Source organism: Podarcis filfolensis (genome assembly GCF_964270895.1).
Source record: "Podarcis filfolensis genome assembly, chromosome: 5".
In the NCBI taxonomy this organism is placed as follows: Eukaryota; Metazoa; Chordata; class Lepidosauria; order Squamata; family Lacertidae; genus Podarcis; species Podarcis filfolensis.
Genome location: NC_139608.1, coordinates 15,423,556 through 15,564,890, shown reverse-complemented (window position 1 = coordinate 15,564,890; position 141,335 = coordinate 15,423,556). Strand labels below are relative to the sequence as shown.

General features: G+C 44.0%; 7 protein-coding genes and 4 long non-coding RNA genes across 45 annotated transcripts in view; 6 read left to right on the top strand and 5 right to left on the bottom strand.

Annotated features, from left to right (window-relative positions):
- LOC310762497 overlaps positions 1-8,200 on the top strand; it is a 53,064-nt gene extending 44,864 nt beyond the window's left edge. Inside the window, exon 3 of the long non-coding RNA XR_014548028.1 lies at positions 7,894-8,200. This is a non-coding gene — a long non-coding RNA (uncharacterized lncRNA). The remainder of the gene's footprint in view (positions 1-7,893) is intronic.
- The window catches only part of MECOM (MDS1 and EVI1 complex locus), a 473,075-nt gene extending 454,724 nt beyond the window's left edge, over positions 1-18,351 (bottom strand). For 12 of the 14 annotated variants that reach the window (XM_083613088.1, XM_083613110.1, XM_083613135.1 and 9 more), the window contains exon 1: positions 18,055-18,342. In XM_083613088.1, coding sequence (XP_083469214.1) covers positions 18,055-18,091 — 37 coding nt within the window. In that variant the 5' untranslated portion in view covers positions 18,092-18,342. Of the gene's footprint in view, positions 1-18,054 lie in introns of all 14 variants that reach the window. The other 2 variants (XM_083613089.1, XM_083613092.1) reach the window with 1 other exon arrangement.
- On the top strand, positions 14,114-15,399 carry LOC310763105. The gene is made up of 3 exons (XR_014548486.1): positions 14,114-14,313; positions 14,866-14,968; positions 15,076-15,399. It is a non-coding gene; the product is annotated as an uncharacterized lncRNA (long non-coding RNA).
- A 19,517-nt stretch (positions 18,352-37,868) lies between the features above and the next one.
- On the bottom strand, positions 37,869-46,263 carry LOC310762467. Its single transcript, XR_014547988.1, has 5 exons — positions 46,249-46,263; positions 44,384-46,163; positions 42,209-42,533; positions 39,765-40,299; positions 37,869-39,522 (listed from the first exon to the last, which is right to left on the bottom strand). It is a non-coding gene; the product is annotated as an uncharacterized lncRNA (long non-coding RNA).
- On the top strand, positions 46,052-49,649 carry LOC310762503. The gene is made up of 2 exons (XR_014548036.1): positions 46,052-46,170; positions 47,471-49,649. It is a non-coding gene; the product is annotated as an uncharacterized lncRNA (long non-coding RNA).
- A 129-nt stretch (positions 49,650-49,778) lies between these two features.
- ACTRT3 (actin related protein T3) lies at positions 49,779-54,244 on the bottom strand. Of its 2 annotated transcripts, none has more exons than XM_083613517.1 (2): positions 53,900-54,244; positions 49,779-50,825 (listed from the first exon to the last, which is right to left on the bottom strand). In XM_083613517.1, exons 1-2 carry the CDS (start codon positions 54,100-54,102, stop codon positions 49,907-49,909), a joined length of 1,122 nt encoding a protein of 373 aa, XP_083469643.1. In that variant the 5' UTR covers positions 54,103-54,244; the 3' UTR covers positions 49,779-49,906. The 2 variants fall into 2 exon arrangements, with proteins under 2 accessions (XP_083469643.1, XP_083469644.1); XM_083613518.1 differs by having other exon boundaries at positions 54,099-54,239.
- Positions 54,245-57,448: 3,204 nt separating this feature from the next.
- MYNN (myoneurin) lies at positions 57,449-73,196 on the top strand. 8 transcript variants are annotated; one of them, XM_083613298.1, is made up of 10 exons: positions 57,457-57,605; positions 59,283-59,341; positions 59,702-60,160; positions 61,887-62,689; positions 64,733-64,892; positions 65,407-65,585; positions 66,216-66,299; positions 66,989-67,075; positions 67,906-71,146; positions 71,287-73,196. In XM_083613298.1, the coding sequence occupies exons 3-9, from the start codon at positions 59,841-59,843 to the stop codon at positions 68,166-68,168; spliced, it is 1,896 nt and encodes a 631-aa protein (XP_083469424.1). In that variant the 5' UTR covers positions 57,457-57,605; positions 59,283-59,341; positions 59,702-59,840; the 3' UTR covers positions 68,169-71,146; positions 71,287-73,196. The 8 variants fall into 8 exon arrangements, with proteins under 8 accessions (XP_083469423.1, XP_083469424.1, XP_083469429.1 ...); XM_083613299.1 differs by having other exon boundaries at positions 57,522-57,605; positions 59,695-60,160; XM_083613297.1 differs by lacking the exon at positions 59,283-59,341 and having other exon boundaries at positions 57,449-57,547; positions 59,861-60,160.
- A 1,502-nt stretch (positions 73,197-74,698) lies between these two features.
- LRRC34 (leucine rich repeat containing 34) lies at positions 74,699-91,223 on the bottom strand. Of its 3 annotated transcripts, none has more exons than XM_083613439.1 (11): positions 91,085-91,223; positions 85,447-85,571; positions 84,260-84,381; positions 80,653-80,717; positions 80,079-80,162; positions 79,535-79,663; positions 79,258-79,353; positions 77,813-77,967; positions 76,472-76,627; positions 75,563-75,689; positions 74,699-75,336 (listed from the first exon to the last, which is right to left on the bottom strand). In XM_083613439.1, exons 1-11 carry the CDS (start codon positions 91,121-91,123, stop codon positions 75,133-75,135), a joined length of 1,302 nt encoding a protein of 433 aa, XP_083469565.1. In that variant the 5' UTR covers positions 91,124-91,223; the 3' UTR covers positions 74,699-75,132. The 3 variants fall into 3 exon arrangements, with proteins under 3 accessions (XP_083469565.1, XP_083469566.1, XP_083469567.1); XM_083613440.1 differs by lacking the exon at positions 91,085-91,223 and adding an exon at positions 87,467-87,568; XM_083613441.1 differs by lacking the exon at positions 80,079-80,162.
- LRRIQ4 (leucine rich repeats and IQ motif containing 4) lies at positions 91,173-101,836 on the top strand. Its single transcript, XM_083613295.1, has 6 exons — positions 91,173-91,273; positions 93,154-94,331; positions 95,669-95,842; positions 97,741-97,879; positions 100,084-100,280; positions 101,588-101,836. Exons 2-6 carry the CDS (start codon positions 93,171-93,173, stop codon positions 101,777-101,779), a joined length of 1,863 nt encoding a protein of 620 aa, XP_083469421.1. The 5' UTR covers positions 91,173-91,273; positions 93,154-93,170; the 3' UTR covers positions 101,780-101,836.
- LRRC31 (leucine rich repeat containing 31) lies at positions 99,910-140,174 on the bottom strand. Of its 12 annotated transcripts, none has more exons than XM_083613288.1 (14): positions 140,067-140,174; positions 130,754-130,927; positions 126,925-127,013; positions 118,343-118,437; positions 116,343-116,506; positions 113,520-113,759; positions 112,867-112,986; positions 111,908-112,075; positions 111,087-111,254; positions 108,953-109,120; positions 108,005-108,172; positions 106,378-106,545; positions 104,013-104,180; positions 99,910-102,460 (listed from the first exon to the last, which is right to left on the bottom strand). In XM_083613288.1, exons 4-14 carry the CDS (start codon positions 118,366-118,368, stop codon positions 102,129-102,131), a joined length of 1,890 nt encoding a protein of 629 aa, XP_083469414.1. In that variant the 5' UTR covers positions 118,369-118,437; positions 126,925-127,013; positions 130,754-130,927; positions 140,067-140,174; the 3' UTR covers positions 99,910-102,128. The 12 variants fall into 12 exon arrangements, with proteins under 12 accessions (XP_083469414.1, XP_083469415.1, XP_083469416.1 ...); XM_083613289.1 differs by having other exon boundaries at positions 130,818-130,927; XM_083613290.1 differs by lacking the exon at positions 130,754-130,927 and having other exon boundaries at positions 140,067-140,162.
- Positions 128,227-141,118, top strand: SAMD7 (sterile alpha motif domain containing 7; the record flags this gene model as incomplete). The annotated part of the gene is made up of 8 exons (XM_083613620.1): positions 128,227-128,329; positions 129,438-129,564; positions 130,585-130,721; positions 132,686-132,764; positions 133,796-134,478; positions 135,870-135,991; positions 138,154-138,264; positions 140,090-141,118. 8 exons carry the CDS (start codon positions 128,227-128,229, stop codon positions 140,360-140,362), a joined length of 1,635 nt encoding a protein of 544 aa, XP_083469746.1. The 3' UTR covers positions 140,363-141,118.
- Positions 141,119-141,335: the final 217 nt, after the last annotated feature.

The following is a 141,335-nucleotide window of genomic DNA, read 5'->3' as shown; positions in this document are numbered from 1 at the left end:
TATTTAGAAAAGCAAAGGGAGCCCTCCCCCCCCCACACACACAAAGGAAATAAAAGCTTACCATCCCTGCTTTAGCTCATAATTTCACCACCACAGTGTTTGATAGGGTTGGCCGTTGCTGCTCAAAAGTGGCCAGGCCCGGAATTAGCAGGGGTTTGGCCGCTGCAGTTTGTGGTTGGCAAATCTCGGCAGGGAAACTTGCATAATGTCAGTTCCCATTATGCCTGGTTGGTTTTGATCAATGCTCCCTGTCCCTCATTCTTGGAAGCAGAGCAATGTTCAAAATAAAAGCAAGCCAGTTATGGCTGAAGGTATCAGGTACAGCCAAGGAATGTGCCCTATCCTGCAGGAAAATGGTAATAGGGCATCCTAACACTTCACTGCATGCAATTAGGTTAGCAAGTTGGGGAGGAGAAGAGACTTAAAAGGCAGGGAACAGAATGTGAGTGGAAGGGTATTAATTCAATAAAGATGAAGATTAATCTACAGGGAGGGTGGGGGGCGGAACCTCTGCAACACATCTAATAAAAATTGGCCTGGGCACCTGCAGTGCTTTTAAGGTGCTTTTCTTAATGTAATCATTTTAAGTTTTAATTGTATTTTTTACCCAAGTGATTAACTTTATTCTTTCCACTCGAAACCTTCTTGCAGTTCCACCTTGATGTGGTCACTTTCTATCATTTCCCTTTAATTGCACCTTTTTGATGAATTAAGCCATCATTTTGGTGGTTCCAATCTCTTTGTAGCCAAAGGGGCAAAAGAGGGGAGGAAAAATTGGCTTGAAAGGTGGCTGGAAACTGCATTTCTCTTTGTGAAACACTTATTGGGATTTTGGGGATCGAAGGAGCTGCCGTGGAAGTCCCACTAAGCACGTGCAATGCAGAAAACATAGTGGATGCTTTGCAGATTTACTTTAGTAGTTGGCAAAAAGCCACAAGCTGCAGTGGTTAGAGTAGTGGACTAGGGCCTGGAAGGCCAGGGTTAACATCACCCCACTTAGCCATAAAGCTCAGTCAGAATCTCTTAGCCTAACCTACCTCACAGGGTTGTTGTGAGGATGAAATGGGGAGGAGAACCATGTGAACCACCTTGAGCTCCTTGGAAGAAAAAGGTAGTATACAAATGTAATAAATAAATGGTAAAACTATAAACACAATTGCAATAAAATACCATAGTTGAAAACAATAGCGTACAAGTCTAGCCAAGCCACCACAAAAATCTATCAAACCTTTAATGGCTCACTACTTTAAATACAGCAGAAAATTCCCAACAGTAGAAAATAATCCAAGGTCAGCCTACACACTAAAGAGAAAGCATCTCAGCTAATCACAGTCTGAAATACAGTGGTACCTCGGGTTAAGTACTTAATTCGTTCCGGAGGTCCGTTCTTAACCTGTAACTGTTCTTAACCTGAAGCACCACTTTAGCTAACGGGGCCTCCTGCTGACGCCGTGCCGCCGGAGCCCGATTTCTGTTCTTATCCTGAAGCAAAGTTCTTAACCTGAAGCACTATTTCTGGGTTAGCGGAGTGTGTAACCTGACGCGTATGTAACCTGACGCGTATGTAACCCGAGGTACCACTGTAAATGTGTTTTCAGAGCCTGTTTGTAAGCCATAACTCAGAGGTCAGTAAGGGAGTTCTGCAAAATGAGGGGTCATAACTGAAAAGGCCCAAGCTCTAGTGCCTACAAGTCACAGCAAGCTGCACCTGAACAGGACTCTTACTGTTTTTGCTGCAACAGACTAGAAATTGCTACCTATCAGACTTCTAGAGCCCTCCAGATGATGTCAGACTCCAATTCCCATCAGCCCCAGCCAGCATCAGGAATGATGGGAATTGCATTCCAAGGGCTTCAGTTGGGGAAAGTCTGGGCTTGAAGGACCAGTGGTCTGACTCAGTGTGAGGATGCTCCATATACAGTATATTTATCTGTGCCCCTCCACTACTCCATTTCCTTCTGTTATCCTGTCCCATGGCCAAGTGCCCAACAAAACTCTGTAAAAAAATCAAAACAGAATAAACTATTCAAATTAAATAAATGTATGTGATGATTATGCTTAATTTGAATAATTCATTCTGGTCACAGGATCTGTGTTTCTTTGATAAAGAATTTGGACTGTTGGCAGGCAGAGATTGCCCACAGCCCTGAAGTATGCTATATATTTATTTGCTTTACATTTTCCATCATCTTGTACCAAATATTTTTGTACTAAAACTGGAACATATGCCTATAAATTATTGCACTCTATGGATTAGGTTTATGGTTTATAAACAAAAAAGAATGTTCAGTGACTTTTTATTCTACTGTTTTATGTTTAATGCTCAGCACATTAGCAAAGTAATAATCAATAGTAGACAAAACGACCAGATATTCTAATGTTCCACACTCCTGTCAACTTCTCTGCAATTAAAGTGGGAAAACTAAATATTTTGAAACGCTATGCATAATTGGAGACTCATTCACCCAAAGCAACCACTTTGCAAAGGTCTCTCCCTTTTGGTTTACAACCGATTACAATCAAAAATTGGCACTCGGCATCGTACTGATATGCTGTTTTGTGGGATGCAAGATTATGTTATGAAGCTATAAAATGAAAGGTTGGTTTTATTCCCGTCATAAATATGATTTGTCATGGTTTTCCAGTCATTGAGAAGGTTTAGAATTTACGCTAAAGCTCTGGAAACCAGTTCAATGGAAATAATATCGCCTTCCCAAAAAATTAGAATTAAATAGAGCCGTAATAGCTTTGGTTTATGTATGATATGAACTGGAGGAATTGCCTTTTGGTTTTGGGTAGGGCAGAATTTGCAACTAGTTGATTATGGCAATCTAAGCTGCATCAGAGAAAGGAGTCCTTAAACCCTCTGTTGTCCTCACCAACAATGCAAAGTGATGGAGGGCAGGCTCCTTTGCTGCTCTAAGCAAATTCAACTTGTGCTTTAATCAATTTGCCTATGTACACATTACTTGCTGGCTTAAAACACAGCCAGGTCATTATTTTTCTAAATTTGGAACTCACTGGCATCCATGCATTTGGTGCAACTTTTGAGAGGAGGAACCTATGCAGTTGTAGCTTGTATGCTTTTCTTTTAAGATGCTGCACTGAACATGCAGACAACGGTGGTAGAGAGGCCAGAAAGTGTGGTCCCCCTTAATACATTCAGTAAACATGGGTGTGTGGGTGAACAGAGAAGAAGTAATAAATAAGAAGCAAAAGAGGGTGTAGAAGACAGAATAAATTAGGATGACAGCAGACTCATATTGCAGAGTCAGATCATCGCCAAATCCCATGATGAGTGTGTATGTGACTTAAACCCTATATTGGGTAGTGGGGGGCATTACTGAATATTTCCCCTTATAAGAATAAGAATAATTCATTTTTTATATCCCGCCCATCTGGCTGGGTTTCCTCAGTCACTCTGGGCGGCTCCCAACAGAATATTAAAAACACAAAAAAACATCAAACATTGAAAACTTCCCTAAACAGGGCTGACTTCAGATGTCTTCTAAAAGTCAGATAGCTTTTTATTTCCTTGACATCTGATGGCAGGTGCCACTACCAAGAAGGCCCTCTACCTGGTTCCCTGTAACCTCACTTCTTGCAGTGAGGGAGCTGCCAGAAGGCCCTCGGAGCTGGACCTCAGTGTTCAGGTTGATCAATGGGGGTGGAGACTCTCCTTCAGGTATACTGGGCCGAGGCCATTTAGGGCTTTAAAGGTGCTCAGAAACTTACTGGGAGCCAATGTAGGTCTTTCAGGACCGGTGTTATATGGTCTCAGCAGCCACGCCCAGTCACCAGTCTAGCTGCCTCATTCTGGATCAGTTGTAGTTTCTGGGTCATCTTCAAAGATAGCCCTACGTAGAGTGCATTGCAGTAGTCCAAGCGGGAGATAACTACAGCATGCACCACTCTGGTGAGACAGTCTGCGGGCAGGTAGGGTCTCAGCCTGCATACCAGATGGAGCTGGTAGACAACCTCCCTGGACACAGAATTGATTGGTACTTTCCTTCGACACCAACACTCACTGCCTCTCTCCCCTTGTTTTTCTTTCAGTTGGACTCTGAGAACAGAAGTACCCTCTACCGTGAGACATCAATGTGGCATAGTGGTTAGAGTGTTTGATTAGGACCTAGGAGACCATAGTGCAAATCCCCATTCAGCAATGAAGCTCATGAGATTATCCTTGTCTCTCAGCCTAACCAATCTCACAGGCTTGCTGTGAAAATACAGTGAGGAGGGAAAGAAGCATGTGCATTACTTGAACTCTTCTGATGAAACGTGGGATAGAAATATAATACATAAATAAAATGAAATTAAATGTGAGGAAGCAGCTCAAAAAGGGATCCTTAACCACCATTACTGAGCATTTAATTGCCCAATCACTTGTTTTATAGCAGGCTTCCTCAACCTTGGCCCTCCAGATGTTTTGAGACTACAATTCCCATCATCCCTCAACACTGGTCCTGCTAGCTAGGGATCAAGGGAGTTGTAGGCCAAAAACATCTGGAGGGCAGAGGTTGAGGAAGCCTACTTTATAAGGATTCATCAATATCACTGTTACATCTAGTTTGGGTTTGAACCCTTATCTTGTGACCACTGAATATATTATTCAGCAGCCCATCTAATTACTGAGATTTCACTGCCCATTGTGCAAGGCTGTACACAGCCTTGCATTTTACGCACTTTGAAAAATGCACCACATTTCTCAGGAAACAGGATTCTGCAACCAACATCACAGCCTGCACTTGCATAGAACTGCAGCGTATCAAAAGCAACCTCTTTCACATCACAATGTACTGACCAGAAACACAATTAAGAGAAAGAACAGTTTGTTACTACAGCTGAGTCTGTCTTCCAACATGACCTCTCCCTGTCCCACCTCATAGTTGTTGTTCAGAAAGGAAATATATACAAAGCCTTTCCATGGTGTGCTTAGAAGTAGCAGTTAATAAACTTGTTGAATATAAAATACAATGAGTTGGACAGTTATTTTGTGGAGTTATTGTCATCACTATTATAATTACTGCAGTGACTCTTGTGTTTAAAGTCCTGGCCATTTTGCAAATTAGCACAAATAGGATTGCACCATAGACAACTGATGTTTCAGTGGATGGAGTTTGCACAGGAGAACTTCCCAGTGATCTATTGGGATTTCACGTAGCGTAAGAAATCTTAACAAATTGTGTTTTAATTCATTATGAATATGAATGCATATAAATTAAAGTACTCATCCTGAAGAGGAGGGGATCTCCTTTCTTTTGAATAGAACTGAAACTTTTAACTGATTAATCTATTTGACCAATCTGTTTTTGTTCTGTGTTGTTGTTTTTTAACTTTTTAATTGACTTAACAAAGGTTTTTCTGGTGGAGTTTACTTCAAAACTATTACTTTGGTAATCTGCAAATAAATGAAGATTACATTTATTATTTGACTGACTGAAGAAAACTGATTTGATTAGCTAGTTTTGTTTGTTTATAAAGGGCATCAGCCATAGTTTTTAGAACATTGTAATAGGAACACAGTGCTGCAATATTTTATGGTCATTCTGAAACCAAGATGTCAAGCCAATTTGCTCACAAAGTGGTGTGTTGTTTTTTAAGGAAGAAGGAAGAGCAGCATGTCTGTCTGTGCTTGCAGTTGCCGCTGGAATCATTCCTGTTGTGATCCATAAAACACTCCCTCTCTTGAGTACTCGGGAGCAGGCCAAGCCAGGGCCTTGAGTATCTTGGATGATGTGGGAGCAGAACCTCTACCCCACTGCTGCTGATACCTTTCCTGCCACCACAAACATAATACACTCACACACTGCTACTCAGGTGAAGTTTTAGAAGAAGGAGTGCCTCCTTTAACAGTTACCATTTGTTTAGAAGGATGGCTGGTGTGTTTCATCCATGCATGGCATCACAGCAGGCACAGTCTTTTCTCTCTGTTTTTTTTTAAGTGTTTTCCCCTTCTCTCACACATGACAGAATGCCTCTTCTAATATTGTCATGCAGTGCCCGCCTGGCCCTAACCGTATGTTAGGGGGTGCAATACTTGCCTTGCCCTGGGTGCCGGCAACCCATGTTACGACACTGCACACACCACACAAACATCTCTCCATCTTCCATCCAGGCAAGCAAGCTTTCAAGGACCCATCCCAGCCGGGGGGGGCACTTGCAGAGAATCCAGAGCAGGGCCCAGGAAGAGTCCCATGGGCCATTTGGAGAGGTAGGTCTGAAGGGGCACTTTTGGCCACCGGAACCTGTGATTCCCCCACCCCATTGCAGCCTAACTGTTCCGATCAAATAGTTTTGAGAGGATGGTTTTAATAAAAGAATTACGCTGACTCTGGTAACAGCCTCAGCATTCCCAATTCGTATCAGCAACTCCTGAGCTTGAAACAACAAGAGTGAAACGGACACAAATCACCATTTATGGCAATAGGAATGAACACTGCCCACAGGGCCTGCCTCTTGTTCAGTTATCTGCAGGGTCATGCCAAAGAGATGGCAGGCACACAGGTCTCCTTTTCTAAAGGATTAATATTTAACTGACTTTCTGAACCTGTCTCTGGTGTTAGCTCTGACTAGATATGCATCTGACAGCCACACACTGCCCATCCCTCTCTTCAGTTCCCACCCTATGCAGTTACAGGTTTGGGTTTAAGTGTATCTCTGCTGCAATTCTCTTTGTTTAGAAAGAGCCTGGAAGAAAAAGCCAGGCAGCAAAGCCAGTGTAATAGGACTCCGTCACTTTTCTGATTTTTTTATTTTTACAAAAGAGGTGAAATAATTTTAAAACACAGACAGACAATGAGTTTATTTATTTAGAAACTTGTTAAATAGAGTCTGGGAATTCAAATAGTCAGTGTGGACATTGTACAGAACTGGCGGGGAGCCAAATATTCAATTCCCAAGGGAGAACCTATGAGCAAGAGCCTTCTCCTCTCCCACAAGTGGGGGAATATATTGCAATTAGTTATACGCACAAGCAATATCTAAATTGGAGCCCAACCCTGTCGCTTCAGCCAGAGAACTTCAAATGCCTGTAAGAGTGTTTAGCTTTTTAGTGCTGGAACTAGAGCAATATGTCACACTTTTCAAAGGCCTGTGTAAACAGTTCTTTCCCTTTTGTAGAAACATTTCTTAAGTTTTCCGTACCCCTGTGTAAACAGCATCCATTTACAAGCCTGCCATGTTTCATCTGAAGATAGTGTGATGGGGAGAAGCCATTCCTCCCCGCCCCCCCATTCACCATATAGGTCATTCCAACTTAAAACGAATGTAAAAGAACAAATTCACATTAAGGAGGATGATTGACAGTAGGCAGCCAAGGCTGGAAGGGGAATCTTGGGGAAAGAACATAGGAAGCTGGCTTGTACCAAATGTGAACATTGGTCCATCCATTCAGCTCACTACTGTCTATGTTTACTGGCAGTGGCTCTCCAGAGATTCAGATGGGAGTCTTTGCCAACCATACCTGAAGATGCCAGAGATTGAGACTGGGACCTTTTGCAAGCAAATCACTGAGCTATAGCCCTTCCACAAAAGGAAAGATGTTGGCAAGGTAATTCAAGGTTTAACGTCTGGGAAAATTTACACACACACACACACAGAGAGAGAGAGATTAGTGTAGAATATATAGGGATATTAGTGTAGAATTAAAGGAGCTATGTCAGCCTCAGTTTGTTCTAGGTGCCTCTGGAAACATACACCAAACCTTTCCACATAGCAGTAGAAAGGTTTATTGCCAAGAGCCTTGCAAAAAAATGCATTATTATTATTATTATTATTAGCATTGGTCTTTATTGTTTTTTATTAATTAATTAATTAAACAAAATGTGTATACTGCTTAATTTTGACTAAAAATTCTAAAATGCTTACAAATGCTCTCCCTTTTTCATTCAGATACAAAGTTTGCCATGAGAAAAAGAGAGGCAGCCAAGGTCAGGGATGGGGGTACCTGTTGCTTTCTGGACGCTGGTGGCTGACATCTCCCAACACCCCTGCCCAGTGGCCATTCTGGCTAAGAACTAATGGGAACTGGAGTCCAATACCTGATGAGCCAAAGATTCCCCACTCCTGGCTAGAGATGAAGGGGCAGTAAGAGAGAGAGAGAGAGAGACCATTCTGTTACATCTATCATTCTAGGTGTGCAGTACATTGTGTATCTATGAAATATTCAACTTCCTCTTCCAATAACTCTACACTGTATATGTCTGTTACAATATGTCCATTAAAAAGTACAATAGATCATACAAACAGGAAAAGTTACTTGTAATATAATTACAAATGCATTCATGGATCAAGAAGATAATTTTATTCAAGTTTCTATGTTTTACACACATACTTCAGAAACACAGTGTGGTACTACTTGTACTCTTCAATATTATCTGACTTTCATGAGTCATTTATTCCAAATACCCATGTATGTGTGCAGACCCGTATTATTGTTTCTCAATAAAGTATATGTAACGCAGATGTGTATTTTACGACAGAATAGCTTGCCATGTATTGTATAGTACATTTGCTATATATAGCGTATATAGTTCTAATATATGTTATAGGATATAACATCTACCAGGAGGAAGGAAGTCCCAGGGGTGTTTAAAGGGTCAGTTTCCTTGGGAGAATAGAGCACTGGAGATTTGCGGTATTTTTGGCTGTGCCTATTTATTTACAAAGATGCAGGTAGAGCAGATGGGGAGCAAGGCAGCAAATGCAAGGCAGGGCTAATGTTAAAACAACAATAACTTATCAAAAGTTATAGCATACCCCTAAGGCTCCTCAAGGCTGCTTCTTGCCAGGCAGCTCCAAAACTTTTTAAAATTTAATTCAACGTAGTTACTGTTTTCCTAGGATAAAAGTCTAGCCCTGTTTCAACTTGCACCCAGGCAAGTGGGTCTGATCCATGCCTGGCTTTGATGCCTGGCATTCATTATTAGCGGGCAATGCTCGGTCTAAAAGCAGAAGGACAGCATGGTCCATAACAGCTTATATTAATGCACAGCTGTGTTTCGGAGCACATGTGATTATTGTTCAGAAACGAATGTCCCTTGGCCAGCTCACTAGTTCTACACTCTCATAAACAATGAAACAGGTCTGTGTTCTACCTATGCATGTCAAAGGCATACACCTCTTTGCTTACAGTAAGCTTATTGCTTGGAGAAGAGCCATAGCTCAGTGCAGAGCACACACTTTGTATGCAAATGGCATCAGGTTCAGTCCCTGGTAGGACTGCGAAGAACTCTTGTCCAAAATCCTAGAGAGCCACCGTAAGTCAGTGTAGAACACATACAGTACTGAGATGGATTGGTCAGAATGCTGAGCTGGATTTATCAGTAGCCTGTTTCAGTATAAGGCAGCTTCTTGTGTTCCTTATCATTACATACTTAAGAATGAGTCACAGCAAATACTCTTCCAACACACTACTTTCTTTTGCAGTTTAATATTGAACGTATCCAATAGCAAGCCTTTGAATCTTACTGCAAATATTGATCCTCCCCTCCTGCAATCTCACTTTAACCTCAAATGCCACCCCTGAATTCACACAAGCTAATCTTGCCTGGGCCAGTTACAACTTTAACAAACGTTGAACCATCTAAAAGACCATGTTGAAATGCATGCATATCATGTTCATCAGAATGAATTTTAAAATGTTATACAAGTCAGTCCTTGTAGCAGACATGTGCTAACTTTTCTTTGGGACAAAAGAGGCTTCCCTGTTGCTCAGACTGACTCCTGTCTCACAAACATTACTATTTGAGTGGTTCTTCACATACCAGAAGCAAATGCCAAATCCTGTTAGATCACAAATCTCTAGTCATCTCTGATTCCCGGTACCACCCAATCTAATCTAATCTCACAGCAAAGCAGAATAAATCAAGGGGACAGGCTGAGGTTCAGTGGTAGAGCATCTGTTTTGCATGAGGAAAGTCCCAGGTTCAGTCCTGGGCATCTCTGGGTAGGGCTGAAAGAGAACCCTGCCTGGAACCCTGGAAAGCTGCTGGCAGTCAGTGTAGACAATACTGAGCTGGATAGACCAGTGACCTGGATTCAGTACAGTGGACACTCAGGTTGCGAACGTGATCTGTGCGGGATGCACATTCGCAACCCACAGCGTCCGCAACCTGCAGCGGTGCATCTGTGCACGCGGAGGTTGCAATTTGGCACTTCTGCGCATGCACAAAGTGCACTTTAGTGTATGTGCAGCCGCTGAAACCTGGAAGTAACCCATTCCAGTACTTCTGGGTTTCAGCGGTCCACAACCCGAAAAAATGCAACCTGAAGCGTCTGTAACCCGAGGTATGACTATATATGTCAACTTCCTAATGTGTCTATGTGAATACTGTCCCTGGGCCCAGTGACATTGAGCAATGGATGCAACCTATGTCCCATTGAACCCTCTTTAATGTTTATGATTTTGAATTGCAACAGATGCCATCTACTGTAATCCTATGAATAAATTGCCATTTTACCCTAAGCATGCGCATTCATACTCTGCTCCTTAGATTGTTCTCATGGCCCCTTCACTGACTATATTTCTCTATCCACTTTTCCTTGCAGCCTCCTAAACTATATAGTGCACCTGCCCATGTGAATATTCCAGTGCATTCCAGGTTTAGGAAAAGGCTAGTCCATGCTCACTTCTGGTCTGTAGGGAGAGCACCAAGTACATCAACCTGGATAGCTCAGTTGGTTACAGTGTTTGGCCAAGGTTGCAGGTTCGATCCCCATATGGGACAGCTGCATATTCCTGCATTGCAGAGGACTGGACTAGATGATCCTCAGGGTCCCTTCCAACTCGACAATTCTCTGATTCAGTGATTCTAACCATAGCTTTATATAATATGCCCTTGCTAAGCCATATTTACAGTGGGTTATAGTGTGGGATCGAAAGCCAAATCCACTATTTGCCAATGTATGCTCATTCACATGCTCAGTGTAGCAGCTATACATATTAAAAAAATACTTCTTAACTACCTATCACCAAAACATGCCAGAGCAGCATGCAAAAGTGTGCATAAAACTTATTTGCAACATAAAAAATTTAAATCAGCACATAATGAAATACAGCATAGCAGGGGGTAAATACAAACCTGAAAAACTACAAAAACAGAAGAGAGCAAAATTCCAACAATTATTTTTAAATGCCTGGGCAGATAGGAAGGTGCTTAAAAACTTGTAACGTCAGCACCAGACTTGCCTCCTTGGGAAGGACATTCCAAAGTCAGGCCACCACTTCTGAAAAGGCCCTCTCCCTTTTGGAAGGACTGTAGCTGAGTGGAAGGACAGATGTATTGCATGTAGAAAGTCCCAGGTTCAATGCCCTGGGGTTTCCAGGTAGGGCTGGGGAAAGTTCCTACCTGAAATCCTGGACAGCCACTGCTGGTCAGAGTAGATGGATGAGTGATCTGACTCAGTATAAGGCAGCTTTTTTATATTCCTAATAATATTGTCCCTTGACTAGAGGAGGGAAAGCAGAGCAGGGCTTCTGAAGAAGGTCTCCAGTGTGCTTGGGAACTCAGGCCAAGCAAAGTTTCTCCCCATGGCTGTCTTGAACCAAATGGGTCATAAAAATAGTCCCAGCAATATCAGAAGCTGTTTTCAGGTGCTGTCCCTACACAGATCCCGCAAACTCCCAGGCCTCACCTCTCAGCATAGCCCTTACAGTATCTCTATTAGTTAGAGTCTTGGTGTTCCTTATTGTTAGTTCCTTCCATTGAAGGTATTCTGCCTTCTCTTGTTTGTAGGGCTTCTCTGCCACCCCTTATTTTAAGGCCCTGGGCTGGAGAAGTTATTAAAATTGTTCCTTAGTTCTCCAAAGACTTTACGTAAGGGATCCATGCATGCAGCAGTTGTATGTGTGGGATTAAAAGCAGAATTATCTTGCATATGCAAGTCCGCTGGCTCAGTTCATAGTCACTCATAGCCAGCCCCACAACCACCAGCATAATTTATCTGCAATTAATTCAAGATCACTTAACGAAGATGAATTATTTCCTAACAGGCTCAATATTCTGCCATATTCAAATAGGAGAAGCTGGAAAAGGTGGATTCTGCACACACTCACACAGTGCATTCTTATGTGGTTACTATGGCTACTGGGCAAATGCACTTGGGGAAGTAGTTATTCTGGGTTACAGTAATTAAAGTAGAATACAATAATAGGATTTCACAATATTTTTGCCATTTTTAAAATTGGGAATAAAAGGTAGGTGTTCCTGAAGGCAACTGGTTGTCATGAAGAGATATTAAATATGTTCCGCTGTTGCACCTGGGATTTGTGTAGTTTCACCTCCAGCTGCCTCTCTTCTGCTCTTCCTTTGAGTTACACATTGCACTAGTAGCTATACACAGAGAAACAAGCAAACAATAAACCAACACAGATACAGGTCTGTGCCTCAAGGGTCATACAGTCTGAACGACCAGAAAGCAGCAATAGGGAACCTTTCTCAACCCTGAAGGCCAGGGACAGAAGTAAAAGCTGGCAGAACAAGGAATGCAAACGTTGCCTTTGTGTAGTAGGCTGATTTCTACCCATATTCATGCATTCCTCTTTCAGGCAAGCAGGAGGCATTACAAGTATCAGAGTTCATGGACACCTCCCAGCCAGGCAGACCCAGGTATGAAGGGGGCAGAGCAGAGCCAATGAGGGGCGTGGCTGGGGGAGAGAGTCCCAAGGGCCACAGAGGAAGCCCTGAAGGACCACATTTGCCCCTGCCGCCCTGTGCCTAGGGGTTGCCCACCACACCGCCATAGAGGAAGAGGGAAGAAAAGAAAATGGAAGGCAAGGAATCCCAAGGGGAAGAATTCCCAGGAAAGGAGGGGTTTGAGGATAGCTTTGAAGGAAGAGACAGCCCAGCATGCGATCTGGGCATAAGGAGAAGAGAGGGAGAATAAGCAGGTCCAAGAGACTCTGCGGCGCAAGAAGCAGATTCAACAAGCCTTCAACAGCAAGCGTATGCTGGGGGTTGGTTGGGTGAGTGTGGGCATTAAAAGACAAGGCTTCCAAGCAGTCTCAACTGGCCTAAGGGGGCGGGGGAGGGCGGAGGCGGATGGTTAAGCTAAGTTCTCGCCCAGTGTGCAAACTAGCGATGATGCGCGCTGCGGGCGCGAGGTCTTCACGCTAGACGCCTATTGACTGAACGCCTTGGCATCTTGCTAAGCGAAGTGATGTTGACACGGAGGGATGCGCCTCTGACTAGGGACCAAGTTCTCCATCAGCGTGGGAGCCGGCGGTGGCGAAAACACGGGACGCACCCCTCCCTGTCTCGGTCTCTCTCCGCCCCACCAACACCGCCCGCGGTCCATCTTTTGGCCAAGCTCCGCTTCCAAACAGAAAGAGACTAGGAAACCTCCCTCCCCACTTTCGAGCGGCGAAAACCAACAGCAACGCCGGATTGTGGTGTAGTTGCTGCTGCTCGATTTTGTTTGCTTATTTGTACGAAAGGAGGCTATTTGCGCCCAAGGTGGCCAATGCAAAAATAAAAAAAATAAGCTTGAGAGGATAGCAATGGCAAATAAAGAAGCCTTTCCATAAAAAAGCACCTCGCGTGTTTGGGACTCATCAGATAGCCCAATATGAGGAGTCCTAACAAAGCGAGGAAATAAAGTCTGATTCGTCTGCTTTGCTTTTTACTCAAGCGAGGTGTTTTTTCCCCCCCTTCTCTTCACCCTTTCCTCTAAAAAAAAACAGGCAGAGGGCAAACTCACAAGCGTCGGAGCGCGGGGGGGGGGGACTTGTTGAAACTTGGTAAAGTGTTAGCTTACTCTCAAAGGGTTGGAGAGACCTGGATCCATCGCGGCTTGCTCCAATTGCCTGTTTCTTTTGGTGGTGTGTTGTGTGTGTTTTTTTTTTTTTAGACTGGTGATAAAGTGTAAAAGTACAAGTAACTCCTTTTATAAGGCACGGGTGTTCGCCTAATCTGATCACCTTCTGCTTCTTTACGGGGCTATAGGGTGTCTCTAACCACTACCAGCGGGGCTTGTGCTGGCCGCCTAGTTCGCTTGCGCGGAGTGGGATTTTCTTCTGCAGAAAGTCGCGCTCTCCTCCGTAGGGGATTTTAGGCCCGGGCGGGTGGGGAGAAGAGGTGGGGGTGAGCCCTAACCCTCCCTGAGCATCCCCTAGAGCCCGAGCAAGAGCGTCGATTCCAGCTGGTTCTCACGTGCAAGCAGAGGCGCCAGAATAGCCCGCGGGGAGAGCCCGATCCAGCCCAAGTGAGACGCGTTCAAAGTCCCACTGATATTTTTTTTATGGGGGAAGAGATCTGAACACGTGCTGAACTCTGCCGTCGAAGTCAAGACGTCCTACTCTTTGCTTCGCTAGTAAGTGCGTTGTGTGGATTGGCACCTTGCAATCGGAGTAAATTACGCGGACACATAAAAAGTGCGCCCCACTCTTGTTTGCTTGCTCCCGGGTAAAGTGTAGGCTTGCGACCCCCAAAAGCGCTTCTCTTTGCTCGGATCGTGACCACGTAACGGTAAATGTCACACAGAGGCTGCACATTCTCTGCAACTGTTACAGTCTCAGAGTGGCTAGCATGTTGCGAGTTCATTTTTCAGCGACTTAAAATTATGGTTTTCCAAATAATGCGGCCGTTTCCGACTTGCCCCATCATCCACAAGCTTTGTCGCTTTTCTGTTGCTTTTAATTTTTTTTTATTAAAAACAGCGAATATCTTTAATATGATCAAGGTTAAAATCAGGCCACATAACCTGAAACTTGCGTTGCTTTCTAAGAACAAACCTTTTATCACCTAAAGTGTCTCGCTTTGCTTAAGGAACAGGCCGGACTTGACTGAATTTGGGCATAGACAACTCGGTTTACTTAGCAATAAGTAAACGGGTTTCACGGGTTTCAATTGAACTTGCTTCCAGGTAAAGCGTGCGTATCTTCCAACCTGAGAATCACATTTACAGAACAGCTTGATCGTGGTTTCTCCCGCCCCCAGGCAACCTCATATAACTTCGTAAATGAATAGTAAGTTTCTTTGATGGGGGGGGGGGTGTAGGGAGGTGCGCAAGCGGAAAAAGGGAGAAAGCTGAAGACATTTTTAATAAATAAAAATCAACGATTTAATTCTACAGGCGCCAGCGAAATTGACGTGGTGATCGGAGGCGAAAAGAAACAGGGTTTGTAAACGTGGGAAAGCGGTTTCTGCTGCACTTATTCTATCCGTTTGCCACCTATGGGTTGCAGAAGGCGGACCACGCAGCTTCCTAAGTGTGCATCTGCAAGGCACATCCCTATGAGTACATCTCAAGGCACGTCAGAAAGTTTTGGCGAATGCTCTGCGTCGTATCTAAAGGCAGCAACAGTCTATCTCACAGCTGCGGTGAACATCAGCCACGGACCGCGCCAGAAATAAGATCCCTGCTGGGTTTGCTACTGAACTTAACTCGGTGCCTTTAGATAAGCGAATCTTTACGTATCTGCTGCGATCGGCGCATCTGCAACTTTCCTTTTTTTATTAAATGAATAACGGATCTGTTTTCAAATTGTGTCGACTGGATACATCTGCTTTTGGGGGAACAAAAACCAGCTAATCAAACGCAGGCGAGGTGGAGGAAGAGCGCGGGGGGGGGTTGGTCTGTTTCACAGAAAATTAGACAGTAATCCAATGAGATCTTGTGCTTTCCTCTTTCCTCCCTCCTCCCTCCCCCTCCCCGCGCGCGATTTTCTCCCCAAACAAGCAAATAATCGGCCTTTTAAAAATGTCACACAACTTCTGCAACGTTTTGCCTGCCGTTCTCGCCGCCACCTTTCTCTCTCTCTCCCCTCCCCCCCAGTTGGAAATCAAAGTAACAATGTAGTGAAACAAACACAAATATAGCATGAAATAAATAAAGAGGACTTGTCCAGGAGCTAGGTAAATGGGGTGAGGGGACGGGACGCACAAGAAATCAGCTCCCTTGCAAAAAACGAGGCAAGGCTGCATCTGTTGCACTGCGAGTTGCAGTCAAGAAAACGATTCTTCCCCAGCAGCGTAAAAGAGGTAAACTTGAAATAACTGCGCGGTTTGCATTCGCACAAAGCCCGATGGTGCTTCGAACGTTTGCTAGGAAGTGAATCCCAATTCCCAACATGTTCAAGTGAGTCTCAAGCCCAAGCTAAAGTACAGGAGTGCAGCCCTGAGCACATTTTGTATGTAAGTTTACATACAAAATAGCGGTGGAGTCAATGGAAATTTCAGTAAGTTGTATGTATGGCCGGCTGTGCGAGGGGAGGAGGAGAGATGGAGAATCGCACACATAATGTTTGATCGGCTCGTAAGGATAGACGGAGACTCCGGCTCCAAGATTGCCAGCCGCCACTGCAGTCTGTAGCAAACTGTTAGAGGAGGACGCGTGAAATTGACAAGATCATCGTGGGTCTCCGAGGATGCCAAAGCAAAAAAAGAAAAGTGCGGCCCAATCGCTTCCACCTCACCGAGCTCGCACTTCAAAACATGCCTTGTAACTGCATCAAGTTAAAATTGAAACTGACCAGCTCTAGCTGCTTCTTGAGGGGGTATTATTATTATTATTAGTTTTTTTAATATGTGAAATAAACAGACAGGAAAATAAGGAGATCCAGCTGGGAGCTGCCGCTGAGAATCTCAGGCAGGCCAGTTTGGCCACCTCAACCGAGGACTATCAAGCGGAAAGAGCCGGAACTCCCAAGCGAAGGAAAACTTTGTAAGTCTCCCTTCCGCGACGGAACATATTCCTTTTATTATTGCTGCTGTTATTATTATTTTACGCTTTCAACAAGGAAAAGGAGACCGTTACTGGTAGGGAAGCCGAGATCGCTAGTTCCTGCTTTGTTATGTAACTCACACACTTGCCCCCCACACTTAAAAAAATATAAATAATAGCACCAGAACTAGAAAAGGAAGACTCGTCGTTGTTTAGGCAACCTTTCCTGGAACAGTATTCCCGCCTGTACACGTGTATGCTGCGGGCTGTTCCTTTTGCACGTGCCACAGGAACGGGAGACGCGTGTGCACGGGTCGGGGGGAGGCAGTTGCACACGTGCGCGCGCCAAAGAAGCAGCGCTCACACGCGCAGAGCGCGAGTTTGTTTGGCTAAGTTGCGTGTGTGGGGGGGAGGTATTTCCTCGCTGACCAGAGCCACTCGAGCCAAGGAGGTTCTTCCAAAAGCCCGGAGCGGCTGGATCTTGCCCTGGTGTTGTTGGGGGGGGGAGGGCTCAGCTTGAAATGGACAACCCCCAACTCGAAGAGGAAAAACAAAAAATCCCCATCAGCTGGCGAGGAGTCCCCTGCTGCTGCGTTAAGTGCATGCATGCTTTCTCCCCTGCACCCAACCTGTCCCAGCAAAGCCATCGCTCCAACTCCTGGGCTGCAGGTTGCCACCACCGTCCACTCCTCCTGCTGCTGCTTTTGCGGCCTCCCCTCCTTCCCTTCCCCACGCGCTTGTTTTTAATGTTGATTTCACAGAGCCAGCAGCGCCCACTAGGGGCGCTCGGCGTCCTTGCAGCCTCTGCCTCCCTCCCTCCCTCCCTCGCCGGAGCGAGCGAGCAACTTGCGGCGCTCTTCTTCGGCGCGGCTGAACTTTTCCTCAACTCTTTCGCCGCCTCGGCTGAAGTTCACCAGCGATCCTTCCCCGCCCCCCCTCCTCCCTCTCCCTCTCGCCGCCACCCCGGCAGACAAACACACAAACAGCGCCGGGCACAGCCAAGCCAAGCCAGGCAGCCCAGCCGGTACCTCTCCACCCCCCCCCCCGTCCGGCTCCCCGCGTCCGAGGCGAGGAAGTGGAGAGAAAAGAGAGAGGAGAGAAACCCAACGCGCCGCCGCCGCCGCTGCGCACCATCTCTCCCTCTGTCTCTCCAGCAAACCAGCCGCGAGGTGGATGGATGTTGGGCAGCGGAGACTCTCGGGGGCCAGTTCTGCGCCGGGGGCGGGCCGGATCTGTGGGGCCAGTGGCTGACCCCCACCCTCCCCGCCCTCTCCATCCCACCCCACGGACCCACATCTTTCCCGGACGTCTAGCGGGGCACAGAAGGGAGCGCGGACGGCGCAGGGGGGGCGCGGGGGGGCGCGCAACAGAAAGAGCGATTGCACCTACTTGCGGCCAGTTTCCTCGCTCTGCCTTTGGATCGCATTGCTGCCAAATCCCGCGGACGTTGCTTGGATGGTTGCTTTGGGGGGGATATCTGGGGTCGGGGTGGGGGGTGGGGATGGAAATCAGTGGAGGGGCTTTCCCCCCCGCTATCTCTCTCTCTCCCCCTTTCTCTGTTGTTTTTTTTTTTCTTTTCCTTCCTGCTTCCCCCACTCTTTTCTTTCTCTCTTTCTCACTCACTCTGTTTCTCTCTCTCTCCCAACCCCAAAGCTTGCTATCTTCTCCAGCATTGTCAGTTTGGACACCTTCGCACATGCGCAAGGGCGGCTTCTCCCTCTCGCTCTCCTCTCGCTCGCCCTCCCCCCGCGCAATTCCCCCCCCCCACTTTCAACATCTCCCGGGCGCCGCCAAAAAAAAAAAAAAAAGTTTGGAGCGATCTTTCACTTTTGGATTTAAGGGATCTTGGGCAGAAGATCGCAGGAAAGGGACTAAGGCGCGGGGCGGGGGATGTGTGGAGATCTCTCTTTTGCTCGCTTGGGGGAATCTAAGCCAGGGAGAGAACACCAATTGACATGAGCGCCCATGCAGACTTTTTAAAGAGAGGGATGATGCCGGATGATGGAGCTGATACGACCTGCGATTTATTAATTGTGCACGGCGATTCTTCTTCGTGCGCTCTTGGCCCGTGCGCTCCCCCCACCCCCAGACGCACACACTTTTCTCACCAGCACAACAATTATTTCGCTTATGTGCAGTGGACCAACCCGGCGTCCCCTGGATACACCCACCCACCCACAGAGACAGAGAGGTTGGGGGTTGCGGGGGGGCCCTCTCCGATGTTGAGGCTCGCAGCCTCGTCTTTTCAGACGGACACGGGACCTGCCCGAGTTTCCCCGAGGGAGTCTGAGTCTCTCCTCCCCGCACCGCGCGCGCCCCGCCGCCATCCGGGAGAGGCAGAGAGAGCGGGGAGCCCAGTTTTGTATAACCGCAAAGCCGCTTCCTTCTGACACCTATATATCTAAGCGGAGAGGGAGGAGAATAAATATTTATGATACTCGGTCATCCCTATAGGCCTGGCGGTGCAAACTCCCGGGCTCTGAGATACTGCACTGACACTTTCCCGTTGGTGTTTGCAGAAGGCACCGTGACTCCAGAGGAGACCCATTGACTCCAATGGGTTCCCCCCTCTGTCCTTTAGCCGAGTACAAACGAAGAGGGTTGTGTGGGGAAGAGTTGATCGGCAGGACTATCCCTTCCAGGCACATTTCTGGCTCTGATCCTCCGCTCCCCTTTACTCTAGAGTAGCCCCTCTCTTATCTCATCCCGGTGGGACTTGCGGTGGTTTCCACGACCTTGCTTCTCTCGGGTTGCAATGCCGTCCGTCGCATCCCAGCGCTCGGAACCCTTAGGTCCCGATCCTAATCTCGTTTACTTGAAAGTAAGCCCCCTTTTGCTTCAGTCGGACTCGCAGTGGAACGCCGCCTCACTTTGGAAGTCAATTCGGATCGAACTCAGCCAGGAGTAGCCTGATCCTAAGCATATTTACTCAGAAATGCCGTGAGGTTTACTCCCAAGTAAGCGTGCATAGGGACTGTAGGAGAAGTCAGCCTTGTTTAGGGCCGAAAGGTTCGTTCAGTCCCCCGATGAATATACAATTCATAGATGCATTAATATTAAAGCTTACTAGGAGGAAAGTCCCATTGAATTCAGTGGTCTTACTTCCGAGTAAACGTGCTTAGGCTTGGGCTGCGCGGCTGCAGTCCCGAGCACCCTTATACCTCCAATAAAACGTGCAGGATCGTGCAGCAATGCAATTCTGCAATATAAACAACGCATCCAGAATGTTAACAAAAATAAAAATAAGGGGTGCATTTAAATCACCTGAAGATACTTCAGAAGTAATAGATGTAGGATCGGGGCAATGGATGCAGATTGGAGCGGGGTGTATTTGCACACTACTCTTAACCCTTGTTTTGTCACAGGGCTCCTATCATATCTTTCATCTTCCCCTGGATACATATTTAACTAGATGGCGATCATGAAATCAGATTCCTTTCATTCGCTTTAATGACAAGGGATGGTTGAAGCGGGGAGCGGCGGCGGCGGCGGCGGCGGCGGCGGCGGCGGGGTGCACATCTATCGAAAACATCTATCGAAAACATGCTTGGGAGAAACTGGCTCCTGTTTGGGGAATGAATCAACTCAAGCTACATAATGAGTTTTGCAAAAAAAATAAAAATAAAATAAAAAATTGCTCCAGAACAACCTCCTTGCACTAAACAGTTTTGTTCAATACCTTCTCGGCGCTATTTATGTTCCCATTAATATCTGTAGCAAAATCCTGCCAGACGCCATAAAAGAAAATTACGGTCTCTCAGCCCCGGTGCTGAGCCAGTTCTGCGCGAGCAAATTGTTCCGGATTTTGGGGGTGCACCTTCTCCTCTGGATTCCCTGTCTCTCCACCTGCCTGGGGGTGGCCCCTGCCTGAACCCTAGGACAGGAGAGGCATCCGATCCTAAACACAATGATCGGAAGCCAATCGCTGGAATTTGCTTCTGAATTGATGGTCACAGCCCAGCGTCGGAGTCAGTCGCTTTCAAGCCCTGCTCCATTTCCATAGGATTTAAAGCCACATCGATTTAACGCAGATTGGATCTTTTGTGGCCAGCTTTAGCATCCTCTGCATTCTTGACTTGCAGACAAGTGGGACTTGCCTCGGAATAAGCATACTTAGAGTCAGGTGCATTGGCAGGAAATCTAAGCACTTGTATGGGCCTAGGTTTCATTGAAATCAGTGGGATTGATTTCTGAGCAATTTTCATCGGATCTTAGCTGTAAAAGTGGGAGAGACCTGGGGTCGGGGGTTTTCACTTGCAGCAGCGACCAGCTCGGCAAAAGCGCAAGATCAAAAGCCGAGGGGCGCTTGCTAGGAAAGCACAAGTTTTCTCCATTCTTTCCTGAGCGACCTTTGTCGTTTGCTAGCATGGAGACGGCCAAGCGCGCTTCCTAACCCTCAAAGAGGCCGTGGAATATGGGAATGGTGCTAAATGTACATTACTAAAATCCCTGCGAGGGGTTGCTTTTAAAAAAATTGAGAACAGGTGGTCTTGCGGGGGGAAAACGAGGGTTCATTAAAAAAAAAAGTAATAATCCCCTTCTCATAAAAAGGAAAAAAATGCATTGGAATTGAAGCCTATTTGTGTACATAAAAAAAAATCTAAAGGGGAAAAATTAAATGAATTGGCAACTCCCTCTAAAGCGTATTCATTTGAAGTGAAACAAATAAGTCGAGAATAACTCGACCAACGGGGGTTGGGGAGAGGTTGAACTAAGTAAAACCTACATATACAGGGGCAGTCTACCTCCGAATAGCAACAATGGGAGGGCTACTGCCTTCAGGCAGGTGAGAGGTGAGTTTCTCAGCGGCATATGGCCTGGCTGCTTTTGAAAAGAGGGTGCTGGACGTGATCCGTCGAAATATGTTAAAGACCACCGCGGGAAAGACACAAAAAGCATTGGAAAGGGATCCCCTACAAAGGGAATTATTGGGGGGGGACTGTTCTAGGTAGACCGAAGATCCCTTTGGTGGGACGTCCGCCCAAGTTCTAGCCTGAGCTTACCTGCGAGGAAAATATTTCCGTTTGGAAAGGCTGGACTTCGTGTCATAATTAACTTTACAATGTAAGTTTTTGTGCTGATGTCAAATACTACCCGCCCTAACTTCCAGAATAGAGTTTATTTATTTTTTGGTTGTTGTTTTTAAACAGCTAGATGAGACAGAAATCTACACACCGATTCAGTCTAGGGTAAAAAGAGAGGGAGGAAAAGGAGAGGGCATGGTCTCCATTTCGGAAGAAATGGGTGGAGACTAAGGTGAGGAGCAAGGAAACAGTTAACTTTGCCCCTCCCTGGCACATCAAAATGCACCTTCTGCTTATGTCTCCCCCACCCCCCAGCTCAATCTTTTCATTTTTCATTTTTCATTTTTTTATATATATACAAGGGATGCCATTGCCACCTTTCAGATTCTCCGAGCGGGGCTCGCGTGCCTTTTAACATCCCAGGGCAGGATGGAGAGAGATTCAAACAGGTGAGGTGTTTCTCTCCATTTCTGCCCTACCAGGATTCCTGGAGCTGCTTCACCTGTTGAATGTGCAGCTCTTAAAGGCACAGGAGGCCAGCCGAAGAGGAGGAGGGGCGGCGTCGGAGGCGGAGAGGATGGCCGTCTTTCTTCTGCCTGAGCCGCCACCTGTTGGCTTCCCCCGTCGCCTGTGTAAACGGAGGCAGACTTCCAGGATTATCACCTTGAAAGCCTCCTCTCGCAGCGCCTCTTCCGTTCGCCTCCCTTTCTCTCTCGCTCTCTCCAGGCCCGGGCAGACTTTTTGCTGGAGTCTGCTGCGTGGCCGAGAGAGTGGGGCAGGATCCGTCCACTGAAAGCCCCTCTCTCCTTGCTCTCTTGCGTGCTTCAGCTGCCCAAGCCCATGTTGTCCACCCGGAGGTCCTCCTTTGTGGAGAGCGCTTGCCCGGAACGAACCTTATAGACTTCCAACCTGCGGCGTTCCCGATGTTGCCAAGCGCTGCGCGATAACGCAGTCTGGTTTACGCACACAGCAAAAGGGGTGGCGGCTAGCGGGCGCGCGTCAGCGGATCGTGGGAGGCAGTCGGGCATAGTGGGCAGCGTCTTGGGTCTTGACCTAGGACAGTCGCTGCTTACACGGGAGGCGGGGTGTGGGAGAGATCCGGGTTCAAAGCCCCGTTCAGGCACGAAGCTCACTTGGGCCAGTCGCTGCCGCGGTGCTCAAACAGACCTACCTCGCTGGGTTGTTGCGAGGATCAAAATGGGGAGGGGGAAAGGCGGGGTGGGTGGGCTCTCTGCCTTGAGCTTCTTGGAATCCAAGGCTCGGATGAAAGGAGGGACATAGATTCAAAAATATATAATTTATGCAGAGAGTCTGACACCTTCTTGGGTGCCCTTGGCAAACGGGCATTGCCTTTATTTTGACCACGATAGCAAAAGGCTGCAATCTAAGTGCACTGACAGTCGGGTCCTATTCATCCTCACTCAGAGGTAAGGCCCGTTCAGTTCAGTGGGCTTACTCGCAAGTAAATGTGCAGGATGGTGGGCAAACCCTGTCGTGGGCACCCTTCCTTACTTAGAAATTAGACCGACTGAACTGGAGGGGGCATATTTCTGAGTAATCGTGCACAGGATCTGACTTTTAGAACCCAGTCCTAATCATGTTCTACTCAAGCTCCGTTGAGCTCAATGGGATTTGCTACCAGGAGAATTTTCTTACAAATTTAGCTTTCCTTTGTAGTATGTCACTGAGACCAGTGGGACTTACATTCTAGTAAACGTGGTTTGCCCTGGTGTGGGGTTGGACTCTGCAGAAATGATTGCGGATATTCTTCCCCCTTAGGCATACTCCAGATACTATACTTGGGAGTTTTGTTTAAAATAAATATGTACATGTCCTTTTGGTTGTGTCCTTAACTATACAGCAACTACGTTTGCAACAGTTGTTGCGTGAGCTGCCTAAGCCGACGCCGGCCGAGCCTCCTATTGTTCTGTCATATGGCACTTATGCACTTATCCACAGCGCTCTTCCTCGAATTTAAGCCCCACTGAATTCAGCTGAGGTTTATACCCGAGTAAGTGTTCACAGGAGTGCAGCACTGGGGCGTGTTTTTCAATATATTTAATCCGGAGAGTAAATCCCATTCAATTCAATGGGACTTGTGGCGCCTGCAAGACTGGGTTCCTTAACCCAAAGGGCAGGATCCACCCAAAATCAAGTACAGTATATACATTATACTTTTGCCTCACTGATTCGAGTTCGTGTTTGAAGTTCCCATTGAAATCAATGGGGCGTGCACTACTAACGCAGAGCATGTTTTACTCAGCAAAAAAAGAAGAGAAACAAACTCTCAATAAGACTTCCTTGCACGTGGAGCATAAGAAGGTAGCATAAGAAAGTGGCCAAAGGTGTCCTCCTTATACTCTCGGGTTTTCTGAACTACCCTTGTGAGCGTTACACTCTTCCCATTTCACAGATGAGGAAACTGAGGCTGGGAGAAAAGTCGCTCGCGGGGGGAGTTTCCGACTTGACAGAGGGGGCCACCTTGCAAAACGTCAAAGGAGGAGGTGGGAGGGGAGCGGGCCCTGGAAGCCCTTTCTCTTCCCCATCCAAGATCAAAGGCGAGGGGAGGTTGGTGTGGCAGCGCACGCGACGCATTTGTAAAGCGTTTCTTCCGACGGCCGAAACACCCAACCAGGAGGCGGTGGAATGCAAGGGTTATATATATATATAAACTGTCTCAGCTAAATGCGCAAACCCTTGACCTTTCCCCTCTCCCACCCGCTTCCCGGTCCCCCGGGCAGTACAGACCCTCCCGCGGCGCAGAGAGAAGAGAAAACTCGGGTCCAGCTCCAGGTCCCCTGCGCCTGGTCACTTTCACCTGCTCCGAATCTCAGGCGACTTGCAAGCCAGGGAGCCCCAACCAGACGTCGGGGAACCCCTCCCTCTCCCCTGCACGACTCTCCCTTTCGATTACAGAGCCATCAGGCGGACAGCTCCGGTCTGCGTTTATTTCTCGCGCGCCAGAGCCCTATCCTGACGCCTCGAGAGATCCCCAAGCCATGAGGAAAGGCAAGGAGGGCGCCGTCCAGTGCTTTCTATCCATCCTTCCCATCTCACCGACCACGAATCCGTTTCTATGCCGCTTTTAGGGCAAGAGAGGCGGCGTGGGTTTTTCTGTTTGTTGTTTGCTTTTAAGAATATAATATATATATGTGGCTTATGACGCTCCTTCTCAAACGTCCGAATTTGAGAGGGGTGGTTGGGCGGGTGCAAGGAAAGGATCGATGGTGGCGGTCATAAAGGCTGGGCGCGTTTACTGCCCGACCGAAGGAGACACCCCCGCTCCCGCCTCCTCGCTTGTAAAATAAAATAAAAAAAATACTCCGCCACGTGGCTTAAAGAACGGTGCACCGTCTCCGGCGTTATAATCCCAGGTTGTTGGAATTGCGGGTACTGGCGTGCTTTTAAGTGCCTGTTACAGGGAAATGGCCCGACGTCCAGAGTTTTCAATGCCTTCTGCTATGGAACAGGAAATTTTTCTTTTCCTCACATTGAACTTAATTGAACATGCCCCGCAGTCTGTTTGGAAAGCGCGGCGGAGAGAAAGCGAGAGAGAGAGCCGGTTCTTTTCTCCTCTTTCTTTCTTCCTTTCCTCCCCTTGATCGTGGCGTTTGTAGCCCCCATTGTTTTTGTGCAATGAACTCTACCTGCTGCTATTCAATCTCGTATAGATATATATTCTCCTAGCTACCAACGCAGGGAGATTAATTTAATCGTTGTAAGGCAATTATTGGTACTGTTTACCCAATGCTTGATTTCAGGTTTTTGCTGTTAAGAAATTAAATCTCTCGCGGGCTGATCGCAGCTGATACTGGGAAGCTCCCCCCAGCCCGGGCAGAAAAGAAACTTTTTATTTTTTAAAAAATGTTATTATTAATATTAATATTAAAAGTCTCGGGACTCCCAGCATTCAGCCATGGGGCTCAATTAGGCAAAATGGAAACAATTTCCAGCCGTTGTAGTAACTCAGTCTCCTACAGATCGCTTTCAAAATACACACTTTTATTATGATATGCTGACCTCAGTGGCGTGAAGTGGCATTGGCTCGGGAGGGGTGGGTGGGAAGGAACTCTCCCGCCCCCAAGCCCCCTTGGGCTATAATTATTAGAAATTAATTGGGTTCAGGACCCTGGGTAGCATTGGGTAAATTAATAGCGTGTCTGGTTGCTTACAGTTGAATGTGCAGACCACAGGAGAGAGGGAGAGAGAGTCACAAATGGGCCATTCAGACAACACTTTCACCTCCCCCAGGCTCTGGGGTGGTTAAAAGATTTTTTTTAAGGGGGTATCTTTTTCATTTACAAGACCCTCCTCTGTTTTAACCTCACTGATCTGCTTCAATGGGCGTAGAGGGCTAGTGGTGGAAGCGGGGTATGAAATGGACCTTAGCAGGCTTTATTTACCTCTGATTTTTCTGCCTCTGCATTGTGGGCTTTTCTCTCTCTCTCCTCCCCCCTCCCTCCCGCCCCCCTACTCTTTTCTCCTCCTTCTTCAGGGGGCTACTTAGGGGTTAAAATCAAAGCGAAGGCCCCTGTATAGTTGGAACTGTCGCGCTCAGAGTCAAAGTGGGAAAAGGGAGCCCTGGGCGAAAGGAAATTACTGCGAGCTTGCATGACCTTTCCGAGAGGTAATCAATCAAGTGATCAACAGGGATATTTATCATTTCTCGATGGGGCTACTTTACAAATGCACAAGGAAGGGGTGGGGGGAACGAGAAAGGAGTGAGGCGGACGGGGGGGGCGAGAGAGAAAGAGAGAGGGGAAAGTTTGAATAAACCCCAGATGCCTAAAGACAAATATGGAGATTTTAATCAATGGGAGGAGGACTCCCCCTCCCTCCGTCCGCCGCCATCACCCACATCACTCTGGAAACTTTTGGAGTGCCAAAAACCTCCCAGAATATATGTTGAATCTCCTGCTCCTCCCACCCCGGGTAGCAAACCGGCCTGGTAAAGCCTATAAAAGGATGGAGGCGAGAATCCGATCGGCTGATTCCGCTTTCGCCTCAGACGTTACAAGGAAGGTCCGGGGCAATGCGAAAAGATGCTGCCCTTTAAATACATGCATTTTCCAAAACAAACATGTATGCGTATGCGGTATATTAAAGATCCAGGGGCACGATCCCCTCGATTTGAATGGGCAGCCCGGCCCTGGGTTCAAGAGAGCGCTTCGCACCCCGGGAGAAAGCGCGCGTGTGCAGGAAGGGGGTGGCCAGAAGCGCACGCTCCCATCCCCCAAACGCAGAGGCCATTGAACAGCCCGATCCTCCTGCCTGCTCAGAAAGTAGTACTCAGTGGGGCTTACTCCCAGGTAGGCCAGAGACCGCACGCTTCCCTCGGAGCCAAGCCCTTTAAATTGAGCGGGACCTACTCCCGCGTAAACAGCGTGCTGCGCCATCCTGTGCGCGGTGCAGCTCCTCTCCAAATGTGGCGGGTTTTTGTTTTACTCCCGAGTAAAGCCCATGCCTGGGCTCGCGTGCACGTGCTTGACTTGGGCTGGATTGCGGCCTTCAACCTCTCCTCTCCCGCGGAGAGAGAGAGCGCTTTCATTTGTTCTTGGAGAGCACTGCCTAATCCGGGTTTTAGGCTTTCCTGCTTCCTTTCTGCGCCGCGTGTTTCACCGGCACCGAAACAACGCCTCCGGATTCGCACCCGTGGCCCTCCAGTCCCCGGGAAGCTGGCCATCCCCTGCCGTGCCAGCAGCGCCCCTTCGGCGGAAAGCGGCGCCTCGCCCCGCGCGCTCCCAGGGAAGCCAAACCCGCCAACTGCTTCTTCCTCCGGCTGCGGCGGCTGCGCAAGAAGGGGCCTTCCTGGAGCTGCCCGCCCTTCGCCTGGCTTCCTCTTCGCCCAGGGCCTTCCAATCCCGCCTCACCTTCGGGCCTTCGGGCGAGTCCCACGCCGCTTCTGGTGGCGCAGAATTCGGGGCCCCCTTTCCGGGGGCTGTTTTTAAAGGTGGAATGAAATAGATGGCGGCTCTGGCGAGGGCAGGTTTCCCCTTGGGCTTCGCGCCAGGCAAATCAGGGGCAGGCGCGCAACGGGGCCCGAGGTCGGCATAGGAGCCAACTCCCCCAATAAAATCTTTGAGGGTGCGCCCCCCCCAAAGTTGATGGGCACTGCCATTCAAACGGTGCATCATGCGCCTGCATCATGTGATCAGTTTGCAAGACGGGGCTTACCTGGGCCACCCCAATATTTTATTCAAGTTGGCACACACACCCCACAGTCAAGTTGCACGTGGTCCCTGCACGACGCCTGCTCCCGAGTAAGTGTGCACAGGGTTGACACATTCGATTCGTACACGTGGCTCGCCGCGTAACAGAAGACGACCGACAGTCGAAATGTTTATGCTGGACCTTTGGCGAAAATTAGGGCCCAAAGAGAGGGCGATAGTTAAAAGGGAAAAGGGTAAAAGGCGGATCCAGCTGATTGTAAACGGATCCTCATGAATTCATATGATTTTTTCATTCAAATTAAATAAAGCCACCATGATACTGTAGACCATGTCTTACTCTGTAGGCAGCATCAAAAAAATAATGCACCCACTGTTTCGTGGGCCCGCAGTGGCGCAGAAACATGGTTAAAAAACACGGATCCATTAAAAGCGCCCCCATAGGCTCTCTCCTACAAGACACATTTTCCAGGAGATCGTTTAAAACAAAAAACCAGGGGCACTTACTCCCAAGTAACAGTACTTATATTCTGGCCTTGTCTGCTCTAATTGTTTGAGGTGGGGTGGGGGGAAATGCCTCCGATCGCGATGGTGATTTAGGAATCTCGGCCTCCGCCCCCCCTTTAAGGCGAATGAATAAATCTCGGGCTAAATTATTATGAGAAACGCCCTGTGTACGATTTGCGGCCAAAATTCGATCAACTGGATATCAGTGCGGGAGAGATTTCAGCTCGTGCTTTAACTCTTCCACTGGAAGTATAAGAAGCTGAAAAGACCTTAGTTTTATTGCTCTGGGTGATATTTTGAGTTTCATCCAGAGACCTGGGTTCTTCCCGTGTTTGTGTGCAGACGGAGCGAGTGAGAGATTTCGGGAGCCCCTGTTATAATTCGAAGGAATTCGCGGCGCTCGGGATCTGCGCATCCTAGATAGCGAGAAGAGAACCTCGTCCTGTCTGCCCGCCGTGGGAATGATGCCTCGTTGCCAAGTCTGCAATGGATCCCGCCAGATGCGGTTGCGTGGCCCGACTTATTTTCCTTTCCTTTTGCAAGAAACAGAACCGTCTCGGCTTCACACGCTACTGGTTGAGCGCAAACGGGTTGGTCTGCGCTGCCCCCTCCCGGCCACAACGCGGAACTGCAGGTGGAGGGATGGCACAAGCGTGAGACTTGGTGAGGGACCGTCTCTCGCCAGGAAGGGAGTGACTTCTACCCTGTTCCGGTGGCTCTTTCCAGAATTTAATTTCTAAAATGAGTGGTGCTGAAGGCTTCCTAGGGTGGGGGCCAGATGTGCGTGCATTCACAGACGTTATCTTATTTACATTTGCTTCTCAGGTGCTAAAAGGAGGTTTGGAGACAAGGTGGGTGTCTGGACTAATCCTGATTTGTGGCTCTGATAAACCCAACAGTGTCTTTGCATTGTCCCTGCCATGTTTTTCATCTTCTTAGGCACTTTCTTTTATGTATATCGGAGGAAGGGGGGCACATTTCACACATTTGCACATCAGTGCTTTAATTCGCACTTAATTTGTGCCAGGGGCATTGAAAAATAAAACAAAAAATGGAGAGTGGGGCAACCCAACTAGTTACTATGTCAGAGCATTTTCTCTAAAGGATAATATTGCTGGGGCTTTTGTTTTCATCAGAATTTTTTTTACAAAGGCAGAGGGGTGGAGTTTAAAAAGCGATGTGTGTTGCAGTGCATTGGCATTTATGCACCGCTTTCCCTACGCTTCATGTCAAAAGACATTGGAGGGCAATAAATCGTACCCCTTTCCTGATGAAATTCAGTGTTAAGCACGTGATGGAAGCTAGACCTGTCCTCTACCCCGTGTTATGAATGTGGTGTGGTACACAGGCATTTGTGTCAAGTATTCTGCAAAGGTTATTTCTCCCCAGCCCAAATGATGGTGAAGTTCACTCTTGGAGCACATTTAAGAATCTATATGAAGCTGAAGAATTGATGCTTTGGAATTATGGTGCTGGAGGAGACTCTTGAGAGTCCCATGGACTGCAAGAAGATCAAACTCATCCATTCTTAAGGAAATCAGCCCTGAGTGCTCACTGGAAGGACAGATCCTGAAGTTGAGGCTCCAATACTTTGGCCACCTCATGAGAAGAGAAGACTCCCTGGAAAAGACCCTGATGATGGGAAAGATGAAAGGCACAAGGAGAAGGGGACGACAGAGGACGAGATGGTTGGACAGTGTTTTCGAAGCTAGGAACATGAGTTTGACCAAACTGCAGGAGGCAGTGGAAGACAGGAGTGCATGGCGTGCTCTGGTCCATGGGGTCACAAAGAGTCGGACACGACTAAACGACTAAACAACAACAAATTAAGCCTATCAGTCCACCATGCTCAGCTGTTAACCTCTTGAGTTTGTCTGCAAAGCAACGTAAATCCCAAAGTTCCCTGGGAAGTGGGATCGGCTGCTAAACCACTCTGGAAGTTGTAGCTCTGTGAGGGAAATAGGGGTCTCCTAACAATTCTCAGCACCCTTGGAAGACTACCCTTCCCAGGATTCATTGAGAGAAGGCATGGTTCTTTAAAGTGGTATTATACTTCTTGAAGTGCACAGTGTATATGGGGCCTTTGGTCTAATCCCTTAAAAAAACAAAACACCCCATGTAAGTCTCCAGCTGTCACCACATCTTGAGGCAGTGAGTTCCATAGTTTACTTTTATGTCTCTGAATAAGAATGTTCCAGGTTTAGTTTCTGACATCTCCTGTTAAGATGATTGAGTAGCAAGTAACCGGAGTATTGTTGGGACGCGGGTGGTGCTGTGGGTTAAACCACAGAGCCTAGGGCTTGCCAATCAGAAGGTTGGCGGTTCGAATCCCCGCGACGTGGTGAGCTCCCGTTGCTCGGTCCCTGCTCCTGCCAACCTAGCAGTTCAAAAGCACGTCAAAGTGCAAGTAGATAAATAGGTACCGCTCCGGCGGGAAGGTAAACTGCGTTTCCGTGTGCTGCTCTGGTTCGCCAGAAGCGGCTTAGTCATGCTGGCCACATGACCCGGAAGCTGTACGCCGGCTCCCTCGGCCAGTAAAGTGAGATGAGCGCCGCAACCCTAGAGTCGGTCACGACTGGACCTAATGATCAGGGGTCCCTTTACCTTTACCTAAGACATGGTTTAGGGGGGCTTCACATCAAACTGCAGGCCGCAAACCATGCAGGCTGGTTAGGGTTAGGTGACTAACTTTCTCTTTCATTTTTCCAGTATTAAATTCATTTCCCCACATTTCCACTTCAGTTTGCATTAAAAAACAAAAATCCCCATGAAAATTCAGCAGCATTTTACTGCAAAATTCTCCTGACATACACAATTTTGTTTGCAATTCTGCCAAATACAGGGAATTTTGCAACACAGTTTTTCCTAATGTAACAAATTTCTCCACATTATTTTCACTAATATATGCACGCACACTTCCTCCTAGTATCGGCGCCAGATTTAGGGTGGTTCCCCCATACAGGGTGCCAAGTCAAGGGGGAGCAAAATTGAGGCGATCCATAATTGAGAAAATGCATTAGGGAGTGCCGAATTTTGGCCTCATACAGAGCACCATATTATGAAAGATGGTCAAAGTCTGCCTCTGCTAGTATATGCATTTTGTACACATTAGTTGACTAGAAAAGACTACTGAAAATTAAGAGGACATGCAAATTACAAAAGCTGTCCGTGTTTCAGTCCCTGTTTCAGAAAGTGTGAATTGGCGTAGGTTTGCCTTTAAATGTGAACCGAGTTGAGTTTCTCCCCCATTGCAACTTATGCACTTAAACTCAGCTGCAAGCCAAATAATGTCTCTGACCAGAATGCCCGTTTGAGAATATCACTATTGCAGGCCAAATAATAGCTTGGTGTATTGCAGTCCACCAGGCGTTACACCTACCTGGCAAATGAGGAAGGAGGAGAGTTAAAATACTCTATTGACCTCTGCAGGGAAGGGAACAGATTGTGCTCTATCGTTGCAAGTTCCTTGGAGCAAGGGCCCATTTTGCTTTCCTTCTGTGCCATTCCACGAGGAACCTGAGGCTTTCCAGATGTTGCCGAACTACAACTCCCATCATCCCCGGCCATTGGCCATGCTTGCTTGAGCTGGTAGCAGTTGTAGTTAAGCAACATCTGTAGGGCCAAAGGTCCAGGGGCAAACGAAGGTGTTGTGACACCCAGGATGGGCATCGCTACATAGGGCGCATGTGCGATGGCGCTACGTGCGATGCATGCACTGTACGAGGTGACGCTGCACATGCGCTGTACTTAGCGATTTGCCGATGGCAGCACTCCAGTGCCATACGGATGGTGCCAGGATCCTCTGCTCGCGGCTGTAGTGGCGACGAAGGGATCCCAGTGTCTGTACGGTGCTGGAGCGGCGCCGGCAGCAAATCGCTAAGTACAGTGCATGTGCGGCATCACTACATACAGTGCATGCATGTGACGCTGCACATGCGCTGTACACAGCAGTTTGCCACCGGCGCCAGGATCCTCTGCTTGCAGCTGCAGCCACGAACAGAGGATCCTCCACATGCGGCTGTAGTGGCACAATGGCTGCTTGTGCCGCTGCAAGCCCCCACAGGGTGCCTTCTTGTCACCCCCCCCCCAGACATGGCACCCGGGGCGCACTGCCCTCCCGCCCCCGTTGTGACACCACTGCAAAGGTCCTCTAGACCTGTAATATATGAAGAAGACATTGTACTAATAAGCACAATCTCAGGGGAAGGCATGCGGACCATACACAGCTTAACAACAAATGCACTCTTACTGCAAAACAGTGGAGAAAAGCATGGAGTGTCTCCATCTATCCTCCAGTTTCTTTCAGCAGAAGATGAGGGCACTCAGCACCTCTTAAGAAACCATCAGCACCTAATAGATGGGGAGGGTGCAGTTACCCAGTACTGTCTCTGCAGAGTGAGCCTGCTCTTTTTTCCTTCTCTTTTCTTAAATACAGCTAGCCCCAAACTCATTTCACCAGAGGTCAAATTCACATATGTGACCCAGGTGCCCTTTGCTGCTCTCTGGTGATAACATCTAACATAACATAAGTTGAACTCCTGATCCCTCGGCTGTCCGTGAGTCATCTAACAGTTGCAGGAAAGCTCCATAAATAATACAAATGCATAAAGCTTCATGAGATGGATGACAATGGTAATTAAAATGGTCTTGCCACTGGTGGACACCATTAGCCCAGCAACAGCTGTAGGTAAATTGTTAACTGTAGTCAACGTATTAGAGTTTGTCAAATATATTCCTTGTGGCACTAATACATTCTGGAGATTAAGTAGTACCAAATGAGGGTTAATAATCGGGAACATGCTCCAGTCGGTGTTAGTTACGACTTTTCTTCTTCATATTTTGTTCCTGAGGTCTCTCCTACTTTCTTTAAAAATTCACTCTTCTGTATTAAAAGACAAAAACACTTGGAATCCAGCTTCTTCAGCTTACAAATGTAAATTGTAATTTTCAGGTGTGACGTACCCCTATTCATCTCTTGAGGCAAAATGTAAAGTGCTGTCCTGCCCTGCTCTCCTGCTGCCGCCAATGCTGCTCTCCACTTGTCCTGCTGCCTCTTGCTGCTGGTGGAGGAGTGGTGGCCAAAATCAATTTTGGCCAACATCAGTGCCACCTTGAGGGCTTCTGCCACCTGAGGCAGGCGCCTCAGTCTGCCTAATGGCTGAAGCGGCTCGGGTACTTCCTTAGAATAAGCTGAGAAGCATTCATTAGAGTGGGTAAGAAGTGCTGGATTTCAGAAGCGGAGACCAGGGACCAAATCATCAATAGGGTTTATTAAGTTTTGGGCGAAAGGAGAGTAAGGGGGAACATGATAGAGGAGAAAGTGGTTAGAGAGAACTCCCCCACACCGCCAGTAACAGAACCTGCAGCCATCTAAGAAAGTGGAGTATTGGAAGGTTCAGAACAGTTATTTTGTCACATAGCATTGAGTCAAATTAGGGACTCTGCTACCAGAAGATGGACAACAGCTTGTGGCTCTAAAAGGAGGTTAGAGTAATGATGATGATGATGTCTTTATCTTGGCTGAACCACAAAGTTCCTTGAGTGGCCTTGCGCAAATCCTTGTCTTACAGCCTCACCAGCCACAGAGGATTGTGGCAATTCTCTAACTCATTGTCTTCAGCCATCAATATGCATATCAGAGGCAGGATATAGATAAAGCGTCTTAAACTATACCCAGCGCTTAATCTCGGTACAATCCTAACAAAACAAAAGATGGACCCAACTTTTTACAAACCCGTTCTTGCTCCACTGGAGCTAATAATAATAATAATAATAATAATAATAATAATTTATTATTTATACCCCGCCCATCTGGCTGGGCCTCCCCAGCCACTCTGGGCGGCTTCCATAGAAACCAAAAATACACTAAAATATCACATGTTAAAAACTTCCCTGAACAGGGCTGCCTTAAGATGTCTTCTGAATGTCAGGTAGTTGTTTATCGCTTTGACATCTGCTGGAAGGGCGTTCCACAGGGCGGGTGCCACTACCGAGAAGGCCCTCTGCCTGGTTCCCTGTAGCTTTGCTTTTCGCAATGAGGGAACCGCCAGAAGGCCCTCGGCATTAACTGCTTGCTTCAACAACCAGCTGTTATTTTGAAAACAATAGTGCTTTGTTTTTTATTATTTTCAACAGCATTCTTTTCAGATGCATTTTTTTTTTCATATTTATTTTCTGCTTCAAAGGCTAAATTCCAGCCTTGCATATTGTTCATCACTGGAAAAACACACTCAATAGTTGTGATGTGGTTGAAATTGTGTCCATGGTTCATTTAGCATGATCGCTATTTTTTCAGATGAAATAAGTGGTCATAATTAATTACATATCCTTTAGTGCCATGGCATTATTTACTCTCCTAAATCCATTGAGGCTACTTTGAAGCCACACATTTCACTGTCACATTGGGAAGTATAAGCAGGATGAGATGGGAGGGGTCTGCTGGCTTTCTTTGAAGAATAATTCATGTCTAAGGTCCTTTACATGCTTTTGACATAATTTGATGTTATTTTGGCACTCAGATACCAGTCACATTTAGAAACATAGGAAGCTGCCTTATGCTGAGTCAGGTCATTGGTCCATCTAGCTTGGTATTGTCCACACTGACTGGCAGCAGCTCTCCAGGATTTCAGATTGGAAGTATTTTCCTGCCCCACCTGGGGTTGTTCCTGGGACCTTCCATATGTAAAGCAGATGCTCTACCACTGAGCTATGGTCCTTCATGTTATAGAATCATAGAGTTGGAAGGGACTCCAAGGGTCATCTAGTCCAACCCCCTGCAATGCAGGAATCTCAGCTAAAGCATCCATGACAGATGGGCATCAAACCCCTGCTTAAAAACCTCCAAGGAAGGAGTGTCCACCACCTCTTGTAGGAGTCTGTTCCACTGCTGAACAGCTCTTACTGTCAGAAAGTTCTTCCTGATTTTATCCAGAATCTCCTTTCTTGTAACTTAAAGCCATTGGTTTGTGTCCTACCCTCCAGAGCAGGAGGAAACAATCTTGCCTGTTTTCCATGAGATAGCCTTTGAGATAGTTGAAGATGGTTATCATATCTCCTCTCAGTTTCCTCTTTTCCATGCTAAACAAGTGCAGCTCCCTCAACCATTCCTCATAAGGCTTGGTTACCAGACCCTTGATCATCTTGGTTGCCCTTCTGTGCACGCTTTCCAGCTTGTCAACATCCTTATTAAATTGTGGCACCCAAAACTGGGTACAGCACTCTATGGTCTTACCAAGGCAGAGTGGTACTATTACTTCCCTTGATCTGGACTTCTGTTGATGCAGCCTAGAATAGCAGACTTATGGAACAGACTGATGATTAAGTCAGTGCTACAAGATTTCAGTGGAAGTGACTCCCACAAAGGCTTGACCTCCCCATGACCAATAGCTGAAAATTCATTTCAGGTCATTGGTAAGCAGTGGTTCATTACTAATACAGATTCTCACATTTCCCTCCCTGCCCTCACAACACACTCCTTTTAGTCAGTATGGTGTTAGTGCTAGAATTTGAACAAAGAGGCCCTGTTGAACATGAAGCTTGCTGGATGACAGAGCTGGCCCAGGGTATTTTTTCCTGCCTGAGGCAAAGGACAGGATGGCAACCACCTCCTCCACATTCCATGAACAGCAGCCAAAGTCAACAGGGTTGACTTTGACAGGACAGCATCCTCCACTGTACCTGATGGCAGCAGGATAGCTGTCTTCCAACAGTGGAAGACAGTGTTGACCCACAACACCTGCTACCTGAGGTGCTTGCCTCATAATGTCTAATGGCAGGGCCAGCCCTATGGGTGACATTAGAATCTTCAGCTTACCTCAACTCATGGGTTGGTGCTAAGCATGAAGAATGAGGAAGCCTGACATGCAGTCTTCTTGGGGGAATAGTGGGGTTTCAATTTGATAAACATGAATTGGTTTTAAAAGGGGGGGGGGCTTTAATATAGGCAAACTGGCTATTCACTGGATCAAACCAAAGCCCACTGGGCTACCTTCTGATGGGCTGCAGTGGGACAGAAAATTGATTCCGTACTGCAAAGGAAATGTCACATCAATTGTGCATGGTATTTTTTTTTTGGTCTCTTAAAAGGGTAATCAAAATGTTTTTATATTTGAAAGCAACTGGGATCTTATAAAACTATCGTACCCTATGTAGTCATTGATACCAATGGAACAGCTTATTTGCAAATAACTTTAACCCCTTTATTTTCAAATAGTCTTACTACAGCAAGATTTGGGTTCAAAGCTATCATTGTAATTTGCGGGGGTGGGGTGGGGATATATACATATTGCATATATTCTATGCAACAGAAGCCTGCCAAGCTGGAATGTTAGTCAAGGAGAAATAGGGGATAATGTTTTCATAAATATAAATAAATAAATCTTTCCCTGGTTGCTATATAAAATTCAGTTTTATTAGTCTGAATCTTCTGGGAAGGATCTATTTTAATAAGGCATAAAAGAACTGTCTAGTAGTTGACTCTTGGCATTTGCTTGATACTTAATGTAATCTGTAATTACTCTAGTTGTTTCAGTGTTGGCTAGCATGCTGAGGTCATTGGCAAGCTATACTATGTAGTACTTGACGTACAAGAACATCCTTACATTGATTAATGTTTAGGCTTTACTGAAGTGTTTTGATTTTGTCCTTGAAGTATGTCTTAAGAAATGCTCTCAGTGTGCATCCTTTTCTATCAAATACTGCACAGTACTTGGAAATCTGGAAACAGATTATGAACTATGAGTGCTCCCGCAAGAAAATCAGGATGAATTGCTCTGTGTTGTAAAATTAGAAGAAATGCTCAGTTAAGACCTCATATAATCTAACTGCACCTAAGCTTTGTACAAGGAAATCAGGATGGATATACAATAGATAGGTCATCTGGAAGGGACCTCAGGTCTTGCTAGCAGTGTTAGTACATGCTACAGTGTACACTAGAATTTACAAGACTTTAAAAAAAATCAGCAAAGTATACAGCAATCTTTTCCCCTTTAATGTTTGAGAACATGAGGCCCATATCTTTCCATTTCATAAAATTAGAATATTAGGTTATTATTTAGGTTATTATTATTAGGTTATTATTTAACCTAACTAAATCAGTGGTTCTCACTGTTCATTAATCAGGAGCAAAATGTATTGGGCAGATCCTCAGAACTTCCATAGTACCTCAAACACAATGGTGTTCATTCTAGTCAGTTTTCACATGTCCAGGCATTAGTTGTCAAATGAACAAGTAATCAGAGAAACCACCAAATAAATCCACAAGGTATTTCAAGGATAATTGACTAACCATTTTCTTTCCTTGTTTCCGGATACCAATGATAAAATCTTTCCTATTCTGAATTTCAGAACAATTCTTGTTCTCTTACATCTTGGAAATAAATACCTCAGTCTGGTGAAGGGTTAAACACTTTTTTTTACACACACAGCTGAATATGTTTTACACACACCCTAATATACTATGACACAGGATGGATGTTTAAGGAGGGCATCTGTGTTTAAACTGTACTTATAAGCAAAGAGTTTATTAGAACAGCAATCAATTAATCTTAGGCCTTATCTTAAGCCTGGACTTGATTCAAGGCCAACACAGATGGAAACGAAATATATTCTTGGTCACCTGTAATGAAAGAGCAGCCCGTGTTTACACAATGCTCTATTTAACTTCTAACTAACAATTCTGTGCATGGAAAGCCAACAAGCTTCTGCCCTTGAAGGAACCGTTTGACGGTCTTTGCTGAAAAATGTGTTTTGTTCTGCCTGTCAGCTGTGTTGCATCATTCTCTTCAGGAACTGTGACAGCACCAAGAACAGGCACATCAAAATAATGACATACAATCTCTAGTTAACAGGATCAAGATCAGACATGTCCAAGACTGAAAGATTGCCCATTTTAACACAAAGAAAAATATACTAAAATCAAGGTAATTACAGGAGGGGCGACTTTTACTCAACCCAGCACCGAAGATCTCCCTACTTATCTGTTAAGATTCCTGCTGTAATCCCAGATAATTTTTTGGAACAGGATCAGAGAGGTACACCACTCACTACCAAACGGCCAGGGAAAATATATATTGAAAAAAATGAAAAAATAAATTTTCTTATGTTTGGTTTAGAAGTGCTCAGTTAGCACATGAAAAGATCTAGCACAATTTGTCTTACTATTTGAACACTCTCTTGTAAACATGCAGATAAAGACATTTACCTAAGGGAATTGGTTATGGGGCGGGGGAAACAAAATTAGGAGATTTCAGTTTGTTCCTTTAATTTCACTTTTGCAATGCCCTGCTTGTTAAAAGTTGATAACAAAAAGCATAGTATGAAGCATTTACTAGATTGTAATATAATATAATGTTGGATAATATTTACACATACTTGCCTTTAACCACAGCTACACCTTCCTAGGCAGCACAACAGAGACATTGTGAAAAAAGGCAAGAGTATTTACTTCACAATTTCTAAATTACTCTGGCTGCTTCCTGCAGAGAACATGCATCTTGTAAATAAACTACGGGTAAATATGAATAATATTTGAGTGGTTACCTCTTTGGTCTTGAATACAAGCATACATTGGGTTGGACTCAGACATAGCCATGCTTAAATTCATGACTCACTGAGATCAATGAGTTCTATCTACACTTAAGCATGATGAAGTCTAGATCCAACCTATTACCTTTTTTTTTTTTTTAGTTAGGGGGTTAGCATGCTCTGTTTTTCAATTATATATCCCAGTGCAACATATCTACACCTTTTCTGAGACAACAGCAGCAGATCATCGCATCGTTCTTTCAGGATGAGACACCTGTTATTTGACAGCTCAAAAAAACCAAAGGCAATGTTTATATGTCAATACATGCCTACCAGAGCTGCTTTATTAAGGCAGACATATTGCAGCTGTCCAGTTTTTCACTGAAGATGAACTCCACCCAGCAGTGTTTTTCAATGATGAAATAATGCATTCCACAGTACAATCAATATCTTTATAGCTCTGGCAAAAAAAATTATGCCAAAATCTGCTCACTGACATTGAACAATGTACCTACTTTTCTGAAGTAAATAAACTAAATAACTGGGATGGGGTGGGGGAATCAGCAACAGATTCATTTACTCTGCTGTTTATATGTCAGGCCATTCATATAAGCACAACAGAAGTACAGTGGTACCTTGGGTTACATATGCTTCAGGTTACATACACTTCAGGTTACAGACTCCACTAACCCAGAAATAGTGCTTCAGGTTAAGAACTTTGCTTCAGGAAGAGAACAGAAATCGTGCTCCGGTGGCGCGGTGGCAGCAGGAAGCCCCATTAGCTAAAGTGGTGCTTCAGGTTAAGAACAGTTTCAGGTTAAGAACGGACCTCCGGAACGAATTAAGTACTTAACCCGAGGTACCACTGTATTTAGACAAGCACTTACTATAAAAGCCAGCCTTCACCAACCTGGTGCCCTCCAGATGTTCTGGAGTACAGCTCCCTTCAGCTTTGAGAGTTGTAGCTCCAAACATCTGGAGAGCATCAGATTGGCCAATGCATCTGCCTGCCATACCCTGCACTTTGGAAAGTCTGTCTTGCACACAGACTTGTAAATTCCAAATAACTGGTTGATAATGGACAAGTACAGGCACACAAAATGGAATCCATAGCTCAGAAAACTGGATCAGCAGTGGATCACACTAATTTGACTTTGCCAAGGTCAGTGCTAGAGATTAAGGTCTGGATATGCTGTTCTAATCCAAGGAATATGTTATATGCAATTCTCTTAAAAGTAAAACACAACTTCTGATTAACTATCATGCTTGCTTCCTCAAGGAAGCAATCCTGTACTACTACACATATAGTAAGGTGGACTTACTATTGCATGATACAATCCAAGGTGGGCAGCTGGAAATAACTGTGCATACATGGAGCAGTCGTGTGACCATAGTTCTTAATCCCACTGCATCTATGGATTTTAAGAACACTTTAGCAGGTGTTTCCTTAAGCTTGTTATCTTGATATTCACTTAGAATGCATTTATTATTTCTTTTCTGACATTTTTATCCTGCCCTTCTTCCTTTATGGAACAAAAATGTGCTTCCCAAGAGGTTAACCATCATTGGCCAGACTCAGAATGGCTTAGCTTTAGCAAAGGTGTGTGTCTTGTGTGCATTCAGACAATACCTTGTGAATGTATGCATTCATATATATATATATATACATTCAAATAGACACCTAATTTCAATGGGCAGAAATGGGATTTCATAACAGTGTATTTTCATCTCACTTGTTTTGGAACAGGAGACATAACAAATTTTATTATTTGTAGTCTGCAAAAAATCCCCCCAAAATCTGAGCTCTCCATAGTTTGCATTAGCAACTGCATAAAGGTTTAGAGGGAAATATGCTATCATGATCATCAAACTGTATTTTAAATGTTTAACTGTTTTAAGTACTGTACTGTATCTTCAATCTTGCGAGTGAGATCTACACTTTATTTCTACTTCTAGTGAAAGTATGTTGCCATCTGCTGTTGGGGAAAAAAAGCTCATTCAAAACAGACTGAGTTGAACTTAGTTACCATTGAAATAAACAGGAACAAAATAAATTCATAACTTGTCCCATTAGTTCAAGGGGAACTAAGAGCAACTAGTCTTCTGGCTCCAACCCAATGGCATATGAGTGGGATTCTGTTTGCAGGATGGTGCTTCCCTTTCCTCTCCTCCACTCTGTGCACTACCAAAAACTGCTTCCATCCTTCTGAAGCTGATTTTTACGGGCACATACAGGATGGTCCAAAAGTAAGTATACTGCTTTAGAATCCACTTTGTTCTTGACTCAAGTTCGCTGTCATCATTTAGGATATCATTAAAGAAAAATAATCATTTTATCTGACTCCACTATTCTTTCCAACTGTCAGCCTGAAATTTAACTGCCACTTTGTTGTGTGTCAGTTATGTGTACCCTTTTCATCTGTCGCTGATGAATTTCATTGATTCAACTGTATACCTACTTTTGGGCCACCCTGTATAGGAGATTGCAGGAGGTGGTGAGAAATCAGTTATGTCAATAGTATTTCATTTCACTGGCATATTGGCACTATTGGATTTCACCCATTTTTTAAAAAATGCAGTGTTCCATCATTTCATTAATAGCTATTCTTCTGTTGTTTCATGAATACATAGTACAGTGGTACCTCGGGTTACAAACGCTTCAGGTTACATACGCTTCAGCTTACAGACTCCACCAACCCAGAAATAGTACCTCGGGTTAAGAACTTTGCTTCAGGATGAGAACAGAAATTGTGCTCCGGCAGTGCAGCGGCAGCAGGAGGTCCCATTAGCTAAAGTGGTGCTTCATGTTAAGAACAGTTTCAGGTTAAGAACGGACCTCTGGAACGAATTAAGTACTTAACCCAAGGTACCACTGTACCATCTTACACTGTCTCAAACCAGTAATCCATGTAGCCCAACATCATTTACAGAATGGAAGCAAGTCCTGGGTCTCAGGCAAAGATCTTCTCCAACCCAATTCCACCCCCTCCAACTGGAGATACCAGACTGAACCTGGACCCTTCTGCTCAGCTGTTGTCCGACACCATGTCAAATGATATACGATCCTGAAATAATGCTAGAGCAGAATGCATCCTCTTAAGTTGTTAAACTATTATACTTGCACATGGTATGCCAATCATGGGGTATTCTACTATAAAAGTGCTGTGGTTTTTAGATGAAAGCTAGGCAGACTATGCATAGTGGATACTTACTGTACTAAGAAACACAAGGGCCTTGCCCTAAGTTCTTTGATGATTAATTTGCACAGTAAATCAGCAGCTTTGCCAAACAAACTTATACACCAGCAGCACAATTCTGTACCTGCTTCCATGGGAGTAAGCTCCACAGGGGTTGATTGAGTTAACACATGCAGGACTGGGTTGGACAGCACTCAGATGTTTTAGACCAGGCTTCCTCAACCTGGTGCCGTCTCAATGCTTTGGACTATAACCCAAATCTTCCCCAGCCAGCAGTCAAACACAATGATGGAAGTTGCGGATCAAAAATATAGAGGGCACTGTATGGTTTTCCAATTGAGATAAATGTTTATCATTGCCAAAACAGACTATATCTTCCCTGGTATGGCATAACTCTTCTCATGCAAGTCAACAAGATTGCTGCTCAGACTCTGTGCCTCACATCTCACCTGTAAAAACAGACAATGGATAATTGAATTGCAGGTGTCCCTCCCCCCCACTTACTGTGATTGACTACACCACACTGGGAAATAAATCTAACCAGGAAATGGAGAAAGAGAGCTGGAGGGTCCTTGTGGCTCACAAGAAGACCCTCTCCAGAGCCTAGAGAGGAGAGGACTTCAGTGAGGGCGGGAAATGGCTGAAAGAGACTGGAGGTACAGTGAGACTTTGTTTAGGCTGCTCAGCTGTCCCGCCTAGCAGCAGCCACTTTTCCGTGTGTCCTCCAGCTGGCTCCTTCAGGGCTTGAATAATCAGGATGTTCATTTTGAAATGTACAGCTACAACATCAGAGTTGGAATTGAACTCAAACATCATTTGGACTAATCACCTGCAAAAGCAGAAAATCTACAACAGGATCTCTGTTAGGATGCTTTCCAGCCTAGAATTAAAACCAACTAATGAGGTTGCCTGTTCCACTGTCTCCAGTCACTTACGGATTCAATGTTAAGACTGTGTTCATGGAAGACAATCTTACTTGGCTTCGAGTGATCGCCAAAGAAGTAGTAGTCAGTCAACAAGTGCATTCTTTCATTAGCTGAAATTCCCTTCTTGTAATTTGAATCCACTGGTTTGAGTGCTACCCTCTAGAACAGAAAACTAATATAATCCAGCATGTGACAGAAACGTAGAAGAAAATATACACATATTTGGTCTCATTTTCTTTAAGTAAAGTGGTTTCCACCTCTTTACTTGTGTTAATATTACAATATACCACTAGATGACAGCATACTCAAGAGCATACTCCTTGCAATTAGCTGTATTTAATTTTTTATTTTTTTAAAAAACAACAACAAGTTAAAGGTGTTGAGACATTAAGTTTGGTATCTTCTTAATAAAGTAACACTTTCCTAACTTAAACCAGACCATTCCTAATCGTTCTTAATTCTAAAATTAGCAATTTTTATAAAGACTGTCTTTCTCCAAATTTTCATATTGATAAATTGGCTGCCAGTATGTCAATGTAACTTTATAATGCATTACACCAGCAGCTTATCATAGCTGACAAGCAGCAAAGTCATTAGGAAAAATCACATGAGCCCAGAGGGAATTAAGTTTTAGTACTGGTCTGCAGGATCTTGATATACTGTGAAAGAAGTATTCCAACAAGTATCAGGCACGGCACAATTTTATATGCATGCACAACTGTCTAAGCACACAATTCACAAGAGCTAATGCCATTTTAACAAACAAAGAGGAACAAACATCAGAAGTGCAGAGAAACAAGTTACAAGTTGGGGCAACAGGGGGACTGAGAATCGACGAAACAGCTCTGGTTTTTTTTTTTAACGATTTTATAAAATTCAAAATATATAAATACATTTGCATAGAATTATATGAACATATAAGAAATAAAATTTCAAAATGGCATCATTTTTAACTTGTAGACTGAGTAAAAAGCTTTGTTCTACAGAGATCAGGGGAAGAGAAGGGGCAGGAGAGAGATAAAAATGTACCGTATTTTTTGATCTATAGGACGCACCCAACCATAGGACGCACCTTGTTTTAGAGGGGGAGAACAAGAAAAAAAAATCTGCTCCTCTCTGCTCAGCACCCCTTCAGCAAAAGGAACCTGAAGCCTCCGGAGCGCAGCGCGAGTTCCCGCTGCGCTCTGGAGGCTTCAAGTGCCTATCCCTGAAGCCTGGAGAGCGAGAGGGGTTGGTGCGCACCGACCCCTCTCGCTCTCCAGGCTTCAGCGAAAGCAAAGCGAAGCCTCCGGATTTTCTTCTTTTTAAAAGGCGTTTATTTTGGAAGACTAGTAACTCTCAAGCGCCTATACAAGAAAACGTAGGATGCTCACGTCAATGCTCCCCAACCCATCGACGCGCTTCCTATTTAAACGACGGCAAGTTTTCTGAAGATGCCTCTGATTGGCGCCCATGCCGGCTGGCCCCGCCCCTTTAGCCGCACGCGGGGCGTGCTCGCTCTCCGTGTCACGGGCCTCACGTCGTCCATAGGCAACGGTGATACGTCAACAATGCAGCCCCGCCCTGTTTGAGGGCTTGTCACAATGGCCGCCCTAGCAACGGTAGCACTAGGGGCGGTAACCAGGAGCAACCAGGTAAATACTCCCCATCACCCTCAAACTATATCGAGCTTCGTCTCTGCGGGCTTCTGAGTGAGGTTCTGCTTGTGGCCGTGGGAGGAAAGGCAGAGACTGAGGGTTACACGGGACTTCGCTGGTTTCATACACGTGTCTGAAAACTACCACCGTTGCTCGCTATGCCGTCTGGGCCTCAATTAACGCGTCTATTATTCCCGCAAATAAAGGGATCCGGTACTGTCAGGACCGGCTCAGCCATGGCGCAGCGGGGATCGGGACCCTTGGAAGGTGGCGGATCTGCACCCGTCCAGCTTATGGGCCTTGTTCGCAGGAACTATTATGTGCGTGAAAGTTCTGGTGTGCTCTGAGTTTGTCAAATTGCAAGTAGATAAATAGGTACCGCTCTGGCGGGAAGGTAAACAGCGTTTCTGTGCACTGCTCTGGTTCACCAGAAGCATCTTAGTCACGCTGGCCACATGACCCGGAAGCTGTACGCCGGCTCCCTCGGCCAATAAAGCGAGATGAGCGCCGCAACCCCAGAGTCGGCCACGACTGGACCTAATGGTCGGGGGTCCCTTTACCTTTAGCATGTCTTGCTTACCAGCAAAGGAAAAGAAAGCCATAGCAGCAGAGCTAGAGATGAAGAAAAGAGGGTGAACTGTCTCATCGCTTTTGACACAAAGTTGTTAAAATGGCAAACGCTAATTAGCAACATTATCTCACCTCCTTCTTTTGTGCTTCTAAAATCAGAAATTCTTGATACCATTTCTCATGCTGCAGAATATCCTCCCTTGTTCTGTCAGGAAGATGATCAAGGATTTCATCAATGTACGATGGTTTTCCTTTATGCTTTGTCCACAGTTTCAAAAATTCTTGGTCATCATATACATCCCAACCTCCTTGCTTCCCCCCGCCTGTTGAAGGAATTTATCAAGCTCAACTACTCCAGGAGGCAGGTGATTTTGTGTCTTTTTATCCACTACAAGCATGCCTTGATAAAACATATTTCCTGTTGCTGAAGTACTTAATGGCCAGAGCTCAATTTTTTTCTGCAATGAATTAATCTCATTAGTAGCTGTCTTCTCCTCTCTCAGAAGCTCCTCAGATCTTAAATAAAAGCATAATTAATAGACCATTAACAATTAGCAAAATAATTATCCAACAATCCTAAAGACAGTAAGATCTGGATAACTATGTGACTAGTACCAACCATGCTTGCCTGGAAAAATATGTTTGAAACTGAGTAGATTTGTAAAAGTAGTTTTGGAAGGAATGCTGATCAAAGTCAAAAATCCCACTGAGGATACCTACATTACTGGATGTGTTCAACAATTGGAGCCTGACAGTGGCAGCAAAACGTTGGAATAGTAAGTTTTCAGCCAGTATTTATGCCAAAAGGTCATATAAACACTCTCTTGTCTATGTAGATGTAGGGCGGCATGCATTCCTGAAAACTGGGAAATACCGTTTAAAAATCACCAACAATACAATCCTATCCATAACTACTCACAAGTCCTACTGAATTCAAACGGACTTACTCCCAGGTAAGTGTGTATAGGACTGCAGCCTTAAAATCTTAGGTAAGGAACCAAATAACAAACAAACAGTTCTTTTAAAAAAACTATTTATATACATTTCAATCTTTACAAGATGGTACCAGGCACCGTATTTTTCGCTCTATAAGACGCACCTGACCATAAGACGCCCCTAGTTTTTAGAGACCAATAAAAAAAATTATTCTGAATCAAATGTTGTTGAAGAGGCTTTGCGCGACTATCCCTGAAGCCAGAACAGCAAGAGGAATTGCTGCGCAGCAACCCCTCTTGCTGTTCTGGCCTCAGCGAAAGCAATGCAAAGCCTCTTCAAGGAAGCGGGAGAACGTTCCCGCTGTGCTGAAGAGGCTTCACGCAGCTATATCTGATCATGGGCTGCGCAGCCTGCATTCACTCCATAAGACGCACACACATTTCCCCTTACTTTTTAGGAGGGGAAAAATGTGTCTTACAGAGCGAAAAATACGGTAAGTATTATTCTTAATTAAATTTATATACTGCTTTTCATCTTAAGATCAAGTATGGTTTACAGTATAAAAAGGGTAGTTTACAGTATATGTTAAGAATACAGAAATTGAAGAAGGAAAACCAGTCCTTCCACTGCCTTCAGGCTATATTCATTCTTGAGAAAGGCTTTGGGAACAAACCCCAATAACAATCAATACCTTCTGCTATGTGGGACATCTTTGGGAAAAGAAAAGGCTCAGGAGCGAACCCTACACAAATCCGGAGTGAAGCCCCTAAGGGAGTTGGATGGCATATTGTATGCCTCCTTTCCAGCAACTCCTGCAGCCATGCTGCTGCCAGATGTATTTCCTTAGACCACGTCAGCAAGGCCAAGAGGGGGGTGGGTCTTGTCTTTTGGGCTGCTCAGGAGTCAGGACCTCTATACACATTGCCCAGGCTTGCACTCCGAAGAGGTGGCAATACAGGAGACAGCAGTTACAAGTAAATAACAAAACACAGAAATAATGAAATAATAATAACAATGCACAAAAGAGAAGACATACTAGAATTAAGGTAAAACACCACATAGGCCAGGCTTCCTCAACCTTGGCCCTCCATATGTTTTTGGCCTAGAACTCGCATGATCCCAGCTAGCAGGACCAGTAGTCAGGGATGATGGGAACATCTGAAGGCCGAGATTGAGGAAGCCTGACATAGGCAGAAGCTGTTAAAACTTGCCTAAACCATACAGAACACAGGCAGAAGAATGGCAAGAAAATGAGAATAACTCTCAGTGGCTTGATGACTCCCAATTGTGTTATAATGCTTTTTTCTCTCTTTGAAGATTTAAACCCACCAGCATTTAGGAATGATCAGAAGGTCAGCAGTTCGAATCCCTGCAACGGGGTGAGTTCCCATTGTTCGGTCCCAGATCCTGCCACCTAGCAGTTCGAAAGCACGTAAAGTGCAAGTAGATAAATACCTTCCGGCGGGAAGGTAAACGGAGTTTCCGTGCGCTGGTCTGGTTCGCCAGAAGCGGTTTAGTCATGCTGGCCACATGACCCGGAAGCTGTCTGCGGACAAACATCATCTCTCTCTGCCTATTGAGCGAAATGAACACGCAACCCCAGAGTCGTCTGCAACTGGACCTGTCAGGGGTACCTTTACCTTTAGGGCAGGCCCAGCTATACAGAAGTCCAACTGGGCAAAATATGAAATTTCAAGGAAGCTTGCCCTGCAGTCAGCATGCGTGGGAACCCGTCAATTGCTACCACCTACATTGAAATTTGTCACTTCGGCAACTTTTAGCGAAAAACTTGCTCTCGAGAACATGATCTGGGGTGAGCAAGGCTTCACTACAACCACAATTGCAAGGCGCCTATGAACAATTCCTAAGTACTGAGCCTATATGAACCAGCAAGGCACTCCCTTGCCCGTAGACTTGCTGACAAAGATACAAAAGGAGAGGAGGAGGAGGAGGGAAGAGAAAAGCTACCAGCAGAGAGCAGCACCTGTACCAAACTTGTCTTCTTACCATCCTGCACCAACAGAGCCTCCCTCCCTTAAACTCTATAGTCCCCCCCCCATGGTGGGAGTGGGGCTTCTTTTAAGCCAAACTTGAGGGGCCAAGGACACAACTTTCTCCCCCCCCCCCGCATTGCTTCTTAAGGCGCATTTATTGCGCGCTCGCCGCCACTATCAGCTCCTTCCCTCCTCCCCTTTTAAGTGGGTGAGGGGGGGGGAAATGTAGGCATATATACACAGCAATAGCAACAGCTTTGTGTGTCCGGGCGGCGTCGGCCGCGCGCCCCACTGCTCAGGAGCGCGCGGCACCGGCTCGCGGGGAACCGCAGCACCGCCCGGTTGGTTTGTTTTGCTCTCGCGCCGGTGCCCGCCCCCAAGCTCCTCAACCGCCCTTCAGCCGGCCGCGTCGCTCCCCAAGGCTGACAGGGCCGAACCCTTCGCGGCAGCAGCGGCCCAGGGCCAGGCTGACCGCGGCCTCTTCACCGGGGGTCGGGCTCTAGCCGCTTCAGGAGAAAGGAGTTGGGCGAGAAGGCGCGGCAGGCGGAGGAGAAGGCACCTCCCCATTACACGGGTGACGTTTTTTGAAAAAAGAATTCGAATCGCTGAAAGTCAACGGTCAAAACAGCGAATGTGAGCGAGAGCCGTTAAACGCTAATTAGGGTTAGAACAGCGGGGGGAAGGAGCCCCACCCGGAGGAGAGAACCTTTTGGCCGCCTGCGGAGTGAATATTGCCGACATGCGGTTTTATATAGTCGCTTGCCCCGCTTCAGGCGCTTGCCCCGCCTCCCCGGCGTTTGATTGGCTTCTTCCGGCGCTTGCGCGGCCTCCGCGACTCTTGATTGGTTAGCAGGCGGAGCGCGCGCTGCCTCTCATTGGCTGCAGGTCGTGGGCGGGAACATCGTCTTGCGGAAGTTCATGGTGAGGTCGCTCTGCCTTGTAGCTGCATGCCAGGACATGCCTGCTTGCTAGTTTACTGTGTGGAGTTGCTCGAATTTTGCAGCCCCCCCCCCCGTTTTCGTAGCCTTTGCCTTTGGGGCCCTTATTCGAACTGTTCAGACATGCACGGAGGCATGTTGCAGCACGCCTGTCTTTATACTACTGTGTTCCCCCATTTCCTTCACAAGCAGGGATGGATCTTGTGAACACAATTTAAAGTCTAACAAATGTATCGCAGTATAAGCTTTCCGGACACAAGGCTAGTTCATCTGATACTTTAATGTTTACCTTGATTTGTAGGTATATATACACATCGTTGAAGGCGTTTATCCCCTCCCCTCATTTAAAAGCCATGTGGATGGTTCTTTTCGTTCAACAACAAACATAAAAAGCTACTGTTGTTGCCGAAAGTATTTTGCTTTGCAGTGCTTCATGGTAAGTCCATTCTGGCTTAATGGTAAAACATGCCAAACTGGGATCTTATGTTGAATGAGGTTGTAAGAAAGGACCTGGTGAACTATATGAAAGAAACATGTAATTAAACCTATACTTGAAACAAAGAACTAGTGCCTTAGTTTGCTTTTTACAACCTTCCTCCAAGTATTTTTTTTCTTTATAGATTGCAAGCATGTCATTTTTCATCAATAAACAAGTAGTCTATTCCACAGACAATTTTGTACTCTAAACAGGTATGCATGGAAGTGTTACCTTTATTCATCTTTCAGAAAGTTGTGAGGCTAAAAGCCTCACCAAGGATGCCGTGAATTTGTGTTTCTTCCCCACAGCTTTTTAAATAAAAATGTTTCAATACAACAGGAACCTAGAAGCACTTCCTGTGTACTATATTGGCCCCAACTTCAGCATATTCTTCCTTGGATATCCACATCTCTTGGAAGGCAGAGAGAGAAGCAAGGATAGATCCTCCCATCCAGACAGAGATCTTCCTGTCAGAAGGTGCTTGAACCATCACCTCCGTGTCCTTGGGAGCCATACGAATCAACTCCTTTGTGAGGCGATCAGAAATGCCAGGAAAGAGACTTGAACCACCAGAAAGGAGTATGTTGGCATACAAAGTGGTCCTCAAATCGATATCACATTTCATTATAGTGTTGAACAGCAGTTTATCAATACCTGGGGCTTCCATGCCAATGTTAGATGGGCGAAAGAGGGTCTCAGGGCAGCGGAACAATTGGTTGTGGATTTTAATGATTTGCCCATCAGGCAATTTCCAGGTTTTCTCAATTGAAGTAGGTTTTTTAGCCATCTCTTCCTCAGGGTTCAAGCACACGTAACACAGAGCCTCCTTGATGATTCGCACAATTTCCCTCTCAGCTGTGCTCACCAACGCAATGCCGCTCTCCCTCAGGATCCTCATGAGATATTCTGTAAGATCCCGGCCTGCCAGGTCAAGCCGAAGAACAGCATGAGGCAAGCAGTAGCCCTCAAATATCGGGACAGTGTGGGTGACGCCGTCGCCAGAATCCATCACACAACCTGTTGTGAGGCCTGCTGCATAGAGTGCCAAGACAGCCTGGATGGCCACGTAGAGAGCTGGTGCCTCAAATTTTTCAAAGAGAAGCTTTGTCATTTGTTCACGGTTGGCCAGTGGGTTGAGTGGTGCCTCTGTTATCAGAGCTGGTCTTGTGCAGGAGTTTAACCTCAATTCATTATCATAAACGTGCTTCCATATTTTCTCCATGTCAGGCCAGGAAGTGACAATTCCATGTTCCACTGGATATCTGTAGAATAAAAGAAGATGGTAGTATTATATTATCATAATCTGTCATGCCCAAAACCTTTAGCATTCCCAGCTTTAAAATGCAGTATGCCTATGTACCCTTGTGAAAGCACATAGCAAACTTATTGTACTACTAAATTTGCCAGCATCTTACGTACTCTCTATGTATTGCATGTGCAAGTGTATGTAAAAACACATTGAATCAGAAAATAACCAAAGTGCTAAGTGTGTCTAGTGTTGCACTTGAATCTGGAACATCAGGTTTCAAATGCTTTATCATCTGTGTGGTTCATAGGGTGACCTTGGGCCAGTCACTAACTCTACACCTAAACTACCTCTTAGGGTTGTTGTGTGGATGAAATGGAAGGGAAGGAGGAACCATATATGCTGCCTTGAGGATAACTGTAGTAAATGAAAATAAATCCCTCATGAAGAGTGTGGCTCCATGCTGAATCAGAAGCAGTTTCAAACTTTTTTTTTTTTTACTGTCATGGATTTAAGGATTCTTTTCTAGATTGATTGATTTTACTTATACGCCACTTTCCCACAACAAACTATGCCCAAAGCAGCTTACAACAAACATTCAAAACATTAAAATAATACACAACATATGGAACATGTCAGTTAATTCAAAATACAAAAATCAACAATTTAGCAAACACAGAATAAATTCAGCATCCCCCCCAATACACCAATTTAGGCTCAAAGCAAAAACAAAAGTTAACCAACAATAAAATTTCTGGTAGTGGTCTTGCTACTTTCCAAAGGAGCCTGACTTAAATAAGGTTCAGAGTGGGGATAAAGATGACATACAAGCAAGGCTCCCACATCTCCTGCAGAGGAGGCTGACAGCACCAAAAGGCTATTGTCAGGCAGAGCAATGGTGGCAAGCCTCTTCTCCAGCCTCCTGGAAGTGCCAACTGCAGTTGCAGGTCTTATTGCACTTCAATGTACACCTCAGCAGCCTGCCTTAAATGCTGTTCAGTGGGGAAGAGTCCTCTCACCAGGTTAGATGACATACAGCTGAATCCCATATCCTTACTCCAGAGGAGACTGACAGCAGCAATGATGGTAAATGCACTAAAATGCTGATGCATTTACATGAGAACTTCATTTAACAAAAAATGCCAACTGATGTAGAAATGTGGAGAACTGAATTTCAGATTGGAAAAACTAAAAACTGAGCAAAACCAACATTGATAGATTCACCCATCCCTCATGGGCCCTAGCTAATAAACCTTGGGAACTGTACCTGTGCCAGGGTGCTTCTCGGTGGGGTGAGGTAGTCATGACTGTTAAACCAATTTCATTTGTAATATAGATGTGTACCAAAGACTTTTAAGTGCCAGCCCGTTTACCACCATTTTAAACACAGTATGAGAAAACAAAGCCAAACTGATCTTAGCTCTTATATGTGTGGTGGAGTTGGGGTGAAAAGTTCAGTGTGAAACTGGATACACTGCAAACAATAGAGGAATGCTCCAGATAACTATCAATCCATTATAAGCTTTGAAACTCACTCTACCCTGTTACTAGGCATTGCATTGATGAGACCATGACATTTCCAGAACAAATTGCATCTGGACTGTAGATTGCAAAATTGGCTCTTTCCCCCGCGAGTCTTGCCATTTTGAATTTGACTATGAATCTTCTGCAAATAAGTCAATTTGAATGTCAGATGCTTTTACCTGTGAACTAGTCCTATTCATTTATGTTGACCTATTTTGCTAATTAGTGCAGTTAGATGACAGCCTAAATTTTGAATCCTAAACATGTTAGCAGAAGCCATGTTGATGTAGGGCTTCTTCAGCCTACAAAATTTGGTTAAGCCTATAGCAGTGGGGCTTTTCATAATTTACCAGACTCATGCATTTGAATAAAATTTCGGGACAACTCTTTGGATCAGGACCATTGTGTTTCTTATTGTGAAGCCCTCCCAAAACCTGTTTATCCGAATAAGACTATTTTGGCTTTGTTAATTTGGGAAAAGATTTCACACTGCTCCTGTATAGGATATAGAAGATATAGAAACATGATTAGTTGCACCAACAGGGTAAATAACAGCTTCTGTCCTTGGGCTGTTAGGCTGCTGAATGAAAAGATAACAACAGGGCAACTGACTTTCGGGTTTGGTGGGTGTGCGTCAGTAAACGAGGGGAATTAAGACTAAAAGAGCTGAGTGGGGGGTGCTTGTGTAATCTCACTGTATACAAGTTGTACAAGTGACAATAAAGTATTTCTATTTCTATTTCTATTTCTATTATATGTAAAAAATAAAAACAAGAAAGTACCAATCAGTGAATAGCCTTAAGATTTTACAAAAAGTAGTCTTTGTCAAAAAGGGAAATGTAAATTTCAGTTGTATTGGGAGGGTAAGTATTTACAAGTGAGCAGATATCCTGAAGTAATAATCACTGATCCATTTTGACCTCTAATTTGTTCGTTTTCAAGAGTGACTCACAGTGCAGATAAAGGGATGCAGCTGTTTCAAGCTGGTGGGCGCAGCCCCTCTCTCATTGCTCTTAAACCCCTCCTCCTGGCCATTTCCCCTGATGCCGCTGCCCTCCTCCCTGGGCTGCTCCTATCCTTTTTTTTGGTAACCTTCCATGGGCCACATGCTATTTGTGACTGGAACAAAAGGCAAAAGTGGGTGGAGCAACAAATGCAAACATTTGCCTTTAGCTAGTTTCTGCGCACATTCACACACCTTCTCTCAGGAAAGCAAGAGGTATTATCAGAGTTAAAGGGCACATTCCAGCCAGGCAAAAACACTCAATGCCAGTGTGAAGCAGGGCCAGTGAGGGGGGTGTTCTGGGCAAAGTCCCAGGGGCCAGATAATAGAGGCTTGGAGGGCTGCATTTGGCCCCCAAGCCTGAAATCACCACCACCGTTCTACCCTATTGTGACACTATAGCCTTCATGAGCCTGAACCACTTTTTGCATGAACTCGCCACTCCCCTTCTGTGTACCATCCCAGGCCACTTGTTTCCCTAGACACCCCCACTCCTAAGAAACTAGCTTAGCCAATATGTATTGCTTCCCTACGGTTCAAAATCCCCCACGTCTTCCAAGCACCTGAGGGAGAGGATCCCTCTCTTGGCTTGCGCTTCATCTCCAATGTAGAAGTCCTTCTGGCCAGCGCCCAACATCACAGACTTGGCCTTGGGGCGGCCTATGAGGTTGGTGAAGATGACACGCGGTTCCTTGTCCCCAGCCACGCCAGCCTTGAGCAGACCTGAGCCATTGTCTATCACCACAGCTGGTGGCAGCTCACCCATCCCTGAGAGTTGGTTCTGCTTCTGCCTAGTTCCTGAGCGGTGGTTCCCTGAGTGATGGTTCTGCTGCTGCCTGTTTCTGCTCAGGGCACTTGACTCTCAGTGGGCTTGTCTTATTTTGGGGGAAGAGTAAGGCTAACAATCTTCCCAGGCATGTGTGGCTGGCTCTATTGTGACTTACATGTTGCTATGATACCTTCTCCTGAAGCTTTGTAAGGCTGTGAATATCTAAATGACTAGGAAATGGGGAAGGATTTTTATTTTGTTTTGCTTTCTGTGCACATACTGTGAATCATTATTCCAAGTCTCAAGAACCCAGTGGGAGCTTATACATACAGTAAGGGTGAACAGAGCACTGCCCCACCAAGTTGTCTATAATAATGATGATGATGATGATGATGATGATGATGATGATGATGATAATTTATTATTTATACCCCACCTATCTGCCTGGGTTTCCCCAGCCACTCTGGACTGCTACCTTCAGCCAGCCCCCATTATGCAATATAAGCAAAAACAAGACTACGTTCTTAACTGTTAATGATTTTTTGTTGCAAACTGCTATACGTAGTTCAGTAGTGTCAAGCATGAAGCTTCTGGGACAAAAGGGATTCCTATGCCTGGGACTACTAGAGAGTAACAAATACGTTTGAAATCGTATCAGGCCCTGTTTAGCTTTGCAAATGTGCTAGCAGTTTTATTGCTGCACCACTAGGAGGCAACATGAGCATACTTTGAACAACATGTCCTGTCTCCATAATTCAGCTACTTTTGGGGCAGAAATAAAGTTACAGTGATCCAGATTTGTGTTTTGTTTTATGCATCTGTTTACTTATTTGTAGATTTTTCTATGAATGAGAGAGCTGTAAAGGTGTTAGGGGAAGGTTCACCTGCTGACTAACATGCTCAGCATATAATGCAGATTTGCATGACCCACAAATGAGAAAAGAAATGAACAAGGTGTGACATGATGAAGGAAGGACAACCAACAGTTCCGCACAGATTAACCTTAAATTTACATAGTCAGAATTAAGTTCCAATGAGTTCAATTATAAGCTCTATAGTCTGGAAATTTGCTGAGTGTTTGTCAGGCTTCTGGGTGCAAGCCTCTACCTTGGTCCACTGCAATGTTCACCTGCTAATTTATTAAGGGCTGCCCAAAACTGCACAAATTCCTCTGTCCTGGAGGATCACCTCCTTCCTGGTCACTGTGCCTGAATTTCTTTGAATGTTTGTGATTTATGCATTAGTTCTTAAAATAATTTATTAGCTGCTTTTCAAGTCCTCAGACAAGAGAGGCACCGCAGGAGAATTTCAATAACTTTTTTCAAAACCGTAAATTTGGTATATTTTTAAAGAACAATGCAGTTTTGGAGATCAAGGTCAATTCAGGCTACTGTCTATGCACACTTAACTGGGAGCAAGCCCAACACAGAATGCACCTGAGACTCTAACTCACGAGGAAACATACCGAAGATTGAGCTGTCAAATCTTCCTGCATGGACATGGCTGATTGATCTCCAATGATTTCAAGGAAGAAGTTTTTTTTAAAAAAAAGTGTCTGTTTCCGCCCGGTTTCGAACCGGGGACCTTTCGCGTGTTAGGCGAACGTGATAACCACTACACTACGGAAACCTGAATACAAGGGCGTCTGCTTCCTCTTCCTCCAGTAAGTACGACTGCTGTTAATTTCAGATGAGCGTCCTAAACAAATACAGCAGATAATTTAAGTGGGGGATTTTGTTATGGGAGAGCTAATAAGCACCATTTCCACAATTAAGATCCCTGGCAAAGTTTTACCTTCTCATTCTACTTGTGGAGATATATACGTATAAATTAGCATACATCAGGCAACCGCTGGGTGGTGGGGTCTGCCGTAGCAATCCCCTGACAAATGCATTGGTCGTTAAAGCTAGAAAGGAGACAAGAGCAACCTTAGTTTTAACTGTAACCCAGCCTCCCCCCACTCCCGGCATGCTGGCCGGGACAGATAGGAGTTGTAGTAAGCCCTTTAGAAATATATGCAATCATAAGTAGAAGGAAAAAAACCCTCAAAAGCTGCCATTGTAATGATCTACTCTTTTCATTTAGAGCGCACGCCTGAGATTACAGCAATGGTACTTACTAGGGAAAGAGGAGGCGTGGTGAGCTGTATGCAAGTTTCCGTAGTGTAGTGGTTATCACGTTCGCCTAACACGCGAAAGGTCCCCGGTTCGAAACCGGGCGGAAACAGGAAAAGTTTTTTTAAAATATGTATACACTGTTGGACATCAGCATGTTCTCGCAAGGAAATCTGACAGTTCAGTCTTTGGCATGTTTCCTAGGGAGTTGTAATCTCATTGAGTTCTGTGTGGGGCTTGCTCCCCATATGTTTGGGAGTTCTGCGCATATCTGTCTTTGGGCTTGACCATTCAGGATTATAAATGTACTTTTGGAATAATAGTTCAGTATTAAGTACCATGTATTGTACTGATGTTTCTATTGGCGCTCTCATTAAGCCGCAGGCATATATATAGAATAATTTCAAACGCTTTCATATAGAGGTTTCCGTAGTGTAGTGGTTATCACGTTCGCCTAACACGCGAAAGGTCCCCGGTTCGAAACCGGGCGGAAACACGCAAGTTTCTTTTTCTTGAATTTATTTATTTTGACCCGTTTATATTACGGATGACACTTTATATTACGGATGACACTTTATTACGGATGACACTTTATTCGCTGCCAAAACGTGTTTTATTTAGTTCAATCTGAAATTGCCTAATACTGGATTGTGGAGGGAGGGGGCAGAACTGGCTGGTAAATCTATTTCGGATTAACCCGAGTGTGTATTTGTAACCGAACTTTCAACATATCACTTTATATCTGCAGCCATTAGGGCCACATTGGAATCACATTTCCTGCAAAACAGCATTTAAGCGGCCGTTATATATCTTGATGGCAGTCAAGTCTCGGGATTTTTATTTATTTATTTCCCTCTTCTGCCCAGCATTGCAGTGCCTTCAGCATAAAAACCGCAATAAATGTTGGGAAATTATTTTATGCAGCTTTGCGGGTGAGGGGACATTCCTTTGCGTGCTCTGCTGCTACAACCTACTTCCTAATAAAGCCTATTCCGATTCGTTCTCATTTAATCCTGTCCTTGGCACCCAAGCAGTTAACCTCGGCGAGGCACTTAGGAACTACATTTCCCCTCACGCTGAGGAAAAACTCGGCCGCTGGCAGAGTTCATTTTTGGTGCTAGGCATTATGGGAAACGTAGTTTTGTCAGGGGAGGTGGGCGGGAAGAACTTCCCGGTCGGAACCTAATTCGGCCCCGCCCTCCATTTCCACCTTATTTTTTTCCCCGCCCCTCCCGCCGCCACTCTTTAGTTGCCGGAGTTCGTTTGAGAACGGAAGTGAGATTTCGGCCGCCGGTGCGGGTCGCGTCATCATAAAATGGCGGACTGAGGTGAACAAGGTTCCGCGTCCCCCATTCCCCCACCCCACCCCTGCCCCTCTCCAGGTGTGTTTCCCCCTAGTAGTTCTGAGGGGAGGGAACAATGGGCGGTTGGACGGGACCAATCTGGCGCGGGGGGGGGGTTCGGGTAGTGGAGAGAAAAGGTGTTTTTATGTGAGGAAAGATATACAGGAGGTCTATAGGAAGGGCTGCCTCGACGAAGTGCAGGAGGAATGGGGCAGCGCAGAGGGCCGGGGGGCAGGGCCAGTAACTGTGAGGAGTGGTCCTCAGACACTCAAATCTGGGGGGCGGGGGGGAAAGGCGCTCCTTGCCCGCAGTCCGTTCGTTGGCAAGCGTCTGTCCCGAGCCTGGGGTAGATCAGTCGGTAGAGCCTGACGGTCTTAATCTCAGAGTTGTGTTTTGAACCCCATGTCGGACAAAAAGATTCCTTTTTCCGTTTGGAGGGGGTTGGACTAGGTGACCGTCGGGGTCCCTTTCAGCTCTATGATTCTGGGAAGTAGAGCTGCCATCCTAAGCACGATTATATCCATTTATTTCATCCAATTTATAACCGGTGGATTGGTCAGACAAACATACCCGCCAAACCCCTCCAAGTGATTTGCAAAGAATTAATAAGGAACAGGAGCCACTGAACACAGTGGTACAATCTTGACTGCTGCCCCCAAAGCGCTGAGTGAGCTTGCTGGGAAGCTTCATAGTTGGTGTAAGATTACAACATGCAAGTGCAGTTGTGTACGCGCTTAGGGCATAGTTGTCAACTTTTCCCTTTTCTTGCGAGGAATCTTATTTGGAATAAGGGGATTTCCCTTTAAAAAAGGGAAACATTGACAGCTATGGCTTAGGGGTCATCTAAGCAAGCTGGGAGGAATTTACCTGCTAGCTGAGCAGGCTGAAATTTATAGTTCAGTTGTGATGGTAACAGGATTGGACCACATTGCTCTCCACCCTACAGTATGGGAGGAAAATGATGTGCTAAATGGGTGGTAGAATTGATGTAAGTTTTCAGGAGTAGGCTGGCTGAGGTTATTGGGGGGTGTCGGTAACCATCCTTGACAGACTTGCGCTTGGTTGGACTGAGAAGGCTGGAAGGTTGGTGATAATGATGTATGTACTGTGTGTAGATAGTTGGGTAAAGGGAGAGCGATTAATAGGGAGCTGGCACCAAGGTCTAAATCTTTGGGCATAATATACGTGGCATAATGACTCTTGAACTCATTCCAACTTCTGTGTTGTTTTTATGTTCAAGTGTTGAAAGAGCGGCAAAACCCCAGAAAGATAAAGGATTCTTCTCTCCCCCCACCCCAATTGATATAAGTGATTGTGTATACTGAAGGAGAGTTAAAATATCCCTGGTGGTTTGAGTGTGTAGTTTCAGACAAAGGCAGTGGTCTGTGAACACTCCAGAATAGTTACATACTGGATTTCTTTTTGTCTTTGGGGATTGTTGAATTGGAGCCCAATTCATATTTTACAAAAGTTCTATTTAGGAAGTACTTAAGATTACTTATTTTGAGCATTTGTACCCCACTGTTCAGCTGAAAAGGCTCCCAGAGTAGCTTACCTACAGTCAGTTATTCTGAACTGGAAACTACATCTAACACACCTGTAAATATGTGTGTTCTATATGCAGCATATCCATGCAGATTTGAATCTGATTGGAGCTTTATCCTAGCAATTTATATTTGGATGCCATATTATTTTCTTCATGGATGTGCCTTCTTTGTAGGAACTACATGCTGTATGATAATAACTATGGATAATAGTTCTAGTTACAGGTAGGTAGCCGTGTTGGTCTGCTGTCGTCGAAACAAAATAAAAAAATTCCTTCCAGTAGCAGCTCAGAGACCAACTAAGTTTGTTATTGGTATGAGCTTTCATGTGCATGCACACAAAAAGCTCATACCAATAACAAACTTAGTTGGTCTCTTAGGTGCTACTGGAAGGAATTTTTTAATATGGAAAATAGCTATGAGATACTAATCTTCCATTCTTGTCAGAGTATACAAGGCCTACATGATGCAGTCTGGGACAAAAAAAATCCCACTGAAATGAGGGACATCAAATTTTCAGTAAGCTATCATATAAAAATGATAGTTGTGACCCAAACCAGTCTGTAAAATTTAATAATCTGGTTTTAGTGGCAAGTAACAGGAAAACTCACTGCATGTGATGCCATTCATATAATTTGTCCTTAAGTGCAGGATTGCTTAAAAGTTTAAGATTGTTGAGTGGGAACTATAGTGAATCTATATTCTATTCTGAGCCTGGCATACTGATACTAAATATGTTCCTTTGCCTTCTCAGACCAAAGCAAGGAAGCTGTGTCTCAATACCCAAAATGCAGTATTCCCATCACTGTGAGCACCTTCTGGAGAGACTGAACAAACAGCGAGAGGTGGGCTTCCTTTGTGACTGCACCATCGTTATTGGTGAATGCCAGTTTAAAGCTCACCGAAATGTTCTGGCTTCCTTTAGCGAGTACTTTGGGGCTTTTTACAGGGATACTTCGGAGAGTAACATATTTTTGGATCAGAATCAAGTGAAGGCTGATGGATTTCAGAAACTTCTGGAGTTCATATATACAGGAGATTTAAACCTTGACAGGTAATACAATAAGGCTGAGCATTTGTCTGCAGAGTATTCAAAATAAGACATTCACAGAGAACTAAAAAGACAGGTTGCTGCCTGACGGCTTGCGATTTAAGTAGACATGTCACAAATGGAGCGAGGACAAAGAGGTCAGAAAATACAACTAGGATATGCTAGGATAATACCACCCACCTGATAGGTGATGTCGCTGTGGTTTCAGGCTCCTCATTCAAGGGAGTAACTGTTTCATAGGCCAATATTATAACATAAAAGGAGGCAAACACTAATTCTAGTTTTGCCAGAGATTATTTACGGGAACAGTTTCTTACCCTAGCTCTCCCTTGCCCCCCAGAGGGATATAAATAGCAAATGGAAGGGAACTGAGGGCTAAACTATAAGTGATGCCCTTGAGTGCATTATTTTTCTTTCAGAAATAACCAGAATGATCCACCAGATCCAGATCATGACCCTGGTTTGGGGGGCTTCAGCCCTTTACTTCCCGTGCCTGCAATTTACACAGAATACAGTTCCCATTGGACTGTGATCATCTCGGGCCTGCACTGCCTCTGTTTTAGTATTATACTGCAACCTCAGTTGTTGCATTGCAAGCAGCTGATTAAAGATGTTCCCTATTTCCACACCCTCCCTCCCCAGGGACACAGGTGGCACTGTGGTCTAAACTAGTGAGCCCCTTGGGCCTGCTGATCAGAAGGTTGGCAGTTTGAATCCACACTGCGGCAGGAAGGTAAACGGTGTTTCCATGCACTCTAGCTTCTTTCACGGTGTTTTTTTGTGTCAGAAGTGGTTTAGTCATGCTGGTCACATGATTTGGAAAATGCTGGCTTCCTCGGCCTGAAGCAAGATGGGTGCTGCACCCCATAGTTGCCTTTGACTGGACTTAACTGTCCAGGGGTCACTGACCTTACCTTTTTTATTACCCTCCATCCACTATGCATATCAGCCATTTTCTTCCATGCATCCTGAGGCAAAGGCAAAAGTTATAAGAAGTAAGGGGTCACTGAGGTGACAGAAAAGGTAAGCAGAATTAGAGGCTTTTGCAAAGACTATGCTTGCCTGAGTCAAGACACAGGGATATTGTGAAAGGAGGGGTGGGGCTTTTCGTGAATTTCAGTTGATGTCCCAGTTGTGAAGGAAATGGGCTTAAGGGGTCTTTTGTGCAGCAGCAACAAACCTGTGGGTGAGACCAGTGTTACCTGTCCTTTTGTTTTGACCAGTTTCAAAATATAAACACTTGATCATTTTCAAAATATTAGCATTACTGACTGTGGTCTTGAGATGTGGTGGCTCATACCTAACACCTTTCCTAGGATTTAATATATTTATTTAAATCAAGTTCTTAACTTTAGTTCTCATGTTTTATTATGGAAATCTTATGTTTCTAATAACCTGGTTATAAACTGCATCTGAAGGGCACCTTTTAGATAGTGGGATCTGAACCTGAGTCTCTGTTGTGCAAATTAGATGTTCAACCACAGCACCACACTGGAAAAGAGCAGTGGTTGATGAAAACTCTATGAAATTCAGCTTTTAAACTAGATAATTTTTAAAGGAATATGTAATACATTTGAATTTTTTAAAAAGATGAAAAATTCCAGTCTAAATTACAAAAACCTGATTTCAAGCTTCATCAGTTTTTATCCACTTAGTATTTATACTAATTCTATAAGACAGCCTGTTTTCTTCAGCTGGTACATTCCCATTTAACCTTTTTCCCTTGCAGCTGGAATGTTAAAGAAATACATCAGGCTGCCGACTATCTCAAAGTGGAGGAGGTGGTCACTAAATGTAAAATAAAGATGGAAGACTTTGCTTTTATTGCTAATCCCTCTTCTACAGAAATCTCTAGTATCACTGGGAATATTGCATTGAACCAGCAGACTTGCCTGCTAACCCTTCGTGACTATAACAGCCAAGAGAGATTGGATGCCCCTTCAGTGGACACGGTGCAGTCCCCAGTCTTAATAGCAACCACAGGGAAAAAATCTGTTCAAACCAAAAAGCGAAAGAAGGCCTTCAGCTCTCCCAAAAACCTGCCAAACAAGCCAGCACAATATCCAAGTGATGCTGCAGAGAACTCTGCAGTGGAGATGTTTTTAGATGCAAATAAGCTCGCCACAGAGATCACGGAGCAAGCTGCCCAAGGTGGGGATAATTCTGAGCTGCAGCTTACACCTGTGGTGGAGAGTGAAACCTTTGCTGCGCAGGAGATCCTTGTCCAGACGATGACTATGAAGTCCAAACGGAGTAAAACGCAGCAGGATTGTGCTTTGAAGGAGCACTGCTTGTCCAACATCGCCAGTGACAAGAACTCTTACCAGCTGGAAAGCTCGGGAGAGGAACTGGATCCGAAATACCCCAAGGCCAAGCCAGTGTGTAACACCTGTGGCAAGGTGTTTTCCGAAGCTAGCAGTCTGAGGCGGCACATGAGGATCCACAAAGGAGTCAAACCGTACGTGTGCCAGCTCTGTGGGAAGGCCTTTACGCAGTGCAACCAGCTGAAAACACATGTAAGAACCCATACAGGTAGGCTCCTTGCTTTGTGTTGGGAGTTGCCTCTTGTGAAAGTCAGCAAAAAGACCCTCATTCTCTCCCAGAGAAGTTGCTTTCCCTTCTTCAGTATTGTGGGTTGATAGTTGCTTTTGAATGATTATGGCAATATTGTGAGTGGAATATTCTTTACTGCCAGTGTTTTATTTTTAGCTGTTATCAAATTTGTACAATTACCATTTTTTAAGATATTTTTTTTCTACACTGGCATTGCAGGGGACTACTTTCTTCCACATCAAGTTACAAATACCCATAGCTTGCTCATTTTTTCAAACCATAAAGGGCCATATCTGTGCGATAGAGCACATGCTCTGCATGCAAAAGGTCGATTCCTGACGTATCTAAGTAGGGCTGTGGAATACTCCGATCTGAAACCTAGGTAAGCCAGGGTCTATCAGTGTACAGTAACAGATGAAACAATGGTCTTGCTCAGTATAGGTCAGTTTCATATGTTCATTAACCATATTAGGCATAGACTGTGTGATTGTACACCATAAACCACATTCATTTTCTTTTGCCTATAGTACAAGCTTGCAGACTTGTGACCAAGCAGCCATGTGTGGCACGTTACTGCTGCTGGCTTGATAAACACCATTTCTTGCTGCCCAGCTGCAACTACAAAGGCAGTTAACATACCTCTGCCAGGCATCAGTACACAACTATGGTGGTGTGCTCAGCTTGGTGACACACAAGTTATGTTGGCCGGCTCTGGTTTAAGCATTAAGTTTACCATTTGCCACAAAAGAATTTAAGAAACAACCTTTTTTGTGTTTACCTTTTTGGTAGTCTTTTTAAACTGTTTGCTGTGGGAGCTGCAATATAATAATAATAATAATAATAGTAGTAATAATAATAATAATAATAATAATAATAATAATAATAAAAATATTCTTCATACCCCGCCCATCTGGCTGGGTTTCCCCAGCCACTCTGGGTGGCTCCCAACAGAATATTATTAATAATAAAAGCAACAACATCAAACATTAAAAACTTCCCTAAACAGGGCTGCCTTCAGATGTCTTCTAAAAGTCAAATAGTTGCCTATTTCCTTGACATCTGAAGGGAGGGCATTCCGCAGGGTGGGCGCCACTACCGAGAAGACTCTACCGAGAAGTATGTAGTCCCCACTTCCATACTTTTCTCATATACACTTAGAATAAAAATAATAATGTGAACTTCCTACATTTCCTTTCATCCTGTGGTAACCACTGGTGACATTTGCTTTTGAACAGGTATTTCTGGTGGAATCATCAATAAGCTAATAAGCCCATCAAAGCGGACTCTTTCTTTGTTTCTTTTTAGTCTTGGAGAACATGGTGCATTTTAGGAATTCAAATGTGGCAGTGATTATTTTTTAAATTTATATCTTGCTGATTCTCCCAAAGGAACCCAAGGCTATATTTATATGCCTTTTAATTGGGGAAACAACTGCTTATGAAATTAAAGGAACACTTAGATAGCTGCCATATATACATTGATGGTGACCCTGAGACACCATGGGATAAATGTGTTGTCTGAAAATGGTCAAAATGGGAAGGATTCTAACTTAAAAAGACAGTACCTAGAGCTCCTGAACATTTGCCATTGCTTATTTTTCGTGTGTGTGTGTGTGTGTGAGAGAGAGAAGAAGTCTCCTAGCATCTACATTATTTTTTCAGTCATCCAGAGTAATATCAGCATTTCATCTGTCACCAGTTATAGCTGTCGATTTCCAATTGTTTGCTAAACGTTGAAAAAAGGCTACTTAGTGAGTTCATGGCAGAGGTGAGTCTTGAACCAGGGACATCCTGAGATGCCAGCTGCTGTGCCACACTATCTAGCATTAATGGTTGGCTGGTTTGGAATAGTTATTTACGGCCCTACCAGCTTAAATTTAGACACGGTCAAGTAGTCTTTGACATACTTTCCCTTTATTCTGAACTTTTTGCCCCTATCCTCCGGTTTGCTATCACTTCTCATCTGAAAAACCTCATCCTTCACAAGACACTGCTAAAGCAAGCAGCTCAATTCTCTACACAGGTGAAAAGCCATACAAATGTGAACTCTGCGACAAAGGCTTTGCTCAAAAATGCCAGCTGGTTTTCCACAGCCGCATGCATCACGGGGAGGAGAAACCGTACAAGTGTGATGCCTGCAACCTGCAGTTTGCAACCTCTAGCAATCTGAAGATTCATGCCAGGTGAGTAAAGGACTTCATCTGAAAATGACCGCTTAAGTTAGGGAGATTAGTCCCCCCCCCCATGCATTCAGAGAATGCATATGGGTATACAATGTGAAGGGGTTACAGGCTGTGTGCATGCACACCATCTGTACCCGTAGTTTCCTTGTCCCCTCTCTGACCTTCCCACATTGAATGGGAAAGTCTGAAGGCGGATACTTCCTGCTTTCAGCTGAGTGTGTGGATAATCCTTCCCATGGTCACAAATCCTGATAATGCAGGGGTTCCCATTTAAGGGGAGGACTCTTAAGTACATTCACCTGAGCACACAATCCCCCTTCGGACCTTCCTGGTCAATGCAGGAAAGTTGGGGGTAGAGCCAACTGGAACATGGAACACTGGAGCTAGCCTGTGCAGCCTGACATCCCTTTTGCTATTTATGTCTGCATGTGTTATTTGACTGTTTTAATAGGGCTGTTGTCCAGGGAAACCAATTGGTGCACCAATAGAATCTAACCAGCTCCTTTCCTTTTAGGAAGCACAGTGGAGAAAAGCCATATGTCTGCGATAGATGTGGGCAGCGATTTGCACAGGCAAGCACACTGACATATCATGTGCGGCGACATACGGGAGAAAAGCCGTATGTCTGTGACACCTGTGGGAAAGCCTTTGCAGTCTCGAGTTCACTCATCACTCATTCAAGAAAGCATACAGGTGAGATCCAAAGTGGAAGACATGAGAGAGATGGCGCAACCAAGTTTGCATGGAGTGCTATAGATATGGAAAGGGAAGAATATGGCTTTGTAGGGCAGCGCAATAGGCAAGAAAATCTGCAAATTGTAAATGAGTTGATCTGTTCTTGCCTGCTTTATTGCCTGCTGAGCAGAACACCGTGATAAGCCCAGCTTTCAGTTTGCAACCATGCCGCTTTGAACACACCTGATCTTAAAAGCTTAAAAGGTGGAGATGGTTAGACTGTTTGAGAATACCAGATGCTTTAGATGTTAAATGAGGTGCTTGAGGTCAACAGCAGAGCTCAGCAAACGAACGCATGCTTTGCATGCATGATTTCCTAGAAATCTCCCGTGAACAAAGCTTGGGAAAATCTCAGAGCTGCTTTAGAACTGCTGCTAGTCTGGGTGGATGTATGTGCGATGTATATCAATCAGACCTTCCAACTGGTGAGCCCAAGGGGCTCAGTGGTTTAGACCACAGTGCTACCCGCATCCATGTCTACTAATAGGGGAGACTGAAGTGTGTCCATACACTTGAGATTTCACAATGTCTTCACATGCATTGTTGCTAGGTCGTGTACTGAGTTCATCCACTTCTTTTTCACTATAGGAGAGAAACCTTATATATGTGGAATTTGTAGCAAAAGCTTCATTTCTTCAGGAGAGCTCAGCAAGCATTTTCGGTCCCATACAGGTTAGTTCTCAGAAGTGGTCCTCCCTCTTACCTTTTCCATGCCTTGTATGCAGGTATGTGCATACTCAAAGTCATTTAATGTCAAATAGTTAAATGATAGTATACTACACATCATCTAGTTTCAATTAGCATGATCCTCCTACCTGCCTTTCTAATTGTCTGTCTGTATTAGAAGGGCCATAACTTAGAGGTAGAACATCTGCCTTGCAAGGAGGAGTTCCTAGGTTCAATTCCTGACATCTCCAGGCAAGGTTGGGAGAAACTTCTGCCTGAAATCCTGGAGCTTCTGCCAGTCAGTGTAGACAATTCTGAGCTAGATGGACCAACAGTCTTTGTATAAGGGAGCTTCCTATATGTATGTGAACTGGGGATTATGATCTTTATATGTAATTCTCTAATAAAGAATTGTGAAATGATAGCCTTTCCACATTAAATGTGCTCTTGTCCTCTGATATTGGACACCAATTTTGAAGGAACCGAAAAGCCTTATGCCTGAGGATCGAAGTCACTTTGTAACTTGTTATTTCCCAAACATGTAGAACAGCCTTAAGCAACTTTGCCATAGAAACCTGGGTGGAGTTTGAGATGCAGTGGCTATAGAAACTTGTTTTTGGTTGTGGGAAGCCCTGGTTCAGATCCTAGGATTGCACTGCACATCTGTGAAGTCTAATTGACAATTTTTGTTGAAGGTGAAAGACCATTTATCTGTGAGCTGTGTGGAAACTCCTACACAGATATAAAAAACCTAAAGAAACACAAAGCAAAGGTTCATGCGGGTAAGTGCTGGTTATTTAAGAACTAATATCTACTACTAATAGACAGTGGTGTAGCGTGGGGCAAGGCAAGTAATTTGCGCCCCCTAACCCGTGGATTTTAGCACTCGAGTCTCGAGCGCGCCCCCCCCCCAGATGTTGCGCCCGGTGCGGATGGCCCCCCCTGCACCCCCCACGCTACGCCACTGCTAATAGAATCATAGGTAAAAAGGTTAGCTGTTCAGCAGTGCTATCCAAAGATTAACTTAGCCACACTAAAATGGTGGATTCTTTGGACTGTGGCTCAGTATGCTCCGTGGTTAACCTAGGCTTCAAATTGCTGCCAATGGGAGACCCGCTACCCTTTGTCAAGAGTGTCAACTCTGTACGTTAGTAAAGTGATGAAGGAATGGCATTGCTGAGCCTGCCTAGGTACATGTTTAGGTACCCTACTAGCTGTCATGTATGAAGATGCACTTGGCTTTAGAGGGCAGATACCTGAAATGAGCTAATCTAGTACCAAATTCTGTCTTAATGAAAATATTGGTTTTGAGGTGGTGGTTCTGAGATTCTCTCTCCCTCCACCCAAATCTGTAATGAGATTAGTCCCTGAAGTCAGGGCCATCAGCCATTCAGTTATCAAATTTTGCTGATAATTCTTGTAGCCCAAATGTGAACTTTAAATCCCAGTTATCAGTTTTGTTTTCAGGTTTACAATAAACATCTATGAAGGCTTGAAGACTAGTAAATAGTAGTGAGTGTCCTTGAATCGATTGCAGGGGGAAATCATATCTTCTCTTCCTGTGCACAACTTTTAGCAATGAACGCAATTTTAGTTCTGTTTGCTTTCACAGGTTCTGAGAACCCCCTGGATCCCATCACACTTGACCATTCCTTCAATGATCAAGACTCCATTCCAAATGAGAAAAGCCCTTTGCTGGAATCTGCTGATGTGAAGCCTTCAGATATAGCATTACCTCTCCCCTTTGGAACAGAGGACCATCAAGTTCTGTTGCCTGTCACAGATAGCCAGTCACCCCAGTCAGACACACTTCTGAGGTCTACCATCACTGGCTATTCAGAACCTCAGTTTATTTTCCTTCAGCAGTTGTATTGACATCCTGCACATGATGAAAACTCACAAAAAACTTTGGCCACGAAAGCTTCTTTGGTAAAGGGAACGTAATCATGCAAGCTGTTACTGAGCTGGACTTCATATGGGTTTCAAATAGGGACATTTGAAAACGCACCTGTTTTTCTTCCGTTTATTTTGTTATTCTAGAACAATGGCTGCCATTCTTTTTGTCATGTAACAAAATCAGGATAGAATTACAGTGGTACCTTGGGTTACATACGCTTCAGGTTACATACGCTTCAGGTTACAGACTCCGCTAACCCAGAAATATTACCTCGCGTTCAGAACTTTGCTTCAGGATGAGAACAGAAATTGTGCAGTGGCGGTGCAGCGGCAGCAGGAGGCCCCATTAGCTAAAGTGGTGCTTCAGGTTAAGAACAGTTTCAGGTTAACAACGGACCTCCAGAACGAATCAAGTACTTAACCCAAGGTACCACTGTATTATATTTCTAGAAGATAGATACTTCCTTTTTTCTTTAGTAACACATGCCTTAAGAATTCTCAGTTCATGCTGGAGGTCTCCTTCATTGTTCATGCAGAAGCTAATTCTATGTAGCCAAGATGTTTGATCCGTGTTGTCCCCCCTCCACCACATTGGCTTTCTTCAAAGTGAAGATTGCAGATGTGCATGATTTCTCTATTTTGCGTAGATTTTGGTTAGTGATGAGGAAGGGCCAGAAACTATATGTGAGCATTAAAACTGTGTCCCAATGCCTGGAAATCTTTAGTAAATTCCCTAACCGGATATTTTTGTAGCTGTTGCCCCCTACACAGTTTTGAATGTATTTTAATAGCTATAAGGATTTTAAACTTTTTATTTACAAGAAAAAATGAAAGTTGAGATTCTCAGGAAGCTAGATTCTGTACCCAGCACCATATTTTGACCCTTTCTCACACTCCTCAGCAGATCTGCAGCAAACGCACAACCGTCCGAATATGCAGCTATTTTACACAGGGATTCAGATTCCTGTAGTTATGATCAATGTTGGATTAGTTTTCTGTTGAATGATTTTTAGGAAACACTTCTGGAGTGGTTCTTGACCTTCAAGTTCAGTATTGTAGGACATGGAAATGCCCATGTTGTCTCATCATTTTACAGTGCAAATACCTTCTTTTTCTATTATGTAACGGCATCTTGTCGTTCAAGGTTTCATATTTCTCGCCTTCTGAAGTTCTGGGATTAGAAAGAACAGTCAGTTTTGTTGCAGTGTCAGTGGGAAATCTTCCTTCAGATGGCCCCCCTCCCCAATGAAAGGGGGGCCTGTTTGAGATCAGGAAGCTCAAAGCAGCTTAAGGGGAGTGCAGGCAGTGGTAGAGTGTTAGCAAAATGTTTCATGGGAAGAAAACAAACACACACTTTGCTATAATAAATCAAACCCCTGCCCGTAATAAATTCTAAAGTGCCCTGCAAAAAGGTACAGAAAAACGGAAGCCTCATTTGCATTTTGAGAAGCTGGAGGACAGGTTTTTGCACAGCACTACAGAAAACATTTGTTGGGTCCATATTTTAGAGGAAGTTTGATGGGTCTAGCAAGTTACTATCCCGAATGGTCTAGGATTCTGTTCCCAGTTTTGGCTAGTAAGATGCTTTCCAAGAAGCTTGGAATACCGTGTATAGTTCTGGTCTCCTCACTGCCAAAATGATATTGCAGAGTTGGAAAAGGTTCAGAAAATGTGGAAGGGCTGAATAGAGCGACTCTTCTATGAAGAAAAGTTGCAGCATTTGGATTTTTTTTTTTTAGTTTAGTGCAAAGGCAAGTAAGAGATGGCATGATAGAAGTTTATAAGATGGTGCATGGCATGGAGAAAGAGGATGGAGAAAAGTTTTGCTTCTCTCGTAACACTATAGAGTTTGTGGACATCCAGTGGAGCTGAATGTTGGAAGATTCAGGACAGATAAAAGAAAGTTAGTGCCTCACACAGCGCATAGTTAAACTATGGAACTCATTCCCATAGGAGGCAGTGATGGCTACCAACTTAAATGGCTTTGAAAGAGGATTAGAGAAATTCACAGATAAGGCTATTGATGGCTACTTGCCACAATGGCTATGCTCTGTATTCATGAGCAGAGGCAGAAACATTTCTGAATACCAGTTCCTAGAAAACTGCAGGAGTGGGCAGTACTCTTGTTCTTGGGTCTTGCTTGTGGGTTTCCCACAGGCATTTGGTTGACCACTGAGAAAAGGATCCAGCAGGCTCTTACGTTCTTAAGCTCCGCAGCAGGGCCTGATGAAGATGGCTATCCTTGTTTGTTCCTAGCTTTTGATAATTGGAGGTATACTGCTTTTGAATATGGAGGTTGCATTATCAGCTGTTGTATCTAATAGATATTGATGGTCCTATTCTCACTCAATTTCCCTGGAGGTGCTCTGAATTAAGTACGCAAAGTGGAAGTGTCGGAATAAATGGGTGGTTATTTTTAGTGGTTCATCAGCATCCATACGAGATCACTTAAAAGTTCCAAGTTATACACTGTCTGAACACCCAAAAGAAACTTTTTGATCTCCCAGGAGGTATTTTTTTAAGTCGAAAAAGCAATTTTATCATGTAGCTCAGCCAGTTACTGTTTACTGTCCTGCTTCATAGGCTCTGCTTCCTAGTCTCTGTTGGGTGTTTAGGAAGCAACAAGCCAGGTGGCCTGATGGGATAGAAAAGCACCCTTGTAGGGTGCAGTTGTTTTAGAGCTTATCCAGTGCAACAAATGCAAGTTCAGTGTAGAATATAAATAATGAAGTTGCCTGTTACGGAGCCAGTTTGGCACTGAAGGGTCTTGAAGCAACCAGCTGGGAAAGAGATAAAATCAAAGATCTGTTTGGGACGGGTTAGTGATGTTCGCTGGAATAGGGCCGCATGTATGCTGCCCAAATTAAACGCATTTCTGTAGAAAGGTCACCAGATTCCAACATCGGAATACAAGGAGCTATTTCACCCGACATCTTCCCAGTGGTTCCTCTAGCCCAGTGTTCCCCAACCTTGGGCCTCCAGCTGTTTTTGGACTACAATTCCCATCATCCTTGACCACTGGTCTTGCTAGCGAGGGATGATGGGAGTTGTAGTCCAAAAACAGCTGGAGGCCCAAGGTTGGGGAACACTGCTCTAGCCTGGCAAGCAAGTAGCAAGAGCCCTTAATCATCGCTGCAGCTTCTGTCTCTCTAACTGCATGCCAGCTATTGAACCTGGTTTAATATGCAAAACATACTCTTTGCCATCTGATTGTCTTGCCAATGTTTTCAAGATATTTGGTAACTTTTTGGCATGAATGAATCCGAGATAATTAGGTGAATGGTTTGAAGCTGTCTGCAAGCATTTCTCTGCAGTCGGGGGGGGGGGGGACGGACGTTATATTTGGAGAGAAAGGCTGTAGCTTAGTGGTGGAGCCCATGTTTTGCATGCAAAAGGTCCCAGGTTCAGCTCCTAGCATCTCCAGAGAGGGCTGGGAAGGAACTGTCCAAAATTTTTTAGAGCCACTGCCAGTCAGTGTAGACAACACTGAGCTAGATGGACCAATGATATTAGCCAGCTTCCTATGTTCCTATTCGAGCTAGAAATCCCCCCTTTCCCCCTATGATGCTTCAGAAACCATACCCCATGCCTGATATGCATGCTTGCCTGGTAAATCCACAAGGTATGCAGAATCCTCAATAGCCTCTGACCCTTGCTTCCACAGCTTCAAAAGAGGTTGCAGCGCGTGTCAGATAAGACCATCTTGTAGCAGCCCAAGTGCTGTCCTCTTAGGCCGCAATGCAAAGACTGTTCACCTGTATCTGCTTTTGGGGATACTCTTAACCTCTGCTCTAATTAAAGTACTTAGCGACTCTTTTGACATGGTTGGGGGAAGAGAAAGTGGGTTGCATTTATGACGTTTGACACCAGTTTCCCCCAAACAGGTGATCAGCTGCTGGAGCTGATCATCTTTGTATAGTGCTGGAGTATTATGCATGTGTCTCCATGGGGGTCAGTTATGGTTGTTTCTTCTTTTGCACACCATTTTCTCCAGCCACTTGCTTTTCTGATGAGGGAAATAAAAAAAAACCCACACCAAAACCCTAAATTTGGGTGGAATTTTGTTAAGACATAATAGTACTAAGTTGCTGTTAGCACAAACGGGCTGTGTCTTTCTTCTGCAAAATATTCAGGACCTATTTCTTCACAATATGACTGCAACAGCTAACCATCTTCTTGAAGAAAGCATACTGTAGTGTTTGCATATTTGATATGAATGTTTTCGCAATTTTTTGTGTCACTTTTAAAAATGGTTTTGGACTTTTAAAAAACCTGTTCTTAGATTTATAGTAGACCTTACTTACCTATTTAATATTTATAAAGATGTTTTACTTTGTAGAACTCATTTGTCTTTTGTACATGAATATATTTTTAAAGAAACCATTGTTTGACCCCTCTTATAACACTACACAGGCTCTGGGAGAGCTAGAATCTATTGCAGCAATAATTGAATAAACAGTGCTTTTTGTTTCTAAACTGAAGTGTTTACCTGTGATATCAAGAAAACTTGGGCTGTTAAGCTAGAGTGACCTCTTGAAAATACTTATTCATTAAATCATGACCTACTGATAATAAAATACAGTAGTTAAAGAGTGTGATCAGCTTGGTTCTATAAAAGTTGCATCTTAGTAAGCAATATAGGGGTATGTTACACACATCCTTTCTGTTGTCTATTGCTCCTAAGTTTTGTTTGGGAGTTTCAAGCTTTCCTGCAGTCATGAGACACTCAACAAGGAGACATGTTTAAGAGAAGGGAATACTTAAAGCTTTTTTTGGTTCTTGGAATGTTACTACTAGTTCTGGCACCATAACAATTCCAAGACTGGACATTCTGAGGAGCTGTTGTGAATCCTCTCTGGTTTAAATTATTTCCGAAGTACTTTGTCATGGGTGTTTGTGTGTATATAGCTCACCTCCTGCTTTTATACTCCCTTCTGAGGGATTATGTACATAAATTTGCAACATTTTAATGCTTAGACCTGAATAAAACTTTGTTTTGTAACCCTTCTTTGTTCCTCTTGTTGCTCATTTAGCTATAAATAACTGAAGGGAACAAGTGGTTTGAAAAAGCTTCGTCCCAGAATGATCTATGAGTGAGTCCTAAGCAAAAGCACAACAATAATTTGACAGGAAAGTAGAATAATGTCTTACAGCGGTAAAGTATTACATTCTGTTATTGCTTTGACTGTAACAGGCTTTTTCCTCAATCCCATTTAATACCATTGTGGACAGCAGCTGAAGTAAATCAAAGAAACTCTGGCATTTTGGTCTCGTGTTTTGAAAGTGAGTTATTGGGGAACATTGGTTTATAGAGACTAATATAAACATTACCATTGTGCGGTAGGCTGGTTTCTGCACATACACAGCCAGGCAAGGAAGAAGCATTATCAAGAGTACAACCAGGTATGGGGAACCTCTGGCCACTCGCCATGCTTGCTGGGGCCGATGGAACTTGTAGCTCAACAACATCTGTAGGGACAAAGCTTCCCCATACCTGCAGCCAAGAGCACATTTCAGGCACCCAAAAACCCTTAAAGGACCTGGGGGGTGGGGGGGTGGCCAGATTAGAGAGGCCTAGAGGACTACATTTGGCCCTGATGCTAAATGAGAAGGGTGCCTGCGACACTGCCAGAGGTCTGGTTCACACATCTAAATATGCAACTGCGAGTGTTGAAAGAACCACAAATGTTCCAGCACCACAGCTGCATCGCTAACAGTGACCGAAACATAATGCTTGCCAATGAAGATGGCACATCCAGTATACCAAGGCTTGAGAAATCAAATGATGCATTTGTACCAGTCCATAGATGGCTAATAGTTTGGAGTAAAAGGGGAGGGACTGCGAAAAAGGAGAGGATGCTGAAAGCGAGTCTCATTGTACTAATCAGACCCTACCTGGTCTCTTGGAGCCTGTATAGCAGGCGTAGGAAACTCGCCGTCTTCTGGATGTTGTTGGACTCCCAGCTGCCATCAGCCCCAGCCAGCACAGGCAATGATCAAGGATGATTGGAGCTGTAGTGCAGCAACATCGAGTGAGTCACAGGTTTGCGCCCCCCATGCGCTGTAAATGATGGGCTTGTCACTTAAGATCTTGTCTCTAGCCATGAAGTCTATCTGTATACAATTCTAATAGCTTTCAAAATAGGATTAACAGGAGCATAATGCATTCACTGAAAGCCAGTGTTGATGAATGTATAAAATTCAGTGCAGTTCAGACATAACAGATCAGAAGAAACTTTATTGAACATCATTTAGATTACCCCGCCCCCAATGTAGCTCATTTTTAAACAAAATTTGTCATTCATAATACCTGGAGTACCTATATTCTTTGCAAATAATGTTGTGTCTCAATCTAAGTCATGAGCCATAAGCCTGGCACTGCTGCATTGTCACAACTTCCTTCTTGCTCATGCCCCCCCACCCCACAGTTGGCTTCAATGAATTCATTTGCTTAGAAAAATGTTAATATAAATAATAAACATCCTAAAAACACTTACATTGGCATCGTGTTGATTTATATGGTGTTTTATTTCCAAAGAACCATGCCTAGCATAGGAGCCTTACTTTCAAGCTATTGAACATTGCTTAGTAGCCTCTAAGTGTTTAAATTGTATGAAATCACTTCTACGGGCTGCTTTGTATTATCACAGTAAGTGTTGCTCATGATGGTCCCGATGCAGTTAAGAACCTATGGAACTCACTGAAAGCTCTGGAACAAGGGAGTCACAAGTAGTTTAAGTTCTGTTTTCAACGGGACTGAAATTAGCTGTCACTAGATTGGGATCCAGGACTTTCCTAGTTCAGTTTAATATAGTATTTATGGTTCAAAACCTTTTAAAATCAGTTCTCCAAGTAACTACATGTAATTGGTTGCAGGTTTGAGGCACACATTATTTTAAAAAAACCCCAAGATGCAAAGGCTTAAGAAAAAATATGTTGGCATTTACAAGTTTTCTGCAACAGGAGTTATTGCCAGAGAGGCATTCTCATCGTGGTTATCAGGCTGTCCGTAACTCGGTGTCCAGTAATAGTGCCTCTTAAGGCCATGGGAGACTTCGGCAAAGTAGGTGTTCCCATCCACTTCATACGGATCGACATCTGTGCCAGTTGCTTTCAGGCGACCGCTTTTAATTAACTCTGCAAATGCCTGAAACACACAGGGGAGATAGATATCTCTTGGTAAGAGATCCTTGTTCTTTTAAGGGGAAATGCAGCTGTGGGTGGCTGCAACACTGGGAGAAGGAGATCAAACCCTCCCTCCACCGACCACCACCCCAGCATTGTTTTTCTAATCCAAATCCTTCTTCCTCTATTTTTTTCAAGGGTTAGAAGGATGTCAGCTATTTCATTTCATAAGAAGACAACAGATGTACCACACAGCAGTCTTCATCAAATTTGTTCCCCCATATGTAGATATAGGAAAGGACTAGGTTTGTTTTCATTGACTCTGCAAGGGCCACCAGTCCTTTCCCAGATATGTTGTTGTTTGTCACTGCCAGCCTAGAGTGCAGAAGGATATAAGCAAAAAAACCAAGGTCATTGAGTAGATGCAGACAGCCAAGCAATCATAAATTACATAAATCCATATATGTGAGCCATTCTATTCTTTTCTCCCAGCAGCTACCAGCCATGAAGTCCACCCAGTCCCTCCCTTAACAGCCTCTGCTTCTTCCTGCCCACTAGCAAACCCAAGAGAGGAAGGCTGTCTTGTTCCTCTTGACTAGAAAACCCTCTGCTGCTGGCTTTCGAGATTTGAAGCAGTTGTTCTCTTCTGTTTTCAACTTTTTCTGATCTACTGTCATATCTGTTTACTGGGTTCACAGCAGGGATGAGGAAGAGGATTGATTCAGTTTGCATCTCAAGGCAAACTTAAATGCGCAAGCAGAAATCCTTGCACTGATGGGACTCAATAGTTGACAACTGCCCAAAATTCCTAAGACAGCCCCCCCCCCCACGCAGGCTCTGATTGCACAAGTGACCCAAGAACTTACTTGGGGAGAGTAATACTTTTATGGTAGTCACAAGCAGCAGGTGATCTGAAAGGTGCAGTGTAACAGAAGTTGCTGTGGTGGGCCTTTTGGATTGGAAACTGCTTCCCCAGTGATGTCACCATCACCTCAACAGTTTTCTGGAGCTAGGCCCATGGGTCACTGTTGTGTTTACTGCAGACACATTTTGGTCTGAAGTATGGGCCATGTTGCTTCCGAAATTCTGTGCTGCCTTATCCAACTGCCTGTGCTCACAGTAATGCATTATGGGAGTTAAGAGTTCTGTATACTAACGCTTGAAGAGTCCGATTATGTGTAGTAAGGGCCTCACTCAGATAGAAAGCACCATCATCCTCTATCCTGTTAAAATTAAGGTCCAGGATTTCCAGGGTGGTGTTGTGTTTTAACAGCTTTCCCAAAAATTTAATACCATCCCGAGTAATTTTGTTGCTGAAAAGAGACAAGCGTACACATTTGTTTTCGTTCAGAAACATCGTTCAGAGGACAAAGTGGACTTTGTTCTACAAAAACTTAGGTTGCTATAAGCGAGCTAGTCTTCGCTGTGCCACAAAACTCTTGTTTCTTTTAACTGTTAAGGGGCATTACTTTTTATTATATTTATCAGTCGCCTTGTAAAATAAATGCTGAAGTCATTGTACAAATAAAATGTGAATAAAAACATGACAATAAAACCATACTAAAGCCACAATAAACTTAAGAGACAACTGGCATAAAAACCCAAATGCAAAATCTGCAAAATAAAATACTATGTATGTGTAGCACTGAGCAAGAACAGTCATCAAATATTTACAATAAAACCACCAACCACATTACAGGGACTTAAAACCAGATCTTAGGAGCCAGTGTAGTGGATATTGTAATTAAGAGTGTGTGCTGGAGAGCTGCCAGTTCAATCCTGTTACTGTCATGAATACATGAGGTGGCCTTAGACCGGGTGTGGAAAACCTTTGGCCCTCCAGATGTTGCTGAACTACAAGCTCCCACCATCCCTGGCCATTGGCCTTGCTTGCTAGGGCTGATGGAATTGAAATTTAGAGACATCTGGAGAGCCAAAGGTTCCCCATCCCTGCATTAGACAATCCATTATTTTCTCAGCCTCACCCTGCTCCCTCCATTCTGCAAAATGGCCCGCTGCAAGAAGTACCAGAATAATGTATGTGAAGCACTTTGCATATTTAAACTGCATGATCTAAATCTTAAGCATTATTATTAAACATTGTACAGTCGTACCGTGGTTGACAAACGCCTTGCGAGTCGAACGTTTTGGCTCCCAAACACCACAAATCCGGAAGTGAGTGTTCTGGTTTGCGAACATTCTTTGGAACCCGAACGTCTGACGCGGCTTACGCAGCTTCCAATTGGCTGCAGGAGCATCATGCAGCCAATCGGAAGCTGTGCCTTGGTTTCCGAATGTTTTGGAAGTCGAACAGACTTCTGGAATGGATTCCAACTTCCGAGGTATGACTGTATGTACAAGCACAGTTGTTTGAAACACTCAGTTAAAAATCGATCTTAGCTTATTTTGAGAAGCAGGTATCAAGTGCATCAGTTTTCATACACTGCATATCATTCTAATAGCTAAAATGCTATCTTTATAACTCAAGCTTCTCTTACCAGCTGAGATCAAGATATCGCAGGGTGCTGTTTTCATACAATGCATCACACAGGCGTTCCATGCCAAAGTTCTTCATTTCGTGTTTACACAAATGCAGTTCAACAAGAGTGCAGTTGACTTTCAACATGAGGGCTGTGTGGACCGTGGTCTCTTCCTAAAGTTCCGTATTATTGAATTACAACTTGAACGTAAGATGTTCTAGAGCCAGTGGGGATGTGTACCCTGCTCACATTACAAAATACATCTGGTCACTTCTATGGGGATAAATGCAGGTGTGATGCACATTATCATTTGCTTTACTCCACAGGACAGGTATGTTCCATCCACCAAATTTTATTGTGCGAACATGTAGCATGTAATGCTAAGCCAAACCATTGCTTAGCTTGAATGTGTGAAGATTCCCAGAGAGGAGCTTGTGGCAGCTGTGCCCCTTCCCCAGCCCTTGTGCTCCCACACTGTTCTGAGCTAAGCCATGGTTTGGCTTAGTGCGTCATCTGAACCACAGCTCACGTATTCTGTTGCTCCAGATAGACCATGATAACAGAACAAACCTTGATGACAGCCCATGAGACAAACCATGAACCTGGGTTTAGAGGGCACACTTAGACAAACCATGGCTTAGTTCAAAGCAGAATAGCATCAGTAGGGCCAGAGAAGAAGCCAAGCAGCCGAAATCTCCTTTCCAGGAGCCCACATGGTTGCACATCTCCGCTAAGCCAGTTTGGCATAGCATTACAGTATGTGCAGACCAGCTCTGTACGTAACTAGCTATCCGCAACATGAAGGTGTTTGGAGGTGGAGTTGCCCTGTATTTAAATTCAAATACGCTTAACTCTAGGGTCCTGCTTTATGCTGAACAAAGGTTAATTTAATTGAATGTGAAAGTATCCCCTTGCGCTGCACCTGAGCATACAACACAGCTCTTGCTGAGATCAACAATAACATCTATATTAAGGAATGGGGAAAAGCAGAACTGGAGACTACTTACAGACAATAGGGTTTGAAAATTCTGCTGCCTAGTTTAATCTTTTGGAGCTGTGCTTTCTGCCATTTACCTTGCAGTAAGGGTGGGCGGATGTCAGGGTAGTGGGGTGTGTGTGTGTTTGTTTCTAGATCTCTAAGATCCACCCACTAGAGCCAAGAGTTTGCACAGTGGGGCAGATATACACTTCAAATAGAAGGATAAAGGATACCTCTGAGAATTTGTCTTTAATATCAACTGAGCTCTCAGCCATCTCACACAAAAATCTATTCCTTGTTCCCATCCCTGCCAAGTTTTCTTCATTTCAGTAGCCACAGAGAGAAAGAGAATTTTAGCTGTTATTGTTAAAACTGTTGAAAAGCTTTGTCAATGCTTATTCTTATTCCCTAGGCTTGTTTTCGATGCATCATTCCTGGCTCCTGGCTCCCCATTTCAAGGGAAACAATGCAAAATGTTGCTTACCTCTTCGCTGTAGAGTATTGGCCGATTTAGATTTATGGCTTTGATTGCACTATTGTAATTCAAAACTGTTGCTAATGCTATGAGACTCTGTGTGCGCTGGAAATAAAAGACAAAAGACACAATCCAGAGTAAGGTAGGTGCATTTAGCTCCCACTGAGTAAACCCTCCATCTACAAGCAAGATTATATTTTGTCCCCCCAAACTCACAATGATATGTTTGAAACAGGCTTATATTTCTGTGCCTGTAGACGTGTCCTAAAATGGCAATTTTACTCACCAGATCTGTGTCTCCCAAATCTAACTTCTGTAAAGTGTTGTTAACTTGCAACATTGCTGCAAAATACATTCCTCCCTTGTTGTCGATCTTGTTGCCAGTCATTCTTAAGTGAAGCAGTGTTTCATTCCTCTAGGTGTGAAAAATCAATTATTTCCAATATAACCGTAATCTAAACTCACCGAAATAGGTTATCTCCTAGAATACTGTTTATTGCTATGAAAAATAATAACCTGCTACTGCTACAATCCTGTAACATGCTTAAGAATCGTATTTGGGCAGCAGGGGCGGGGAGTACTAGTGTTAAATAATCCCACAGCTGGGAGGCAGCCTGTGGTTTACCTAATTGATCCCCATTTCCTGAAACCAAGACAGCCTACACCCAAAGCACTGCTCTCAGTGGCAATTCTAAATAAACATGCTTCTGACTGCAGCTTTAAGCATTAAACAATTTAGTTCTGCAAGCTGATTTCTGAGTTCCAAAGTATTTTGCTTCAAAGGGGAAACTCGTGTAGTGTTCTTTCTTATCCAGCTGAACAATACTTACATGCAATGATTTAGCTATGAATTCTGCTCCCATGGTACCAATGTCATTAAACATCAGGTTCAGGTACAGCAGAGTATGATTATCCTGGAACACAAGGAAATTCAGCTTGCTGTCAATGTGTGGGTTCCGCCAGACCCTTCCTTCCCATTCTACCCAAAGCCTTGTCATCTGAAAACTGCAAAGCCATGCCCTTCCCAAGTGGATGTACACTGCATTCCAAGAACACCAAACTCCAGGCAGGCACCGGGACCCCAGAAACCTCTCTGTGCTCTGAGTCTGAGATGCGCGTAGCAATGCCTTACCAACGACATTGATTAAGTTGCCCTGCATTTACACATTTCGCTAAACTCCGTTAAGTTCTTTATAATATGGTTTGTATTTCTTGTTTAAAATAAATTTTAAAAAAAGATTTACAAAAAACCCCAAAACGATGTCCTGGAAGGAACGCAGCGCATCGTAAAGGAGAAAGTTACACGTATAAAGCTCACTTTTTGAAGAAGGTCAACTTAACAAATCGCAGCTACAAAATTCACAAATATCATTTAGCCCTGCCCCCCCCCCCCGCAAGAAGTACCTGAAGGAAAGCTGCAATGTGTACTGCACCAGCGTCACTCAAAAGGTTATATCTCAGGTCAAGTCCTGAAAGAGCCGAGGAATACAGAAATGAGCAGGCTCCATGTTAACCTTAATGGATCACTTTTCGCCCAGTCCTTTTGTCTTAGCCACCAAATTCTCTGCACCTTTTCATCTACTGTAATTGCATTTCCATACATGAGACTTAGGATAACTGTCAAAGGAAAGAATCCTGGGAACCGTAGTTTACCTTTCAAAGAGCTACAATTACCAGCACCTTTAATAAACTACACTTTCCGATATTCTTTTTTTGGGGGGGGGGCGGAATATGCTTTAAATGCATGGTGAGTACAAAAGTCGTCTTTTAAAGAAGCAGGTTTGTTGCACAGTACCTCCAAACCAACTGCAATTGCATGCGCTGAATTTGGCGTGATGTGACTGAATCCCACCCGAAAATAGTGACGGTCTGTAAGTGCCCTTAAAGTGGCTCTTGCTTCCTTTAGTTTTCTAATGTGTATATAAAACCTAGCCTCTCTTTTGCTTCCACTTATGCAACCCGCATAGGTTGGACACTTTCACTGGAGGACAAAAACAGAGCTTCATTATTGTGTGACTCTGAAATTCTGGATTGCCCCCCCAAAAGCCTGATGTCAAAGTTTAGTGCTCGTTTAGTGTCATGAGCCATGTGTTTTGTGCCACCCACAAACAGAGCAATTGACACAGAAAATCGAGGTTACAAGTTAATGCCAAAAAAGTCCAACCTTCCTGCTTCAGTTGGGCTTGTCAACTGAAGGCAAAACCTTCTCCAGGGAAGAACACTCATTCGTGCGGCAGGTGGCTCTTCTCTCTTTGTCTATTCAGCATGAAATAATGCCTGCAGCTAATATAAGTAACTATGGGAAAGACTCAAAGGTGATTTAAGCCTCCCTTGGCAAAATGCCCCATGTCCTGTTTGCACAAGAGCTGGCTTTTGCTCCAGCCCTGGGTTTGTTCTGTAGAGAATTCATAGGGAGAAAACCAACTCTCAGTATCCAAGGCTCTGGATACCATGCAATGAGCTATTTCATAATGAAAGTTGCCGCTTAGGTTGTGCCTGCATCACGTTTCATTTCAGTATTAATTGCATCCAGTGCTATTTTCCTAGAAAAAGAGGCGGCAGAGCTCACCATGAACACCTCTCTTCTTCTCTTAAAATGGTAATGGCGCCCACCTGAGAGGTGCCGGAACTGAGTTCCAGCAATTTCCGGCTGAAAAAAGCCCCGATTACACAATAGGTAATACTCTTTTTTTCCTTTTTTTGGGCAGGGGGTAAGGAACCATTTCTCACCTGAGCGCCACATGTGCTTCTGGGAAATTTTCCAGGGGCTGCATGCCCAGAAGCAACAGTGGGAGGAGCAAGGAATATAAATGTTCAACGGTAACATTTATGCTCTTGCTCCACCCACATGCTCCACACGCTTGCATGGCCCTCTCTACCCTCCACCCAGGGAAGCGTGAGGCATTATCAGAATTCAAGGGCATATTCCAGCCAGGCAAAATCACCCAAGAAGGATGCAAAAAAACCGGCAGAGAGGAATTGAGAGAGAACTACGAGCCTCGGACGTGAGATCTCCAGGCTGACTGCAGATAGACTGATAGATATTGGTGGGGGATCAAAACCGGGAAAAGGGGGGTGGGGATTGGGAACCCAAAGGGTGTATAATTATATTTTGATCTTTTTTATTCTATTCTGTTAGGGGTATTAAAATGGGGAATTCGTGGAAGGGTATTGGGGTCGCCTTTAGAAAAAGATTCAAAGAATGGGTACTGAGGTACAAAGATGGATGTTTATAAGTTAAAATTGGTTATATAAAATGAACTAAATATAACAATGAATTAAATATAATAAGGTTAAAAATTGGGGATAAGAACTTGTTGAACTAATAATTGGAAATGGAATACAAGAGAGGGAGGTGTGGGGAAGTCATGGAAATATGTTATTGAAAATAAGGTTGTAAAAGGTGAATGGTTTTTTCTTTTTTTGTTTTTTTAATCTTTTTTGTCTTTTTGGAAAATCTTAATAAACATTTTTGGGGGAAAAAAGGAGGATGCAAAGCAAGGCCAGTAAGTGGTGTGGCTTGGAAGATCCCTTAGCGCTAAAAACAGAGGCTTGGAAAGTGGCCCTCAGAAGGTGATGTTGCCTTTGTGCTGAAAAAGGTTCCTTATCCCGGTGAAAGACTTCTGGGTGAAGATTTGTAATGAACTGGAAAAAAATGTTGAAATATACATTTATTAAGAAACCAGAGGCCTTTCTTCTTGGAATAAAAGGTTTGGAATTGCCCAAGAGAGATGTCAAATTGTTTTTGTATGCCACAACTGCAGCAAGAATTTTGTTAGCTAAGAATTGGAAAACACAAGAAGTTCCAACAGTGGAAGAATGGCAGATGAAAATGATGAACTTTTCGGAGCTGGCCGACCTGACTGGAAGAGTCCGCGACCAGAAGAAGGAGGAGTACCAGGAGGAATGGATGAAATTTAAAGACTATTTAGTTAAATATGTTAAGATAACTTAATTGGAAAAGCTTGCATTTATCAGATAGTCTTAGGATTTAAATATGTAATGTTAGGAATTAATATGTTTAAAGCTAAAATAGAAAGAAAGAAAGATGTTAAGTGATTAATTACCGTATTTTTCACCCTATAGGACGCACTTTTTCTCCTCCAAAAATGAAGGGGAAATCTGAGTGCGTCCTATGGGGCGAACGCAGGCTTTTGCTGAAGCTTGGAGAGCAAGAGGGGTCGGTGCGCACTGACCCCTCTCGCTCTCCAGGCTTCAGGAAGCTATCCGCAAGCCTGGGGAGCCCGTGGGAGTTCCCTCAGGGCTCCCTAGGCTGCGGATAGCAGCCTGCTGCCCGGAGCGCGGGGCGCGCCGAAGCCGTGGCTGGGGGGGGAAATATATATTTTTTCTTTATTCCCCCCCCCCCAAAAAAACCTAGGTGCGTCCTATGGGCCGGTGCGTCCTATAGGGCAAAAAATATGGTATATGAGAAAATTGGTTTTGGAAAACTATTAAAATGATATACACTGAAATTCAACTAGGGGGATTCGAGGAAGTCACTTAACAATGTCACTAAGATTGGTTCAAATACAGCTGAGATTTATGTCTGTCTGTTTGTTTGTTAAAATTCTTTTTGGAAAATCAATAAAAAAATTTGAGGGGGGAAAAGAAAAAGGTTCCCTATCCCTGGCTTAGAGAAAGGGGGGTATGTGAGTCTGAAAGGCAGTTTCTATAGTGGATCTTGTGCACAAAAACTGCTCTGTGGATCAGGTTGCAAATCCAAAATAAAGATTATTGATGGTTCTTTGTTTGCTCAGTCCTCCACCCTGGGCTAAGTGCAGGCATGGGTGTGATAAGGAATTTTTTCAGTGCTCACCCACAGCACAGAATAAGCAGCAGAGAAAAAATGGCTACATTAGTAGCTTAAGGTAGTTACTAGCTTACCCCCTGGAAGGCTGAATATTTCTCAATATGCACATATGAAAAGACAGACAAAGGAAGTGGGCAGAGAATGGAACTAAAGCTATCAATTGGTCTGCATTTCAAAGGCTTAAATAAAAACAAGACATACCTGTAAGAAACATATTATTTGTAAAAATCGTAGCCAGGATTTGAAAATCGTCATCTGTCACCTTCTGCACAGGTATCAAGCGGTTATTTCCAGCAATTTTTATAGTGATTTTCTTTTTCAACCTGTTACGAGGTAAATGGGAAAGTTGGTTGTTGTTGTGGTTTGGTTTCTCTTAGTGCTTCAAAAATTACCGTATTTTTCGCTCTATAGGATGCACTTTTTCCCCTCCAAAAATGAAGGGGAAATGTGTGTGCGTCCTATGGAGCGAATGCAGGCTTTCGCTGAAGCCTGGAGAGCAAGAGGGGTCAGTGCGCACCAATCCCTCTCGCTCTCCAGGCTTCAGGAAGCTATCCGCAAGCCTTCAGAGCGCAGCAGGAGTTCCCACCGGGCTCCGAAGGCTTGTGGATAGCAGCCTGCAGCCTGAAGCCCGGGGAGCGCAGTGCCAACTCCCACTGCGCTCCCCGGGCTTCAGGCAGCTATCTGCAAACCTTCGGAGCGCTCCCCCAGCCCGCAAGCTCTGGGAGCGGCGGCAAGGCTGCGCAACCTTGCCTCCGCTCCTGGTCCTGTTCTGGAGGCTGGGGTCGGGGGAAGCTCGGGCTTCCCCCGCCCCAGCCCTGCGGCTAAAAATGAAGCCGTGCGCAGCCTCTCCTGGCTGGGGAGGTTGTGCGTGGCTAAAGAGGAAGCCAAGACAGCCAGCGGGATGGATCCCGCTGGCTGTCTTGGCTTCTATGCTCTTTGGGGCTGGAGGGGGAAATATTTTTTTTTCCTTTATTTCCACCCCCCCCCCTAAAAACTAGGTGCGCCCTATGGTCCGGTGCGCCCTATGGAGCGAAAAATACGGTACTTCTGGACTCATAGAAGCTCCACTTCAATAAAACTTTTAGTAGACAGTGATTGATTTATATAATGACAATGTGGATTTGCATACTCTATAATGTATCTATATGGTTTTTTTGTTTTGCTTGGTTGGTTGGTAGTAAGTCGCTTTGGGTTGCCTTGGGCAAGATAAAGCAACCAATAAATTAAACAACAACAACTTACTGATTGCAGAAGCCAGCTTAATTGCTGCAGAATTTGGTTTTGTCTCAGCATATAAAGTTTGCATTTTGAAGTACAGCATATAAAAGCCCAACTTAACAGTTCAAAATCGTATTGGTTTAGTCTCCCCAACGTAACTATTCGCTTACGTTTCTTCGTCCTGCTTCACTTCTTGGAGAACGCGGACTATGAAGGGGTTCTCAGGGTGTTTTAGTTCTTCACACGCTAGAGAATATTGTTGGTCAAGGCTTATGTATTTTGGCATAGTATCTACCTGAGGGGGATAAAAACAATTGAGTACACATCATGTATGAAGAGAATAATAACAATGCATACAGCAACAGGAGAAAATGTCTGTCAGCCTCAGGGCCTCATTTCCTTCTGCACAAGTTTCCAAAGGTCACATGTGGCAGCAAAAGTAGGTGGAGCAATGAATGTACATTTTACCTTTGTACAGTGGCTGATTTTTACACATGCTCACACACCCCTCTCTGTTCTACATCCAGGGGAGCAAGAGGTATTATCACAGTTCAAGGCTACACTCCAGCCAGGCAAAAGGAGGCTGGTGACTGGTGAGTGGCAGAGAGAAATACAAATTGGGAGGCCCTTTGAGAGAGAGAGAGAGAGAGAGAGAGAGGGGGGGGGGAGGGAGAATGCAGTGGCCCTGCCCATGTCAACATGTGGCCTCCAACAGAGAATGCAATTTCCCTCCCTTCCGTAAGACATAACAACAAGGGAGTTGCTTTTCTATGCAGCCCAATTAGTGCCATCTCTCCAATACAAACTGGGCATTAAAGTCCTGGCGGCAGAGTTATTTTGTGTGCACGCCCACTGCTTCACCCAGGGACATAATAGCCCCAGAGGAAGTAAGCATAGGGTAGCCAAGATGGTGCCATTCATACGCTGTGGGTCCCAGCTAGCTTGGTCAATAACCAGGGATGATGGGAGTTGTAGTCACCAACACCTGGAGGGCACCGTGTTGGTTAACCCTGAAGCTGACCGGGCAAATGCTGCTTCCAGTTACCAATTCTTCTTCACATAGGAGCCAAGGTCCCTTCCTCCCCCCTCAATAAAATATTTTAAGGGGCTGCCCCCCCCATCAAAGTTGATGGGTATTGCCATTCAAACAGTGTGTGCCTGCTGTGTCATGGGATCAATTATGTGGGACGGGGCTTACTTGCTCCCCCCCCATATTTTTTTCAAGTTGGCATTCCTGCTTCTGCATCCATACGAACAAAATGCTAACAGACCAATTCTAAACACAATTGTTTGGAAGAACATAAGCTGGTTCCAGTGGAATTTTTTTCTAAGTAGCTTTGTTCAGGGTTACACCTAGAGCATGGAAGGAGAAGGAGCGGGAGGAACACTACTAGGGGAACACTACTGGGGGGGGGTCATATGATCCCAGTTAATCCCTTTGAGCTGAGTAGTACTTGCTTCCAAGTCGGCAAGCAAAAGGCTCCGGCTGCCTGCCTGCCCTGGGCTCAATGGGAGTATATACCCCGTGGACAAAGGGTTTTTCCAGACAAATGTTCATTGTGGTACAGGTGCTGCTCGTGCACACAAGTTTTCTCCCAGCATCCACACAATAATGTCTTCAGCATCAGGACACCAGCTTGTATCCTTCCCCATTCAATCAGGATTTGCCCTCTCTGTACACAGAAGCAGTGGGAATAGCCTTTCCCCATGCACCCTTCGTTTAAATATGTCAGGGAGGGAGGACCAGGTCACTTTCTGTCAGCTGATGCCACCCACAGGATGACAGACACCCCATCATCTCCTCTCCTTAATCCCCACCCAAAACCTGAAAATAAATTTATAGCAGCTCCCAACTAAAAATATTGCCCTCCGTTCTCATACTGTACTTCACTGGAATTCCGCGTGGCAACGATTTTCAGATTAATCCCACAGGAGCCAGTCCTTTGCACAGTTGCTTGTGAGCAATCCCCACTAAAAGCAGTACAGTACTTCTGAGTAAGCGCGCGCAGATTTTGCACACCGACACTGCTTGAAGAAAAATAATCCCTTTTTGTAAATCCAATTCTGCTTTGTCGATCGTAGGGCAAAAAGTCAGGGCACCGCTGCCCAGAGCCTGGCACCCACCGCGCCTTTGGGGAACCGTGAAACCCCAGGATTAAGACCGCAACCCCCTCCAATTGCGCCACCTACCTCCTGCTGCTGTTGCCGCGGAGACGCTTTTTATTTATTTTCTAATTTTTTGCAGAGCGCGCGCGCGCAATGACAACCAACTCCGCCCCGATCGCGGTTGCTATAGTGACTGGGCACGCGCTTCTTTTTTCGCCTGCGTCCCGGGGGATTCCTGAATGCGCCTGCGCCCCTACAGTTTCAGTCTATCCCGGGTAAGAAGGGGTCTTTCCCTACAAAGGCAACTAGCAAGAGGGCCTGGCGACCGCCTGATTTCGGGCTCCGTTGGAACTCAGTAAAGCACCACAGCGCGCCTACACCCTGGGTCTCCTTTGCAAAGCATGCAAAATATTAGCAAAATAATGAGAAAGCGGCATAGCTCAGTGGGTAGAGCATCTGCTTTGCATGCAGAGGATCCCATGTTCAATCCCGGGCATCTCCAGGTAGGGCTTGGAAATGTTCCTTGTATGGAACATGGTAGATCTGCTGCCAGTCAAGGCAAGCAATACTGGGGCAGATCTACCATTTGTTTCATTACAAGGCAGCTTCCCATGTTCATTGATCCGAGACGTCTTTCCTTCATAATGCATTTCCTTTGGCGAAGGTTGGTGGCATCTGAGCCCCGGTACATGGAAAGCAAAGCTAAATGGTGTCCCTGAACATGTACAAGGGCGCCTTTCCTTTATTAGTGAGTTAGTACAGTTAGTGCCCCTCCTGTCAACCTAGCAGTTCGAAAGCACGTCATAGTGCAAGTAGATCAATAGGTACCACTCCGGCGGGAAGGTAAACGGCGTTTTCGTGTGCTGCTCTGGTTCGCCAGAAGCAGCTTAGTCATGCTGGCCACATGACCCGGAAGCTGTATGCCAGCTCCCTCGGCCAATAAAGTGAGATGAGCGCCGCAATCCCAGAGTCGGCCACAACTGGACCTAATGGTCAGGGGTCCCTTTACCTTTACCTTACAGCTAGTGCCCACGCAGATGAGGTTAGCAAGAAGTGCTCATGTGAGGTTGAGAGAAAGGATGACCTCCAAACTACTCATGCTATAAAACGCCTAAAGGGCTGGGCCCATGCCCTTAAGACTTTCAAGGGCAGGGGTGACTAGCCTTTTTCTCGCTGTGTACCCTATTCCCTCCGGGGTTGGGGGGGCACATAGCAGGGGGTGGGGTAGGATGAGATGGAAAAGTGGGCAAAGCAGCAAATGTGCTTTTTACCCAGTAGGCTAGTTTCTTCAAGCTTGCATGCCCTTCTCTATTCCCTAAATAAATATTCCAAGCAGTCAAATATACTTGATTGTGCAAAGCAGGGCAGGTGAGCAGTGTGGCTCAGGAGGGAGGGTAGAATGGGTAGAGCCACAAGGACCAGATAGTGAGGCTGAAAGGGCTGGATTTTGAGCCCCAGCACCAGGGACCGAAACCCTGTTGCTCTCCAGATGCTGTTGAACATTCTTTGTTGGCATCCGTCTGTCTCTGGAAACCAGGGGAGGGAAGTCAAACTGCAGGAGAATCGCAGTGCCTGAAGTGACCTGTGTGGAGTGCAAGCCTGGGCAGTGTGTATGGAGGTCCTGGGTTGCCTAGCCCTAGACAACAAGACCGCCCCCCCCCACCAGCCTGGCTGATGTGGTCCAAAGGAAATCCAAGCAATACATTTGGCACCAGTATAGCTACAGCTCTCCTTATCCCTCTGACCATTGGCCATGCTGGCTGAGTCTGAGGGAAGTTGAAGTACAGCAACCTCTGTCTACCCTACATTCTTTAGAAGGTTCTGTGAACTATTCCCACAGAGCATATTGAGTTCATGCGCTGGGGCTAAGCATCACTTGCAAGGGAATATCAGTAACAACAGACGAGGTGCCCATCATGAAGTTTGTCCACAGTTACTTATTTTCAAATTGAGAAACCATAGAGATCCTGGGTTGTGCAGTGGGCTAGTATGTCTGGCTCTTAACCAGAAGGTTGGCGGTTTGAGCCCACCCTGGGATGGCTGTGGGCAGGAATTCTGCATTGCAGGAGGCTGGACCAGGTGACTCTTGGGACCCCTTCCAACACACAATTCTATGCTAAACATCCAAAGAAGTCAGTCCTCCGGAAAAGTTTGAAACCCACTGTTGCAGACTATTGCCCTGATTTAGATGGGGGTCTGCTGTGCAAAGACAATCGAGGATGGTTATAGGCTGTGCTTTCAAGTCCAAAGCTGAATACTGCACCCCCTTGTAAGTTATGCCAATTTAACACGTTTATCCATATTTCTTTATTTGGCACTATTAATGATGCTTCTGTTTGTTGGGAAGCAGCAGTGAAATGATGTGCAAGCCACTGCAGCCACTTATTCTTGGCCACTGAATATTTTTTCCTCTTTCCCTTGCCCTAGCTTGTAGCTGTTAATATAAAATTCCAGGCAAATCTAGACAAAACAGCAGGAGATGCTTGCAAGGTAGTATGAATCTGAAGACATACTATGAAGCTGGTAAACAGCAAAACTTTGGACACAGGATGTCTCTTCCTGATTGGGGACTCTTCCTCTGCAAAGCTATGAAAGCCAGTCACCAAGGCACAGATTCCTACCGTACATTTAAAGCATATCCAACACACATTTAAATCACACAACTTCCCTCAAAGATTCCCGGGGGCTCTGGTTCGTTAAGGGTGCTGGGGCTTGAAGCTGTGTGAGCAGAAAGGTACAGTTCACAGGATTCTTTGGGGGAAGCCATGTATTTAAAATGTGAATTGGATATGCTTTAAATGTATGGAGTGGATCTGCTACAGATCCGTTTGTGCCTCCAACATGGACCTGTCTTGGCATTAAACGGTATGCTACTTAATTATTTGTGTTCAGTAGTATAATTAGGTTTGGGTAAACAGAGGAACCTGCCCTTGAGACAACCTGGACAAGAGGTATAAAATAGCCAACAAAAGTCGCTCATCTCACTTTATTGGCCGAGGGAGCTGGCATGCAGCTTCCGGGTCATGTGGCCAGCATGACTAAGCCGCTTCTGGTGAACCAGAGCAGCACACGGAAATGCCGTTTACCTTCCCGCCGGAGCGGTACCTCTTTATTTACTTGCACTTTGACGTGCTTTTGAACTGCTAAGTTGGCAGGAGCAGGGACTGAGCAACAGGAGCTCACCCCGCCGTGGGGATTCGAACCGCCGACCTTCTGATCGGCAAGTCCTAGGCTCGGTGGTTTAACCCACAGCGCCACCCACATCCCGTGTAATACATTGGCAGCTGTTAAAAGATCACATTAAATCATGTAAAACTTTCTTTCATGTTTGTAATAACTGGACCTGTTTTCAAGGTGCTAGATGCAAGGCTACTTGAAGGCTTTGTACAAGCAAGGAATTCAGGCAAAAACAACAACAAGATTACGCCTTCTCATTATGGAGGGTTATTCTCCCATTCCTCCCAGGAAATGAATGTGGTACATATACCTCAAAACCAACCTGTGAAGTAGATTAGGCTAGGAGAACACATCTTTACATAATGCCACAGTGAGTTTCAGTATCTAGACAATGTCTCCGTGGGCCAAGGCCCTACCCACTGCACCATACTGCCAGTCATTATGCTGCCGCCAGGATGCAATTTGGTTGCTATATATTAATTTTTCTCCGATCCTACAGCTCCCCGCCCCTGCTTTTACTGTTACCTGGGAGGTTGAGGCCAACTCCAAGAGGAAGCTGTCCATGGTGGTGGTGGTGGTATTATTATGATATCTGAGGTAAATGTGAGCTCATCAGCCTCTCCTCCTCACAGCTCTCCTTTCCTCTCATATCGGAGCCTGCCTATTGAAGATCAGACACAGCCATCCGTCCCAAGTACTTTTATGACATCAGAGGTACGTGAACGAATCACATTCGCTCCGTTTGAATTTTGACAGTTGGGTCAGAATTCAGGAAGAAACTCTGCCGTTAGGGGAAACTGGGGCGGAATACAACCTCTGGATGCTACTGCCAGCGATTCCCAGCGTCGCATCCATATCAGACATTTAAAACACATGGCTCCCCCCCCCCCAAAAGAATCCTGGGAACTATAGTTTAACCCTCACAGAGCTACAGTTCCCAGCACCCTTAACAAACTACAGTTCCCAATCAAAAAAGGGTGGCATTCAACTTAAGTTTTACTCAGAGAAGACCTCTTAACATTAATGGATCCCAGTCAGGGTCATTAATTTCAGTGGGGTCTACTCCGAGCAAAATTTATTTGAAGATCATTCCAAGTTTGCAATCAGCCATGTTCCCTCCTCCTCCTCCTCCTTCTCGCCATTCTTTGCTGTTTTATACAGTAAAGGTAAAGGTACCCCTGACTGTTAGGTCCAGTTGCGGACGACTCTGGGGTTGCAGCACTCATCTCAATCTATAGGCCGAGGGAGCCGGCATTTGTCAACATACAGCTTCTGGGTCATGTGGCCAGCATGACTAAGCTGCTTCTGGTGAACCAGAGCAGCGCACGGAAACGCCGTTTACCTTCCTGTTGGAGCAGTACCTATTTACCGTATCTACTTGCACTTTGACGTGCTTTCGAACTGCTAGGTTGGCAGGAGCTGGGACCGAACAATGGGAGCTCACCCCATCACGGGGATTCGAACTGCCGACCTTCTGATCGGCAAGTCCTAGGCTCTGTGGTTTAGACCACAGAGCCACCTGCGTCCCTATGTTTATACAGTAGGGTGGCTCAAAAGTAGGTATGCTGCTTCAGAAGCCATTTTATTTTTTCTTGATTCAAGTTCTCATCATTCACAATATCGGTAAAGTAAAAATATTTATTTATTTGTTCATTTGTTTGGATATACTTTATAATTTATCCTGCTTCTGCTAGTCACAATGTGGAACAAACCTACTAAATATTATTGTGGGCCTTCATTTGTTAGTTAATGGTTCAGAATGGTTGGTTGACATTTCCTCAGTGAGAGTGAACGAATGGTTAGGAGATATTTGGAGATTAGCTGGAAGTTGAGGCATCGTGGGGTGTATACATCACTCTTTTGGGATCTGTGATGTTTCCCCAATGTTACTGTATTATTGCTGTCTGGAGGGGAACTCTTGCACTATTATGCAACAAAAGCAGGACAAAACACACACATTTGTGGTATGAAATGTTACAGAATTTCAGCAGGAAGCTATAGGACCTGCATTGACTGGAAATAAAGCAGAGTATATCCACCCTGAAACTCTTGTAGGGACAGACGATATTGAAAGTAGGATTGCATATAACTACCTCGGTGCTTCATGACCACAAATTATCATGAGTGCACTATAAACAGGACACCTGGAGGGGCATCCAATGTTACAAAAATGCTCCCTTCTCAAGGAAACCAAAACTCAGGGAGTTTTGAACTTTTCACTGCTTGGCAAAGTAGGGAGCATGTAATAATATAACCCAAAAATCTTGATTTGGTTAAGTTCACATGATTAGATTCTTTTACTTCAGCTCAAGAGTAGGTTAAGTGCCAAAAATTCCTCCTACATTTCTCGCACAACCATTTCCCCACAACAACACTAGTTCAAGCACAACATCCCCAAAATTTGGGAAGAGATTCAAATCCTACCTGAATCTTCCTGGATTCAGCGCCGTATCCTAAACATCATTTACTCTGCCCCGTACTCAAGAAATAGTTGGGATTTATGGATGAAAACAACATATTTTGTTTATTCTTCATAAAAATTTGGTTTAATGAATATCTCCAATTTCATTCATTCCACTTTTTTTTTTTTGCAGCCAAAACCAGGTTTACAATGATTGCTACCTCCAAGAGTTTTGTTACCGCTGAAATAGTGTCCCAACTCTCTGAAAAATGGGCCACCATTCCAGAAGAGGATGACGCGGAAGAGACACAAGAAGAGGTTAATGTTGTTGTTGGTGCTGATGTTGGTGTTGAAGAGGTAATAGAGGAAAGGTTGGCAGATGAAGAACCCAAAGAGGAGGTGGTTGTGCCAGTGCAGATCACAGACCGCATCTTTTTTCTTGATTTGGCCAACAAAAAACTGGAAACCATCCCATGGCAGGTTTTTGAATTGGAAGACTTGGAGGAATTGCATCTGGAGAGAAATATAATCAATAGTATCCCAGAAAGTATAAATCGGCTTAGAAATGTGAAAGTCCTTTATTTGAATAAGAACAACATACAAGACCTATGTGAGGAACTTGGAGAACTGAAAAGTCTTCAGAGCTTGGATTTAAGCAGTAATCCACTCCCTCTGAGTTCACTGAATATCATTAGTAAATTAAGGGCACTTTGCCAGCTTAGATTATATGATGTCAACCTGGATGAATTTCCAGTGGAAATCTGCAAACACCTCCATCATCTAGAATTGCTGGGACTCTCTAGTAACAATCTGAATTGCCTTCCCAAGGAAATTGTCAATTTGACCAAACTGAAAGAGATTTATCTAAAGAAGAACAAATTTGAAAATTTCCCACCAGAACTTTTTCAACTCTCTAATTTAGAAATAGTAGATCTAGAAGAAAATAGTCTGAGCCTCATTCCAGAAGAGATTTCCTCCCTGCAAAAATTATCCCAGTTCTTTGTTGCAGTTAACAGCCTAGCATCTTTACCCGATACAATGAGTAAATGCCCGAACCTATCTGTGCTTGATTTGTCCAGTAACCTCCTGCGCAAACTTCCACGATCTTTTAAGGAACTGACAGAGATGAAAGAATTTTCAATGTCTCGGAATAGCATGGCAACTTTCCCGCGCCAGATTCGCCGCTGGAGGTCGCTCATTGTGGTTTACTTGAAAAATTGTGCCCTGGAAGCGCTGCATCCTTCTTTCGCCAAGCTAACCAGCTTAATAATACTAGATCTAAGTGAAAATTTCCTAGAGGTGTTTCCAATAGAGATTTGTTCGTTGGAAAATCTGGAAGTGTTGTTACTTGATGACAACTTACTATGTGAGGTAATCAAAATTCAGTTAAAACCTTATTTTAAAAAGCAGGGGCACCAGGGCAAAACTACACATGTTGGCAGCAGACAAATGTCCAGATGTCACTCACTGGGATGGGTGGAGCCATTATGCTAGCATCCCTGGAGCAGTGTTGCAGAGTGATACAAGCAAAAAGAAGAAGAAAAAGCCTTAGACCAAGGAGTTTATAATTTAAAAATTGTAAACTGCTTTTAGAAATCTCTCTTTAATGTTTGCATGCCTGTTTATTTTCCGGATTACCTGAATCCAGGTAATCCACTTCCTGAACTTCTGTCAGTCTTGGCTTCTCTAAGCAGGCAATTAGACTCTGGGATACCCTATTATTACAGCACCATCTATGTGGGAGGGTCTCCTCATAGAGATTCAGGTGAGCCCTTCCCAACCTTCATCTTCACAGAGTTAAGGATTTGCAGGCTTGGGCGATTTCCGGCGCCGTGCTGTGCTGCGCCGGTTTAGTGCAGTGTGCGGGGACTCGCTGAGCGGGCGGCTCGGTTCAGTGGCGGCTCGTGGTCTTGTTAAACGACCCCTGTTGACTGATTGTGGCCCATGGGCCTTAGGTTGCCGACCCCTGGACTTGACAGTTGGTAGTGTGTGTGCATCACAGGTACCAACTCCCTGAAGGGGCTGGGCACCCACAAATTTCTGTGCAAGGGCCATGCATGCTCATGGTACCCATGCCCCCGGGCACCCACAATGGCGGGGCCAAGCTGGCACTCCTTGCGTGCATGCATGTGTATAAGTTCAGGGGGAGCCAATAATGGGGGGAAAGGGAGACAGCTGGCTAGCTGGAATTCTGTACAGGAGCAGTCCATTTTGTAACATGTCCCACTTCAGCATACTAATAGTGATCTAAGTTCCCCCATTGCTGGTCCCACTATCAGCAGCCATTCTTATTTATATATTTATCGCTTTATGATTAGCGGTGTACATAAAAATAAATCATGCAGATAATAAAGCAATAAGAATTAGGGAAATGTGGGGGAAATCAAGGTTTGGCCAATTGCAATCAAATGACTTGTGGTGGTGGAGAAGCCATCTGGGGAAACACTCATCCCTGCAAAACCAGCCCAGTGGGCATGGAATATACTGACAGTTGGGTGTGTGTGGAGTTTTGCAGGTAGAATCCCAAACAGCAGAACTCCCACTTCTTGTCCTAAAAGGAGTTTGGGGTTTTGTCACAGGAAGATTTGCACCCAGCTTTCTGTACCCTGCTATGGGAGGATAATAGCGCTCATTTCTTTGACTTGTAGTGGAGTGTTGCAGTTTGAGAAATCTATATATTTATATGTTTCAATAAATTGTGTGTGAAGCTATCTCCAGCAGTGCTCAGGCTGTGTAAGCTGAAATGCCTCAGTCTGACCGGCAACAAGTTCACCTCGTTCCCGGAAGAAATATTTGCAATTGGATCACTGGAGAAACTGTACATGGGGCAAGACCAGGGAACCAAGCTTACAGTAATACCAGAAGGCATCAGTAAGTTAGAGGTAAGAAAATGATCAAGGTTTGGATCTCAAAAGTAGCCTTCCCTCGTCGCCCAAAGAAACATATATGTATGTGAATACACAGACAACATATAATGTAAAACCTTTTCGGACCAGTGGGCGCATTTGAGATTTCAAGAATGCGCTGTGGGAGTGAGTCATAAAATGGTTGCCATGGGATGTGTGATATAACAGAAAAGGGCTGCTGTGGGGGTGTGGCGTAATGCAAAATTGGTTAATGGCACTTCCATAGTGTTATGTATTCAGTGGTCTGTGTTTGCCTGAGCTTGAGTCTGGACTAAGGATTCTGAGTTCCTATGTTCTGGTTCAACACATGATATCCAATCACAGAACATTTCAGGATTTGGGCCTCTGCCATTGGCCCTTAAACTCTGAGTTATGGTTTGCAGCTTGGAAGTTTAGACAGCCAATCATGTTGGAAGTAGGAGTTCCACCTACCCCACGTCAGGTTTCTGATCCAGATCAGCACCCAGGCCTACTGTATCTGCAATTTACTTTTTAAAAAGCAATTTGTGCAATTGTTATTGGTGGTATTATGTCTAGATTGGCCCAGAGATGTTAGAAACGGGATATAAAGCATTCCTCCAGGACAGGAGCAGCCAAAGCCTATTTGCTGCCTGAGGCGAAGAACAAAGTGGCACATTCTCCACAAAAACTGACTAGACTGGTAGTTGAGTCTTACTTAAGCACTGATGATGGAGCAGAGTCCCCCACTTCACCCCAGGGCAGCAAGCTAGCTTAGGAGCTGCAGGGTAGACCACACGACATACCTTTGCAACCACTTTCTGCCCCTCAGAATTTGCTGCCTGAGGCAGCCGCCTCACTTTGTCTCGCTGAAGCCAGAAAGATTAGAAAGACTTCCATGCCATGCAGAAACCTGAAATCTAGTACACACATATCTCACAAATAGGGCCGGCTTGGGAAGCTTCGCCATTTGATGCAGCTCACCACTGCCACACCCTGGCTGCCTCCTCCATGGCAGAGGAGCTGAGGGTGGGGCAAACCCGAGGCAGAGGCAACAGAGGAGCCCCTGAGTCGGCAGGGGCACCCATGGTAGCAGAAGAGGTAGGGTGTGCCCATGGCGGAGGCGTGGCAGCAGCGAGCCAGGCAGTCCTCACGCTGGGCCTGCCCACAACACTGCCTGTTTGCAAGGTCTTTAAAAATTGGGGCATTGGTACAGCTAGCTGTCAAAATATGGGAGGCAAATTTTTGCCACATAATAGAGGCCAGCACTGCAGAACTTACCAAGTCAAGCCAAAAGCATATTCCTACATTGCAGGCGGTTGGCCTAGATGATTCTCAGGGTCCCTTCTAACTCTATGATTCTATGAAAACATAAGTAGGGGGCTGGGCTGTTGGATTTGAGAGGATTTGTCCAATAGCCGATTTGGATCTATGCTTGAAGAACACAAACTGCATTTTCTAGTAGAGATGCTCTGAATACACTAGAATGCATATTTGAAATTCACAGTGATGCTTTAACTACAGTGCCCAGAATTCTTTGAGGGAAAGAAAGTGCTTTGAATGTTCTTTAAAGGTATAGTGTATGCACTGTTCAAGGTTGCATGTTTAAATTGTTAGAATAATTGTAAACAGATGTTTAGTATGGTAAATGGCCTTTAAAATCATCACAATAAGTAATAAACCGGTGAGGACCAAAAATTTTAAGCAGTGGGGCCAGCACCTTAAAAAGAACATTTGCTTAATTTTTGATCCTGTTGTGCTTTTGGTGAGACTCTTCAGGAATATCAGAATTTGCTTTATACTGAATCAGACCCATTGGTCCATCTACTAGTTCAGTATTTTCTACAGAGAACACAGGTGAGTCTCTACACAAATATATATTCAAAATGCAAATTATGTGTATTTTCCTCCCCCAGAACCTGAAAGAATTGTACCTTGAGAACAACGATTTGGAGTATCTTCCCTCAAGCATAGGCTCGCTGCATAAGTTGGAAGTACTTGACCTTCACAACAACTATCTCATAGAGCTACCTGATCACATATGCGAACTACAAGGTAAAAGGCTAGATAAAAGCAGGCTCTGCACGAAGGCAGAATTCACAGCCATAGCTTCCTTTGCCAAGGGTACCTCTTGTCAACCCCTTATAATGTCTTTCAAGTCCCATTTTCCTCCAAAGCTAAATTTAAAATACATTCTTGCTTTGCATAATTTGGGCTGCAATTCATACTCATGATCTGCCTTGATGTGGGTGGAGGGTGAAGTTTCAGTGGGGCAGAGACTTCCCTCCGCCAGCCCAAAACAGCTCAGTTGGGGTCACCCCTCCAGTGTACAACTCCCTTTTCCACCTGCCAAAAGTGTGGGCAAGAAGAAGTACCCTTCATAGGATTCCCACCGGTGGTAGGCCTACAGAAAGCCTCAAAAAGGGGTGTTCCAGGGGAGAACTCCACAGCTGTCACTTGACATCAAACCCAATCTGATTCTGATAGCTCCGTCAGCTCCAGGCTGGCATAAAACAAGGTTTTGCCTCCCATCAAACACCTTCTCTCCTAGCTGGCATGTGTCTGGGTGGTGAATAGGCTGCCCTGTCACACACCCCTCTTTGCCTGGGGCTAGGATTCCTCTGCTAGACTACTTATGTAGGACCTATACAGACCACTGAAGCTCCTTGACCACTGGGGTTTTGTTCACCCCTTGCTCCCCTCACCTCTGCATCCTGAAATCCCTCCAGGCATTGCACACACACTTGCTAGCCAGTCTTCTGTACCGTAAGGAGAAAGGTCCATTCCCATGTGGATGGAACACAACCCGTCCCAATGTTGTGTACATGCAGGAAGGGATCTCTGTAGGTCTTTATTGAGCATTCCTTCCGATTTGCTTGGACTGTTTTTATACGTCTTCCAGTTAATCATACATTCATCTCACACTATTCAGCGCATTTCCCTGTCACTAGCCTAATTGTAAAAAAAGGGGATTTGTTGTGCTAGGATTACGTAACACTTTTAAGTGGGTTTGTTGTGCTAGGATGGCACTGGACTTTGTAAAAAGTGGGTTTGTTGTGCCAGGATGACTGAGCACTTTAATCACCTTTAACTGTGCAAACCTCGATTTCCTGGGATGCACCTGAATCCCTCCCACAAAATACTGACAGTTCGGAGGTGCCCAGAGGGAACACAGACCAGAGTGCTTTCCCCCAAGGCAGGATGCAGTCTATATGAAGGCCAAACTCAGTGACACCCAGCATCTTTTTCTTTTACAAAAAGCAGGTTCAGTCCAGACTACGATCACAGCACAAGTGAGTTAACCATTTATTGTTGACCTTTTCTGCTGGAAATCAGTGCCCCCACCCCCCAAAAAACCTACTATTTGCCACAACTGGGAATAGGGTGGTGGGCCTTACAGACACACAATTGTGTTTGCATTTTTCCAGTCAGGGCAAATGACAGCTTTAGGTCAGGAGTTGATTATTAACAAGGAAATTGTTTGGGGGAAAGGATTAACCCCTCCCCCCCCCCACGTTAACTCTCCCAAACTTGGTTGGCGGTTCCTGAACCTGCTTTTTGTAAAATCAAAAGTAATTGGGAGATACAAGCCATAGGAAGCACAGGTCACCATCTTATACCATCAGACCACTGATCCATCTAACTCAGTATTGTCTGCACTGACTGGCAGTGGTTCTCCTGGATTTTCAGACAAGGGTTTTCCCCTTCCTTATCTGGAGATGCAGAGGATTGAACCTGGGACCTTCTGCATTCAAAGCAGATGCTCTACCACTTAGCTTTGGCCCTTTTGTAGTTTGATCCTGAGCCAACTGTTTCTCTCAGCCCTGCTGACTGTGTCTCATTTAATGCATGGTGTTCATGGGCTACCATGCTCCTCTGTTTCTGCCCCTCTTCACAGCAGGGATTACCCTCCTATGCAATCTTGGGCACTCCAGATGTTGCTGTAGAACCACCATCATCCCCAAGCATTGGCTTTGTTGGTTAGAGTTGATGGGAGTTGAAGTCCAGCAACACCTGGAGGGAACACAGCTTCCCTAGCTGTCCTCTAAGCTACTTGGTACATAAGGAATCTAGAGTCCTTAGTCAATTGAGCCTGTTTTTATTGTCAACCAAAGGAAAAAAGAAAAACATTGGTAGGTTGGCACTTGTAATATTAATATTAATAACAATAATAATACTCAAACATTTAGTTTGCAAATAAACATGAAATGGATGTTGCTTATGCATCATATTCACCTTTATCATTCTCTTGTGTTTAGAGTTGCAAAAGCTATTTCTTCATTCCAATCAGTTATTTCAAGTCCCGGAGAATCTGGATAAGCTAGAGAAACTGCAGGTTCTGACACTTGAAGGAAACCCTCTGATGTTCCCAGCGGTGGAAATCTTTAGCCAAGGGTTGCAAGTCACCATGCAGTACTTGCGAGATGAAAGATACGAAAAGGCCTTGACCGTAACGGTACAGAGAACACACACAAAAAGCCACATGGGTCTGCAGCACGTTGTAGTGACAATTCAGTGGAACTGTGGGTGGGCCACAGGATTTTAAATAGTGGAAGCAAAGTAGCAGATACCCCCACCGGAAAATATTCCAATTAGGGTGCATTATCTCCCGGTACATTGGTATGACTTGGTATTAGAGGAGTGTGGGGAACGTGCGGCATAACAGAGAAAAGAACAAGGGGGAAAGGAGCAGGTCTGGTCAGGTAGGAGAGTATTTTCCTCCTGACTTTGAGAAGAAGCTGGTGAGACAAGGCAGGCAGGCTCCAACTAAACATGGCAGCTTTTGCTAATCTGGTGTTTTGGACAACCTGATGGGAGTTCTAACCCAAAGCATGGAAGGCACGAGGCTGGCAAACACCACCTACTGGCTCCTACAAACTCTAGGACCACTTTTAAAGAGGCAGCCCCCTGGCATATAAGCCAGCATACCTCCTCCTCTTGGTTAATTCCCTCAGGGCTCTGCTGATGGCCCAACATAGTGATGTGTAGGGTCCATGATGTTGAGGAGGACTGTTCTTTGGAGAGGACGAGCACAGAGGTTACTGACTCTGGAGAGCTCCTAATTCAGGAGTCCTAATGGGGTACTGTATGAGGGAGTAGCAGAAGGGGGAGTGGTGCCAGAAGAATTCCTGCAAGAGATTTTTTGTCCACATGACTGAGCCTTGGGAGGAAAGCGGGAACACAGCATCCATTTTATGTGCCAACATTTGAAATCTGAAAAACAAATAGCTAGGAATGGACAGCGAAGCCTAGGTCTGTCCCATTTCAGTTTCATTATTTAATTGTAGGTCGTAGGTTCACCATGAACTTCTCCCTTGTTCTCTTAGAGCGGCCATGGTGCCCACCTGAGAGGTGCCTGAGCTGAGCTATGGTGAGCTCCAGCTGAAAAAAAGCCCCGGGTCTCTTCCATCCCATATTGTGCATTTTTTAAAAGAATGTATGAAAAGTTCAGTTTAAATTGTATGCCTTATTGTCTGTCTTTCCGCTAAAATATATATTTTTTCAATGCATGTCTCCATAACATGCATTTTGGCAGTAAAATACCTATTTCTGTGTGCCCTTTTTTCGCACACCAAAACTGCATTGTAAAATCCAGAGAAGCAGAGTTGTGCTCCAACCTGGTAGCAAGTTTGCAGCCATCAAACTGGTCTGTCTGCTATAAGAACAAAATGAGCTAATTCTTCTCCCATCCCTACAAACAGCTGCTTTTTCTTTTTCTTTTCATTTTAATGCTTATGTGGTTGTTTCTCCCTCCCCTCAAAGGTCCAGGCTTGGTGGCGTGGCTTGATGGTGCGCAGAGGGATCGGAGCCTTTGGCGAGATCCTGAAAATGATCAGGAGAGGCAAGAAAGAGAAGAAAGAGAAGAAGAAGGAGAAAGACAAAAAGGGAAAAGACAAAGGAAAAGGAAAAGACAAGGGCAAGGAAAAGGACAAAGGCAAGGGCAAGAAGAAATAACTGCATTCTGTGATACCTCAAAGGGCCAGGGGAATAAATACAAGCAAGAAAAGAAAAGGACTCATAGAAAGTCATTCTCTCATATCAAGATAGTATTTTCTACTGCTCAAGTCACAAATTCCTCTTAGTGGGGAGAAATGGTCCAGCATGGCAAGTCTTGCATCCTGTGTGGTGAAAAATTACTCACAAGGTGGGGCTGAGTAGGATTTTCACTGAGATCAGGGCTTCAGTTTCTCAATTCTGGCGCTCTTCTCTCTCTACCCCACTGTATTCTGTCAGGTAAGGCTATAGGAACTGCGTGCTGAGCCTCTGGGCCACCAGCTATAGATTGTTACACTGGCACAAGACATCATGCTCCATACCAAACATCAAAGCGAACATTTCGTTCATTGTCCCGATTAAAATGTTCCAGTTGCTTTTGCTGAACTTCGGAAAGAACCCAGCCTTGCAGCCCGAGCTCCGTGAACTGGGGCAGCTTCAGCAGTGCTGCCAAAAGTTTGCCCAACCATTCGCCACAGTTGCCACGCGACGACGGGCGACAGCTGACATCCAGTTCAGAAAGCTGCTCAAGGCCAACTATGTCTTGATAGAACATTGCCCATCCTTGGTCAGAGATCTGGTTGTTATAACTCAGGTCCAGTTCTTGTAGTTGAGCCAGATGCCCAGCTTGGATGACCAGACCTGAAAGAAGCAACCAGTTCATCAGTAGGTAACATTGGTTTTCAAAATATACTGTACATGCTTTCAAGTGGTGAAGGGACTTCTGTATCAGAAAGAAAGGGAGTGATACTTTGGAAGGAGAAAAATCATAGAGAAAAATGAGATTGGGGTGCATTATTTGGATGAGCGTAAAGCCTGTGTAAGGGACGCGGGTGGCGCTGTGGGTTAAGCCTAGGACTTGCCGATCAGAAGGTCGGGTGTTCGAATTCCCGTGACGGGGTGAGCTCCCGTTGCTCGGTCCCTGCTCCTGCCAACCTAGCAGTTCGAAAGCACATCAAAGTGCAAGTAGATAAATAGGTACCGCTCCGGCAGGAAGGTAAACGGCGTTTCCGTGCGCTGCTCTGGTTTGCCAGAAGTGGCTTAGTCATGCTGGCCACATGACCCGGAAGCTGTACGCCGGCTCCCTCGGCCAATAAAGCGAGATGAGCACCGCGAGCCCAGAGTCGGCCACGACTGGACCTAATGGTCAGGGGTCCCTTTACCTTTACCTTTAAAGCCTGTGTACCTGTGTTCACCAAAGGTAAGTTGTACACTCATACTTATTTACATGAAATATTCAACAGGTGTAGAGTCTGTGTACGTATGTACACAGTAACAGCAGTACAAATTAACAAGTGTATACATTATCACATAAACATTTGTACATGCATAGACAGCTTGTATATATGTTCAGTGCATTGTGTGGAAAAGCCAGAGGGTCCTGAGGGTGACAGCACGAGAACTGGCTTTTCTGCAGTGGCTCCCAGCTTGTGAAATGCTCTCCCCAGGGATGCTTGCCCAGCCTGGCGCCATTGTTACACAGTGGTACCTTGGTTCTCAAACTTCATCAGTTTCGGGAGTCCGTTTGACTCCTGAAACCATTCGAAAACTAAGGCGTGGCTTCTGATTGGCTGCAGGAGCTTCCTGCACTAAAGCAGAAGCTGCGTCGGAAGTTCGGCTTCTGAAAAACGTTTGCAAACTGGAACACTTACTTTGCGGCATTTGGGAGCTGATTTGTTCGCGAGCCAAGCTGTTCAAGTGCCAAGTTATGACTGTATATCTTTAGGTGCCAGGCAAAAACTTGCCTCTGTAACTATCTCTGGCCTTTTAGAAGTAGGTGGGATGTTTTTAATGTATTTCTTCCACCACTTGGTTTTAATGTATGTACCTATGTGGGGTTGTTTGGTTGTAAGTTGCTTTGGGTTGCCTTGGGCAAGACAGAGAGACTTAAAAATTTAATAAATAATAAATAATCCTATAGTGAGCATCACCTGGCATTATTTGCTCTGCATAAACATTGGTAAAATACATTTATTTCATATCTCCCACCTTGGTCCATGATCAATAGTCCACTGAGTTGAGTCCACTATAAAGCAAATAGGCATGGTGAAATATCCCATTTGAAAATATACTACTGGCCAGATTTCCTTCCATTTGTGGAAAAGTCTCTCATGTCCAATGAACAAATCAGCTCTGACGTGTGGTCTGAAAACAAGGAGTACTAAGGAGAAGGGAAATACAATTTTATACCAACCAAGGCCACCCAGGTCCTCATCCACCAAGCTGCAGCTGCTTAGTCTTAACACTTTGATCTCAGCTCCAAGGTTTAGCGCTTTCAAAATCAGCTTTAGGTTCCCGCCAACGCATTTATTCCAAGAAAGGTCTAATATCTCCAGTTCAGGAAGGTGAAGGGCAGCATCAGCTGAAAAGATTAGCAACAACATCTTGTGCTTACTGAAATAAATAGGCCTGGTCCAATGCCATTCAACCCTCTGCACCCAGCTGTGTATCTTCGAAATAGATCAAACCGTATACAACATTCTTTCCAACATTCTATCACACTTCAGTGTGTTACCAAGAAACAAAACCCAGAATGGGTCTGTGAAGTTCAAGTGACTTGAGTCTCAGCAGCTAGGAGTCACCCTAAAGGGCAGGTTTGACTCCTTCCCCCCTGGAATTGTTGAATGCAATTCTCCCATGCATATAAATGGTTGTCATTTATTCCAGTGGAAAAGTAGAGTGCTGCACTGGGGCACATGGTTGTGGTTAAAGCAAATATATGTGACTGAGCTTTTCCTGAAAGAAATCGTGCAGGAAGGGTGCCAAGAGGAGCTGCACAATGTACTTCCAAGCATTCTCTGTTCACAACCAGGAGGCCTACCTTCAAAAGTTCATCTGAAATTAATGGGAGCTGAGCAGCAAGACAGCTGCTTATGTACAGCTGCTTATGCAGCAAACCTCCCTGGCGATTTGGGCTCTATATTGGCAATCAGAAATATGTTTTTCCTATACTTTTCTAAGAGGGACCTCCCCTAAACCATGTTCAAACATCGAGAAAAAACACATGGGATACAATCCATCCAATGTTGAGTACATTCAACCTCCAATTACTTTCAGTGAGGGATGTGCATATATATGTGTGCGCATGGAACTGTCCCACTGTGCCCTCAATGAGAGTTATCCTCAAGGAAGAGTACACAGGGCTTTGGCCACAAGTGTGCTAAAATCTCTCTGACAGAAACAACTGCATATATTTTTTTCTTGAAATTAAGATTTCTACAAACATATGGAAGCGTCTACAATGCGGAGGTCCCAGCAGGGGTTACAAAAATTTAAAATTCAGAATTCAGAACAGTTAAATCAGATTACAGTCAAAAGAATAGAGAGGGTCTTGAAAACACACATCTCAGGTGTCAAAGGCCAGTGTAAAGACTGCATCTGTATTAGCAGTCTCCATCCAGCTGCAGGTTGTCACACAGACCAAGGGATTTTCTCTTTGTTGCATCAAACATAAAAGGGTGCAGAGAAAATATCCCAGTTTGCATGACAAGCTTCTCTGCAGATAGCTGCCAAGGGTGCAGTTTCAAGTGACCACCATATGAAATGGACATAATCCACAGGAAGTTACGTGTGCATGTGTTAACTGCATCACAGATAAGCATTACGTATGTGCATAATATTCCACTGATGATAATGGGACTTGGATGTGCCTAATTTTCACTCTGTGTTGCTCCTTTTCCACAGTACAGATATTTGTATAAGAGAACAACTTTATTATAGCTTTGTTATAGGATGATCAAACAGAACCAGCCTTGTAGGCAAAACAAAGATAGGAACAAGCCTACAGTGTTTCTGACAATGGAGCAATGTTTTTGTTAATTTGGGAATCAATAAACGATGCAATTATGTCTTAAGAAAGAGCTCATATTGCTTTACAGGACACAGTTAAATGAAGAAAAAGAAAAGAAGTTGCCAACTTCTATAATTAACTGTCAGCAGGACTTGAGATCACAAAAAATATAGCTCTTGATGTCTGGATACTAGAAGAAAGGGGTTGAAAGAGATTCTTTGGACAGTGGCAAAGCATGCTGCTGCTCTTGGTTTGTAGTGTTTTACGTTTTTCAAAGCTTTCATTGTGCTTTTGATTTAGTACTCTGAGCTGCCACTAGAAACCTATTTGAAGAGTTGGATATAATTTCTTGAGTGAATGTATGAATAATGAATAAACAAAAAAATAGCAAAGCCATCTGGGAAAGAGAGAATGAGAATGAGGGAATGAGAATACTACAATTAAGTATTATCTTATACTGCTCTATGTCTAGCAAAAGATCTTTAATGGAAGGTGGTTATTTCAGTACTGAGAAGCCCTTCAATGAAATGTATTCTCTGCATAGAAATTGAACTTCTGTTCCCCTTTCCGTACATTTCATTATATCAGACCTAATGAAAGTAGATGGCTCTGTAATGCACCTCCTGATAAATATTCCCAGGAATGTTTATTCAAATTACTGTCTGTTTCCATTTGACATTTCATGCCCAATTGATATACTAGCCCTGTGGATTAGTAAGATGGAGACATAGATAAGGAAAGCTAGAATCATTTTAAGGCATATTCTTACCTAAAGATGCAAATGAATCATGCTTTAAAGAACAATTGCTGAGAAGCAGAGATTTCAGTTTTGGTAAAAAACGGAGTCTGCTAAGAAGGTGGTCGGAAGACTTCCCAATACTTTTATTTAATGATAAATCCAGGTCCTGAAGACTCGACAAAAGGGGAATTACATGGGCTGCAAAAAGATCAAAGGATAGTACAGCTGCAACATAGTAAACATCAACTCCACAATCAACCTAAAGGAGCTGAAAATATTCAAGTATGTCCCTTCCTTCCGCTCATCTCTATCACTCCCTTTTCTTGGATATTAATATACTACGTTATTTGAAAACTGAAAAATGATCAAATTTCATCAAATCCAGTCATGCCACTAAATTAAATAAACCTTAGCCAATAAACTGTCAGTTTTAGTATATTAACCAATTGATTGATTAAATCTGCATAAATTTGAATATGAATATACTTTTGAATCAAAAAGAATTTTGCTGCTGTTTTCAGATCATGCAGCCACATGTTGCAGCAGCCACAAGCTTAGAACAGGCACTACTTCTTCACAGATGCCACTTGCTGCCTCCGTATTTTAGAAGTACTATTTACATTTCGTTGGATGATGAACTTCATCAGACTGTGCCAACAGCTTTGTAGCAAAACAGTCCCACCAAGAAGCAAGAAGTGGATATCGTAATGTTTGGGTGAACTCTGAAGTTTGCAGAAGTGTTTGTGTGTATATCTATATATACACACATGCGAGTGGCCAACCCTGCTCCCACCACCAAACATACACTTAGGCCCCATCGGCATTATACATTTAAGGCAGCATCATACCACTTTAAACAGTCACAGCTTCCCCCAAACTCTCCTTAGGGAACTTAGAGAATTGTGGCCTCCTGGTTTGTACACAAAACAGAAATCCTGACACTAATTAAGCCATGTTGATGGAAACAGCATTGTGGAACGCAGTGGGGAAGCACTGTGGAACGCACCAAAAAAGCCAATGTCAGTGTGATCCAAGGTGGCAATGTGAACACACCCAAGTGCAAATGTGACTTGAAATGCAGTGGGGAAGGGGAAGACTAAGTTGTACCTAGGCATAGCAGCAAGTTAGAAAATATGTTGGAGAACCCGGGGAGCTGGTGCCTGACAATACTGGGCTGGGCTGCTTATATTGCCTATTATAATACCTATTATTTTGCCAAGTAGTAGCCTTCCAGATATTGTGGGACTTCAGCTGCCATCACTCCCATGTAGCATTGCCAACAGTCAGGGATAATGTGAGTTGTTAACCAACATCAGCTGGATGGCACCTTGTTGGCTAAACTTGCTGTAACTTTAATCAAAGACATTGCTGGTTTGGTCATGTCCACAGAATGGATCCCCAAGGGTGTGCTCCTTATGTGGTCCTCTAGATATTGTTGGACTCCAGCTCACATCAGCGCATGCAAACATAGCTAATGAACATTCTGATATTATGGGATTTGTAGTCCAGCGACATCTGGAGGGCCAGAGATATTTCTGAGCTAGTGGAAGAGATGATTGATTGATTGATTGAAGATAAGATAATCTTCCAATTAAATATTCCACATAATGATTTTGCAAAAACGATTCTACGATTAAATGATTTTGCAATATCTTACTTAAAACAGTCATGTCCTCTTCTGTAATACAACACTGATGAAGATTCAGGACTTCTAGGTTCCTTAGCTCGGCCAAATGAGCTGCTAAGTACTTGAAACCTCCTCCAATCTCTTTATTACATGACAGATCTAATTCTCTTAGTTCCAGCAGGTGCTGCAAGGCACTAGCTGAAATAAAATAGGCACAGGAAGACAACTTGTCAATAATCAATTTGCCATCAAGGAAATCTGTTGTTAGCCTCCTTTAGTCCTTTTGCACATTCCTTCTCTTCATTGGCAGAGGCTGGCAAAAAAAAATCAAATCAAATGATGTTGAAATTTGGCAATTTGAAAATTCAAATTTGATATTTTTAATTTCAAATGTTTTCAAATTACACTTATAATACTGCCCAAAATCTGATTGATAAGTAGACCTGAAGCACATTTGGGAAAATATTTTTTAGCATTTTTGCCCTAATTTGGATTTGTGGGTGTGTATACATTTCTAATTTACATTTAATTCAAAATTTCCAGTTACAGATGTTGACAAATGCATACGCATAATATATTTAAAGCACTTTCAAAGAATTATGTGTACTGTAGTTTGTTAAGCGTTGCAGTGAATTGTAGCTCTGTGAGGGGCAAACTCTTTGAGGGCGGAAATGTTCCTCAAGTACTTTAAAGGTCTACTGTGAACACAGCTTCAGTTTCCCATCTGCAATAGAGGTATAATCATAGAACCTCTGAGTTGGAAGGGACTCAAGAGTCATCTAGTCTAACCCCCTGCAATGCAGAATAATATTCATGTACCTTACAGGGTTGCTGTAAGGATTGCAAGAAGATAATGCATCTGAACAGTCAGAAATTCTGTGCACATGCTAAGTATCATTATTAAAAGTCCCAGCTACCAAATCATCACCTGCACTTCACCCCCAAAGACACACTCTTGACAGATGCCAACCAACTTACCTAAACACTTGAATCCATCTAGTTTTAACCCACACCTGTTCAGATTAAGTACTTTCAGTCCTGAGACATGCTGTAATTCCTGGGCAATACTCTCCAGGCTATATCCTATCTTTTTGTTAATTGACAGATCCAGTACTTCAAGGCTGTGGATTTTGTAGAGCTGCTGAGCTGAAAAGAAGCCAGGGGATGAACTGGTCACAACATATTCAGAGCAGATAATGGAAGAGAAGTGTAATAAATTAAAAATAGGTTTATTATTAGGAAATCAGGGCACTTGGAATTTAAAACAAAACAAGAAGGTAGTTCTAAATCCAATCAAAAAAGGAAATATTATTTGCCTCATGATAAATAAATGGGCAATAATTTCATTTATCCAGTTTCTAAATATTCTTTTTAAGGTCATGTCCAAGATGTAGTTGTTATCTGGATGTTGTCTGGACTCCCCAGAATAACCACATAACCTTTATGTATGCATCTCTCTTAATGGGAGGTGGGCAGAGGGAGGGAGGGAGGAAGAGATACTACACATATCTCATTTTAAAATTTAACCCCTTTAGGATTTGAAAAAGGTTATCCTTCTGTAACAAACATGAACCAGTCAATACCTCACACATCTTGAGAGACTGCCCATGCTTCTCAAAAGCCAATCAGACAACATATGCCAATTATGAAGTTTCCTTCCTCATGCTAATGAATGTTAATTTGCCTTAAAGGTAAAGGTAAAGGACCCCTGACAGCTAAGTCCAGTCACGAACGACTCTGGGGTTGCAGTGCTCATCTCGCTTTACTGGCCAAGGGAGCCAGCATTTGTCCACAGACAGTTTTTCCAGGTAATGTGGCCAGCATTACTAAGCCGCTTCTGTCGAAACCAGAGCTGCGCACGGAAACGCCGTTTACCTTCCCACCAGAGCAGTACCTATTTATCTACTTGCACTTTGACATGATTTCGAACTGCTAGGCTGGCAGGAGCTGGGACCAAACAACAAATGTTGAACAAGTAAGGGAAAAAAATTCAAGTGTTGATTTGATCAAACTAACTATATCTTTTGATACACCTCCCTAGCAATTTGTCGTTCATATCGTGCTATTCATTTTCATGACATTAAAATGTTTTAAATTGCTTTTAACAGGTTCTTATTTAAAATATTAATATTTCTTGCAAAGTGCTTCGAGATTTTACACCATACTACAATCAAGCGGTATGTAGATTTTATCAAATAAATAAACAATGCTTTCATCTCAATCACTAGGTGTAAGAAACCAATGAAATAAGGTGTTGCCAGTTCCCATGTTATGCATGACTATACTACAGTCAGTGCTCTTTTTTTTCCTGGGAAAATTGGGGCCGATACCCACCATGAAGTTGTTATAGTAAGAACCACACTTTTTAACAACAACAAAAAGAGGTGCCAGTACTGCATATCCTTGAGTATCCCCTGGGAAAAAAGCACTGACTATAGTTACTTGCTGAAAGCCACAGTAAGTTAAAGGGCTGAGCTGAAATGTGAATCTGTACCTCCACTATTTGAAAACCATGATCATATGGGAAAATATGGGCAGGCACAATACAAACCATATTTGAAGCCTCCTAACTCATAAATCAGGGATGCAGGTGGCGCCGTGGGTTAAACCACAGAGCCTAGGACTTGCCGATCAGAAGGTTGGCAGTTCGAATCCCTGTGATGGGGTGAGCTCCCGTTGCTCGGTCCCTGCTCCTGACAACCTAGCAGTTCAAAAGCAGTTCAAAAGTGCAAGTAGATAAATAGGTACCGCTCCGGCGGGAAGGTAAACGGCGTTTCCGTGCGCTGCTCTGGTTCGCCAGAAGCGGCTTAGTCATGCTGGCCACAAGACCCGGGAGCTGTACGCCGGCTCCCTTGGCCAATAAAGTGAGATGAGCGCCGCAACCCCAGAGTCGGCCACGACTGGACCTAATGGTTAGGGGTCCCTTTACCTTTACCTTTAACTCATAAATCACAGGGCGCAACCTGCCAGTTTTCACACAAATTCTTTAACGCATTCAAGTGCAGCAGGTTTAAAATCTTGATTCCATACGAAGTGGTATTTGGTTTGATATCTAAATAAAATGCTAAAACAGTATTCAAAGCTGCTGCATCACTATGTCATGGGCTCTTACCTAGTGATTCACCATCTTCAGAAGTTAGACTGCAATCCATCACTTTTAGTGTTTTGAGTTTATGGTCTTTGGGGATTTTTTGGATTAGAAGAAAAAGCTTCCCACCAATGTTGGTATTCCATGATAAATCTAGTGTTTCAAGGTGAGGAATTACTTCAAGCGCTTCCCCTGTAAATAAGCATTTGATACTATTTTATACATTGATCTGAAGAAGCAGAAGACAATAATGATCGCATCATACTTTTTCAGTATTTAAACTTTGGTTTAAGAACATGCAAGAATGTAATAATTTCAGGAACATACATACACAGGTTTGTGTCCCCAATTACAGCCCTACTTCAGCAAGCTCATATTTGCATAGTCTGGATGCAGCCTTAGGGCTAATCCACATTTACCTTTCCTCTGCTCTTTCCAGGCACAGTCTGCACATTAAAGCTCTTTAAAGCTCTGCACTTTAAAGTCTTTGAGTGCTCCCCCTTTTTGCTCCAGAGCTTTCCCCACAAACCCACTCTTTTAACACTCAGTAGGAATAAACATCAATCCACAGTTAACCAGAACTGACACTTACTCCAACTGAGGGCTGAAGAGGGGTTTTGCTGGGAAAACTGGCAAAAAAATCAACACACCTGGACACGGTGCTTTAAGCGTGGACCTGTGCCTGGAAAGAGTGGGGCAAAAGGCAAGTGTGGACAAGCCCTGTGTCTGAAATGGAATTGCAGGACTAGGTCCCCCCAATCCAGATTAGAATTTACCTAGATCTCTAATGAAATAACTCACTGTAATAACCTCTCAGAGTAAGTTATGCAATTACTGGATGATACCTAAAAACGAAAGATCCATGGCTGTGAGTCTGCAGTTCTTCAGTCGGAGGACTTTCAGCTCTTGCAGACATTTGAACGGAAGGGTAAGAGACTTTAATGTCCCTCCTATTAAATCATTCCAGGAAAGATCAATCTCTTCCAGGCCTGGCAGCAAATGTATTATGGCAACTAGGGGAGAAACCAGAGTGAGAGATAAACCACTGCTGATATAAGTGCTGATATATGACCGAACTGTGCGTGCACATTAAGGTTTATTGAGGCAGAGATGAAAAGCTGCAAGGTACTATTGGTACTACAAGTAACTCTGTGTAGCTTTGTTCCTACATCTGCAAATAAGGGGGTGGGGGGTTGATATTTTAAGACTAAGATGGCTCCAATCCATTCATCTCCTCCATGCACCTGGGAAGTCAGGTGGCAGCAGAGAGGTGACCAAAGAAGAGAACCTCCAGCCTGCAGACCAAACTTCACCCACCAGCCCTCCTCATTTGGTCCGTGAGGTCAACTGAGGCAAGTCGCACCCATCCAGCTTAACTCTTATATAATGCCATGTGTGTTGTGGGGGGCAGATATGGCCAGGACTTGCCTGAAAGAGGCTTTGCAGGGGCTACAAACTTTCGTAATTGTTTAGATATTTTGATTATATTAAGGGGCTATATTTTTAAATAAATAAACACACATAGCTGTGGCCAACAGATTGTAATTAGGGCATAGGGCCGTCTCCATACACTGTGCATTGAGCTCAGAAAATCCTTTTGGCACACCACAGCTCAGAGTAAATCCCTGACTGCCGAAGCTTGCTTTCCCTTTTGCAAGTGAGCCTAAATTTTCATCTATGCATACAAATGATTACATGTAGATTTTATGTAAATTTGTGCCATAGGCCTGTGCAATCAAGTATTTAACAACGCCTCTGAAGCCATTACTAGGGTGAAAAAATACGTATCAAAATGTATACTCACTCAGCTCCATTATATCTGTTGTACTTAATGCACAATTATTTAAGTCCAAAACCTTGCTAGATGGCTGTTTGCCCAATTTCCCCAGGAAATTCTGAACTCTTTGCGGACACAGCATTGAGTCTGTGGAACCAAGACAACGGAAATGTAGTGACCTGAATGGTTTTCAACAATACCAACATTTGCTGAAAACCAACCAAACCATGCTTCTGATCATGCAGGAGACTCTCTCCCGGCAGATCATGAACATATTTCTCGTAATCATCGTTAACATGCAAAATGCCTTCACAGCTGCTGCACAGCAGTTCTACATCTTCACCTGATGACTCCAAAATCTTGTTCTGGTCAGTTACTGCCAGTTCACACTCTATTAGTATATATGTGAAATGACTTTTTGCCCCAATGTGCACCACTGTACACTTGCTTACATGGAGTTGCATTTGTCCATTGACTGCCCATTCACCCAGTTTGGAGTTCCTCACAATCCCGTTTGCAAAACATTGGGACAACATGGTGGGTAAAAATGCCACATCTGTCTTCACTCACAGATGTTTCAATGTTACATCTATCTTCACTCACAGAGAACTACTCTTGGAGCACAGGTCCCCTGGGCAGACAGTCCCTGTTCTTCAAGTGCACTTTCTTATCACTATTACCTGGTGCAGGGAAAATCTGCTCCACCATTTGAGTTTCTAAACAGGAATCGTTCATTTTGTGTCCCCTGCTTTCTTTTCCACTTTCCTCTTTGGATTCTTCATGGTCTGAACCCTGGTACTGTTCACATCCCCCTTTCTCCGCAGAGGGTTTTTTCTTCTGGATCTGACTTCTAAAGAAGTTGAATGGGGATCTCTGAAAAAAGCCATCTGCAGCCTTTTCTGTGCTTGTCCACTTTGCGCCTTTCCGAGGAGAGAGAGAAAGAGAGGCAGAAATTGTGTTTCGGATAGCACTTGCTCTTGAGCCTGCCTTAAAAACAAGGCAAAGAAGGCCATGCACTGTGTACTATGTACGCCCACACAATTTCATCGTAAGAGAAAGTTCAGAATGTATTGCAACTCCTGCCACGGTATGTACATAGTTATTACTTCCTAGCCATCTCTTCTCATTTTTCTGTATTTCTACACTGTCCAATCATCAAGGTCCTCTGGGCTGTTCACAAACAAAAATACATTTAATCACAAAAAAACATGCATGGAAACCATATCAATATAACCAAAATAAAAGCACGGGCACTAAGGACAGGGAGAAATCCAGTTTGTATTTAAAGGCAAACTTACCTTTAAGTTTGGGAATTTTTTACTTTGTGGGGTGTGCGATACTGTGCTTTGAAGCCTGGGTTGTTGGGACTTCAAATTGCAATGCAGGGTTGATTGAAAGCCCTGTTGCAAACAGCCCCAAACTGCTCTTTAAGGCTCTGAAAACCAGCTGAAGGGTGGTGGGAGCACACCTTGTTCTGGCAAAGGAACAGTCAAGAGCTCACTTTAAGCTCCTGATTCTTCCTTTGCAATACCCACAGCAAACCTGAAATCACATATGGCATCAGGTGTGAGGGAGGTGGGCATGGTTTGGAGACCAAATCTGGCATAAAAGCCAAAGGTTCCCCACCCCATCATACAATATTTATGCTTGCTAACTACTGAGCATTTTGATCTGTTGGTTGCACCTGTTTTCAAGCATTGCTCCCTGAGTTCTTGGGACAGAGCATACTAAAGCTTGAAATACATAAAACAGAATAAGCATTGCCAGAGGTTTTTAAGAGATACAGTAAAACAACCTACCTTCAGCTTCCATTTTTTTTTAATCGAAGGGTTGTTTTACCTTTCCAAGTATTTTCATGGCTTATGAAACAAATCAGCTTTGATGCTGATCATCCTTTGAGTTTGCTCTTGATTCAGTTCCAGTTGCTTTATTGCTTGTCTTCAGACACTTTCTGTTCTTATATTAGCTTTCTCATGCAAAATTCTTGCTTTGGTGCAATGGTGAAGCAGGGACATATGCTCTTCAGAAGAACTGTGCAGAGTTCAAAAGTATTTTCAAGGGAGATGATGGTCTGGTGGAAAGCATTACCGTAACTTTTTCTTTGATGCGTCTTTTCACCGGTTTTGCCCAACTACCTCCTTGAACATTTCATTTGAACAGTCTGGTCAGCATTTTTTGTGCAGTGGGGTAGGATCATTCGAAGAGAAAAGAGGAAGTAGTTGTGTAGACTTTGATACCGGAGCCTCTTACATGTGACGGATTGCTGGCAGCTGGGAAGGCTGAGTCACTTTATAGCTCAAATTACAAGACTACCTGAAGAAAAAAAGGATTGTTGGGTTCCCTTATAAAAGTAACACTGATGGAGTCTGGGAAAAGCCGAGAGATCAAATAGCTAGCATTCTTCTGTGGAGATAAAGCTATGAAGCAATATTATTACAGTGTGTTCATTTCACAAAAATATCTTATACCTCTTGTGATTTAGTCTTCACAGTTAGTCCTCATAGTTAGGGTAGGATTCATAATGAAATCTGCCAAGATCTTTTGAAGAGAGTGATCTGCCAGAAAAATGCTCTGTTTCTTCTGGCCACAATACTTCTGCCATTAATGTAGCACATTATTTATTTTAAAATTTACAAAGGTCTTCGTCGTTTCTACTATGTTTGCACGGACAAAATTCACTTTAAAAAATTTTTTTTATTAGGTTTTCACATAATACATAATAAGAACATCATACGTTACCATTCTTATTCTTCTGTGACTTCCCATATCACTGCAATGACAAAATTCCTATTAAGCAGATCACTATCATTCCATTTTACAGATTCAGAATTGAGGCTGAGAAATTAGTGACTTGTTCAAGGGCCAAGACCCATGGTATCTAAACTCAGTGCTTTTTCAAAGACAAAGGCACAATTCTTGCCCAACTAGTGCTTTAGAAGGCAAAATCTGTTGGAGCATCTGTCCTGTTATGTACCTTCCCAGACCCTTAGATGTTAATCTGTGGCCCTTCTCTAGGTGCCCTCTCTGAGGAAGGTTTGGAGGGTGGTGACAAGGGCCTTTTCAGTTGTAGCTCCCTGCTTATGGAATGCTTTCCCCAGTGAGATCCGCCTGGTGCCAGCATAAACATCCTTTTGGTGCCAGGTATTTACTTATCTCTTCTCCCATGCATTTGAGAGATGATTTGTTGGATGACATTTTTTGTTGCCAAAGCTTTTGCTGTAGTTTTAACAGGTCTGTTCTAGGGATTTTTGTATGGTTTTATTGTAATATATTGGATACCCCATTCATTTCTTTTTGATTTCGTGTTATGCTTTATGTTTTTAAATCTTTGTAAGCTGCTTAGAAACCTTTTACATAGCAAATGCCTGATAAATTGAATTGATAATAATAGCAATGCAAAAATGTATCTGTCTTTGAATCTAAGAATAAAAAGTAAGAATTACTAGTTGAAGATTCAGGAAAAAATGGGAGTAGCACCTCAGATGAACTCATTGGATACACACTTTTGCACTGCACACCCATGAGGTGAAGTGCCAGAAAGTCAAGGAACACACCAAAGTATTGGAGAGATTTCAGTGCAGAGCAACCAAGAGGTGATGGATTGATGAAGGAGTGTGTACATAGTACACTGGTTGAAAGACGAGTAATGTTGGGTAAATACACCATTCTGCAAATATACAAAGGGTGTGAACACACAGGACAAGAAAAACTTAACTCTGGTGATGTACAGAGTTATGGAATAGCAAAATACTGAAGGCAGTGGGTAGCTGCATTTGGTCTTCAGAACCTCAAGATTGGCTTAGTCTCTTGCAAGAATCTCCAGGAGACCTCCATTTCTTCCAAACAGGCCTGGTTAACAGATGATGTACTTATTTTCTTTATTTTCTGATGCCTCCAGTTTTGTGGCGTACACTGTATCCATTCAGCTGGTATCATCTTCTGCATTTCACATAGAAATGGTGATCACACAACTTTGCTAGTATGTACTAGATGTTAAAATCTCCAGAACTTTACCATTTGAAAGATGAGATGTGCAGCAATACAAAAATGTGCAACCTTATATGATATCGCAGTAATCCAGAAACACAATGGACCATTGGTCCAGCCAGCACAATATTGTCTGCACTGATTGGCAGTGTCTTCCCAGAGTTTGAGACCAGGAATTTCATTTCCAGTCCTATCTGGAGATGCCAGGGATTGACCTTTTGCTTGCACCTGTTCTGAGCTACGGCTCTTCCTCTTTCGCATGTGAAAATGGGTACCTAATCACTGGAAGTGAGCTACCTGGCCACCAGGTTCATGCAGCACAAGACCTTTTAATCTCTGGTTGAGGAGGCACTGCCTGGTTAGCCTGTAGCTCCAGCAATGGTGCGGTGGGAAGGCAATGAAGTTAACTGCCCCTTCCCATGGCTTCAGTTAGTATTGAGCTGTCCAAGAGGAGATGCTCCAGCCCCAGAAATGAAATCATGGAAAGGGAGGTGTTTCCCCATATAATTGTGGAACCTTTAAAAAGCAGTGGTTGTTGGAGTAGTTGTTGAGGAAGGGCTGTAGCTCACAGGTAGAGCTTCTGCTTTGAATGCAGCAGGTCCCGAGTTCAATCCTTGGCATCTCCAAGTGGGGCTGGGGGAGACCCCATCTGAAAGCCTGCCAGAAATAAGAACAACCTGCTGTATCAGTCCAATGGCCCATCCGGTCCAGCATCCTGTTCTCACAGTGGCCACCCAGATGCCTATGGGAAGCCAGTGAGCAGAGCATGACACACACATTACTACTCTCCCCTCTTGTGGTTTCCAGCAGCTAGTATTCAGAAGCATTGATGCCTACCCACTTGGCCCATGACACTGTTTGGGCCAAGCACACCTGCCCTAAAGCTAAAAATTGAGGCTAGTATTGTACTGTGCTTGGAAGCTCCAACCATCAGCTGTGGATGACACTGAGTTCAATAGAACAATGGTCTGACTCTATATGGTGTGTTCTACAAGCTAGAGATAGCATAGTGGTCTAGGCATTGCAGCACTCACCTCTGCTTACACTACAGAGGGACAGGACTGGGGGTATATCTGGGTTATCAGGCCATGCTTTTGTAGAAATAATATAGTCAGAAAGGGAATGCTAGTGACTATTTTCCTTTCTCAAAGACATGCAGGACATTCTTTTCCAAAAGCATGTTTTACTCAGGTGCTGAACTTTGCGACTATGATAAGGTCTTGTGCTTTCTTGTGTGATTTTCAGAAGAAAACCTAGCTTCCAAATGCACAAGGAAACAGGTTTCATAAGTTGTCTTGCATTCACATCGTACAAAGCACAGAAGCCTTTACAATGCAAGTTATCAAGTTACTAATGACTGATTTCAAGGAGGGCAGATTCTGGCCATGGAACTGCTTGGGTGTTTCTTGTGTACACACCATCTACAAATATATTCCTTCCACTTCGTCACCATGATATGCCAGAAGGGGAAGGGACTAGGTGGACAGAAGAAGGACCGACCCTTAATGGGGACAACCTCGTTAGCTGCATCCCACGCAGCATCCTCCTTTGAAAGATTAGCGTGGATTTTTGTACTTTGCCTCATCATGACTCCTTAATCCGGCATATAGTCTAAGGGAATAATGCCATTAGAGGATTAATGCCACAAGTTGATTTGAAAAAAAGGATTTGCAAACACCAAAATCCTATATTGCATGCACTTAATCATGAAGTATTATTTTGAGGATTTCCTTTTCAGTTTAGTAGTGAGTCTAGCCCAGCCTAGGTGGTACTTCGCAAGAAGACACTCAATTCTGCCATCTCAACATAAAAGTTTACAGCTCAAAGGCAAAGAGCCCTCTATAGTATCAGACATACCCTCCAACATTTCTCTGAGGAAAATAGGGACGTCCTATTCTACTATTTGGTCCTATTTGACCAAACTGCGGGAGGCAGTGGAAGACAGGAGTGCCTGGCGTGCTCTGGTCCATGGGGTCACGAAGAGACACGACTAAACGACTAAACAACAATAACATTCTACATTATTATTTTACTATTTATACCCTGCCCATTTGTCTGGGTTGCCCCAGCCACTTGGGTGGCTTCCAACATATTAAAAAAAATCATTAAACATTAATCATTAAAAGAAACCTTTCTTATATAGGGCTGCCTTCATATGGCTTGGGAGTCAAATAACTCCATACCCTCCAACATTTCTCTGATGAAAATAGGGACAACTTAAGGAAAAGCAGGACATTCTGGGATCATATCAGAAACTGGGATGGATTCTGTAAATCTGGGGCTATCCCTGGAAAATTGGGAAACTTGAAGAGTTTGATCTGATGCACATATATAGTTCCTGCTCAAAGGTGCCTCAGTGTGAAGACAGCAGCTCCAGTCATGTATTGATTTGTGCCTATGGGTCTCACCACCCATGAAAAGAACAAGGAAGATTTTGTTGATGAGAGAGCTCTGTGTATACTCTACCTATGCATTGAAGATCAGCCCCACCAAAGGAAACCAGATTGGGGCTCATGGATAAGAGCATCAATATTCCCCATGGGAAGGGCTGTTGCTCAGTTGTAGAGCACATGTTTCGCACGTGAAAGGGCTCTAAGGTTTAGTCACTGGCATCTAGCAGTAGGGCTGGGAAAGGCCCCTGCTTGAGACCCTGGAGCAGGGTGGTCCAACTTTTCATACCGAGTGGGCTGCAAGAGTATTTCAATATGGAACCCATGGGCCACACACTGCCTTGTCGCACTGGACAGCGGGAGCCAGGCCAACATTTGATGCCCCCCCCCTCAATCTTTCCAGAGCTGGCTAAGCAAGGCACAGGGCTATGGGAAGGAGGTGTGAGGATCTGGCAGGGCCCTAGAGCTCTCCTACCTCCTTCACAAAGCTGGGCTTTGGGAAGGAGGCAGGAGGACTTAAGGACCCTATCAGAGCCCTCATGCCGCCTTCCCAAAGCCAGCAGTACAAGGGCTGAAGGCCACAAAAGAGGCCCTGAGGGCAGCTTGCAGCCCTTGGATCATGCATTGGACCACCCTGCCCTGAAGAGTCACTGCAGGTCAATATAGACCAGTTGGAGAGACTATTAATCTGACTTAATATGAGCAGTGTGTGTGTGTGTGAGTGTGGGCTTGAAATGTGAAAAAAGTGCTTAAACTTAAACTCTGTGATGTGTTCCTCTCTTTTCCTCTCTTACTTGGAAGTAAATCCCATTACATCTGCAAGATGTACAGCTGCAACTACAGGACGATGATCTCTAGGGAGCAGACTTGGAAGGATGAAAGCTTCACCAGTAGGGAATGGGGTAGAAAAATTGTGGACAGACAGCAGCCAGAATGGAAACACATCAAACTGTGATGATGTTTACCAGGAATTGCAAAATTGAATTGAAAAAGAGCAAGAGAATACAACCGCACTGCATTTTAAGCATGTAATGTGTACTTAGCCTTAGTTTAGTCATGCTAAGGAACCTGTATGCATCTCCTAGTGTTTCTTTACCGACACTGAGGTGCTGATAGGCACATGAAATCCCCATGCCCACAACTGCTCCTTCATTCGCCTTAAAGAATAAAAGGGCTGAGGAAATGAAGGCATTATGCACACGGTACTTTGTCTGACCTTGCATGCCGTCAAATCTGTGCTGGAGAATGTGAGCATGGGGATGGTGTCCCACGGTACATACACTGTTTCCAAATGATACATCTAAAACACACCTGATATATAAATAAATTGGTGGCTAGAAAATATTTTCCACAGGATACATTACTCTCAATTTTACCCGTGGACCGCCATATGTCCAGATTTTAATTTGCTCTGAACTAATTTTAAGATGTATTTTAATTAATTGATTGCCTGGTTTTATGTTCTTATGTTCTTTGTATACTGTGCTAGTTTTGTGATGTTTTATGATGGTTTGCACATAACACTAAGCCAAGCTATGGCTCAGTGTGAGTATGTGGGTTCTCAAAGGGAAGCTCAAGGCCACTGTACTCTTCATCAGTCCTGTTTCTGCTCCATTAACTGGAGCTAAGCTATGGTTTGGATTGGTGTGCCATCTGAACCCAGGCTCATGGTTTGCCTCATGCCAAACAAACCACAAGCTGTAACCAAGGTTTCTTCTTGGTTTACAAGCTCATGATTTGTCCGGAGGGGGCAAACCACGAGTTTGGATGATATGCTAAGCCAAACTACAACATATTTTGTGAGGTAGTGTGAGAACCAGAGAAGGAACACAGTGCCCACGATCTCCTCTCCAGGAACCTGCACTCTCATATGTGTTTGTGCTATGCCATGATTTGAACTGAGTCATTATTTCACTAATCCTTACGACGACCATGTAAAGTAGGTCAATATTATTACCTCCATTGGGGGTATTTTTGAGGCTCATATCCTGAGTTTACAGTCAAGGCAAGCTTTGAAAGAGCTTATTTCCAGCTTCATTGCTCAGCCTGTTAGTTCCTACACTACATTAGCCCTTAATATATCAAAAGTAATCCCCTTGCACTGAAGCATTTGCATGAATAAGTAATCTGATGAGTTCAATCAAGGCCTGCAAGCTACATTAATTGCCAGAGGCTAATTAAAATCATCATGACTAAGGATCACTGATGCTTCCATCTGGAATACAGATGTTTGGCTTGATTAAGGAGACCTCCACTGCCATGGCTGTTTAATAGGTCACATTTTAAATATTACTTATGATGAATATTAATGCCAGCATCACTTTATTTCCAGTTCATGAATCATTAACTAAATAGAGCAATATTAAATATAATTAATATATGGATTTACAGATCACAGTAAAAGTACACAGAGATAATACAGTACTAGAGAATTACTATTACTTTGTAGTGTTAACACTGAGTTGTTTTAAAATATTGTATGCCCCTGACTTAAGCTCTTAAGGACCAGACTGCATGTGACATGAATCACAAGGTTTGACTTGAGTGCATGATCCTTTCCCTCCCAAAACAGATAGTCCAGCAAGGCCTATTCAGATCTGAAGCCTTTGATTGGGTTTAGGGGGCTTTAGCCCTTAGCCACTAGCTGTGGCCCTGGTCTCCCTCCCCCCCAATACACATTGTGGATGAGGGAGAGTCCTGAGGCTTGAAGGGCCATATTGTGCTCTCAGGTCTGAGCTTCCCCACTCCTGACATAAAAGGAGCCAAGCTGGAGTGGGCCCACAGATCTACCTAGTTTAGCATCCTTTTCTCAAGAGCTGCCTGCCAGATGCAGCTGGGAGCACACAAGCCAAGCATGAAGTTGACATTCCTCTTTTGCTCCCTTAGCAGGAAGTGCCCTGGGCAGTATTGTAGAGCAGAGATTCTGATCCTTCCTTTTCACCAATGAAGCAGAAGGCTAAAGATTTTGTTGAACTTTTTGAGAAAGGGTTTAAGACACCTTAAGCAGGTTTAGTGATTTGAACTAGGTTTTAGTGATTGTGCTGAACAGATGTCAGATGTTGTCCCTTTTAATAATAATAATAATAATAATAATAATAATAATAATAATAGTAATAATTTATTTATGCCCCGTCCATCTGGCTGGGCTTCCCCAGCCACTCTGGGCAGCTTCCAAAAAAATATTAAAATACTGTAATACATCAAACATTAAAAGCTTCCCTAAACATAGTTTCAAGTGAAATGTGAATGTGTTCTCTAAGTGTCCCTAGAAACTAAGAAAATGCCCTGGCACTTTTGAAAGAGAAACGTTAAGGAAGCAAATGCAAATATATGGAAAGCGGGTCTGGCACAGCAATAAAGTGCAATGGCCAGATCTTCAGACAGAGGCTAGTGTCTCAGTACAGATAGTCAGGAAGAGGATGTTTGAATAAAGTGACCTTTAAAAAAAAATAGCCACAGGAAAGATCCAAGAATGATAAAAACTGGATTTTAAGCTCTTTTGCAGCAACTCTGTTGCACATGCCAACCAGAATGCCACAATTAAGGCAGACAAGAATTAACCTAGGGAGTGTAAAAAAGAAACAGAAAAGCACGCAAGTCCTGCTGGGCTGTTAAGAAGCAATTAATTCACGTCTCCAGAAAAGCTCATCTGTCTGACATTCCCACCCACATGTATGTTTGAACTTAAGAGCATTGTGGTCACTGTTGCCAAGCAGCTTGACAAAGCTTACCCATTGTATCAGATCCCAAGCACCATCTAGAATTAAATAAGGTGACTGGAATCAGTAATGGGGGTGGAAGCAGGGCAGTAAACTGAAACTCAGTTCCAAGACGATGAGGATTTTGTTGGTAGCTATTTGTTCAGGAAGATGGTGTTCAAGATGTCTTAGATGGGACTGCACTTTCCCTAAAGGATCAGGTAATAGGGCTGGGCATATTCCTGGATCCAGCTTTGACACTGGAAGCCTAGGTAAGCTTGGTAGCCTCTGCAACAAAGAACCACTTGCATCCTCTCCCGGGTGGAGATAGCCTGTCCACAGTCATACATGCACCAGTATAATCTAGGATTGACTGCTGTAATTTGTTGTACAGTACATGGGACTGCCTTTGAAGACCATTCAGAAACTTTGGTTAGTTCAAAAAGTGGCCACTAGGCAGGGGTGGCTAATCTGTGGCCCTCCTGCTGGATTACAATTCCCACCCCCCACCCCCGACTTTTGATCATGCTGGCTGAGCTAGTTGGAAGTTGGAGCCCAAGAACGCCTGGAAGGCCAGATGCTTCATACCCCTAAACCAGGCTGTTGACTGGGACCAGTTGGAAGTATATCTCCCTAGTATTGAAAGAACTTCTCTGGGTTCCACTCTGCCTGCCAGTATATGGTGGTGGGTTTGCAAAACTACCGGCTTCATTTCATTATTTATTATTTAGTCCCTGCTCCCCCAATTGCAGCAAATATTATGTGTGTGGAACCTGTTTTAATTCTTCCGGGTCATGCGGCCAGCATGACTAAGCCGTTTCTGGCAAACCAGAGCAGCGCATGGAAACGCTGTTTACCTTCCCGCCGGAGCGGTATCTATTTATCTACTTGCACTTTGACATGCTTTTCAACTGCTAGGTTAGCAGGAGCAGGGACTGAGCAACGGGAGCTCACCCCGTTGCGGGGATTCAAACCGCCGACTTTCTGATCGGCAAGTCCTAGGCTCTGTGGTTTAACCCACAGCACCACCCACTTCCCTCGCAACTAAGTTAGGTCCATTGATTTCAATGGGTCTATGTTGGGCAAAATTTCATTGAATGCCACCTTGTGGTTCAGTTAGATGCATTCCAAGATGGCATGTATGCATGGAGCACATTATTATACCAGCAGCTACGTTCTCCTGAATGAATCTACAGGGCCCAAATTTGCATAGCAGCCTTTAAGGACAGGGAACCAATATCAGCTCAAGGACCACATTCTCATGTGGGCAACCTTTTGAGTGCCACACGGCATTGGTAGGAGAGGCCAGAGGAAAAAGAAGGCTGAGCAATGGTTGTTACTCTTACAGACTCATACAGTAATTTACATTTTACACCCAAACACCTGTCCATCCTCTAACTGACCAAGCAATAGACATGATGACATTTCAGCACCACTTCCAGCCAGGTAACAACTCCTGAAGAGGGCATGGTGCAGAGCCAGTGAGGGGCGTTGCCAGGCAGAGAGGTCTGGAGGGCTGAATTTGGCTTCCAGGCCTGACACTTCCCTCCCCTGCTTTAGGGAGTCAGGGGCACATGATGTCAAAAATTGAGGGCAGGCCTAGCATCATCTGGCATAACAGGTGACCCAGTAGATTAATCTTCTTATTAGAGAATGTTTGATTACAAATCCAAGGTACAGGCAGTGAAGCAGTATGCATCATTCCCATGCAAATCTGGTGCACGCAGAAGAAGTTTGAGCAAGTACATTAATAGTAGGAAGTGGCATATAACAAGGTATGCAGGTCTTTTCTGGGGAAGGTCAAAGCCAGACTTCAGTTAATGAATACTGTACTGAGAAAAGGGAGATCAGGGCAGTTAGCCTTGCGTGGGCTGGGCCAAGTTGTCTTCAACCGACTGCAGCTTCCAGTTATATGTCCTTGGCAAGGGAGTGCTTCTCTGAAACCAGACAAGGGGGTGTTGTCAGTATTAATCACCCCAGTTCTAATTGTAATGTGTCAGGCTACCTGGAACAGGTAATTTGACCTGTCCCTACATCTCACTAAGAAATGGATAACTTGTGAAGAGGCCCTTAGCATCTCAGTTCAGCCTGAGAGGTGTTAACTAACTGACAGGGAGAATTAAAGAGTAAACTGTGAGCTTGAGCAGTATAACCATCTGATCCGTCTGTTAGCCTCACAGTGTGCTTAACAGCACTTTAATCTTTCCAGCCCAACAGGATAAGTAATTATGGGGCAACAGACCTGTCATGTGGCAGAAGTAAACAGCTTCTTAAAAAATCAATTGTGGACTGATAACAGTCAGAACAATTCTGATCATTTTTCTGTTGCCAAGTGCATAATTTCAGGAACGATTCAGATTTTCAGAGGACGCACCAATTGCCTTAAAGACTAACACCAGCTTAACAGGTTAAATGTTAAAATAGGTTTATCAGCTCAGTGGAATGTGCTACTTGTAAGTAATTATGTGTTGTTTTTTTACAGCCCTCCTGAGAGATGGTCTGGGAGAAGGGCCTGTGATGTCAGAGTGGGGAGGGCTTAAACGCAGGGATGAAGGCTAATCAAGATAAATTGAGTTTGTATTTAAAGCAAAGTCATCGTTAGTTAAGAGTTTTTTGATGGGCTAATCCCAATGTGTCTTAAAAGCCAACCAAGCGACACAACCAGCCTGAAGAAAAGATCCACAGTGAAGTCACAAGCTCTTGGATATTCATACAATCTTGCCCAGTTTCAAAACTGAGGTCTTGGCAATTGCTGTAAGTATATACAATGGTTAATGATCGTAACTTATATGGAACATCAGGGTAATAAAAATTCCAGTTGTTTTAATGTTGCCTGTTGAGAAAGTGGTTGCTTTACATATGGAACCTGGTGCCAGAAGTAATGTTCAGATCATCATCATCTAATATTTATGAATAATTGACATTAATTTGAAATTGTTATTTGTTTTTATTGTGTTTGAGTTATTTTTAATCTTATAAATGGGATTGGCCAAATGTGGAAAGGCAGGGCACAGATGTTTTAAACAAATAAAATAACAGCTTGTTGAATTTATATTTCTAATTTTTAGCAATGCTGTAATTATCTCTACATGGTGATGCTATTAGTGGGGTACAAGACAAGCAACCTTTCCACAAGTCAGTTAATTTTGAATCCTTGGACTGGATCATGACAAATTTACATCCCATTGATTGTGATGTGTCTACTGTAAGCATTATTCAAGTCTGGATTCAACCCAATTAATTTAAACCAATGTACCGGTAACTTTACTAACTACAGAAGCCATTTAAAACCAAGAACTCCAGCTTATGGCTTGAGGATCAATTTGTATGAATTGTATTTTCCCCTGCTTTTTATTGTAAACCACCCTGAGTACTTTGTTATAGGATTGTATGTGAATACACATCATAATAATTCAAGTATTTTTCTGAGAGAAGGCATGAATGAGGTTGGGATAGGTGCAGAAGTAAGTTCTGGAGCTTTTGTTAAAGGCAGCATATTCTCTGTTGATCCCCATGATCTTATAGGGAATTTGCTGAAGAAGCTACTTAAAATCTCTTTCCCATCAATCTAAACACAAGAAAAATTACTCTGAACCTCTCTTACCTAATCTACTATAGCATGCTATGATTCTTGGCTTCACTCACTCACTTTCTATCTTTGGACAGATCCACACCATACACTTAAAGAACATCCAACACACATTTAAAACACATGACTTCCCTTAAAGAATCCTGGGAGCTGAGGCTTGGTAAGTATATGCGAATTGTAGTTATGGGAGGAGAAAACTACAGTTTCAAGAATTCTTCGAGGAGGAGCCATGTTCTTTAAATGCATGGTGTGGATCTGCCCTTTATCTTCTACTTCCTGTCTTTGATCAGCATTAGCTCCCTTTTGTTCTGGGAATACACCAGATTCATTATCTTGTTCACAGCAAGGTTCCTTTCCCAAAACATAATAATAATAATAATAATAATAATAATAATAATAATAATGCCTCCGCTGTACTTACATTATACCAGGGCTGATGGGAGTTGTAGTCCAAAACAACTGGAGGGCATCAGGCTGGCTGAACTAGAGCCACAAAGATTGAATGAACAACTATATAAATACAAAGCATGAGTTAGCATTTAAATATGCTCTCTTGCACTAAAGATTCTAAAAAGGTTTCAGAGATGGACCTTGGCTGTACATATAAAACTGAAAGTTAATTGAAGGGAAAAGAGTAGGCATTTTCAACAGTAGAACATATGTCACCAGATAAAGAGCTTAGACTTTTGTTTATTTTAAAAATCTGTTTCTTCAACCCTCTGCGCAGAATGGACACACACACACACTTTTGGGCTCTCATAACATGATTAACTGTATGGAAGTGCTTTTAGTCCATAAAGATTCTGCCCTTCCACCCTTTGCCTAATAAACCGAGACAGAATTAGCACTAGGTGAGTGGTTCTGCCTGCTGCCAAGAAGGGTTTGCTGAGGGTAAAACTCTAAAAGCAGAGATTAACTTGTCTTCATCCCTATAATGTGCTGTACAGTCCGGATTTACGGAATAGGATCAGCAGAGAGTCCTACACAAATGCAGTCTTGGACAGCTGGTGCATATTCTTTTACACAAACCCAGCTTCAAGGTTCTTAGCTATTTCACAGTCCTTATCTGGAGGGGCCATAGCTCAGGGAAGATCCCCTCATCTGCAAGCGTAAGGTTCCATTTTCAGTACCTACCATCTGTACCGGAAAGGACCTCCAAAAACTGGAGGTCTATGAGAGACCCATGCCTGAGACCTTAGGTAGTTGCTGCCTGTTGGGCTAGATGGCCCAGTGGACTGGCACAATATAGTCCGCCATCCTGTTTCCCACAGTTGCCAACCTGAGGCCTATGGCAAGAACAAAGCTTGGAGAGGAAAAACCATAAGCGCTGGTTCACATGTAACACTAAGCCAGCCTCTCATTTGTTTCTTCACAGCTTTGGAAAAAGGAGCAGTCTAATACATGCATTTGACCAGTGTGCAATGCCAGCCTGCTTGTTTGTTCAAGCTGTTATACTTCTTCTTACCATGACAAGCACACTGGGTCTGAAAATAGCTTATCATATATAGATGGTACCTCCAGAATTCTTAGCTGATTTCATTCTGGCAGGGCCTGGGAGGTAGTCCTTCAGATAAGCAGGACCTGTACAGTTTTATATTCCTCTCATGTATCACTGATATTTACAACATATCTGTTGTATTATAAATCATGCTTTCTCTTTTCCCCCCTCTCAGCTCATACCAGTTTCACCAATAACTAGTGGAAAAGCCATCTGCATCCCTCCATGACTCCTCGAGATCACATGAGAAAAATGTCAGTCCTTGGGGAACAGGGAACCTTGGAAGACAAGCATTTATACCGGTTAGCAAGTGGTATGGCAGCAGGCGGTAAGATGGAATACTGACCAACACTTCGGCCCCAAATATATCAAAGACCACCCATTTCCCTAGTGATCCTCTTGTGTGTTAAGATCAGCAGAAGGTCCCCTTTTGGAAGTTCTACCACCCCTAGAAGTGAGGGGAGGCAGTGGCCTGGGAAGGGGCAGCTCCTAGGTTGTGAAATTCCCTCCCCACAGATGTGCCCTCATTATGTAGTTTCTGTTGCATACCCTCCAACATCCTACTAGTCAACACTGGGATGCTTGTGGGAGCCAGCTGATTCGCATAAGAGTAGAAGACCAAAAAATTAGCACCATTTGGTCCAGCACTCTGGTGTGAGGCAGGGGATTTGTACGACAGCATGAGACCAAAAAATGGAACATTCCAGGATCCAATCAGAAGTGATGATGGCTTCTGTAATTCTGGGATGTCCCACTCAAATCGGAATGGTTGAGGGGTATGCTATCATATGTTGAAGACAAACATCTTTACCCTGGCTTTTAACACACGATATGCATGTTTTCAGGACCCACCCTAATTCTGTGACATTTCAGTTTTTAATATTTAAAAATCTATTGTCCTGGGACCTAATGGTGAAGAGTGGGTAAAAAATAGAAGAGAGAGAGAGAGATTAGATAGATAGAATAGAATAGATAGAGATATAGATATAGTGAGAGAACTTTGGCAGGTTGATATTGAGAGCAATGGCTACCATACTACTCCACCTAATTAAACGTTTCTCCACATTTCATTATAAATTCACTTTGTTTTTAAATTATATGTGTAATTTATGTGTTTATGTGCAGTATCACACTGATATCTGTTGCTCAAGAACAATATCTAAGTGGAAAAGTGGGGGAAATTGCAAATTATTTTACTGATTGCAATTAATCCCATAAAATACCATTTATATGGCAGCAAAATATTTTGTCATCCTGTTTTTCTTCAACTTTTATTAATGTTAGATAAATTTATCAACTGAATTTAGCAATGGAATTCTTAGAACCTTGAAATAAGGGGGTGAAGATACTATTTCAGATAATTTTTGGTTTGGACTCTGATTTCTGGCATCTATGATGTATATTTACTCAAAGAAACATGGTCTAATTTGTGTTAGAATTGCGACAGCGACAAGAGATTATAATGAGAAACCAGATGATGGCAGTAAATCCACAACTAATGGGAGCAGGTCAGCAGAGAATCCAAGCCATTCCTACACAGTTTGAGCCTCGGTTCATGGAAAGGTATTTCTCTTTCAACTGTTAAAAGAGGCTTTGTCTAAACTATTAATTATGAAGGAAAAAACACATCCTCTGCCTGCAGCTGTCATAATGCTTAAAGAATGATTATACTAGTTATGGATTATGAGAACTGTCATCCAAAACATCTGGAGAACACCTGGATGGAAAAAGCTGACCTGAAGACTAAACTAAGGTCCCATCTGCACCATATATTTACAGTGGTATCATACTACTTTAAAAAGCATTGGTTTATCCAAGGAATCATGGGAACTGTAGTTTGTTACTAAGAGTTGTCAGGAAACTCCCTCCCCACAATTTCTCTTACAAAGCTACAATTCTCAAAATTGTTTAACAATGAATCCCTCTTCCCAGGAAATGCTGGGATTGGAAGCTCTGTGAAGGGAGCAGGGGTATTCTAACAACTCAATGCTAGTGGTGGTTTATGTGTTATTGTTACTGAACTTGCCCTTTATGGGTGGTGGGTAAGAAATGTGAGTCTGGCATACTTAACATAAATTAGCCTTTAAATATGCATTGGTTTTCTACAGAGTATAAGCACTGGGTGGTAAAAGAACGGTCTTGTTTGATATCCACAAGTTATTGTATTAGTTGCATAATATCTAAGCATAAAATAGCATATATTTGATTGGCAGTTCTAAAAATGCTTTAAGGTTTCCTGGTCCTTTCTCCACAGACTCCCCACCCCCCTTTGTAAGCTGTGGCACTGTCTCTTTCTACTTTTATCATGCTCTGTCCATCGGCAGGCAATCTGCTCATCAGTAGGGGCAGTGGCTCTGTCAAGTGTTTATTATAGCTGTATTCCAGGGCTCTGGATTAACCATAGGCTGACTGGTCTATTTTGCCAATTAGTGTGCCATTTATATGGCAGCAAAATATTTTGCCATCCTGTTTTTATTCAACTTTTATTAATGTTAGATAAATTTATCAACTGAACAGCTTTCCTCTATAGTAACTGCTGCAAAGATGTCCCTGCCTTAACCAGATACTTCTCTACCATCCTAGAGATTTGTTACCTTCAACTGAGATGTTGGCACCAGCTGATCCCAGGCAGATTCACGTAGCTTCCCACCTTGGCCCTTCGGTTCCACAGCATGCCACCATGCCAAACCTTTTATCCAACCGTGTTTACCAAGGGGCAGGTAAGAGACAATGATGGCTGGAGCATTCTCACCCATCAATAACGGTTGTCATAGTGCTTGGCTGGGGAACTTGTGGCCTTCCAGATGCTGAATTACCTCTGGTCACCGGCCATGCTGGCTGTGAATCCAAGGAATATGGCAAGGTGACGCAAGCCCTGGAACAGTTCCTTCCTGCCTACGTCTTCCTCTGCATTTGGGGATCAAGACTGAAAAAACAAACTTGTAAGGAAAACCAGCTATTGCTACATGTAAAAATGAAAATGAAGGCAGCTTACATCTTGCTCCAACTCTATGATTCTGTGATTCAGAGCTACTGTTGAATACATAGCTGCAAAGTTATGCACATCTCATCAATTAGTTAATCAGCTTGTGCACCCCACATGGTACTTCCCATGCACAAGTGGGAGGTGCCAGTGGGCCCAGCAAAGCACCATAATTTGCAGAAGTATAATTTTTTTAAGAGAAAAAAACCCACTAGCCCTCCAATCAGTTGTTGCTTGTCCACCCATCTGCAGGTAGTATGCCCAATGACTGAGCATGCTCAGTAGATATGGACTACTGACTGACTGTTGCAGACGGTGGGTGGGTTCAGAAACTAAGGTGGGAGGGGGAATGGAATGGAATAGAGGAGGCTGGCTGGAACACTGAACAGGACCACACCACAGTGCAACATTTTGCTGCAGATCCCATTTCTAAATAACATTAGCAGATACGATGAAATATTAAAAACACACTGTCCAACAACCAGAAACACACCTTGAGAGGTAGGAACCATGAGGGGTTGGACCATGTGAAAAGGCTAGACTGCCATCTATGGGTAGAGATATTGAATACACCATAATTCTTTATTACAGGCTGTGGGGAAAGGATGTGCCATGTTAACAAGAATCTGGGTCACTGAGACAGTCCATTCACATGCTTGGAATTCTTCAACTGTCAGACAGATTCCAGAACACATAGGCATCTTTCACTTTTCCTCGATACAATACAAAATATACATTCACTCTTCCTCTTAGCAAACATTTCTATGCCATGTAACATTTTTCAAATAATTATCTGTTGCAAGATTTGGATTGAAAACTGGCAATGCATGCAGACCTCAACTGTGGAATCTGGTAGCCAGTGTGCTCCACTAAATGATTTTATGCACCATAAATTTCACAATATTCAGTGGGGGTAAGGGTGGGGAAAACCACTTAACTTTTGTGTTTAAATGCTACAATCCAAACAAGCACTTAACTTGGAAGCAAGTTCTATTGGAAATCAGTGGGGCTTCTTTACAAGTAAAATATACTTCAGATTGTGGTGCCTGTTAATAATGTCAATCTGGTTCTCCAGGAAGTGAGGAACTTAAGAACATCAGAAGAGCCCTGCTGGGTGAGGCTAGTGGCACACCTAGTCCAGCATCCTGTTCTCACAGTGGCCAACCAGATGCCTGTGGGAATCCTGCAAGCCAGACATGAGTACAACAGCATTCTGCCCACCTGTGATTCCCAGCAACTGGTATTTAGTGGCCAGGGAAAATGCTCCTCACCAATGACTGGGTCAGGCCTTTGAGAGGAAGACAGCAGAGCTTTTTTAAGTTTTAACTTTTTTAAGTTTTAAGATTTCCCCATTGCAAAGCCCAGGAATGAAGCCCTCATCTAGGGCACTGCATGAGATAGGGTGCAGGCTTAAATAGCAATGCTAGGGAAACTGTTGTGTGACACAGACCTTGGCAGCGAAGTGCCAGGATGTTTGCTAGATAGTGAACGAGTCTGCAACTGAAATTCACTTGCCCTACTTCTTTTGCAGAAACCCTTGAGGCTTTCTTTAAAAAATGCACATCACTGCATGATTACATGTTGTAGCTATTCTTCTCTCCAATAGCTGCCCTTTCGTTTGTTTTGTGTGCATTAACCTGCATTTACATGACATAACTATTCAACCAATAATATTTAACCCTCTACCCATTTTTTTTTAAGGCTATAGTTTCCTCCAACCAGAATCCATGGAAGCTGTAACCAGACGGCAGGAATTGGTTCAGAAACAGAATATTGCCAGGTAGAGTAATTTCAATAGAACTTGGAATAATAATGGGGAAAGGCAGAGCTCTTAATTTTTCTGCTAGTTTTCTTCACTGTCCTACTAGAATGAATTAAGATAGTGGGCACCTTTAACACTTTGACACTCATACTTCACACTTGGGGCTTCCTGGCAGGTTTCCCAGTCATCTGGTTGGCCGCTGTGAGAACAGGATGCTGGACTAAATGGGCCATTGGCCTGATCCAGCAGGCTTTCTTATGTTCTCTTTGTAACCCGTTTGTTCAGTATTTATCCTGGTTTGCTTGCACAAAGTTTACATGGTGTTTAGACTATGTCTTGTCTTTACTGAACATTTGCTCTGATTTGTTCATGGGGCAGTTATTCATCTTGATTTGCTTGTTGGGTGCTTACATGACTTCTTGTTACTCATTTGTTCATCCCACACATTTCTGAGCATTTCCCCAACACTTTCCTGGGCTTTTTAAAAAAATTGTTCTTACAGTGACAGCACACTTTAACTGCACAACCTTAAAGTTCCAGTATGGACTTGTATCCCTCCTACAAAAGTACTGGCAGTCTATCCTAAGTATGAAGTCAGCTAAGCAGTATTATTGGGTTTGTGGGCTGGAATTGGTTAAGAGTTTCAACATGACTCCTCTTTAGGCATTCAGTATGAATCCATGAAGGTGCTCTCAGGCACAACTGGGCGAGCCTGCCCCTTAGACGCTGAAGCATATATCAGCCATGCCCCCTGGCCAACAGAGTCTGCATTAATCTGAAGGGGGCCCTATGCACACTGAGCTTCCTCCATGGGGAAATGAAGCATGCTCAGTTGGGAAGGGGGCATATAAGTTGCGTCAATGTTCAAGCATGAGAGCTACTCTTTGTTTTCCAGCTTTGGTGAAGTTATCATGTGATTGCCATATGCTGAGCTCACATGAACAGCTGCATTATATAGAGTGGCTCTCTCAAGGCCTCAGGCAGAGAAGGCTAAATAGTTCATCTCCTTTTATGCATTCCTCATTGCTTATACCATGTTCGTTGCATAGGATGGAGATGGAAATGAATGCCATTTTCCAACAAAAAGAAATAGAGAAAGCTCACCGCAAAGGATTGTTGGGGCTGGAAGGCCCCTTTCTTTATCACGGCATGCCGGCTAGCCCAGTTGCTTTCCGAGGGAGGCACAGGGTACCCGAGGGCCATCTTCCTAACGACTTGTACGTTCATCGTACTACTCTTGATGAACTTCATGGCAACACCATGGTGATGGCCACGAGCCCATACCCACCCGTCAGCACTCTGCAAAGAGAGCGAGGCCGTCGGCCTGGCAGAAGAGCTGGGAATCACAAAGCCACCGAGTGTAACACCAATGGCATCAAGAGCCAAGCAGAGGACAAGAGCATAGACCCTTCCTCCGCAACCGCTGAAGAAGAGAAAGACGACAAAAAAGAAACAGAAGCGGAGATGCTGAGCAAGCATGAACAGAACAAGGTCCAAGCAGAGCCTTCTGCTGCAGCCACCAAAAATGACAAGGAATACGAGCATGGCTTGAGAAAACACTCTGGCAGCCATGAAATGCCCAGCGAAGCAAATGGGTGCAGCAACGGAAATGAGAAAGATCCCAACAGTTCTTGCACAGCCTTTGATGAGAAGTACACTTATCCGTCAGCGTTCACATTCTCTGCTCTGCCATATGGCTTCTCTGTACCCAGCAACCCACTGCTACCATCAGGTAAGTTAAATTTACCTGCATTTCACACTTTGGAGACCTTCTTTAAAAAGTGAAAGGGCAAAAATGCACCCGTTTTCTGTGTTTAGCACTGAGCTGTACATGGGCGCCTGCTTTTTCAAAACCTCACCTGAAAGCCATGGACATAGCCAGGATTTAAGTTGGGGGCGGGCGGATCACCCACCTATCATCCTCCTCTGTCTTGCAGATTCGGAATGAAATGTCTCAACAACAGTTGTTTTAAATTTTCTTTTAACCCCAAGTGCTCATAAATACCTGTCAAAATCTTTCTACAATTTCTACTTTTAGTTAAGTATTTTTATCTACTTGATGGTGGGGCAGCTGCCCCCCCCCCCCCGCCTATGCCCAATGTGAAAGCCTTAGGAAAGGATTTTATTGGGACAGTGGTGACAGTAGAAGTATAGGTAATGAAGGATGGGGAACATTTTTTCCACCCATAGGCTGCATTCCCTTTTGAACAACCTTAATGGGGGGGGGGGGTTTGCTAGTGGTGGATGGGAGCAGAGACAAAAGGTAGGCAGAGCAATAAATGTAAATTTTACCTTTTACAGTAGGTTAGTTTCCACCCACTCACACATGGCTCTCTGTCCCCCCATCCAGGCAAGCAGCGGGTATTATCCTAATTTAAGGACATATTCCAGCCAGGCATAAACTCTCAAGGAGAATGACCTGGGGAGAAGCAAGTGGCGGCGGCAGTGGCGGCGGCTGGGGAAACAAGTGGCCCAAGGGTCAGACAGAGAGACCTGGAGGGCAGCATTTGGCCTCCAGGCCAGAGGCTCATAATCTCTGGAGTGTGGGATGTAGAAGGGAATGGCTGGAGACGTAGGAGGAAGACAGGTAGCAACATGCAGTGCAATTCTGCCACTTCAAGAACTAAGCTTTTTACAATAACTACAGGAAGCTTTCTTTTTAAAAAAGTAATCTATTTTTTTCAGGAAATCTAAATTCTGTGTTACATATAGGTTGTGTGTGAAATCCATATGCATGGAATCATAGGTGATAAGGAACAATGGTGATACAGAGTATTGTCATGGATAAACTAAAAGCTGCATCGAAACTGTGTGCAGTGACCCATTTTATTCAAAGCATGACCAGAAAAGGGGAGGCAGAATCCTGGAACCCTGAGGGGATCAAAAACAGAAGTCAGGAGAACTAAGTCCCCCTCCCCTTCATCATGCTCTGCTGCAAATCATCTTGTTCCAAGATTTCTCTGAAGAGGAGAAATGGCTGTTGTGGTTACTTTACACACAGCTTTAGTGTAATATCTAATTTAACCCCTAGCATACAACATAAATTCAAAACCTGCACGTTAAGATTTGATTTGCTTGCCACTCACTGAATGCAAAAACTATTTTTTGCTTCCATTCCCATAGCCACTTCCAGCCTGATTCTGAATGGAGAAGACATTTCTGCCATTGAAGATATCCGCAAATGGACTGTTGAAGACGTATACAGTTTTATCATCAGCCTTCCAGGATGTTCAGACTATGCACAGGTTATTGCAACAGTTGAGGTTTTCTTAATGAGAATGATGGTTCTTGGAGGCTTGACTTCTTTTATTTAACCAACAAACTTCACTAACAACAAAAAGAACTCTGGTGTAAGAACTGTAAGGAAAAGGAAGAAAAGCATAGGAAAATCCAGTTGCATTCAGTTCTCATAAGACTCAATGGGAGTTACAAAAAAGATATTTCCTTTCGGCCTGTTCCTTCCCAAACCATTCCCCTTAAAGTAATAATATAGGTTGAATTCAGGTAGTCATAAAGATTAAATAATTGTTTAATCTTCTACAAAGGGATCTATCAATGGTTTTAAAATATGAAATTGTTGGCTAAGGTTCAGCCAAAAACAAAGATGTTTAAGTCTCATTGGTTTCAGTGGGAGTGTGAGAAACAGGCTTAAGCTGCCCTCTGAAATTTATGGGTCTTAATTTAATCGAGGTTTTGCGGAGTTGTGCCCCTACATTTTTGTATATTTTGATTAAAACATAATTAAAAAAAAAACTACTTAGAAGTACTTGCCATGGAATAAATGTTCCAATAGTGTGAAGAAGAGCTAAAGCTAAAGCGAAGAAGAGCTAAAGCATTATTTACATTGGCACAGCAAATGATCAAAGAGTACCTGATTGTTAGTAAAGCTAAGCAGGTCCAGACCTGGTCAAAACCTTGGATGGGAGAGTAATAGGAACTCCATGCAAGAAGAGCATTGAATGGCTGGGGTAGCCAGTCTGGTACCCACCAAATGTTGTTGGACTCCAGCTCTCATCAGCATAGTCAATGGTCAGAGACCATGGAAGTTGCAGTACAACAATATCTGGAAGGCATTACATTGGCTCTCTCTGGGGTAACTAGGGAACCATTGGCTAAATTCCTCTCTGAGGGATACCTCTAATGGACACCAACCAAGAGGCACAGAGAATGAAATGCCTGTGGCAAGAAAATGTATTGGTAGACTACTAATAAGATGCTTGCATTGCAGGGGGTTGGACCCTGGTGGTCCCTTCCAACTCTACAATTCTAGTAGAAGTTGTGAGCTGTGGCATAGCCTAGCCACCTCCATTCGCTCACTTCTGAAAGTGACACTCCAGGAAAACTAATTGTTGAGATTTGGACAGGTTACAATTTAAATCCAAAACATAAACTAATCAGTAAAATTAAGTTATTTTTGGGCTGTCGGTCTAAGATCTCCCACATCTAAAAGTGGAACTTTACCTATCAAAATCCAGTCAAAATGTGTGGGATGTGAAACACAGGAACAGTCAATTACAACATTCCTAGAGTGTACATGTTTAGACAAGGGGAGGGATGTTTGTCCAGCCAGCAGGTAAACTTCCTGTTTCCCTCGGAGCTGGGACAGACTTCCTCCGCGTGTGACTAGAGGTGGGTGTGGCCTCACCTGTGAAGGTAATGACAAAAGCACAGGGCAGGGGCAGCCATCTCTCTCTCTCTTCTCTTCCTTCGAAGAAGCAACATCTATTAAGCTAAAGATGCCCTCTTGGCTCCCAGCCAAGAGAGGACAAAGGAACTATCTTCTTATAAGATGGATACCAAATGTATATTACTTTATTAAGCCTAAGTCTTCCTTTCTGGGATCTGATGTGAACAGAATGTGAGTAAACCCTTTTTATACTTTCGTAAAGGACTGTGTCATGTCTTGTATTTTAAGAGGGAATAAAGGGGAAATTACCAGAGTGATTATTATAGAGGTTCTAGTGAACCTGAGCAAACGCTACGGTTGCAAACTTAAGATAAAGGGGAATGTTTTACTCTGCTGATATTTTGGGAACTTGTTAACACAAGTTGAATAAGGATATAATCAGTCAATATATCCTCTCCTGCATCCCTGTACATTCCCACAAAATGAAATGTTCCGGCACTATTTCTACTCAGACTTTGGTGAATCTCTGAGTGTAGAGTTGCACAGGTATAGGGACAGCATTTGGAATACTTTTCTACAATACCAAAACTCTGGATTTGGCACACTGATGAAATAATTAAAAGGGTGCTGTTGATTTATCCTGGTGACTGTGATGTATCATTAAACAAATATATTTTCCTCTAGTTAGAGCATGTTTTTGCTACTTTTGATTTGGTAATTGCCACAATGTGGAAAAATTGAAAAGTGTTTTCACCAACCACATTTTCCTTTTTGTTAAAGATATTTAAAGATCATGCCATTGATGGAGAAACCTTACCGCTACTCACAGAAGAACATCTTTTGGAAACAATGGGATTAAAACTTGGACCTGCATTAAAGATTCGGTCTCAGGTACAGCCAGTAGACATAGTGAAAATCAAAATATGGAATGAAAGATGTGTCCTAGAAAATGTGTGTATGTCTAGCATTTTCACTCTCTTGTTGTGGCTTGTGTTGAGCTCTCTGCCTGACCCCAAATGATAGGCAGGAAATTATTTCTGTAACATTTTAAATTCACAACATACTCTGCTGTTTAAAAATGTAACTGGACATAAGACTAGACAGATCTGCTTAAAAAGGCTGGGATATTACTGAGAATACGGAGGGTATCTTAGTGATATCCACATCTGGCTCAAACACTGAGATGCATGCATCTCCACAGTAGGTTTTCAGGATATGATTAAAGAACAGCTTCTATGCTCTTGGTTCATTGTTTCCACACCCAACTGGAAGTGCAAAAGTGGAACAAGAGACCCAGAGAGTCACTAGCACAACATGAAGTTCAGAATCCAGTAGCATTCCAAGACTCACAAAATAAGGCTGAAACTGCCCTGAATTTTAATAGCAAGCATAGCTAGAAATATTTAACCTAGAGACTGAAACATCACTGAGTGTGCATTGCAAAGCCAATGTTGGAATAGTTAAAATTAGTCCAGTCCAGTAAAATTGACCAAAAATCCCATTTACAACATGGTTAACAATAAAACCATGTTTAACAGATTATTACAACTGGGAAAGGTACATGATGTACAGGATTTAGAGCGAAAATCCAATATGTCTCCCATCTATACAACACAATGTGCATGTTGTACAGTATATGCCAATGTCATCAACACTGGCTGTGTGTATGTGTGTTAAGACTGCACTCTAACTTTTATGCAGCACACACATTTGGTAGCCCACATATGATTAAACTGACTTCCAAAACCAAAAAAGAGACGTGTAAATGTTTTTAAAAGAAGCAGCTACCCCCTTTCCTTCCTTCCCCAGACTAGTAAAATATTGTTTACTTTAGCCTTTATTTCTCTGGCTGTTCTTTTAAAGAAAAAAGGTTAATAAAAATCCACTTCCCTTTTATCTATACAAACAATTAAGATTTAGTGCAAGTCCATCCTACATACCTATCTTCTGTCAGTTTGAATTAACCTTATTGGTCTTGAAATACTGTTGTTTTTCATTTTAATCATTGTGCAGCTCTTATTGTCTCCTCAGCTTCTCTCTCCCTTCCTCTCTTTAACCTTATCTGATCAAATCCATGACTTGCACTATTGATGGCTCAGAGCATGATAAATGGCAGTACTTGCAGAGAAGGAAAACACTGAACTATTAAGCAGGGGTGAAGGAAGGGGGTGCGGTGGGGACGGTCCGACCCGGGTGTCACCACTGAGGGGGGTGACAAAATGGTGGGTGGCACTCACAGCGGGGCCTGCAGAGCGCCCGAGCCACGCGTCTCTCCTGGGAGTGACGTGGTGGCTTGAGTGCCCGCAGGCTCCACACTGCCCCAAACAGTTTTCCCTCCACCTCTCCTTCAGCTGTAGGGCGGCTGAGTGGGAGGAGGCAGGCAGACTCCTCGGAGGCCCCACGGAGTGTTCTGCTTGCTCCGCTGCTGCTATTAAGTGCCACTTTTCCTTTTTCAATATAAATTGTGCCAAAGCTCTTCAGCCATGCCTAGATTTGGAGGAGAGGGAGAGTCAATGGAAGACATCCCTGATTAATTTACTAGTCCAATTTGCTGCCGTGAAATGGCTGGATCACCCAGACCTAGAAGGCCCAAATGTCATGTCCTTATCAGTCCTGTGGACAATTTGCTATAGAATGTATGTGTAAAGTTAAGCTGGGCATCAAATGTAATCATTATTTTTAAAAGTAATTACTGTAATTGCTTATCTCTCTAAAGGTGTCCCGGCGTCTGGGCAATGTATTCTACATGATGAATCTTCCTTTGTCCATGCCCACTCCATCTGCTGCGGGCAAGACTTCTGAACCTCCTCCAGATATGCCATTGCCTCTTCAGTGCAACAGTCCTCACGATGCTCTGACCAGTCCTTGCTCCCAGGACCCTGAAACTTCAAAAACAGTTGAACAGATTGTTGCGGAAAGCAGGGAAAATACATCTGATGTAGTTGGAGCTCAGACCGATTTCCAGATGATCAACTACCAGAAAACTTGAAGCAAGTGACACAGTAGAACAGGCAGTATAATGAAGCCAGTGGATTTGTAAAAAAAAGTTTAAACTTTGGAAATGTGAAGTAACCTGTGTTCAATACAGTTTATTAAATTTATTTTTTTAAAGAACTGAAATCTGCGCAATTTATTTAGCAAACATGAATGCATCAAGGGAGTTTTCCTAAGTCCCCAATAGGAACTTTGTATGGGAAGCTTTGTATACTGCTGGCCTCCTGCTCCACTACTGCCCTTAATATTCCTGGGGGTGTGTGCTAAGGGCAAGTGGGAGCAGATCAGAAGAGGTATAGATTCTCCCAGGATGATAGTCCATCAAGTAGGTTACAACTGTAAGAACAGGAGGCTCTGCAGATATTATACTTGTTCTCTTCTTGGTCCTCTATCTATTTTGTTGGACTGCCAACAGGGAAAACAAAACATTATAAAAACAGGAACAAGTAAAAACTGGAATTTTGAAGCGATAGATCCAGTCTTATGGGTCAGGGAAAGCCTGGGCAAATAAAAGTCTTCACAAGGCATCTGAAGCAATGAATAGATGGTTTGCTCCAGAAGGATGTGGAATCCTTTGGGAGATTGCTTGGAAGAATATAGAGAGAAAAATGGACAAAAAATCCCTCCCTCCTTCCCGTTAGCAGGACCTTACACAACACTGCATCCTTTTTCACAAACAAAAGGGACCTTCTAAGGATACAAACAAGGACACCTTCTGTCTGGTGAACCCACAATTTTTACGCTGGATATTTGACTCACGTTCAGAGTTGCTGTGTGTCAACAATTGGTTCAGCCTCCTCCTGTCACTGGCCATTCAAAAGTTCTATGAAACTATGCAAAATAATTAGGATAAAAATAAAAACAATAAAATGATGATGTATTTTACAAGCATTCTCCACAAGCTTTAGAAGGATAAGGGCATTGGAAAAATGTACAGAAACCCATCAGGAGAAAGCAAGCTAAACTGC

Bases quoted from the DNA above. Each gene is read 5' to 3' on its own strand.
- MYNN (XM_083613298.1), top strand. From the start codon at position 59,841: ATGTTCCTTTGCCTTCTCAGACCAAAGCAAGGAAGCTGTGTCTCAATA. The intron at 60,161-61,886 runs GTAATACAATAA...TTTCCCTTGCAG, and splicing joins GGAGATTTAAACCTTGACAG to CTGGAATGTTAAAGAAATAC. The intron at 67,076-67,905 runs GTAAGTGCTGGT...TTGCTTTCACAG, and splicing joins CAAAGCAAAGGTTCATGCGG to GTTCTGAGAACCCCCTGGAT.
- LRRIQ4 (XM_083613295.1), top strand. From the start codon at position 93,171: ATGATTGCTACCTCCAAGAGTTTTGTTACCGCTGAAATAGTGTCCCAA. The intron at 95,843-97,740 runs GTAAGAAAATGA...TTCCTCCCCCAG, and splicing joins AAGGCATCAGTAAGTTAGAG to AACCTGAAAGAATTGTACCT. The intron at 100,281-101,587 runs GTACAGAGAACA...CTCCCCTCAAAG, and splicing joins AAAAGGCCTTGACCGTAACG to GTCCAGGCTTGGTGGCGTGG.
- LRRC31 (XM_083613288.1), bottom strand. From the start codon at position 118,368: ATGCTGCGTGGGATGCAGCTAACGAG. The intron at 116,507-118,342 runs GTTGTCCCCATT...GTATATTTGCAG, and splicing joins CGTGGGATGCAGCTAACGAG to AATGGTGTATTTACCCAACA. The intron at 112,076-112,866 runs GTGAGTATACAT...TTTCTCCCCTAG, and splicing joins AACAGATATAATGGAGCTGA to TTGCCATAATACATTTGCTG.
- LRRC34 (XM_083613439.1), bottom strand. From the start codon at position 91,123: ATGGACAGCTTCCTCTTGGAGTTGGCCTCAACCTCCCAG. The intron at 84,382-85,446 runs GTAAGCGAATAG...ACCTCGTAACAG, and splicing joins GTGAAGCAGGACGAAGAAAC to GTTGAAAAAGAAAATCACTA. The intron at 79,354-79,534 runs GTGAGTAAAATT...TTTTATTTCCAG, and splicing joins ATTTGGGAGACACAGATCTG to CGCACACAGAGTCTCATAGC.
- ACTRT3 (XM_083613517.1), bottom strand. From the start codon at position 54,102: ATGGGTGAGCTGCCACCAGCTGTGGTGATAGACAATGGCTCAGGTCTG. The intron at 50,826-53,899 runs GTGCTTGGAAGA...TTTATTCTACAG, and splicing joins AGAGGGATCCTCTCCCTCAG to ATATCCAGTGGAACATGGAA.